A 144,179-nucleotide genomic window follows, 5' to 3' on the forward strand; every position below is an offset into this window, starting at 1 on the left:
CAGTGGACTGAACAGAACATGTGTTTTCTGAAAAAAAATAGCAACAGTCGACTAATGCTTTTATTAGTCGACCGAACAGAATGTTTGTTTTTCAAAAGATTTTAGCAGCAGTCGACTGAAAAGTTTTTTCAGTCTACTGATGATATTATCAGTCGACTAATTTTTCTCTAGTCGACTAAGTTTCAAAAGTTGAGATTTTCAAACAGCTCGATTAACAGATCAGTCGACCGACGATAACTGTCAATCTACTAATAACTAACTATTAGTCGACTAACTGATGTTTCAGTCGACTAATTTTGTCGTTTTCCTGAAACTTCAAAAAGGGGTGTCTTTTCATTTTTTCAAACGTTTTGATCGTTCAAAATGGACGGTTTTGACACCCTTTCATACTCTCAACGTATGGAATCTTTTCAACTACAAATATGAGTGCATTTTACACTCAAAACAACAAGAATTCAATCGATTTGAATCATTTACTTCTTACTTTTCACTCCTATTCGTTCAAGTATTTGTTTTCTCACTCACGTGATATTTTCACTTCAGTTTTTCACTCAAATCACTTTGAGAGATAGTGAATTCATGAGTAGAGTATTTCAACAACCTCAAAAGCCAATTGCATCTCATTTGCATTCAAAAGAAAGGCTCATAGGTTGTTTTGTAAGTTGTTACTTATTTTCTGTAAAAAGAAAGACTCCTTGGTTTAAAGGAGTTGTTTGCTTTCAGTAGGATTGTTACTGAAAGTGGGACCGGTTTTGGTCTGTGTGATCTTGTAGTTAATAAGGTTGATAGTGGAAATCTCAAGCGGGTTTTGCTTGGGGACTGGATGTAGGTCGGGATAGACCGAACCAGGATAAAATCTTGTGTTTTTTGTGTGTTTGTTTTTTAAATTGCAAAATCCTTTCATATTCCGCGGATAATTTTTAAAAGCATTATTCATCCCCCTCTAGTGATCGTTGCCTCGATCCTAGTGCAATTTCATTTGGTATCAGAGTAGGATTGCTATCATTTTGATTTGATCATCATCTAGCATGGCAACTACAACATCTCAGCACAAAGAAGGATGCTCCTCTGTTCGTCCTCCTCTCTTTGACGGAACAAACTATAGTTACTGAAAAGTAAGAATGACAATATTCTTGCAATCCATGGATCTAGATATTTGGAGAGTTATTTCAGAAAAGTACCAAACTTCATCAACTGATTTCAGCCGATGGACCGATGAAGAAAAGAAGACTGCTTCACTTAATGCCAAGGCAATGAATGCATTATATTGTGGCGTTGACAAGGTAGAGTTCAATCGCATCTCTCAATGCTCTACAGCAAATGAAATCTGGCATACTCTTCTTGTAACTCATGAAGGTACGTCAAAGGTAAATGAATCTAAAATTGCTTCTTTAGTTCATAAATTTGAATTGTTCAAAATGAAGCAAAATGAATCTATATCGGACATGGTAACTAGAATGACCGATATAACTAACACTTTGAAATCTCTTGGAAAAGAATATTCACAAGTGGATTTAGTCAGAAAAATCCTAAGGTGTTTAACTCCTGAATGGGAGAGAAAAATCACTGCTATTGAAGAAGCAAATGATCTTAACACTCTCACTCTTGAAGATTTGGTTGGTAACCTAATGGCATATGAGGTTCAACTTTAAGACAGACAAGAAAAAGAGCCCAAGAAGAAATCTCTTGCTTTTAAGGCTACTTCTGACTCAGAAAATTCAGAAGAAGATGAAGATGAAGATATTGTTCTCATCATAAGGCAATTCAGAAGATTCATCAAAAAGGGAAGATTTCAAAGAAAGGTAAAGAAAGCAGATTCTTCTAATCCCAATGAAGTCAAGTGCTTTAATTGCAAAAAGGCAGGACATATCAAGAAAGACTATCCTCTTCTCAAAATCAAGCCCAAGGACCAATTCAAGAAGAAAAAGGCATTTCAAGCATGTTGGGATGATAGTGACTCCTCTTCCGATGAAGAATCAAATGAAGAAGTTGCTAACATGTGTTTTGTAGCACAAAAAGATTCGGTAAGTCAATTTGACTATGATGAATTATTTGAAGCATTTAATGATTTATATGCTAAATTTAAGAGTCTAAGTTCTAAAAATAAAGAGTTAAAAACTGAAAATTTAACTCTTGACTCTCAAAATAAAGTGTTACTTCAAGAGATAGAAGATCTCAAGAAGGAAAATTCTTGCCAAGCATTTGAAATAAAAGAAATTGGAGTTAGAACCAATCTCTTACAAAAAGAACTATCTAGTCTAAAAGAAAAATCAAATGATCTTCTTTCCATAGTGACCAAATTCACAAATGGTAAAGAGAATCTAGAAAAACTTCTTGGTTCTCAAAGATGCTCGGTTAATAAAACAGGATTGGGATATAGCTTCTTTGATACTCAAAATAGACCAAATTATGTGGTGAAAAATCAAAGACATTATTCTCAACCATTTGTTCATAGAACTAAACTTTCTAGTTCCAATAGAAATGCATCTAATCATGGAAACTATAATGCTTATAAGCCTAGACATGATTATTCTAGACATGCTAAATCCTTTTATAGAAAGAATTTTTATTATCAAAGGAAACCAAAATCCAAATGGATATGGGTTCCTAAGACTAACTCTCATGGACCCAAAAATAGAAAGAGGTCAAATGCTCTGTTTTCTAATTTTGTTGTAGGTACACAACATAAGGAGCAAATGGATATTGGACAGCGGTTGTTCCAAACATATGACTGGAAGGCCGAAGTTATTTTCCACCCTCCAAAATAAGGATGGAGGAATTGTCACCTTTGGTGACAATAACAAGGGAAAAGTAATAGGTATTGGTAATATTGGTAATCCAAAATTTCCCTTGATAGAAAATGTTCTTTTAGTAGATGGTTTAATGCATAATTTAATATCTATTAGTCAATTATGTGATAAAGGTTTTCATATTTCTTTTGAAAATGATTTATGCTTAATTTCTGATTTTCAATCTAAAAAGATCATTTTCAAAGGTAAAAGAAGGAACAATGTGTATGAACTATATCTAGATGAATTACCCGCTTTTAATGAAAAATGTCTTATTGTTTCAAATGAAATTCAATGGTTATGGCACAAGAGACTTGGACATGTTAACTTTAAAATTATTTCAAAGTTATCCAAGAATGATCTTGTAAGAGGCCTACCTAGAATACCATATAAGAAAGATCACTTATGTGATGCTTGCCAAAGGGGTAAACAAATCAAGAGTTCTTTTAAAGCAAAAGATATTGTTTCAACAAAACGTCCTCTTGAACTTTTACATTTAGATCTATTTGGACCATCTAGAATTCAAAGTTTGAATGGTAGAAAGTATGCTTTTGTTATAGTAGATGATTATTCTCGGTTTACATGGGTAATTTTTCTAAAAAGCAAAATTGATGCTTTTTCAGAATTTTCTAAACTTTGTAGAAGAATTACAAATGAAAAATCTACATCTATAATTAAAATTCATAGTGATCATGGTGGTGAATTTGAAAATGAATCTTTTCTAAAGGTTTGTGATTTACATGATATATCTCACAACTTTGCTTTTCCTAGAGCGGCTCCACAAAATGGAGTTGTTGAAAGAAAGAATAGTACTTTGCAAGAATGTGCTAGAACCATGCTTCAAGATAAAAATTTACTAAAATACTTTTGGGCTGAAGCAATAAATACAGCATGTTATGTTTTAAACCGTGTTCTTATTCGACCAATTTTACATAAAACATGTTTTGAATTGTATTATGATCGTATACCAAAGATCTCATATTTCAAAATTTTTGGTAGTAAATGTTTCTTGTTAAATACCAAAGATAATCTTGATAAGTTTGATTCAAAATCAGATGAATCAATATTTCTTGGATATTCTTCTAGAAGTAAAGCTTATCATATTTTCAATAAAAGAACATCTTGTATTGAAGAATCTTTACATGTTGCATTTGATGAGAATTGTGAGCAGATTATACCTATAAGTGAAGAAAAAGAAGTAATACTTCAAGAAGAACCCTTGATAGAGAGTACTTTTCAAGAAAATATTCGTCTTCAACCGGTTTGGAAAGAAGTTCTTAATCATCCACATGAACAAGTTATTGGTGAAATAAAGAGTGGTGTTCAAACTAGAAGGCAATTAGAAAAATATATTGCAAATGTTGCTTTCATATCTAAATTAGAACCAAAGAATATCAATGAGGCTTGTGATGATGAATTTTGGCTTTTGGCCATGTCTGAAGAACTTAACCAATTTACTAGGAATGATGTTTGGGATCTAGTTGATAGACCAAAGGATCATCCAGTAATTGGAACAAGATGGGTCTTCCGAAATAAGCTGGACGAAAATGGTGAAGTCATTTGTAACAAAGCAAGGCTAGTAGCACAAGGCTATAATAAAGAAGAAGGCATAGATTTTGATGAAACCTATGCACCAGTGGCTCGATTAGAGTCAATTCGAATGATGCTTGCTTTTGCTAGTTACATGAACTTCAAGTTATATCAAATTGATGTTAAGAGTGTATTCTTAAATGGACACATCAATGAAGAAGTTTATATAGAGCAACCTCCAGGCTTTAAAATGAGAAATATTCAGAAAAAGTCTACAAATTGAAAAAGAGCTTTGTATGGACTCAAACAAGCACTAAGAGCATGGTATGAAAGACTACAAAATTTTCTAGAACAATCTAGTTTTTCCATTGGTCGGGTAGACTCCACTTTATTTATTAAAAATCTTAATTCAAATATTCTTATTGTGCAAATTTATGTTGATGACATAATATTTGGTTCTACTAATGATTCTCTTTGTAAAGAATTTGCTAAAGCTATGCAGGAAGAGTTTGAAATGAGCTTGATAGGCGAATTAAACTATTTCCTTGGACTTCAATTAAAGCAAACTGAAGAAGGAATATTCATCAATCAGGCTAAGTATACAAAAGAACTTCTCAAGAGATTTGGGATGGACTCATCGAAATCTAAAAGGAATCCTATGAGTACAACTATTTCTCTTGATAAAGATGAAAATGATAAAAGTGTAGATACTAAGCTCTACAGAGGTATGATCGGATCTCTATTATACTTAACTGCTAGTTGACCTGATATTATGTTTAGTGTTTGTATGTGTGCAAGATTTCAAGCTAATCCAAAGGAATCTCATTTAACTGCAGTAAAACAAATTCTTCGTTATTTGAAAGATACTTCAGATTTCAGTTTGTTTTACCCAAAATCATCTTCCTTTGATTTACTTTCATATAGTGATGCAGATTTTGCAAGAAGTAAATCTGATCGCAAGAGTACTAGTGGAACTTGTCATTTCTTAGGAAATTCCTTAGTCTCTTGGTTTAGTAAAAAGCAAAATTCAGTATCACTCTCAACAACTGAAGCAGAATATATAGCGGTTAGTTTAGCATGTTCACAAGTACTATGGATGAAACAGACCTTAAAAGATTTTTGTTTAAATTACTCCACAACAACTATTTATTGTGATAACACTAGTGCAATAAATCTCTCAAAAAATCCTGTTCAGCACTCAAGAACTAAGCATATTGAAGTTAGACATCATTTTATAAGAGATCATGTTTTAAAAGGAGATATTTCGTTAAATTTTATTTCCACTAAAGAACAACATGCTGATATCTTCACTAAACCTCTTAAAATGAAGATTTTATAAGAATTAGGAGAGAACTAGGTATTTGCTCATTTTTGGATTTGTAAAAATATTGTTTTTTGAACAAAATCTCAAATCGCACTATATTAGTCGACCGATAAAATTCTAGTCGACTGATGTTTTAAAATTTTAGAATGAATCACACCATATTAGTCGACCGATATATTTCTAGTCGACTGATGTTTTTAGAATGAGTCGCACATTCTTAGTCGACCGATAAAGTTTTAGTTGACTAAATTTATTTATTTTTTTTTAAATTTAAATGAAGGGACCCGATACCCTATGGATTTTTTTAAAAAAACCCATCTTTTTTAAATAGGCATCGTTTCACTTAAATTTTGTACCTTTTCGTTTTTCTTAAAAACGAAACCCTTAAAACGAAAACCCTCTTTCTCTTTTGCCTCTCTCTCTTCCGAAAAATCCTCAGAGTGTCGTTCGATCCCATCTTCGCCGGGATTTTCTTGCCGTGACAGGGAGACGCCAAAATCTTCTGGCTGTGATCTTGAAATGTCGGAATCCTCTTGCAGTAACTGGCGCATCTTCAAAACACGTCGAAACCCTCTTGCCGTGACTGTGTATTTTTCGCCATTGTTGGAATCCCCTTGTGGCCGACTTCACACTCGTCGTCAGCCATCGTATCCTCCTCTGTTTCTGTTTCACAAAGCCGGACGGCGTTCTCCTTCTGCCAGAAATTGTTTGGAAGCCGACATTTTTTTTGGTAACTCTGTTTTTAATCATGCCTCGTACGAAGTCTGCATCTGCAAAAGGTTTAGGTTCTCCTCCTCCAACACCTTCTTCAAGACGTGGTTTTTCACTCAAATTACTCAGAAATCCTCTTTTGTATGATACTTTTGGATCAATTTCTGCACTACCTATTTTACCAGGCCGAAATGTTCTATTTCACTTATTTTCTAGTTACAACATAAGAGAATTATTTCCTGGAATTTCACATCTTTTTTATGCTTGTGCAGATACCCTTCACTATCCTTTTCTGATTCACTTGTTTTACACGAATTTATAAATTAATCATGAAACTGGAGTTCTTTCTTCTCTTGTTCGTGATGTTGAAATCGAGTTTGATTCTAAACTGCTTGGAGAAATTCTAGAAATTTCACCTTCAGACACTCTTTTCAACACTGTTGAACTAAATGATGAAAGAATTTTTGAACAAATTCTTCTTCCAGGTGCACCTCACTGTCCTCCTTTCAAAAATACTAATCTTCAAACTCGTGCACGCATTGCTGGACGAATCCGTTCCCACAATGTTCTTCCTAAAACTGGTTCTTTTGATTATTATTCCACAATGGAAATATTTTTTGTAAATTAGGCAAATGTGTATTTTACAAATTTGTGGAAACAAAAACCATTTCTTCCTTATGGATGTCTTCTAACTTGTATTTTTAGACATTTCAAAGTTCTCTTAACAAATGAAAAATATATTGAGCAAAAAGAGTTCTTTGATCAAACAATTTTTAAAAGAATGAAAATTAAATATCTGCCTCCTTTAAATGTTGATCAAACTGAACCATCTGATCCTACTGAACCATCAATTTTTGAACCTTCACCTTCTGCGACACCTTTATCTCATGCAAAAAGAAAGAAATTTTATACAAATCAAGACAATGATGAAGTTATGCAGAGACTGGAAGCTTTGAAGATGCATCAACACACTTTTCCTGAAGATGTGACTCAACAACTATCTTCGATTCAGAAAGAGATTACTTCAATCAAGGATTTGCTCAACTCACTTTTTTGATCTTTGTTGTCTAAACTTTTAGACTTTATGGGTTGTAATATTTTAAACTTATATCTCTATTTTGCTTATGCTATTTCTGCCCTTATTCTTTTTTATTATGACAAAGGGGAAAAAAAGAGAAAAAAATAAAAGATAGCATTACATTACATTGAAATTGCAGGAGATCTTGCAAGAGAAATGTAATGCGAAATTAAGAGAAAAAGTAAGCTTTGAATGAATGCATTTGTAAATGCATGAAGCAATGATGAATGAAAATGCAAACCAATCAATATGTGATATATGTGCTTTAAATGTACTAACTTCTAATGTTTTGCAGCATATTGATAGGGGGAGTAAAATCTCCATCTATGCATCTAAATGTTTCATCTTTGATTAAGTTTGTCATCATCAAAAAGGGCGAGATTGTTACGACAATGAAGTCATACATGATACTTCAAGTACAAGGTTTTGATGATGAGCAAGTGGAATCAACTGCATTTCAGCTAAGGCTATGAAGAAATTGAAGAATTCGATAAAGAATCTTTGAAGACTAGTGTGCAAATGTTTAATTCATTAAAAGTCTTAGATTCTTGTAAAAGCCTTACTTAGAGTGCATATTTAGGTTGCATTTCACCTTAAAAGTCTTTAGAAAAACTTTTTTAAAAGAACCCCTCATGAAAATCTTTTTATAAAACTCTTTTCTTAAATTTTCATGTTTATTAGTCGACCAACAGACTTACCAGTCGACTAATCATTTCGCGCCATATTTTCTAAAAAGTCATTTTTGTCAAATTAGTCGACCGAAGGTTTTATCAATCGATTGGACAGAATGTCTGTTTTCTGGAAAATTAGCAGCAGTCGACTAATGATTTTATCAGTGGACTGAACAGAACATGTGTTTTCTGAAAAAAAATAGCAACAGTCGACTAATGCTTTTATTAGTCGACCGAACAGAATGTTTGTTTTTCAAAAGATTTTAGCAGCAGTCGACTGAAAGGTTTTTTCAGTCTACTGATGATATTATCAGTCGACTAATTTTTCTCTAGTCGACTAAGTTTCAAAAGTTCAGATTTTCAAACGGCTCAATTAACAGATCAGTCGACCGACGATAATTGTCAGTCTACTAATAACTAACTATTAGTCGACTAACTGATGTTTCAGTTGACTAATTTTGTCGTTTTTCCAAAACTTCAAAAAGGCGTGTCTTTTCATTTTTTCAAACATTTTGATCGTTCAAAATGGACGGTTTTGACACCCTTTCATACTCTCAACGTATGAAATCTTTTCAACTACAAATATGAGTGCATTTTACACTCAAAACAACAAGAATTCAATTGATTTGAATCATTTACTTCTTGTTTTCCACTCCTATTCATTCAAATATTTGTTTTCTCACTCACGTGATATTTTCACTTTAGTTTTTCACTCAAATCACTTTGAGAGATAGTGAATTCGTGAGTAGAGTATTTCAACAACCTCAAAAGCCAATTGCATCTCATTTGTATTCAAAAGAAAGGCTCATAGGTTGTTTTGTAAGTTGTTACTTATTTTCTGTAAAAAGAAGGACTCCTTGGTTTAAAGGAGTTGTTTGCTTTCGGTAGGATTGTTACTGAAAGTGGGACCGGTTTTGGTCTGTGTGATCTTGTAGTTAACAAGGTTGATAGTGGAAATCTCAAGCGGGTTTTGCTTGGGGACTGGATGTATGTCGGGATAGACCGAACCAGGATAAAATCTTGTGTTCTTTGTGTGTTTGCTTTTCAAATTGCAAAATCCTTTAATATTCTGCAGATAATTTTTAAAAGCACTATTCACCCCCCCCTCTAGTGCTCGTTGCCTCGATCCTAGTGCACTTTCAACAGTGTTGCCTCTAACAAACATGGTCATCTGCAGATCCTTGCATCTACAAGCTCTGTCATCTAATGACTCACAGCGTCGTTCATTGACAAACAGCACTGTATGTAGATCCTCGCATATGTAGGCTTTATCGTCTAATGACTGGCAGGGTCGTCTGCAGATCCTTGCATCTGCAAGCTCTGCTATCTACTGACTGATAGCATCATCCGCTAACAGACAGAGTCATCTACAGATCCTCACATCTGCAGGCTCTATCGTTTGTTGACTGATAGGGTCATCTACATATCCTCGCATTTGCAGGATCTATTGTCTGCTGACTAATAGGGTTGTCTACAGATCCTTGCATCTGCAAGCTCTGTCGTCTACTGACTAACAGGCTTGTCTACTGACAATTGTGTCTGCAGTTTCTGCCATCCACTCACAGGCAGTGTCGTCTGCAGACTGTAACCATGCAAAATTTTCATCTTTTATATTTCAACATTTTTTATCTTTTTGAAAATGGTTTTAAAATAAAACTCTCCTCCATTTTTGAAATATATGGAAAAATTGGGAGACATGGCTCGCTCGTCGATACGAGGTTCAACTGTTCCTGGCGCCTTTACCAGAGGTAATTAAACTAAGAATCAAATTTATGCCTTTACTTTGCTCAAATATGCCTAAGAAATTATTCTAAGTCCTAAAATGCACAAAGAATCATGCTTGTGCTATGATCTTTGAAAAAGATTAATTTTGAAAATATGGTGCATGCTTTGGAAAATTCCTTTGTTTGAAAAATGCTTTGAAAATATTTCAAAATTGAACTTCCAAGTGATTTCAAAATTGATTTGAAAATATACTTTGGAAAATTATTTGAAAATATCTTGAAATTGACTTGAAATGATTTTGAAAATTGAATTTTGGAATTACTTGGAAAATTATCTTGAAAATCATTGAAATTGATTTAAAATAATTATGAAATTCATTCAAAATATCTTTGAAAATCATTTAGAAAATATTTTGAAATGATTTCAAAATTAATCCAAAATTACTTTGAAAATTATTTGGAAATTGAATTGAAATGATTTCAAAATTAATTCGAAATTATTTTGAAAATATTTGTAAAATATCTTGAAAATGGTTTTAAATTATTTTTGAAAATCACATTGAAATAACTTTGAAAATATTTTGAAAATCAATTAAAAATTACTTAGAAAATATTTCAAAAATGATTGAAAATAAACTTGAAAATTATTTTGAAAAATGAATGAAATATTCTTGAAAATATTTCAGAATTGGATTGAAAATCAACTTTGAAAAATAATTTTGAAATAACTTTGAAAATATTTCAAAAATGATTTTCAAAATTAACTTCAAATTGATTTGAAAAATAACTTTTAAAAATACTTTTGAAATTAATCTTGAAAATAGTTTTAAAAATACTTTGGATTTGAAAATGGTTTTTAAAATAACTTTGAATTTGAAAATGATCTTAAAAATGACTTTGAATTTAAAAATAAAAATAGTTTTAAAAATAAAATAAACTTGAAAATATTTCAAAAATCACTTGGAAATATTTTGAAATTGAAAATGTTTTGAAAATTTTTGAAAATTAAAAGAAATAAATGATGCAATTTCTATCCTAAATGATGAATGCATTATTTTATAAAAAGTTTATTGAGAATTATTCAAAATCTTATGTTAAAAGAGAATTTTGTGCCTTTATAGAATTTAAACAAGATTAATTTTTCATATATCCATGATTATGGCCACAAATATACTTTGAATTAATCTTTATTTGAATTCTAATAAAAAGGAAAAGAAATAAATTTTAAAATATGATGATTTTTTGAAGATGACCTAAGAGTGTAGGTCGATTTTGCCTTAATAAAGAATAATAAATCTAAGTATTATTAGTATTCTGACGATGACCACAAATACAAACTTTATTAAGTTTATTAAGCCTTATTAAGGCAGTGCACATGCCATTTGTGTTCCACAATAGTGAGTTTAAGAAAAATAAAAAAAAATGAAACATTCAAGCATGAGATTTGAAATTTAAACTATATGCTCATCCATTCCTAAACTAAGCATAAAGTAAATTTTTCATTAATTATCCAATTACAATATTTACATTGATACAGTAATTGATAAAATCAAAATCAAAATCTCTGCAAAATTAGCAAACTTGTTAGAAACAAATGTAGGCTTTTATGGATTTTCCTTCAATATTTAAAAATTGAAGGATATTATAAAAAATTATCCTTTTTGTGGTCCAATAAAATTAAAAAATCTAAGCAAAATGAATGCAAATGATGCATGACTTTGTAAAGCATTTGAAAATATATTTTGAAGTTCAAATTTTTGAAATTAAGTTTGAAAATATCGAAATTTACTTTAAAAATTGAATTTAAAGTTAATATAACTTTGAAATTGAAGATTTTATGAAAAGAATATTAAAAAAACTCAAAATAAAAATGAAGATAAGGCATTCTAAGATAATGAAAACCATTTTCAAATTCTAAATTAATATGAATTATACTCGAAATTTGAGTTTTAAAATGCTAAAATGCCTAATTTATCTTTATTTTAACAGACATATGCTTTTTAGAAAACTGATTTTGAAAAATGCAATGAATGAGATGGAATCTGACCATGGAAATTTCTAAAAAATGGTGTGGAGGCTCCTAACAACCCTAGGAACACTCTGAAATTGGTGGATTTTGAAAATCAATAGGAAAAAATCAGAACTAAGGTCGTGATCAGACCTTGAAAATTCAAGACAGGAATTAGCATAAATGACTTTTGCAGAAAATTGGTCATAGTATTTTGAATAAATGATGGCCTAAACAAACTCAATTTGAAACAAATTTGATTCAATAGAATCTAGACAAGTTATAGAAACTTGTCATTTTTCCATATCTTAAAAATCTTTTCTAAAACTTGAGATATTAAGGCAATAACAGAAGGTAAAAATCAGAGTACAGGAAACTAAAAAAAGCAGACATGTTTTTGAAATTTTTGGGAGAAGTTGCTTGAAAGAATGTTGAAACCACCAAAATTTATAGAAGTTCAAAATCAATTTTTGTTAGAGAGTAATAACTTCAGGAAGTCAAGGTTTTGTCTTAGAACAGGAACCTGTTATAGGAATTAAAATTTTGTAACTGGTTTTCAATGTAAATGAAATTCAAAATTAATGAAAATTGATATAGAGATACTAGACATCTAAATGAAGAGAATGCAAGTTATAGATCTGAGAAATGATGTCCCATTAGGGATATATCACTAAAACAATTTGATCTAAATTCTGAAGAATTACAAAAAATATATGAAAACAGGTTTCAAATTGAATTTTTTAAAGTGGGACAAATGATTCCCAAATACCATGATTTTTGGTGGAGATCACGTGAACATATGTATGAAACTATTATAAAAATTTCAGATCAAAATGACATCTGATTCTATACAAATTGATGAATCTAACATTAGAACAAAATCGAAAATGTCATTTACACATGATTGAATGAAATAAAACATGATCAATGCATGGATCAAATGATCAATAATTAGATCTATGATGGATGATATGTCACTCATAGAGCACACAAGGGGGGGTCGACCGCCCCCCACCCCACCCATGTGGGCATTTTATGATTTTTCAAATGGGCAAAGTGGGGTATTTAAAAAAAACTTGACACATGGCGCCACTTTGCAAGTGTGTGCCCATGTGGGTTTTTTAAAAGCAAAGGGAAGTTAAGTTTTAAAAACAAAGATTTTTAACTAAAAATAGGTTTTAAAATGAAAATCTATTTAAAATTTGAAAATGCCAAGTGGTGCCCCTTTAGAATATATATATATATATATATATATATATATATATATATATATATATATATATATATATATATATATATAATTCTAAAACTAAAAATAAAAAGGTCTTAAAAGTAAAAAGTGAAATGAAAAGGTGAAAAATAAAGAGGAATTGAAATTAAAAATAATGGATCTTAATTGGATCTAAGATCCGTTTTAATTTTTGAAATCCAAATTGAATTAAAAATTGGATCCAAATTAATTTTTAAAAGTTTTTGCAAAACTAATGAATTTGAAATTCAAGAATTTGATATTGAAAATTGAATAAAAATCAGATTTTGAATTTGGATCTGGATCTAAAATTTTGAATATGAAATGGATTTGGATCTCGATTGAATGTAAAAATGAAAGAATTTTGTTTGAAAATGATAATCGAACCTTGGAATGAAAAATCCAGGCTCATGATGGAAAATGAATTTGGATCTTGGATTTTGATATTGGATCAAGCCCAGAAATGAAATTGGATATTGGATTTGGATCATAATCCAAGAAATAAAATTGGATCTCAAATATCAGATATGGAAATGGATTTGAGATTGAAATTGAAAATCGATCTAATTATCCTTCTAAATGGATCAGAAGGTGGATCCAGGGGCAAAAGGGGTAATTTTAGAATTTAAAATTTTTGGGGTGTTTACACAGACCCTCATGCCTGCAATATTCTTTCGCTTCTTTTTGGTCTGTTTAATTTGGCTTATCTCGTATATAAGTTGTTTTGCATTAGTTTCATGCATCGATATTAGGTTTTAGTCTATATTATATTATAAAAACCCTTGCTAGAGATTTGTATGCTCACATAGAAAATAAGAAAAATATAACCTCCAGCAAGTTTGGGCTTTATATAGGACACTATTTGAATTCATTATGTGCTCCTTATTTTTTTTATTCCCTCTTCTCTTAGGATAGAGGCCCTCTTTTATTGGGATTTTTCAAATTTTCCTATCCTATCATTTAGATCCTCAGATCCCCTCACTAGTACTTTTTAGTTATTTTTTGGGGTATATTAGTGGTTGTACCATTGGAGTCGGATTCTCACACTAGTACCTTTCAGTTGCTAATTGGGATATATTGATGTGGACATGGAAGAGAGCTCTAAAATCTTAGAACCCGAAGAGACCTCGGGGATAAGTGGATAAAGCTTTTTAGGGTATCCAATTATTTTGGAAATCTTTCGATTATTTGTTTGGGCTTATTTAAATAAATTGCTTGGGGTATAATGTATACCTGATCTAAATCCCGAAAACTCAAAATCCAATTTATCCTGGAGGAATCAGCTCTGGAAAATCCTATGAATGGGATGCCACCTTATATGATGCAAAGCATCATATTCGATGAGGATTCTAAAGAAAGGACAAATACAGATGTTCCTAATGAGTCTATGGATGACCGAAAAAGGGAAAAGACCCTAATGCTTCCTAAATGCAGCTCACATTAGTACCCTCATCAGTGTCAAGATTGGTAATTTTGACATGAATGAGTCTACTAAAAGATGAGTCTCTAAAATCTCGTATTTCAAAGCTTGGTCTGAAGAACAATACCCCGTCAATCTCGTAAAGTCCCTCACACGAGTTATGAGATGGACAACTCTAGCACAGGTGAGTCCAACATGAGACAAACCCCTAGAACCTCACATTTCAAAGCCTGGTCCAAGAAAGAAGACGTGATAGCACATGCCAGAAAGAATATGAAAATGATAGAGGATAAAAAAGAGAAATGTATGAATAAATGGGACGTGAACAGATAAGAGCCAAAAGAAGACCCCACGAGTCAGAATGTGAGAGAGCATTGTCTGACAGAGAGAGAAGAACCATCCATACTCTAGAGCCACAAGAAGAGTACAGTCAGTATGGAGAGTTCCAAGTGTCTGATCTAGAAAAGGCAGTCCATAGATCCCAACTGTCTCGATAGTTCAAACCATGTCATCAGAAGCAAACAGAAAGATCAAATCCTTAGAAGACATGGTCCAAAGCTTAACATCAATGATGAGTTACATGGACATGGACCAAAGAGAATACTCTATGGATGACTTTTTACCTAAGGGATGTGACGATAATGATGATATATCTCTCATGTTCTTAAAATTCAATAGAAAAGGAGACCCAAGGACTCATTTGTTCCTATTCATGAGAAGTATGGTCAAATATCAAAATAACTATAGGAGACTAATTAATTGGTTCCCCAGAAGCCTGAAGGGAGAGGCATTAATATGGTTTGTCACTCTGAGACAGTCCACAGATCCCAACTGACTCGATAGTTCAAACCATGTCATTAGAAGCAAACAGAAAGATCAAATCCTTAGAAGACATGGTCCAAAGCTTAACATCAATGATGACATGGACATGGACCAAAGAGAATACTCTATGGATGACTTTATGCCTGAGGGATGTGACGATAATGATGATACATCTCCCAAGTTCTTAAAATTCAGTAGAAAAGGAGACCCAAGGATTCGTTTGTCCCTATTCATGAGAAGTATGGTCAAATATCGAAATAAGTAAAAATATCAGAGAATTCAAGCATATCATAAATTTGTTCATGGAGAGGTTAAGATTTAATGTTGAGGCCCTTGCTACCATAAACTAGTTGTATAACTTGAAGCATAAAAAAGAATAAGGTGCCCACAAATTCATAAATCGATGCTGGTTTATGACCGGTAGGATGAAGGAGACGATTTTAAACTCTCATGCACTGGTTATTCTGATGATTAACTTCTCTCAACCTCTATGGAGTGTCGTCATCATGGCTCAGATTGAAACATATGTCGAACTCATCAAGAAGGCTACAACCTTTGAGGTAGGCATCAAGAGAGGAGCATATGATGAGTTCTTGAAGAACAACAAAGATCACAACATCTATAGAAAGTCAGACCCATCTAAGGGCCAGGTGTAAACACCCCAAATTTTTACTCGCCTCTCCAACATTTCTGCCAAGCATCATCATCCAGCCTTTGAAATCGTCGGAGGGCAAAATGGTCATTTTCTGAGCCCGGACCTTGCAAAAGTCTAAATTTCATCTGCAACTCTCAAAATTTCTCTATTTTAGCTTAGATGTTCAAAATTCTACTCCTAACAGGAGACGGGAATCTCCAAATCCTGGTTCATGATTGCATTTCATAAAATATGTCATTGCATAGCATTGCGTGAGCATTTCATATCACTGCATTGCACACCATGTCATTTCGAGATCCAAAACTCTCGATTTCAAAATTTCCAATCCAGATTTGAATTTTAACTCTTTTTAAAATCAATTTCAAAACCCTGGGTATTCAAAATTATCAATTCTTCCCATTTTACCCCCAGGGCTCTGAATTTCAAAATATTTCCTCAGAAAAACAATCTGGATAATTTTCAATAAAGTTCAACTCAGATTTTGCCTTTTGTCAACAATTTCAATATCTTCCTTTTACAAAATTGCCCTACAGGGGCCAATTCTTTCCAAAAAATTTTGTTTAACCAATTAGTCCATATTTTATAAAAATTCCAAAAAAAAGTTTTTGTTTTATCTTTATTTCAATAAAGAAGCAATGTGGGACCCACATTGAGGTGGTGTCACACAGGCTTTTCTTTTGAAAAACCTGAATTTTGAAAAAACCCAAAAATATAGGAGCCTTGTCCCCTGGATTGGTGCCACTTGTCTTTTTCTCTCTCCTCCCATTTACCTGCCAAGTGTCAGTGTGGGGTTCACCTAGAGGTGGCACCACATGTCATTTTCTCTCCCCTTCCATCCTCCGACACGTGTCAGTGTGGAGGCCATCTTAAGATGCCGCCACATGTCATTAGACATCCTCTTCATTTTATGCCACGTGTCAGTGTCCACCATCTTCACCCTGTGCCATGTGTCATTCCAAGGTCACCATGAGATGCCACGTGTCATGTGTTGTCCTGTTTACAAAAAGTAGAGCTTGTCTCCTCTGAGGTGGCACCATTTGAATTATGTCTCCTGCAAGTGACACATGTCACTCTCTCCTTTCCTCAGGAAAAGTAGATGACACATGTCACCCTCTGCTCTTCTCAGAGAAGCAAGTGACACGTGTCATTCTATGCTCTTCTTAGAAAAAGCAAATGACACATGTCATTCTCTGCTCTTCTCAGAAAAAGCAAATGACACATGTCATTCTCTGCTCTTCTTAGAAAAAGCAAATGACACATGTCATTTTCTGCCTCCTTCAAAAAAAGCAACAATTCAAATATTCAAACTCCATGCTGAGGTGGCGCAAATCCTGAAGTCTCCTCCCTAAATTCATTTTTTAAGATGGTGCCATGTGTCCCTTTCCCTCCTTTTCCTCCCTCTTGCCACATGTCATTGTAGGAGCCACCCTGAGATGGCACCACATGTCAGTCTCTCCTTTCCTCTAGAAAATAGCAGAAATTTAAATTTCAAACTCTCTCTGAGGTGGCACCATCTGAATCCTCTGCCTTTCCTTCTGACACATGTCAATGTAGATGCTCTGAGGTGGCGCCACATGTCAGTCTCTCCTTTCATCAGAAAAAGTAGAATTCAAACCCCTCTGAGGTGGCATCTTCTGCTTCCTCTGCTCCTACCTTCTGACACATGGCAGTGTGGAGCCACTGTGAGGTGGCGCCACATGGCAATCTCTCCTTCTTCCAGGAAAACCAAGCTTTGAATTTCAAACTCCAAGAGAGCACCCTCTGAGATGGCGCCATCTGGGAGCTTCCTGCAGAGAAAATCAAGCAAGCTTTTTGAAAAATTCCAAATTCCCTTGCTGAGGTGTCTCACCCACAAATTTCCTATTTTATTTTCTCAAAAAAATCAAAATAGCACCCCCTGAGATGGCGCCACATGGAGGGCTCAGATTGAGCCTGTTTGAAATTCAAATTTTTTTAAAAAATCTATAAAAACAAGGCTCCACGCCCAGCATAGGGAGACCATTTTTGAAGAGCTTCTTTTGGACTTGAAAATTTGACCTAGCCATCTTGAGAACCCGATTTTGCACTTTGGAATTCACGCCCCCTTTGGCTTAGTGAAGAAGGTGCAGTGGGTCGATTTTGGTGAACCATCCGAAGCCCGGAGTGAAGGACGAACGAAGCCAGTGATAGTCGTCCCTTTCAAGAGCTTCAACGTTGCCTAACGAAGCAAGGTGCACCTCTTTTCCTCTTGATTTGATTTCATAATTCGATTTGGGAGTCGTTTGAAGAAAGAGCTCATCCGAGAGATGGATTAAGCTATTCTCATAAAACGACATATATAAAAATACATGATTATGATTCCTTGATGATTTTAGCATTCATGCATTTAGCTAGATTTAATTTGCATTTTATTTCGTTAATTTAGCATGTTTCATGAGTTAATTAAGATTGATTTAACATTTTTTTCAATTCTGCTCAGTTTCAGTAGTTCTCTGTTTTTGTCAGTTAGTCCACACGTCATTTCATGCGTGTAATTTTTTATAAAACTTCTAAAAAAATCATGGAATGCGCCATTAGGTGTCCCTAGAAATGTGCCAAAATTCGGAAGCATTTGAATTCGTTTACTGCAGTAAACGTTCAAAAAGGTGAGTCAGGTTTTTTTTACCCGGGATGCGTTTTAAAATGTCTCTTCCGACTTGTAAAATCGAGATCTCCCTCATGGGAGATCCGATTTTTTATTCAAAAACTGTTACGAACTCCAGAGGATGTCTAGTTTTTAACTTGATTTTTTAAGATTTTTCTGATTTTTTTAATGTCTGAAAAAAATCTGAGAGTGCGGGACACGTGTCAGAGACCGATTTGGGCCTCTAAGACTTTGGATCGACTTAGGTCGATGGGTTCTCTTTGGGTATTGATCCAAATCCAAATCTGTAAAAAGTGAATGTTATTTCTGAGATATCCCTTGTTTGCATCTGAAAGCCTGTGATTTTTAGAATAGTTGGGACATCTGTTTCGGATTTGTCTTGTCAGTTACCTGTTTGGTCACATTTGTCTATTCTGTCGATTTAGGAATGCAAAGTTATATTTGTATCCGTGTTTATGTTGATCAAATGCCGAAGGCATGAACATGAAAGTTGTTCCTGTAAGTGTCTTGAGTCACTCTGTTAAATATCAGAAATTTCCATGACTGTTTTATATTTTTTGAGCATTGTATATTAGATTAGTTTGATTTTTACCTCTGTTAGAACCAAATCCTTGTTACCAAACTCACCATGGCTCAAATCCCGAGGCTGTAAAATCCAAAAATGTTTCATTTAGGGTCCTTTAGCAGTCTGCAAAATATCATAAGTTTTAATGGTGTAAATCTTGCATTATCATATTAAGCATTGTATTTGGTTCGGGTCCATAGGCAAAATCCATCATTTTAGGATTTCCTTTAAATTTTAACATTTAAATCATTTCATTTCATGATTTTTAGCATTTTAGGCTGTTTATCAGAGTAGGTAGATGCTTCATACCGAATTTGGTGCAATTTGGAATCCATTTGAGGTTCGGATTAGCCATAATACCAAAACAGGGTCCCGCAGGACCAAGATCCAAGTGAAAAACAAGCGAAATTCGTTATTTTGGATAAATTGCAAAATGTCAAATTCTGATTTTACAGTCCTAATGTGTTTAGCAGCATGTCATAATGTCTCATACTGCATTTCATCATCATTTGAGTCAATTTGAATTTCAAAATCTCAATTTTATCAAAATTTTCTTCAAAAACCCTGATTTTAAAGGTATAACTTTAATTTTAAGGGTATTTTGGTCATTTTGACCCCAATTCCGAATTTCAAACTATTTTCCACCGAATTTCCTGCATTTACATCATTTCAAATATCAAGGAAGCATGAGATTAGGGTTTATGTCCAATTAAATCCAATAATTTCAGAATATTATTGGAAAATCTTGGAAAAACCCACATATTTGAGCTAACCCCATTTCAAGGTTTGGCAGAGACATTCAAAAGAAGGAGCTGAAGTCTGCAAATTGCTTTTATTTCATTTATTTAGTGATGTAATAATGTAAATTTTGGAATAAGAGATTTAATTTTTTGCTTAGACTAGGATGCATATCATATAGTTTGAATTCATGCAATATCCTGTTTCTATGATTCATGCATTTTATTTCAAAAGCACTATGGATGTTCACGAATGGCACGTGCACCAACTCTTAGGGAGTTGATGAACTCGGTGGAATCCATATTTACGGCCCTAGTCGGAATATGGACGAGACCCAGATCCATCATCTTTCTACTAGTCACATTGAGCCTACACTTTTAGGCTATCTTAAAATGCACATCATATTTCCAATGTTTTCAAAGCATTGTGCATTAAATCAATTAAACTCTGAACATATTCATGGCCACAGTCAGAATATGTGAAGGATTTATTTTGACTCAATCCACATTTTTCCAACAAATTTCTTAGAAAATCTTTCAAAGTGCATTCATTCACTCATATCATTTGCATCATGAAATCATTGATTTTCCCGTAATTTTCTTAAGAAAATTTCATACTCAAGAAATCAATTTCTCAAGAAACTCTGAGAATTTTCAAAATCGGTTTTCCCAAATCAAGTTTTCCACAGTTTCCATGGAAAATGTTATTTTCTCAAGATTTTTAAAAGAAGTCTCTCATCTTTCTCAAAATCAAAATCGATTTCCAAGTGTTTCAAAGCTAAGATTCCCAGGATTTCAATTTCCCAAGTTTCAAATTTTCCTTCTCCACAAGGGTTTTCCCATGTATTTCAATCATTTTCCCAAGAAGACTTTCAAAACTTGAAGTTTTTTTTTTTCTAAGCAGTGTTTCCCTTTTTCAAATGTTCACCTTTTTCTCAAGAATCACTTCCACTTTCCCAGGATTTTCAACCATTCGTGATTTTCCCACATCTTCATGAACTTTCTCGTGATTTCAAAACCTCTTTCACATGAGTTTTTCTGAGAAATTGACTTTCATCTTTTTCCTGAGAAATTCTTTTCAACTCCAAATATTTTCTAAGCATACATCATGTTTTCCCAAGCTGCATTTTCCAAAATCTCATAGCACATGCCTGAATTCTTTGTGCATATAGGATAGAACACGATTTCTATAATTTTACTAAGTTAAGCACATTTTTGGTCCTTGGTCCGATAACCCCTGTTAAAGGCGGCAGGAACGGTTGAACCTCGTACCAACAGGTCGAACCTCGTACCGACAGGTCGAGCCCCATCCCATGGATTTTCCCGCTATTTTCAAAAACGGAGGCGAGTATTTCAAAACAAATTTCCAAAACCCGGTCAAGTTTGAAGCGCGAAAGCGTTTCCCTCTCTCTTCTGCAAGGAAGGGAAGACGGGGAAAAAATTCGCGACGATAACAGGTTTGGCGACCGTGATGGGACCTGTCCTTGTCTGACCTAAATTGTGCTTGACTTAGTTCAATTATCGAAATTATGTTCACAAAATGTCAGCTCTTTACTTTTGATATCATGTGAACCTAGGAGCCTAGATTCTGACCTAGCTGACATTGAGTGCATATAGCCTAGGCATGGTTTGGTAGGACCAGATTAAGGAGATATTTTCATGCTCACATAGACTTAGGTTTAAACACAACTCTCCTCAATTTAGGATTTGAATGCAAACAATGTATGCTTTTTCAAAGTTTTTAAAATCTGTCTCTCTAGGATTTAGATCCCTCTATTTCTTGCATATGATCATTTTTTCAAAACTCCCTTACCTATCATTACCCGGTCTTCACGTTGTTAGGCTCACTTCCAGAACCCTAGTTCGGGACAGAGCCTCACAACTGGGCCACCTATTTGGGTTAACGCCCCCCTACCACGTACCGCGGGCCACAATCCGAAGTATATCGGTAGGCGCTCAAGGATGTTGGAAAACATTACCTTAGAACCGGAGTTGAGATTATATGCTGTTGAGAAACTCTGTTTTGATGTCACATAATATGATACACTGTCTCATTTGATTCTATATAATATGATAATATGCCTTCTTGAAAAATGTTATATTATGACTGGATATGTTTTGCCATAAATCTAACGAGTATTTGATGCAAGGATATCTCACCCAAAAAGGATGGAGTCCTCCTGTTCAAGTACAACTATGGTGCAATCATACTCCTTGAAGAAAAGCTTGATGAGCCATGCATTACTTAAGAGCATCCAAAAAGTTCGGCTACCTCAAGATTGAAGATTGTATTTTTCTTCTTTAGAGTCATATGTAACAGAACCTTCAGAAGCATGCATATTGCATAGTACATAACCATTCATAAAAACTATATCATAAAAGTATACGATAGTTTCAAAAAGCTCCTTTTTGAAAACTAATAATTGTACCTTCTTACAACCCTTTATGAAAAAGATATTTTGTCATGTAATAATTGTACCTTACACTATATACAAGACAACATGAAAAAGAAATGTAGGAAAAAGACAAAAACATAAAATCGGCTACATAGAGAAAAACAAATATAATATAGTTTTGAAAAGACTCTAGTTACCTTCTTTAAAGAAATGTTTTTAATATAAGAAGAAGACAAAAACATAAAATCGGCTACACAAAGAAATACAATTTTGAAAAGACTCTAGTTACCTTCTTTAAAGAAATGTTTTTAATATAAGAAGAAGACAAAAACATAAAATCGGCTACACAAAGAAATACACATATAATATATTTTTTGAAAGGACTCTAGTTACCTTTTTTCAAAACCATAGAATGTCGACTTACTTGAAGTCATCATTCTCTTTTGTACAAAGCATTAAATACCTCCTGTAACAAATCCTTGTTAATATCCTTCTCAAAGAATGTCGACCTTCTTTTTCTCTCTGAAGACTTTGAAAAACACAACATAAAGAAAACACTTGACATGACTATGTACAAATAAATATCTCAAAGCACTCATTGTACTTACACTCATTTAAAGTAAAGAAGTACTTATGTACCTCAAGTCATTAATTAGAATAAAGACAAAACTACAACCCAACGTTCAAGGTACTATTGTAAGAAATAGACTTTTTACATAAAATATGTATTACCTAAAATATTACAACGACTAGTGTACCCTATATTTTACTTTTATGGAAAAAGGCATTCTCGAATTTCTCTAAAAGATATTTTTGAAATGACATAACATTTCACATTTCAAAAAGGCTACGATTTCAAAAAGTAACGACTACTTTTTCATAAGCTATATAAACACACTCAAATAAACTATTCAACAATGGAATGGAATAGACGTGTGAGCTTACAACGAGAAAAATTTCTATTCGATATTTGAAAAGAGAGCCTTGAAAAAGAAAGAGAAAAAGAAAAGAAAGAAAAGAGAAAAAGTCAAGTCCATCTCTTTGACAAAGAGCATCCACTGAGTGACAAACAGAACATTCTGAGAATCCTTCATTCGTGCATTCATATCATTCTGAAGGTTCTATAGGAAGTATTGTAACTCTGTTATTCACTGTTTTCCTTCTTTGTTGAAAGAAGTAGACCTCTGTGAAAGAGGGTGTTGCCCTTCTCTGTTGAGAGAAGAAGACCTCTGTGAAAGAGGGTGTTGTCATTCTCTGTTGAGAGAAGAAGACCTTTGTGGAAGAGGGTGTGCCCCTTCTCTGTTGAGAGAAGAAGACCTCTGAGGAAGAGGGTGTTGTACTATTTATCCGGTGACTTGGATGTTATAGTGGAAAGCTCAAGTGGTTTGCTTGGGGACTGGATGTAGGTCTGGATACTGACCGAACCAGTATAAATTCTGTGTTTTATGTGTTGTGCCTTATTGCCTGATTATTTTATTTTATCGATCTTTATCGTATTTCACTATTCACCCCCCCCCCCCCCCTCTAGTGGAATTTCATTTGGTATCAGAGCAGGTTTGCTGGTTTCGACGTAACAAGTCTTCCAGCACAAATGGCATCTACCTCCTATGCTCGTGATATTGAAGGTCAACACGCATCTCGTCCACCTTTCTTCAATGGCTCCAACTATGGATACTAGAAGTGCAGAATGGCTATATTTCTCAAATCCATAGATTTTGCTGTATGGAAAATTGTTGAGCATCCATACACATCTCCATCCGCAGACTATAGCTTATGGTCTGATGAAGAAAAGAAAATGGCAAACCTAAATGCGAAGGCTATGAATGCCTTATATTGTGCCATTGATCAAAACGAATTCAATAGAATATCTATATGTGAATCTGCATATGATATTTGGCACTCTTTGGAAGTTATTCATGAAGGAACCAACAAAGTGAAAGAAGCCAAAATTTCATCTCTTGTTAGAAAATATGAGTTGTTCAAAATGAACAAAGATGAACCCATCACAGAGATGTTTACCAGATTCACCAACATCACCAACGATCTGAAATCTCTGGGTGTAACATATTCCCAGACTGAAAAGGTGAAGAAAATCTTGAGATCTCTCACAACTGATTGGGAGAAAAAGACTACAGCTACTGAAGAAGCTCAAGATTTATCTAAGCTTACTTTGGACGACTTAATAGGCAATCTTATGGCCTATGAAGTCCACATGAAAGAAAGAAGGGAAGAAGAGCAACCAATAAAGAAGACTTTGGCTTTCCCAGCTCTATCTGAGAATGAAGACTTAGATAAAGAATCCGAAATTGCGCTACTAACCAAAAAATTCCAGCGCTTCATGAGAAGGAACCGACTTCCAAACAAGCACAAGGAAAGAAAAGATCCTAAGGAAGATCTCATGTGCTATCAGTGTAACAAGCCAGGTCACTTGAGACGTGACTGTCCCCTTCTCAAAAGAAAGTCCAAGACTGAGGAACCTAAGAAGAGGTTCTTCAAGAAAAAGGCTCTGCATGCTCAATGGGATGATTCAGAACCATCCACTAGTGAAGAGTCAAGTGATGATGAAGCCGAAACTGCAAATATGTGCTTCATGGCAAACGAAAGTTCGGTAAGTGAAATCTCTGATTTTTCCTTTGAAGAACTTCTAGATGCTTTTCAAGAACTATTTGAAGAATCTAGAAAATTGAGTTTCAAAAATAAAGATTTAAAATCTGAAAATCTAAAGCTTTCCCAAAAGAATGAAAAACTCAGCAGTGAAAATTCTGAGTTGAAAAAGGAAAACCTTATGCTTATGTCTGAAATTTCTTCTACTAGCTCCAAAACTAAAAATCTGCAAGTAGAAATTTCAGAGCTAAAAAGTAAAACTGAGAACCTCATGAAAATGGTTTTCAAGTTTACTAAAGGTAAAGAGAACTTGGATAAACTCTTATCCTCTCAGAAAGTCTCTTTTTACAAGAATGGTATTGGCTACTCTCATTTCAAAAAGCCTTCTTGTATGAATCAAAAGACCACGTTTGTGAAAAGTTCATCTGAACCAAATAAGGAGTATTATAATGATAATCTTTTTAACTCATCTAAAGATATAGACAACCCCAAATCCAAATGGATGTGGGTTCCAAAGTCTAACAAAAAAGGACCCGATTGGGTACCAAAAAAGAGATTTACTTAATGTTTTGCAGGCTCCAAAGAAGAAGAACAGATGGATACTAGATAGTGGATGTTCAAAGCACATGACAGGACATCCAGACCTTTTTGTTGTTCTTCATCATAAAGAAGGAGGAACCGTCACCTTTGGAGATAACAACAAAGGTTTGATAATTGGTATTGGTAATATTGGTAACATAGATAAACCTCTTATCAAAGACGTTCTCCTTGTTAAAGGCTTAAAACATAACCTACTAAGTATCAGTCAAATGTGTGACACAGGTTATAATGTTAGCTTTAATCATGATGCATGCCTCATAGCAGACACCAACGAAAACATCATCTTAAAAGGTATAAGAAAGAATAATATATATGAACTATACCTAGAAAACATCACAGAACATTGCCTTATAGCTAATAATGACTCTCAACATTTATGGCACATGAGAATGGGTCATGTAAATTCTAAGTACATGTCTAAATTAGCCAAAAATAAGTTAGTACGTGGGTTACCCAAAATTTCTTTTAAAAAAGATTACTTTTGTGATGCATGTCAATTAGGAAAATTATCAAAATCATCTTTCAAATCAAAAAATATCATTTCAAGTAAAAGACCTTTAGAGCTTCTCCACCTGGATCTTTTTGGTCCTTCTAGAGTAGCTAGTCATAATCACAATAAATACGTTTTTGTTATTGTAGATGACTACTCAAGATTTACTTGGGTAATATTTTTGAAAAACAAAAGTGACACGTTTTGTCAATTTGAAATCTTATGTAAAAAATTACAAAATGAAAAATCATGTTCTATTGTTAAAATTCGTAGTGACCATGGAGGAGAATTTGAAAATGAACTATTTGTAAATTTTTGTAACTTGCATGGTATTTCTCATAACTTTGCCTTTCCTAGAGCTGCACCTCAAAATGGTGTAGTAGAAAGAAAGAATAGAACCCTTCAGGAATCTGCCAGGACTATGCTCCAACACAATAATCTTGCTAAATCTTTTTGGGCAGAAGCTGTTAATATTGCATGCTACATAACAAATAGAGTTCTCATTAGACCCTTATTAAATAAAACTCCATATGAACTATTCTATGACAGAACTCCAAGAATAGACTATTTCAAAGTCTTTGGATGTAAATGCTTTATCCTAAACACAAAAGATAGCCTGGATAAATTTGATGCTAAATCTGTTGAAGGCATATTCTTAGGATATTCAAGTCATAGTAAAGCATACAGAGTTTTCAATAAGAGTCATAATACTATTGAAGAATGTATGCATGTTAGTTTTTGTGAATCTATTGATCAATCTGTTCATAAGCAAACTAATGATGATGATGTTGAAAGTACAAATTTATTCATAGATAACACAGTTAAGTCTAATGAAGATGATCATCAAGAACATTTGTCGATATCAAAGATCATTCTCAAAAGCAGATTTTGGAAGACCTGACAAAAGGGGTTCAAACTAGAGCTCAGCTAGAACGGATTGCAAACATGGCATTCATTTCTCAACTTGAACCAAAGAAGATTGATGAAGCCATCATTGATGAGTTCTGGATGCTAGCCATGACTGAAGAATTGAATCAATTCCAAAGAAATGATGTTTGGGATCTTGTACCAAGACCAAAGGACCATCAGATCATTGGAACAAGATGGATCTTCAGAAACAAGCTGGATGAAACATGTAATGTTATAAGGAACAAAGCTAGACTAGTAGCTCAAGGATACAACCAGGAAGAAGGTATTGATTTTGATGAAACATTTGCTCCTGTTGCTAGACTTGAATCTATTAGAATGTTTTTAGCATATGCAAGCTATATGGATTTCAAATTATATCAAATGGATGTTAAAAGTGCCTTTTTAAATGGTTTTATAAATGAAGAAGTTTATGTAAAACAACCTCCAGGATTTGAAAATGAACAATATCTAGATCATGTTTTTAAACTAAAATGTGCTTTATATGGTCTAAAACAAGCACCTCGTGCTTGGTATGATAGACTTAAAACCTTTTTATTAAAAACTGGTTTTTCTGTAGGCAAAGCAGACTCGACATTATTTGTGAAAATAGTGAATAATCATACCCTAATTGTTCAAATATATGTAGACGATATCATCTTTGGATCTTCTAACAGCACTCTTTGTGAAGAATTTTCTAAGTCCATGCAGAAAGAATTTGAAATGAGTATGATGGGAGAACTCACCTACTTTCTTGGACTGCATATTAAGCAAACCAAGGATGGAGTTTTCATCAATCAATCTAAGTATGCTCGTGAACTTCTAAAGAGGTTCAACATGAACTCAACTGCTTCAAAATCTACTCCTATGAGCACTACTACTGTTCTGGACAAAGATGAAGATGGTAAGTCTGTTGATACAAAGGTATACCGAGGTATGATAGGATCACTTCTTTATTTAACTGCTAGCCGTCCAGATATTATGTTCAGTGTTTGCTTGTGTACTAGATTTCAGTCAAATCCAAAAGAATCACATCTTAAAGCTGTAAAAAGAATAATGAGATATTTAAAAGACAGTTGATTTTGGATTATTCTATTCAAAATCCTCTACATTTGATCTAATCTCATACAGCGGTGCTGACTTTGCTGGAAGTAAATCTGACAGAAAAAGCACAAGTGGAACATGTCATATGCTAGGGCACTCACTAGTATCATGGTTCAGTAAGAAACAAAACTGTGTATCCTTATCAACTACTGAAGCCGAATACATTGCTGCTAGCCTAGCCTGTACACAAGTTATCTGGATGAAACAAACCTTAAAAGATTTTGGTTTAAATTTTGAAAATACAACTATTTTCTGTGATAATACGAGTGCTATAAACTTATCTAAGAATCTTATTTTACACTCACGAACTAAGCACATTCAAATAAGACACCACTTCTTAAGAAAACAAGTCTTAAACAACATAATTAAACTAGAATTCATACCCACTAATCAACAGTTAGCAGACATATTCACTAAACCATTGAAACATGAAGACTTTACACGTATTAGAAGAGAACTAGGAATATGCAAACTAAGTGACTTATAAATTAATCACACTTATTATAATACTTCTTATAAGTTTTTCTTTTAAATAGCTTTTTCTTCTTATCGATTTTTGTTAGTCAAACTAGGTTTCCATATTCACGTACACTTTAAACTCTTATAAGACACATTCTCTATGTCTTTCAACTTGTCATCTTTCAAGTACACATCCATTATGACTCCTTGTCCTATCTCCTTTCACTCATATCCATAAAAACTAATTATATTAAAAGCTATCATAACATTGTTCCCATCACTCATCTCATAACTCCTTTATTAGTTTTGTCCTTTTGTGAAAACTTCTCTTACGATAAATTGATTCACCTTCTATATGACAACATATTAGTTTATGAGAACTCTTGCTTTTTAAATTATTAGTTAAAATCGAATGATTATTTTTTTGGTCTAGTTGCTATGTTCTCACGTAAATTTTTTACTATATCATTTGATATATCATAGATTACGTACACTCTATTATATCTCACGTAAATTTTTACTATATCATTTGATATATCATAGAATACGTACACTCTATTATATCTCACGTAAATTTTTACTATATCATCTTTTATATCATAGTCTAACGAACTATCTATTATCATCTCTTCATGCTTTACATCGTTTACAAAAAGTATCATAAAAACACTTGTACTCCACTCATTAGTACATTTTGTATCACCTTTTTTATCTATCTCTCTCTTTATATTATACGAAGCTCCTTCTCATATATTTTATATCTCTCTCCAATCAAGACTCATTAAAACCTTGTCCTTCATATTTTTTTTATTTCTCATTAGTACCTTTAGTACCTTATCTCTCTCTCATACGAATTGAGCCTCCATTTTTGTCAATTCTTGTTTGTGACTCCTTTACTAGTTTAAAACTTAACTTTATTCTCTAAAAACTATGAACTTCCTTCAATCGAGTTTCTTTAAAAATGTGTTTATCAAATAAACATTAATTCATGTCAATCATGACTTTATTTTATGTCTTTCATCTCATATCAATCATGAATTTTTTTGTTTTTTTATTCCTATCCTACTCGAAAATCCATATATGTCATCTCACTTTTCTTTATGTCTACTTTTACTCCTTCCACGCATATCCATAAAAATACTTCTTATATAAAGAATTATTACTCTTCACTCATGAATATCTTTTTGTCTCATCATCTCTCTTACCACTATTCAAAGTCAAAGTGTGTCCTTCTCATATTTACGTATACTCATAAAAATTACAAATATGAAAACACATTAATCATGACACATTTTTTAAGTCATTCTTTTCTTTCAAAAATGTCATATCTTTCAAAGTACACATCACATGATCACCCTATGACCTATTTCCATAAAAACTATTTCTATATTAAATAAGCAATCATGACATTTATTTCCATCCGTGACCATGACTCTCTCTTATATTGTATATCTCTCTAAAATCGAGAATCATTAAAGTCTTGTCTCCAAGCAAAACTTTATTTATTCTAACTCTACTTTATGTCATATCTAAATCAAGTAAATGTTGTCCTTTATAACCTTTCTCTTTTCTCTACATATCCGTATCATCTTTTTATGTCTTTAACTCTCCTTTCACGCTTATCAATATATATAAATAAAAACTATTATTGCCTCTCACTCGTACCCCATGGGTTGTCCTATTCTAAACTCTCCATTCACGAATTTAGAATACCTCCACATAAAGTAAAAAGTTGCTTGTTTTATTAGGCCATTATTTTCAAAATCATTTACTCTTTTTAGTTCAACATGACACCCCATACTCTATTAATGGCTTCTCTCACTAGTCGATAAACTCACCCATAGTAAAACCTATATATATACTATATATTTCAATACTATGTCCTTCTCAACCTAATATAATACACTATCCTCAAACATTGATTTGATTTGTCATTCACAAGTCTCTTAACTTACTACTCACGGATTTCCTTATTTGACTAAAATCTAAAAATCACTCACCTCCAATGTCATTCAAAACCTATCAAAATTATTTTCATTCCTCTATTTAATGGATTGGTTCATCACACACCAATTCCACTCGTATCTATCTATCATCCTACAAACTATTACCCACTTCAAACTCGCCCTTCTTAGTCCTCATTTTTCCCTTACAAACTCTTGCAATGGCCTATTTCTCCTCCAACAATGTGATTACTGTAGCAGATCTAAGGTATCCAGATCTGTTTCACAACTACAACTTACTATGCTCTCGCCCCATTCATGAAGGTAAATTGGTTAACTTCGACGACTTCATGCTATTTGACTTAGACAACTATCTCCCTGAACTCAAACCTCTACTAGGATCTTCATCCCAAGCTGCCTATTATCCCGAACTAGTTCGACTATTCTATACCAACTTCTCTACTGATCATGAACAAACCACAATCACCAGCAAAGTCCGAGGAAAGCTGATGATTTTCGATGCTTCCGACCTAGGTAGAATTCTTAACCTACCTTCCACCGGTACCGACCTTAACACCATAGTACCTATCGAACGATCGGTACTTTAAAAAATTCTTATCTGTACCAACTGCTACCCGCTTCCATGGCACATGAGGAATCTCCAACCTCATGCTCAATTACTTGCCCAGATTCTTCTCCACAACATCTATCCCAAGCTTCCCCGCAAGGGATTAGTTCCTCGAAAAATTTCTCTTCTTATCTACGCAATTTTTTCCTCTACTCCGATAAACTGGTTCTCCATTCTTTTCGACCTTTTTATTCGTTATCAAAAATTTAAGCCTCTTCTTTTTGGGTGTTTGATAACTCCCATTCTAAAATACTACAAAGTACCCCTTCACAACGAAGTCATCCTCCGTCCCTCTCAGGTCCTTGATGCTACCACCTTCAATCTAAGGTCCCTACACATGCCCGGCTCTGATGAAAATGATCCAACATCCACCTTTGATTACTTTTCTGCAATGATGAATATCGAGCACTCTCAGGATCGTATCCTTCGCAATCAAGCCCTGTTGCAGCAGACTCGCAAGCGGAATTGTGCCGACCAAACACATCAACCTCCTCCACCTTCGGGATAAACTTGTTTTTTTTCTCGGTCTGTAATAACTTTTAATTCCTTTTGGTCTATAATAACTCTCTTACTCTGATCCCTTCCTTTTTGTCCATGACAAAGGGGGAGAAAACCTGTCTCCATTATTGGAGAAATACTCTCTTTAAACATTTTTCAAATATTTTATCATATTATTATTTCTATGCATAATGTCTTTTTGACAGGGGGAGCATATTTTGTCATCATCAAAAAGGGGGAGAATGTTGAGAAACTCTGTTTTGATGTCACATAATATGATACACTGTCTCATTTGATTCTATATAATATGATAATATGCCTTCTTGAAAAATGTTATATTATGACTGGATATGTTTTGCCATAAATCTAACGAGTATTTGATGCAAGGATATCTCACCCAAAAAGGATGGAGTCCTCCTGTTCAAGTACAACTATGGTGCAATCATACTCCTTGAAGAAAAGCTTGATGAGCCATACATTACTTAAGAGCATCCAAAAAGTTCGGCTACCTCAAGATTGAAGATTGTATTTTTCTTCTTTAGAGTCATATGTAACAGAACCTTCAGAAGCATGCATATTGCATAGTACATAACCATTCATAAAAACTATATCATAAAAGTATACGATAGTTTCAAAAAACTCCTTTTTGAAAACTAATAATTGTACCTTCTTACAACCCTTTATGAAAAAGATATTTTGTCATGTAATAATTGTACCTTACACTATATACAAGACAACATGAAAAAGAAATGTAGGAAAAAGACAAAAACATAAAATCGGCTACATAGAGAAAAACAAATATAATATAGTTTTGAAAAGACTCTAGTTACCTTCTTTAAAGAAATGTTTTTAATATAAGAAGAAGACAAAAACATAAAATCGGCTACACAAAGAAATACAATTTTGAAAAGACTCTAGTTACCTTCTTTAAAGAAATGTTTTTAATATAAGAAGAAGACAAAAACATAAAATCGGCTACACAAAGAAATACACATATAATATATTTTTTGAAAGGACTCTAGTTACCTTTTTTCAAAACCATAGAATGTCGACTTACTTGAAGTCATCATTCTCTTTTGTACAAAGCATTAAATACCTCCTGTAACAAATCCTTGTTAATATCCTTCTCAAAGAATGTCGACCTTCTTTTTCTCTCTGAAGACTTTGAAAAACACAACATAAAGAAAACACTTGACATGACTATGTACAAATAAATATCTCAAAGCACTCATTGTACTTACACTCATTTAAAGTAAAGAAGTACTTATGTACCTCAAGTCATTAATTAGAATAAAGACAAAACTACAACCCAACGTTCAATGTACTATTGTAAGAAATAGACTTTTTACATAAAATATGTATTACCTAAAATATTACAACGACTAGTGTACCCTATATTTTACTTTTATGGAAAAAGGCATTCTCGAATTTCTCTAAAAGATATTTTTGAAATGACATAACATTTCACATTTCAAAAAGGCTACGATTTCAAAAAGTAACGACTACTTTTTCATAAGCTATATAAACACACTCAAATAAACTATTCAACAATGGAATGGAATAGACGTGTGAGCTTACAACGAGAAAAATTCCTATTCGATATTTGAAAAGAGAGCCTTGAAAAAAAAAGAGAAAAAGAAAAGAAAGAAAAGAGAAAAAGTCAAGTCCATCTCTTTGACAAAGAGCATCCACTGAGTGACAAACAGAACATTCTGAGAATCCTTCATTCGTGCATTCATATCATTATGAAGGTTCTATAGGAAGTATTGTAACTCTGTTATTCACTGTTTTCCTTCTTTGTTGAAAGAAGTAGACCTCTGTGAAAGAGGGTGTTGCCCTTCTCTGTTGAGAGAAGAAGACCTCTGTGAAAGAGGGTGTTGCCCTTCTCTGTTGAGAGAAGAAGACCTCTGTGAAAGAGGGTGTTGTCCTTCTCTGTTGAGAGAAGAAGACCTCGAGGAAGAGGGTGTTGTACTATTTATCCGGTGACTCGGATGTTATAGTAGAAAGCTCAAGTGGTTTGCTTGGGGACTGGATGTAGGTCTGGGTACTGACCGAACCAGTATAAATTCTGTGTTTTATGTGTTGTGCCTTTATTGCCTGATTATTTTATTTTATCGATCTTTATCAAATTTCACTATTCACCCCCCTCTAGTGGAATTTCATATGCCACATACCTCGGATTTCGATTCGGGTATATCGGCATAACTGGATTGGACAAAGATGATCTGAGCCTAGAGTTAGGATTAAGGTCCTACAACTGTTTTCAAAATGATGCATCTAGAGTCAACCTTTTTAGAGAATGTTGAATGTGCATAAATGTTTGTGTAGGATGTGAGTTTGTATGCTACCTTTATTTCCCTCATATTTCCCCAAAATATTTTTCCAAATATCCATATTTCTCACATTTTCCTTCATTTTCTCAAACCCTGGATGACTTTTTAAAATATCCTATTTCTTTCAAAACTCCAGGTGATTTTCCATTCTCCCTTTCTACTGGATCTCGAATTTCCAGCTGCATTTTTATCCTGCCTGCAATTTTTCAAAATCATATGTTTTCTCTCATTGGATTTTCAATTTTTTTGTCTCTTTGCAAAAATTGTTCACCATATTGTCCTCGTGCATACCTTGATTATTGCGGTGGAAATTGTTTACCACTTGCCTTCTCCTTATTCTAAATCCGTTTGCGGATTGTTTTCCAAGAGATATCTCTTTCCTTCAAAATGGTGTTTTTCCTCATGGTTGACGACCTCGCCTAGGTAACAAGGCACATTTTTCGTTGTTATTTCTCTTACAAAGAATGACAACACAATTGTCGGCGACTCTATCCCTAGTAATGGGATATTCTTCCAATTGTCTACCATATCGTCAATAATCATTTTTTCCTCAATCCAAAGTTCCCTCAGAGTCTAATCAAGACTTCATCCTGCAGATAGCATCCGCAGCATTTGATGGTTCGAACAAGGTCAGGAAGAGGAACTGCATCACCACAGTACTCCTCAGCCTCAGAAGAAGAGATGGGCTCCCCTCGACCCGTCATAAGTCAAGAACAGCAGCAAGAGGACGATGGCATAGATCCTCAGATGTACGCGATGTTTCAGAAAATGATGAAGAGGATGATGAGTGAGCAGGCTGGCACCAGCTCAGACAAAAATCCATTCAGTCAGAAAATTAGAGATCGTGTGGCCAATAAATCAACCAAGGAGCATGTTCAAGATACTTCGGACGAAGAAGAATCAGCAGATGATACCGAGGAAGAATGTGAGATCATTCATGGAGCAACTCGCAAACCAAAGGGCCAAGCAATAGAAAAACCGCTTCAAGCACAGTTCATGAAAATGACCAAAGTGGTTAAAGATCTGCAAGCTCGCGACAAGGGCAAGAAAGTCTTCACTAGCGAGGATTTTTATGATGGATTAGAAGGAGACGAAGAACTGGAAAATCTGCCCCGCAAGTTCATCAAGTTCGATGGTTCTGGTGATCCCAAAGCCCATCTCACCATGTTCTTCGCTGAATGCTCTAAATTCAAGAGAGACAATAGGGCCCTATTTCTCTGTTTTCCTCGTAGCCTAGAAGGCACTGCCGTCAAGTGGTACTCTGAGCATATCAATCCAATCGAGCTGCGAGAATTCGATAAGGTGGTCAACCTATTCATTGAGCGATTTCTGTTCAATACTGAAGCGCTCCCAACATTGAGTCATCTCTGCAATCTAAGACAGAATGAAAATGAAAAGGCAAGGGACTTCATTCGCAGGTGGAGAGAGACCTGCAACAAAATGAGGGATCCTATATCAGAGAGGCATGCCTTATCGCTGATCCTGAACAACTTCTCACAACCTTTGAGAAGTCTTATCTCTTCATTTCAGTCACATTCATTGTGTTGAATACTTTAATGCTTTTTCTTTTTTCTTTTTTCAAATTACTTTTAGTTGGGGATCAAATCAAAATTATATGGTTTATGAAATAGTTTCTGGTACTCTCTCTTTAACAGCTGATGTATGATGAAGTGCTTATATGGTTTATGAATAGTTTCTTTTTCTTATATGGTATATGGAATAGTTAGTGATGGCTTAGGGCTGTCGCCATTACCTATTTATGGTGTAGGGCATTATACATAATGTCGCCATCACAACTCTCATCTACACAGCTCCGCCCGTAAGGGCTCCACTCAACTGGTAGGGGTGACTTGTTAATGTCATCAAGTTGATGAGACGTCCCAAGTTCGAAACCCATGGGTGGCATCCTTTGGTTGAAGGTCAAAGCTGGGTGTAATAGGTGGGCAGGGGAGATCTCTAGGGTATTACCAACCGGAGGCCTGTGAGGTCAGTGATGGAGGGTTTCCTTGGATTATCTAAAAACAACTCTCGTCTACACCATGAAGTTGTCAAGTCATTCAAAAGGACTTTCACTGATAAGGGCATTTTCATGTATGTCAGAAGGACATGCATGTCATTTTGGCCGTGACATGCGCGGATACAAAAATTCGCCGAAACTGATTCATTTGTTCACTTAGTTGGTAATTTTGTTAGATATAAATATTAAAAAGATGCGTCACATCTTTGCTCTTATTCTTTTTTTTTAATGTTGTGCTTATTTTTTACATCAATGCATGAACCAAAAATTTATGAAAATTGGGCAAGCCTTCCATTTTATTCTACAAATTCAGAGTGTGTTGATTATTTTAGCTTAATGTTTCCATCTTCATTAGTTGTATGTTTTCGGTTTTAGCAACCAAAAGATAAAAAATGATATATCTAAGCATTTACTAATTTATCAACATCTTTATGACTTTGATTTTATTTTTCATCTTATAAAATTTTTATTTTATTTTTCACCTTATAAAATTTTCTGCTGTTAGCTTTACCAACTCATCATCTTAGGTGTTCACTTAAATTTGAAAAGAAAATGTCATATTTAAAGCATACGCATCGCCCATGAGGAAACAATGAATACCTCTCCAGATGGATTGTAGCAAAAAATATTAAAAAAAAAAGTCCAGGCCCAAGGTTCCATCTCTAGCCCATCATGTACCCTGACCTGTTATGGGCTCAGCCTTTATCTAAATCTCTATTTTTTCCAAAAGGATACAACAGAATCTCTCTTTTTCATGGATCGTGAAACCAGAGCCATATATTAGTTGATCATCTCAATACATCTATGATTTATTTTGATAGAAAGATATAGACATATCTATCTCCATGAAAGAAACAGTTAGAACTTATATTTGGTTATTTCTCTCTCTAAAATCTAGCTTTATCTTTCTATTTCTCAGTAGCAATAAGTTAGAAAGTCTCAAATACTTTTGTTTTCCTCCATGTAATAGCACAACGTTTTGAAAATTTCTAATCAAAAAAATTATATTTTGAGGGCGACAAGAGTATTATGAAAGCCTTGGTGAAGAAAAATGGATCAAACTGACCATGCTATTCAGGCCACAGATCTTGACCTTTGTTTTGCTACTTAAAGCCTTTCTTGGTGTACCTTCTACAATCTATTAGTTTGTCAATTCATCAGTGCCACAGGACCCATCAAGGCAGATATGATGAACAGATGACACGACTCAGTACATCTGTTATATCCTACCCTGCCAAGAAATGATGAAAAGCTGTTAATAATTCTTCTTGAACCATCTTTAAAAGATGGAAAACTTTAGAATAGGAAAAATTACAAAAAAGTCAAGCAGGGTTTCTTGTGTTTTGGGCAAACCCTCTAAGATAAATTTTTAAATACCCACCAAAGCTTTTGGTCTAATTCATATGCACACCAAACATTGTTGTTTTCAACTTCTCCCTAATGCTTTTTCAGAAAATGAACATAACATCAAAATTTGGCACATTTTTTCAAATACCAAATATATGTCAAAATTTCTCGCATATCCAAAATCATTGATTTCAATCTTATTTAAGACCATTTTATCTATCTGATCTAATTTATGCATAACTCCTGACCTTCACATCAATATCTTGTGAATCTTCAAATGACAAATCCAACTAAAGAGATTTGCATAGACCTCTTAAGCTCCGCATCAATATTTTGTCTGCACAAATATCTTGTGAATCTCTTCAATACTAAAATCTAACTAAGGAGATTCTCCTAATATTTGTGCAAACTTTCTCACCTTTAAGAGCATTATATTTGTGCAAAGGTGATAAGGTCAACACAAATATCATTTGAATCTCCTTAGTTAAGTTCTAATCTTGAAGAAGTTTGCAAGATATTTGTGCGAATGTCAAGAGGTTCGCAATTGATGTGAAAGTTAAAAGATCTATGCGAATATCATGCCTATCTCCTTGGTTGAATGCCTTTTAAAAATTTACAAGATATTGATGCAAAGGTCAAGAGGTACAGACAAGGATAAAATGGCCTTAAATAAGTCTAAAATTAGTGATTTTGTATATGCAGAAAATTTTAACACATTTCTTGGTATTTGTAAAAACATGCCAAATTTTGAGGATATTACAGTCATTTCCTTAGGATAACCAAATCACGCCTAAATTAGTTACTAGAAAAAATCCTGTTATAGCCATCTCTCTCTCTTGGTTTTCCCCTATATACATGCAGATCATTTGAATGTAGCTCAAAAGAAAAGTGGCATGGCTTAATCAACATGATTTGGAAGTCATGTTCGGCTGCCTTAAGGATCAATATCCTCTTATTACTCCATCAAACAATCTCGATAGCCAAGTCTTTCGATATTAGGCATACCTGGGATAAGCTATCTACATTTTTCTATTTGAATATCTTCTAAACCGATCCTCATAACATAAACTGAAACTATACTAAAAAACAAGATTTCTCAGCAACCGCATACTTAAGAAACCACTTTTCAAAAAAAAAAAACACCCACAAAATTAATAGGCATTCATATTTGCAGAGGTCGAACTTTTCTTTCCCAATGAACGATTAACACAGATGCAAACTGTTTTCATCCCCAACCCCATGTAACTCGGTAATGTGAACAGAACAAGCACCAAAAGGTAAAAAGAGTATTTTTACCCTCGTACAATTTATTATAGGGGTGAAATAGTAAATTCAAATTATGAGTTAGTGCTAACCCAGAGTCAAACTGACGTTAGTTTATGAGTGGGGATATTTGGTATATTTGTTTAACGCTCACAAATCTTTGGTGAGCAATCACCTTCTGATGCCTAAGTACTGAACCATAAGCCCCTTGATCAATCAGAAAAACTATAAGCCCCTTGAATATCTCCGAACATGTAACAGTTCTTGAACATCCAACAACTTCCTCTGAGGTGATATAATAGGACAAAAAGGAACCAATGTCACTTTAATCGATCCCAATCATCATCGGTAAAAAGAGTCGGATCAGTCATATTAGCTACCTATTCAGTAAGATGAAACTGTAGTTGGGCCACTGTCCTAAGTAATTCATCATCAGTGCCAAGGAATAGAAAATAACATAATAGTCTCAATGAAAAATAAATTAAATTAAATAATCCTAAAAAAAGTCGTATTCAGAAATTTGAAGACCATCTTTTTCATAAAGGGAAAAACAAAGGTAGAGTTTACAGAACCTACCGCCCCCTCCCAAGCATTGAAAAATGGAAAAAGATACATCTGTTTATAAGTGTACAATCGCATGAGGAACAAACAAGTGCATTGTGTTCACCTGCATGAAAACAAAAATAGTGAGTGTAGATTCTATGAGCATGCAGTGTTATACCAAAACTGATTAAGAAATGCTGACCATTGATCATAAAAAAAAATGCTAACCATTGATCTTGTGATATGACAAATGAGTGCACAGCCCCACCAATCAGCATTGCCATATCAAAAATCTCGAAAACTCATTCTAGGATCCTCTTGTCTACCACGACCCCTGCCTCTTCCTCTGCTTCCAGCTCCTCTCCCTCTCCCTCTACCTCTTCCTCTACCTCTTGCTCTCCCTCCCACACGCTTGAAATAAGACTTTCCATGCTTCATCTCCACAAGCGAATGCAGAAGTTCATCGCACAAGATACATCCCTTGTATACAGTTGATCCATCACTAAGAGGAGTTGTCTTCTTGTTGAAATCCACCTCAATAATTGTTGATTCACACTCCAGGCATCGCTCGCTTGTGGTAGAGATTCTGTGGGCACCCTCTGGCAGAGACACAAGACAGTTGCATGCATTGCAGCACAGCCTCCACCTGGGTGCACTGACAGGGTCGAGCACCAATGTGCCTTCACATTCAGGACATGCACACACGCCTTGGCATATCACAGAGTGTTTACATGTCGGGTGAGGGCAGAGGGAACATGGCATACCTACTCCTTTCCCCAGCTTGCCTGAGTTCCCGCCCTTCCCAAGATGAAGGGCACTAAAGAGTGATTCTATCCCCTCAAAGGGTGGATTGTTGTAGCAGTAAGGGCAGAGCGGAAAAGATTTTGCATCTGGGCCAGCCAAGGAGAAGAGGACAAGTTCAAAGTTATCCAGGGGACACACGAGCTCCTTGTACAGCTAACAAACAAGCACCAAACAAAGCCATCAAATTCACAGATAAAGACTTGGATTATTTCTGATCTTGAACTGAACAAGTTGGGCAGTCATTGTTCATTGTCGTAAATACCAGGTTAACTATGTCACATGGGTGCGGGGGTGCGGCACTTTCAAAAAACTTCGGTGCAGGGGTGCTGTATATATATATATATATATATATATATATATATATATATATAGTCCAAAAGTTGGACATTTGGCCGAGTCCCTGTGACATAGCAGGTTAACCATGTCCTGGCAATCGAACCTTTATCATGCCAAGAAGGCATGATGGTCCTTGTGGCTCGGATGGACAAGGTTACCAAGGCGAGTGTCTTAATAGTGGATGGCCTAATAAGAAAATATTTCTAATGCATTTGCAAGAGGACATGCAGATAAGGGGGAGGAATAAAAGGGAAAAAAAGACGTAGCCAGGGTATAAGAGATCAGGAAAAACTGGAAACTCCTGCTAAACATCAAGGTCCAGATTTGTTTTAATTCAACAATGCATTATCTTTCCATTAAATGTAACTATGTAAATATTAATTACCATTACCTTGATTGTGCCCTTCTGAGGAAGATAATAAACCTCCTCGCAGGTACTGCAGTACAACCGTGATGGCTGGGTGGAAATGTACTTCATGTAGCGAACACATTTGCCACATTTGCTAAGCATGCGACCAGAATCAGCTAATGGTGAGAACTGAGCTTCAAATAATGCATCCATGCTTTCAATCTGCTAGGGAGCAACAAAAGAAGCACATGGGTTCATTTGAAAATCCAGTGAAAAGCGCTACAAAAAACAGCATTCATTCAATAACAAAAAAAATCCAAAGGATGGCATCTTGGGTGTTTTTTCAACCTTCACTTCAAAAAGCCCAATCCTGGCAAGCAAATCAAAGCTGTAACAATAGTTAGACTTCAAGAAATTTATATTCTTTCCAAATAAGATCTTAAAAAGCATAATGAGTTCAGTATAAGCATACACCTTTTATGGATGCACCATATTAAGTAGAAAAGGCAATAACTACGTAGGATTTTGCTACTGACGTGAAGAAATAAGATATTTTTTTGAATATATGCCTCCATCTAAACATTGAGCAAAAAGGTGGTAAGATTTCAGGCAGAGTCCATATTAAGCAAAAGAAGAAGCACCTGCTTCACAAAGTAAGAGAACTTCCTCTGAAATTGCTGCAACACATGCTGTACAACATGCACACGATCTTCTTTGCCCTTTGCAATTAGGGTGTTCTGAAGTTCTATGAAGCTGCGTATATCTGGCAAACACAGATCTGGATCGATACATTGATATCCTCTGATCAGTGTTGTTCCTAGAGGTGTCGGAACCAACTTTCTCCCAGCATGAACCTGCAATGCATTAAAAAGGATGCAGATTTCCATATTGCAAAAGCAAGCAAGAAAGCATCCATGAAGCATATACATATAATCACAAATAGCAGCAATATGTTCAAATTTTATATTATTTTCATGTCATTTTTTTCAGTTTTTCTCTTTGCATTCCCTTTCTTTCAACATTTTGATAATTCAGTACCTTTTGAAGTCATGGTGAACAAATTTTGCTAAGCATCCATATTTTTATTCTGTATTATCAATAATTTTCCTTTTTTTCACACATGGACCTCAACGCACGCACGCACGTATGCACACACAGACACACATGTGAGCACATGCGTGTGCCCGCACGCATACATGCATGCACACACACACAGAGTAATAGGGAGTTTGGGGGTCAGAACAACCCCAAAGTATGGGGTATTTTGAGAATGTCAGTTTTCAATGTTAAAAACACCATTGTCTTTACATGTATAAAAACTGGAGAGGAATGAAGAGAAACAAAATTTTATAGGCATTTCTTTTCCTTTTATATACTTTTAAAACACAGAGATTCCATATATTTGCCAACAATATTCTTTTAGCCATAGTGGCTTTGAATAGTCATCTTTAAGCATGGGTTTCTATTCTAATACATTCATGGAAAATACTAAAAAAAAAATTGGCAAGCAGAAAAAGAAAACTACATTGGTAGATTTCATAGTATAAAAAGTTAGAAAAATATAAAATGTTAGACAAATAATTAAGAAAAGGTACTATTTAAATTGTAGAATTCTTCAAGTTAGAAAACTCTGGCAGGACTTTTGAGATGATATCATTATACTACAACTTTCAAATTAACATGATAAAATATCAGTAGTATCCTTTCAATAATATCTGAAGATATTGTCATGATATTTTTAGACAGCCGCATATAAGCAACCTATTTCACCTGGGTACGGGTACGGAGGGTGCGACACAGCAATTCCAAAAAATGTAGATACGGGGATACGACTAAACATATACTGAAAATATATATTATATATCTAAAATATAGATTATATATTGAAAATATAATATAATATAGGACACGGTAAATGTCGTATCCAGTACCCGTGTCGACACGGGTACGGCACCCTAAGTGCTGTGTCGCGGTAACATAGTAAGCAACTGATAATACATAAGCATGCCAGCCTCACCAGTGTTTTGACTCAGCTAGCCCTTAACTTCAAAAACAGATACAACAAAAATATTTGTTATAAGTAACTGAGATTGAACAGATCATGAAGGGGGTGACGGTTAAGATACGCTATGAAGGAAAATGTTACAGGACATAATATTTTATCAACTTCTATAGTGATAAACTTTGGTATGTAAAATAACAAAGGATGAAAGACAGAGCTGATCTACCCTCATTAAAGTTGAAACACCATATATAAATTGAAAATGGTCAAAATCTTCTCTGGTACCAAAAAAAATATGGGAAAACATCATTTGAAAAAGGAAATGGGAAGGACTGAAGAGCTTATGAACCTGTACATAATTGCGCTCACATATGTTATTTATATGAACAGGGATTGATGCGTCTGTGCCAATGCCATTCTTTTCCATCAACGAGATTAATTCACTCTCACTCAGATAATCAGGAGGTGAGGTGCATCCCTGCCATCCAACAGTTAAGCTGCTTTTACATCCAAAGAACGCATAAAAAGTGGCCTAAACTGGTAGTATTAACAAATGAAGTAACCAAACGTATTTATGAAATCTACAATTCTAAAAGCATGTATCATGCTTTTCCAAAAAAAGATTGCTACATATGATAAGCCAGTCCTGCTTTTCCCTTCTTTTAATCTTGTTTACATAAATAGAGACAAATATACATGAAGAAATTACTTTGTAAAGGTTGCTCTGTTTGTAATGAATACCACCTCAAATAACTCAACTTTTGAAATTTTTATTGCTTCTCCTCTGGAAAACTCAGGAATGCTCTTCTCATTCACAGCCAACCATGGCATGACCACTGTGAAACCTTTTGATATGATATGTTGGCCTGTAACATGGAATAACTCCCGTCCAGCCAAAAAGTCTACTTTCGTCCTGCCAGGAGCAACATCAGTACTACAAATTAAAATATGGATCATATAAAATTTCAGTGCCACCAAAAGCCACCTAGACCAGAAAACATACATAAATGTTTTGTTAAAAAAATATAATGTCTGAAGCAGCACCATGCAGGAGTTCCAGACACAAGAAGCCCCGGAATACATAAGCACGATGAATGCACAAAAAGTTGATGTACAAGATTTTTCTCGTGAACCTTATAATGAGGCTGCAAACTAAAACTCAAAAAAAAAATGCAGCATATGTTCATGATAAAATACAACCTATGAACAAAATCAATGAGAATTCGCTAAGGAACTGGAAGTAATGAGAAGGAAAAGGCTCCACAAAATCGTAAAAACAAAAGATCCACAAGATAACACAATCATAAATAGTTCAATTATGACTTGAAACTACTAGTACAGTTTCAGTCCATCTCATATGCCTCTTAAGCTCATGAAAAGTGCAGACTACTAGTACAGTTTCAGTCCATCTCATATGCCTCTTAAGCTCATGAAAAGTGCAGCATGTATATATATATATATATATGAGAGAGAGAGAGAGAAAGGTCTACCTATGCACTGCACTTTTCATGAGCAAAGGTGGTTGCTGACATAGCATTCACATGTGCAAGAAGGTGGTGAAGTCAAAGAATCTTCAAGGTAGTATAACTATAACCTATAACCTACTTCAACCTCAATATTAGATAAAAAAAACACATACTGGATCTCTGACACGAGTCCCCTGCAAGAACTCGGAAACCAGTCTAGATCTCTAACTGAATAACTTGTCAGTGGACTAAGCTTAGATTACAATATGTAGAACCACTGCCATGTCAACCATAATGGGGAAACAGAAGCCATCCAAGTTTCTAACAGTGCACATAGTGTGAACAATGGTGAGCAAAGTGAGTGCAGTAATTAACTATCTACAAGGGAATGCTATTCATTGAGTCTAGTTTTCACAATTTCCAAGCTCAAACACCACTTTTTTTTAGTCATTATCACCCCTTGTCCATGTCCATGTCCATGATAAACCTCAAAGTTGCATTTGAACCCTAGATAGATTACTCTATTTTAACTCCCTTTCAGAGTGAGGACACATTCTTTCTATAACCACTTATCTTACATGTCCTTCACTTTCCAGGTTGATGCTAATATAAGATTTTCTTTGTCCACAACTATGTCACACGGACTCGGTTGGGGAGGCGACGCACCCTCGTCGACACGCCCCAACATGGGTGCGGTTTCAGACACGGGCCGGACTCGGTCAACGAAGAGTCAGACTCAGTCAACGCACCGAGTCCGTCCACTTTATAGACTCGGTCAACTTTCACCGAGTCTGTTTTGGTCCATTTTTAGGACAAAAAACTAATATATATATATATATATATATATATATATATATATATGACTGTGCAACTACAACTGCACAGTCACAGACTGTGCAACTGCAACTGCACAGTCACAGACTGTGCAACAGTCACAGACTGCATTGCACAGTTTGTGCAACTGCATTGGGTGTGATAAGGCATGTGCTCAGGATTATATTTTGATAGGCAGGTATTAATCTTTAAGTAGTGGGCATTTTTTGTTGGGATAATCACATATATAAGATTTTGAAGGCCCATTTGTTTACTGTTGCTGTTTACTTTTATATATAACCAGTGAATCTTATACATATCAGTCATTGTTTACTTTTTAAAAATACATATACATATATATATAGCCGAGTCCCCGTGTCAAAAAATTTTGAAATTGTGCCGCACCCGTACCCGCACCCATGTGACATAGGTCCACAACTATCTCAAGTTTTTCTTGTTAGCAAGCATATATACTAATAGTGATTCTTGTTGGATTACTGCATGTGTAAATAATAATAACGACATCTGTGCAAATGTTACAGCATTAGTAAAAGGATGAAGACTAAAAGGCTATGTCACATAGGTACCAGGTACCATAAGGGATTTTCTAAAAGGATGGGTACGACTATGAATACAAACTAAAGGCCCAAAATGTGTTAAATATATATAATTAATATATAATGGGTCAAGTGAAGTCCAAAACTCAGTTGACCCAGAGTTACCAAAAGCCTCTTAGGTAAGTAGGAAGCGCGCTTCCCAGAAACTCGCTTCGGAAGTATAATACTCTTCGTTTAAGAAACTTTATGAGAATCTCGATTTTCCTACATTTCTCCTATGCTTCTCACCTAAGTCACAGGGACTCGGCAAAGCAGATGCCGCACCCGCATCGACGCGACGCGGGTGTGGCACCAGGGGCGGTCAACACAACCCTGGGTGCGGTCAACGCACCCAAAGTCATTTTGGTCCAATTTTTTGAACGTTAAAAAAAAACCGATAAAAAAGGAGGATTAGGGCAAAAAAAATTGCCCTAATCTCCTCTCCTTTCCTCTCCCGTGCAACTTAGCTCGAGTCCTCCTGACGCCTCTGCCCAACGCCACCCCCTCCTCTCCCTCATCGCAGGTACCCTCTAGCTCCATCTCTCTCTTCTTGTGTCGGCAATGGAGGGGTCGAGCCCCCCTGCTCCCTCTCATGTTGGGTCGGCAGGGGAGGGGCCGAGCCCCCCCCCCCCCCCCCCCTCTCGCTCTTTTGTTGGGTCGGCAGGGTAGAGGCTGAGCCCCCCTTGCTCCCTTTGTTTTTGGCAGGGGAGGGGGGGGGGCTCTCGCTCTCTTATTGGGTAGGCAGAGGAGGGGCTAAGCCCCCCCCCTCTTGCTCTCTTGTTGGATCGACAGGGGAGGGGCTGAGCCCCCCCTGCTCCCTCTGTTTTCGGCAAGGGAAGGGGACGAGCCCCCCCCCCCCCACTCTCGCTCTCTTGTTAGGTCGGCAGGGGAGGGGTCGAGCCCCCTTCCTTGCTCCCACTTAATTCAGGGGAGGGGCTGAGTCAAGGTTGCCAAACTAGGAAGTGGAAGCGGGAAACGATACGGGAAGTAGAAGCGAGGCATTTTAAAATTTATACGAAGCGGGAAGCGAAGTTTCAATTTAAAAGCGAAATATGAATAAAAAATAAAGAATATAGAATCAAACAAGAAATAAATAAAAACTAAAATAAAATTAATCATTCTTATATTTCATGATTTTTCTGTAAAAGAGTTAAACCTTTGTTAAAATCTAATAATGATGGTTACCAATTTAAAGAAAGTACATGGAAAGTGAGTGAAAGCATGAGATAAAATACATGAAAAAGATGAAAAGAAACTTGAGAAAAGCATATAGTATGCATAGACCATGTGTATGAGAAGCATAGAAGAAGCGTGGGGGAATCGAGCTTCCCATGAAGTTTCGGAAGCGAGGAGTATCGCGCTTCCGAAGCGAGTTTCCGGGAAGCAAGCTGCCCACCTACCTAAGAAGCTTCCGGTAACTCTGGGTTGAGTCCCTCCCTGTTTTTGGCAAGGGATATATATATATAATATATATATATATATATATTATATTATATTTTTATATCAAGATAATCTTTGTATAATTGATTTGAAATTTTGAATGTATTTTTTTTTTGTGTTTTCAGGATAAAAATGACGGATAAAGAAAAAGGACTCGTGTTATCCTCATCCCAACATTTGAGTCCTGCTGCTAGTTTTGTTGATAGTTGTAGTGGGATTGATGAGGTGGGGCCACTATGAGTACATGTAGATAAACTTGCAAAAACTGGAGAAGGAGGTGGTGGAAACAAGAGATTTCGATGCAAGCTCTGTGAAAAAGATTTTGCTGGGTCTCAGTGAAGGCTCATTTGTTGAAGATACCAGGACATGGCATTTCAGGATGTAGAAAAGTTGATGAGGCAATGCAAAGACAATACAAGAAAAGAAAGACAATGATCGATTCTTGTGCAGCTAGTGTGTCATTTGCAAGCCACTAAGAAAATGCTAAAAAAAAAAAAGTCAATATAGGAGGTAGAGGAACGATACAAGCAACATTCAATACATATAGAAGAGAAGAATTGCATAGAAAAGTTGGGAGGTATTTTTATTCTAGTTCACTCTCATTTAATGCGGCTAAAAATCCTTATTGGAAGGATTTAGTAACATCTTTGGCAAATTATAATTTGAGTGGCTATGTGCCTCCAAGCTTAGAAAAAATATGAACCACACTTCTTGCAGAAGAGAGGGCAAATGTGGAGAGGTTGTTGGAGATTAAAAAATATTCATGGGAGCAAAATAGAGTTTCTATTGTGTCTGATGGATGGACAGATATTCAAAGGCGTCCACTGATCAATTTCATTGCTTCTTCGCTTAGTGGCCCAGTATTCTTAAAAGCAGTTGACGCATCTGGAGAATATAAAAATGCAAAGTATTTGAAGGGGTTGTTTATAGAAGTCACAAAAGAAGTGGGTGATCAGAATGTTGTACAAATTATTACAGACAACGCGCCAGTTTGTAAAAGTGCAGCGTTGAGTTTGGAGAGTGACTACCCTCATATTTTTTAGACTCTCTGTGTAGCACACAGCTTAAATCCGACCCTAAAGAACATATACAACCCCAAAGAAGAAAAAAAATCACAAACATATGCTTTTTGTTCATGGATTGAAGATTTAGAAAGAAATGTCAAAAAGCATTAGAAATTTTGTTGTTAACCATCATCGTGTTAATGCTATATTTAATAGGCATTCTGACTTGAAATTGTTGAAGGTCGCTGAAACACGTTTTGTGTCCATCATTGTGATGGTGAAGAGGATTAAAAAAGTGAAGGATGCTTTGGTTAGCATGGTGACTGATGAAAATTGGACATTCTATCGTGCTGATAATGATGTCAAGGCTCAAGAAATTAAGAAATTCATTGTTGATGATGAGTTTTGGGACAAATTAGTATACTTTCTTCAATTTACCCAACCTATTTGGGAAATATTGAGAGAAGTTGATAAGAATGAGCCCATGCTTCACAGAGTTTATAAAATGTTGAATAATATGATTGAAAAAATACAAGTTGTTTTCAAGCATGAAGAAAAAAATCCTCCATTGGATGATTCAGAATTTTTTAACCATATTCATTCAATTTTAGTCAGAAGATGAAATAAGAGCAACACTTATTTGCATTGCATGGCACATTCTCTTAATCCAAAATATTATGCAAAAAAGTGGCAAGCAGGTGGTATTGGTCATGTCCCTCCAAATCTAGACCCAGAGCTATCAAGACATAGAAATATGTGTATGATAAGACCTTTTCCTGAAGTATATCTTCCAAATCAAGTCACACAAGAGTTTGAAAAAGTTTCATCTTCAAGATTATATGGACCAGCATTATTCGCGAGAGAGAAGGATAATATAGATCCTATCACATGGTGGTCAACATTTGGATCAAAAACACATCTTCTCCAACGTCTTCCATTACGATTGATATCGCAACTTACTAGTTCATCTTGTTGTGAAAGAAATTGGAGCACATATTCTCAAATTCACAACGTGAAGAAAAACAAACTCACAAGCAAGCGTGTAGAGGATTTAGTATATGTTCATTCAAATCTTCGACTACTTTTGTGAACTAATGATGAATACAGGTACTAATTTGCTCTCTTAGTTATTTGATTATTTATTTTTTAATTTTTTATTTAAATATATTTTTATTGTATTTAACATTTTCAAATTGGGTTTGTAACGCAAACAAGGAACATCCAAATTTTGGCGTGTAAACCCAGAAGAGTGTGACTTCGAGAGAGACCATGATTTCAACATGACAAACATGGATTTATCTGAGCTCAGTCTTCCTTCTAATGATGCATTTGATGATGAAGAAGAAAATTATTAAGAACCATTACTTTTGGTATGTAATTTAGTTTTTTCTGCTTTACTTATTTGATTGATATTTAGGTTGATTTATGTAATTGTTTTATTTATTTGATTGATATTTAGGTTGATATATTGTATGCATGATGAATAATATTATGACAATGTTAACTGTTAAAACTTCAAAATTATATAATATATATATATTTACATTTTTGCCCTGCCGCACCCCCGCACCCTAGGTTTTTGAAAGTGTCGCACCCCCACACCCGCACCCGCACCCATGTGACTTAGCTTCTCACATACATTGTCATGCTTCCTATATGTGGGAACCAGACGCTCGTTGAAGGAAGAAGATGTGGGAAGCTATGTCCTGAATGAATTTCCAGAGTTTTCGTCAGAGTCTTCATAACCACCTGTCAGTTACTCGTTGTTTGCATCATCAAGTTTGGCATCATAGATTAGGTAATTGCATCTCTAGTTTCCTTGATAGTCTATATAATAAAGGATTGATTGATGTCAATAAAAGAATTTTCTCGCCTTCTTGTGTTAGTTGTTGTATTTGTAAGTCATGAACATCCTTTTTCTAAATCTAATAAAAGATCTTCATTTCCTTTTGAACTTGTTCACTCGAATGTTTGGGGTCCTTCTCATGTTATGTCTCTGTCAAAATCTAGATATACTTTCTTAAATCCAAAGATCAAGTCTTGCCTATATTTTGTAGATTTAAGTCGACTATGTTTTCATGAAAAATCTTAGGCTTCTAAAGTGACGGCGGTGGTGAATATATATCACATCAATTCAGACAGTTTTTACACGATAATGGGATTCAACGTGAGTTGAGTTGTCCTAGAACATCTCAACAAAATGGTGTTGTTGAGAGTTATTATCGTGAGGGGTTTATTGGAAATCAGAAAAGTTATCAGGTGGTCTTGTTTATATTTTAACTTTTAATGGTCTTTTTGTAATTTTCTTTATTGACCCTAATCACTACTTAAGGGTGATTATCATGAATACATCTTTTTCTTTTCTCAAACCAAGCTGCAACATGGTATCAGAGCCTCACGTTCTTGGGAGAATCTGACGCCTAGGCTATCTTTCTTTCTTCCTCTCTCCTAGCCTATATCCAGTCTGTTGGATCTTTCTTCTGATCAAACCCTAGGTTCTTTCCTCAGTCTCACGACTTGGGATCTAACTAGTTCTGCACAATATGCAGATCTGATCAGACACCCTAGGTCGTGGGTTCCTCTTTTGTTCCTTGTTGATGACGCCTCAGTAATATTGATGGATCGTGGTGCATCAGCTCTACCATCATGTGGAGATTGCGTGGAGCAGATCTGGCATCATAATCGTGTTGCATCAGATCAGGAATCATTTTGTGATTGGGTGGAGCAGACCTGAGATCGTGCAGTATCTGAGTGTCATGTAGTGTGGAGCGTTGATGTTGGATCAGATCTGAATGTTGTGGCTGACTGATTGTTGCTCGTATCAGAGTCGTGTTGATGTGGTAGGCATTAAATATGTAGTGCTTGTTGTCGTTGGAATCAGATTTAATCAGATCTGATTAATTTTTGTTGAAGTTCAGATCTGAAATCAATTTTCATCATCTGAATTTTTTTATAGTGTTGATCAGATTTATTATCTTGCTAGTGGCGTCTGTGATATATATATATATATATATATATATATATATATATATATATATATATATATATATATATATATATATATATGTTTATATATTGCAAGACAAGGATTTTATTTCAGCTGGAATATGGGTCTTTACTATCAGATTGGTATTATTATTATTATTATCCTGCTCATTGGCTAGCTACTGTCAGTGGTGAATACCATGGCTGAAATAAAGTTCACTGATGGTAAACAAAGGTCTGAAGTGTCTGCAGAGTACAAAGCTTTTGCCAATCCCTTTTCTTATGGGTCGTCTGTAAAGCTAGACGACAATAATTATGAAAGGTGGTCGAGGACTTTTATGATGTCAGTGTCAGGACATCGTCGAAAACATATTTTGTTAGAAAAGGAACCAACGGAGAAAACTGAGAAATATGCCACATGACAGGAAGATAATGACATTGTTATCTCTTGGATTATGAACAGTGTTCAACCACATTGCAGACGGCTTAATTTACTATTCTACTGCAAAGGAGAAGTAGGATTCATTACGTGACACGTACTCACAAGACAAAAATGTCAGTAGAATTTTGCAAGTTGAGCAAGAGGTATTTCAGCTACAGCAGGGTGATCAGAATTTTTCCCAATATTATGCATCAGTTAAATCAGCCTATGAAAGGCTCAACTCTGTTCGTCCTCCATGCTGCACTAATCATAAAACTCATCGGGAGCAGACTATGGTGGCTCGTTTTCTATCAGGATTATCTCCTGATTACTCAGTAGCCAAGGTGCAAATGCTTACTGGCTCTGAGATCCCTACTCTAGCTGATGCCTACAACCGGTTAAGCCGTCTTGTTGTTACCCTTCCTCCTCTTCATGGGGACTCTCAGACTTCAGCTCTTGTTGTCACTGGTGGACGAGGGCATGGCTTACCTAGTTCTTCCAGAGGCAGAGGTCGTGGAAGAGGCAGTGGAGGTCGTAGCAGGCTTTAGTGTACATATTGTGGCAAGCAGAGGCACCTTGAGGATCGTTGTTGGGATAAGAACCCTAAAAGTCGCCCTCAGAGCTCATTATCGTTTCCCAAAGCAACAGCTCAGGTTGTCTCTTCCATCACTGAACATGTGCCTACTTCTTCAATCAATACAATTACTCTTAGTCGTGCAGAATATGATCAACTTCTTTCTCAGAGTTCTGCATCTGTGTCTGCCTCTACTGTAGTGACTGATGTAGCATGCTCTGCGGGTACTCAGGTGGATGATAGGGGTAAGATATGGATTATTGATTCTGGCGCCTCTCGACACTTTTACGGAGATTCACATAGTTTCCCTACACTGGTTCATGCATCTTTCCCTCGTCGTATATTATCTCCAATGGTGGGGCAAGGAGATGTGCATCTTAACCCTACATTACGGATTCAACATGTCCTCCATGCTCCACAGTTTCCTAAGAATTTATTATATGTAAGCCAACTTACAAAAGAACTAAATTGTCGAGTTATATTTGACCTGGGTTCTTGTGTATTTCAGGATTTGTTGTCTGGGAAGAAGATTGGTGGGGGCCATGAGGAGGGAGGTGTTTACTATCTTACACAACCCGTTGGAGTAGCAACTTCGTGTGTGGAATCGAGTTCTAATTCCTACCAATGGCATCTCAAATTGGGTCATCCTTCTCTCTCCAAGCTTCGAAGAGTCATTCCACAGGTCTCTCCTACAGCATCCTTTCAGTGTGAAGCATGTTAGTTGGGCAAGCATCATTGTAGTTCCTTTTCTTTAAGTCAAAGTTGTTCTAGTCAAAGTCCTTTTGATCTAATTCATGTTGATGTTTGGGGGCCTAGTCGGGTTCCTAATAGGTTTCAGTCAAAGTATTACCTTGTCATTGTTGATGACTACTCTAGAGTGTCTTGGGTCTTTTTAATAAAGGAGAGATCTGAAGTCCTGTGTATTCTCCAATCTTTTATTCTTGAAATAAAGACTCAATTTGGTTCCATTGTTAAAATTGTTCGCACTGATAATGCTCTTAAATTCAAATCTAGCAAACTATTATAATTTTATCGGGATAATGGGATTTGCCCTCAATTTTCATGTGCTCATACGTCCCAGCAAAATGGGATAGCTGAAAGAAAACATCGACACCTTTTGGAAGTAACTCGAACCCTTATGATTCAAACAAACATGCCAGCTTCTTTTTGGGGAGATGCCCTTCTTACTTCCTGTTACCTTATTAACAGAATGCCTTCTACTGCTCTTAATGACCAAATTCCTATCAGACAACTTTATCTTGATTGTTCTTTGTTCAAAGTTGCTCCTAAGGTATTTGGTTGTGTTTGTTTTGTGCAAAAACTTGGACCTAATAGGGACAAACTAGCTGCACAGGCAACTAAGTGTATCTTTATTGGGTATCAAAAAAACCAAAAAGGGTACAAATGTCTTGACCCCATTGCTCGTAAAGAGTATATCAGTGCGGATGTTACATTCTTTGAGACCATTCCTTCTCGCTGTGGGCGTCTCGTGTGAATCTTGATATGTCCAAATCGTTTCCCTTACCCATTCCTCCCATTCCTTTGGAGCCCGTTCCTTTGTTGCCTTCATTATGTTCTGATCCCTCTTCAACTTGGTTCCATGATCCTCCATTGGTGTATACTCGCTATCAAGCCTCCTCTCGTGGCCCTTCATCGCCTTCTTCTCCTGCAGTCAGTGATCCTGATCATGTTGATGATTATATTGCTTATCCTGATGATCGTAGAGCAGATCCTGATCATGTTGATTATTATATTGCTTATCCTGATGATCGTAGAGCAGATCCTGAGATTGAAAATGATTTGCCCATAGCCCTGAGGAAAGACAAGCGTCAGTGTACTCTGCACCCAATTTCAAAGTTTGCGTCCACAGACAGGATTGGAAAGAGCATGCAAAACTTTCTATCTACCATTTCCAGTCCTATCAATCATCAACAGGCTTTATTAGATCCTCAATGGAAACAAGCAATGCAAGAAGAAATGGATGCCTTGATTTCTCAAGGGACTTGGGAGCTTGTCGATCCTCCTTCTGATGCAGACATTGTTGGTTGTAAGTGGGTGTACACTATTAAATATCATTTTGATGGCACTCTGGAGAGATACAAAGCTCGTCTAGTTGCCAAAGGCTACACCCAAACATATGAGGTGGACTTCTTTGAGACTTTCTCTCCCGTTGCTAGAATGAGCACTATACGCTTAGTTATTTCTGTGATTGTTCATCATGGGTGGAGTATGACTCAGCTTGATGTGAAGAATGTTTTTCTGTATGAGGATCTATCTGAGACGGTCTACATGCAACAACCGCCTGGCTTTGAACGACAGGGGGAGTGTGGCAAAGTGTGCAAACTAAAAAGGGCAATATATGGCCTAAAGCAAAGCCCGCGTGCATGGTTTCACAAATTGTTTAAGGTGATGTCTAAATTTAGTTTCCAAAGGTCGCCATCAGATCATTTTTTGTTCATAAAGAATAGCTCTAAAGGTTTTGTGATTATGGTTGTTTATGTTGATGATATAATTTTAACTGGAGATAATGAGCAGGAGATTTCAAGCACCAAGGCATATATGGAAAAATACTTTATTACAAAGGATTTGGGTCCTCTCATGTACTTCTTGGGAATCGAAGTAGCAAGAAATAGAGAAGGTATGGTTCTTTCTCAGAGAAAATATGTGATTGATCTTTTACAGGAGACACAGGGATGCTTGGTGCAAAACTAGCCACTATTCTCATGAATCCTAAACTACTCTTGTATGACGAGCAATCTGAGGCAGTTGATAGTAAGTCTTATAGGACTCTCATTGGTAAACTCCTCTATGTTACTGTAACTAGGCCTGACATATCATTTGTTGTTGGCAAGTTGAGTCTTCATGAATAAACCAAGAAAAGTTCATTGGGAGGCAGCTATGATGGTTCTTAAATACCTGAAGACATCTCCAGGAAAAGGTCTATTGTTTACAAAAGGGGCAAATCTTGATGTGGTTGCATATACTGATGCTGACTATGCAGGGTCGGTTGATGATAGAAAATCTACTCCAGGATTCTGTGTTTTTGTTGGTGGCAACTTAGTTTCATGGAGAAGCAAGAAACAAGTTGTAGTAGCAAGATCAAGTGATGAGTCAGAATATAGGGTCATGGCACAAACTGCTGCTGAAATGATTTGGATAAAATCTATGCTTACCGGATTGGGCATAAAGGTTTCTCTGCCTATGAAGATGATGTGTGATAACAAGGCAGCCATGTTTGTATTTCATGAAAGGACTAAGCATATTGAAATAGATTGCCATTATATTCGGGATATGGTTCAAATGAGAAATATATCAATTGTTCATGTTTCTTCAGAAGATCAAGTAGCAGATGTTTTTACCAAACCCCTTTCTATTGCAGAATTCTCAAAGTGTTGTAACAAGCTGAGCATTATTGACATATATGCTCCAGCTTGAGGGGGAGTGTTGAGAGTTATTATCGTGAGGGGTTTATTGAAAATCAAAAAAGTTATTAGGTGGTCTTGTTTATATTTTAACTTTTAATGGTCTTTTTGTAATTTTCTTTATTGACCCTAATCACTACTTAAGGGTGATTAGGGCTAATCATGAATACATCTTTTTCTTTTCTCAAACCAAGCTGCAACAAATGTAAACACTGCCATATTGTGGAAACAACCTTCACCATGATGAATGATGCAAATCTCAAGGCTAATCTGCGGTCGGAGGCATTTCATACAGCAGTTTTCTTGATAAATAGAATGCCTCTATCCAATCTTTTAGAAAATTCTCCCTATTTTGGTTGTATGGAACATATCCAAATTATTCTTGACTGCGAGCATATGGCTGTCAATGTTTTGTCCACATTGATGGTGCATTGCGAAACAAATTGTCTCCTAGAACCACCGCAGCATCTTAACCTATGTCACAGGGACTCGGTTAGCAGGGTGCCGCACTCGTGTCGACGCGACTCAACGCGGGTGCGGCACCGGGTGCGGTCAACCCGACCCTGGGTGCGTTGACTGCACCTAGGGTCATTTTGGTCCATTTTTTTTGTTTTTTGTTTTAAAAAAAAAAATGCCCTATGAAATGGGCTTCGGAATTTAAAAAAGAAAATCTGGGGAGAGGGGGGGGAGCTGCCCCCCTATAACCCCCCGCCAGGGGCAGCCCCTCTGGACCCCCGCCCGCTAACCGTGCAGCGGGACCCGTGCCGGGGGAACCCCCGGACTCCCCCCCCCCCCTATATATATATATATATATATATATATATATATATATATATATATATATATATTTACATTTTTGCCCCTGCCGCACCCCGTGCCCGGGTTTTTTGGAAGTGCCGAATCCCCGCACCCATGTGACATAGATCTTAACACATTTCTCATGTTTCTTTTCATGTTTTTTATGTGCTTTCTCTCACGCTTTCACTCACTTTCCATGTACTTGTTCTAAATTATTAACCATCGTTGTTAGATTTTAACAAAAATTTAAATCTTACAATAAAAAATCATGAAATATAAGAATATTCAGTTTTATTTTAGTTTTTATTTGCTTCTTGTTCAATTCATATCCAGTTCCCATATTGCTTCCCTTTTTATTCGTGTTTAGCCTTCAAATTGATTCCTTGCTTCTCACTTCCTATCAATTTTAAAATGTCTCACTTCTCACCTCCACTTCTCGTATCGTTTTTCAATTCCGCTTCCTAGTCTGGTAACCTTGGTTGATCCATACCCAAAGTACCCAAGCACCAACGCAGGTACCACATGGGTACGGGGAGCTGGTAGAAGTACCCATGTTACATAGATAAAAGAACTGTAAAAGATCAAAAGAATGACAAATCTATCCTAAGCTATCAGATACAAAGAAAGACCAGAATACCAGTCACATGGCCAGAGCAATACATGTAAACAAAATTTATGAAGTTACAGTTTTTTCAACTAATTTTCTATTGTGACTCCTTATTTTGATTCTTTGAGCTTATGAGGTATTAAAGGCTGTTCAAGTATATGATTCACTTTGTTCTTAGTATATGCCAAGTTACAGTAAGAGAAGTGTGAGTGAGGTGGATCAGGTTGGTGGTAATTGAGGTGTCTGAATATAGTCTATATCTGTTCTTACTCCTAGTATGTATATACAAAGTACTGCTTGCTTTGAGAGAAATGAATAAATTCTTTTGGATTTTTTTTTTAACTTTTCAGTTTCAAGTCCTCAAAAACATGTTAAAAGCTTATTATGCCTTGTTCCTATTTACTCAAAACATCGTACTAGACCTCAGACATTTAAAAGTCTCGTGAACTACCAAATATGTGTTTTTGGATACTCTAAATTTATTACCTATTATGTAGATGCCTCATAGGCACTCAACAAGCAGTTGATATATATGCCCACCCCACAGCCTCAAGGCCCTGAACTCTCAAGATAACTGTACGGCCCATCCTAATATGATACATTTCCAGATGCTAACACCCTTCAGGTATTCCATTCATGTCCTATTCCAGCTGCATAACCTATCATTCCTGGGAAATTCTGGCAACTAATTCAATGAGAATATGATGCACTGAAAATATTAGCAATAGTCCAATTGGATGACTGTTCATTCACAAATGACAGAATAGATAATAAAGCCACACGCTAAAGGGGATTAATTCACAGGAAATTGCTAAGAGTGCTGGATAAATGGGTAATGCAAAGTCAATGAACGTGTTGTCCACACCCATTTCCATGTCTATGTGATGTAGGAGATTAAATTTTGTGAAAAAGAAGAAAGAGAAACCAACTTTACGGAAAGAAATATCAGTTTATTTTATCACCTCACATAGATACAGTCAAAGCTCACAGTCCCAATGAAGTGCAGGGTGATGTACTGATATAATCTCCAAGCATCAGTTCCTAACATATCTTGTGTTGCAGATCTCATTGGAGTTATAGGAGGGTGGTCACCAGCATCAGATCCAGCCCGTGGTTTATGAAAATCACTATCCAGCAGTCTTCTAACATCATCACCCCAAAAAGGATTATTGAGCTGAGCTGCTAAGGTGCTTCTGAAATCAAATGATGCAGGATATGCAGTACTCTCTGTACGTGGATAACTGTAGTGGTGAAATGCCATAAGCACAGCACAGCCAGATCAGACTTCAGATGAGACTGGCAAATAAAAAAATAAAGAAAATGCAAAAAAGGAGAAAGGTTTGCTTAAGTAAATTAGGCATGGATGACTATATCTAACATGTTTTAATGAAAATATAACGATACTCTGAGTCAAGAATAGCATATTTTTCATGTAACTGTAAATAGTGTACGCAAAGTAATTTTTCTATCACCATAAAACTAGTAATACAACTAGCAAAATCTGGAGTTAAATGAATGATGGAAAGGACTCTCACAAACAACAAACAGGGAGTGGCTTCTGCCACACACTATAAGAATTTAACAAACACATTTTAACATGGAAGACAAGCAATACTATAAGAAAAAATACTGTGGCTAGAGATGATGTTGCTTTCTTCCAAAAGCATGACCAGTGACCACTTGGTCCAGAACAAGTGACTGACTCGAAATTACCAACTCTAAAGCATCAGCAATAGGTTGAACTACCTGCATAACTAGGAATGGAGGATGCCAATAGATCAGTACAAGAGTAGTCTACAGGTAAAGAGGGAAAAGAGCAAACATATAAATAGAACACAATAAATTCTCTAGACACAAACAACTCTCTATGCAACCTTTATAGATCACAAGATTCACAACTACTTATCCTAGGTACATCTCAGGTTAATCCTGCTTTGCAGTGGAAGGGAAGAGACGTGACTTACCCACCTATTGCCAATTAGGTTGATCATAATAAGAGAAGAAACGAGGTTGGCTAATTGAATCTTCTTACACCACCTAGAACCTGTCCATGTCAACACCCACAAACCCATCTGAATATAGCAGAGTGTGAAATGCACCTTATGACAAACATAGGGAAGTGACAAGCACAGGTCTTTGGATTGGAATAACAGAACCGCATTATAATACCTTCCACCTTGATTTTTTCTGGTTAATATAGCATGAATCTAAATAAAATTCACGAAATTTTCAATGATGAGACCCCCAATGCTAATCTAAAGGAACAGATGATTTCCATTGATTGTAACCATGCACATGAAAGCAAATATCAATGCTAACTGAGCCTACAGATGTGGAAAGGTAAGAAGATATGGAAAGGCAAGAAGACCTGATGAAGCCTTGAGTGTAAAGACGCTCTGCCAGTTGCATGGCATTGTGAGGCCCAAGGCCCAAAGCACTAGATGCAACCTACACAAATCAAGACAACTATCGTGAATAAACTAGATAACACATTGCTATGCCACTAAGGCCCAACTCATTCACTAAATACAAACTTAAAATGTATCCTTGTTTTAAAAATATCAAGCACCAACCACAAAGATAAAATATAAAATTGGATTCATTACCAAGCACATCAACAAACATTGAATAGTGCATGAAAGTTTCACTATGAAGTTGGTACCATCAACCTTATTTTCAAAAATGCAATAGCTACAAAAGTACTATCAAGTGAATCCATTGACCTTAGGTAACAAATTGAAAATCAGTATTCTCTGTCGGCAGATAACTAAGTGGCTGGCAGAAGGCACACCCACTAAACTGACTATGCCAATCCATCCTTGCATGCAGTGGATACTCATCATAATCTCAGGGATATCCTTCAATAAATATATTTTTTAACCAAAATCATCACGTATTCAAATGGAAACTAACCTTAAGCATATTGACAGTGTTCAGACCAACTGGACGTGTTTTGCGTTCCTCTTTTACTAATATGTCAATAACTTTCACCATCCCATCATCAACCACTAATTTTTGGAACATTGAAGCAACCTGCCATTATAAAAAGAAAACAAAAAATACTGAAACAGATAAACAATTTAATGACTGCATTGTAGAATCTAAAGGAGATGAGTCCTTACATCAAAGTTGAACACCTTACCACGCTCCCATTCTAATTGTAATTCATAGCCATTCTTGAAAATACAACAATGCAGGGCCCAAAAAATTTCAGGCTTAAATGTGGTAATCTGAAAATATCTCTGCACACAGAATCCGAGAGTAGGCGTTTGACATGGCCCATAGCTGAAGAGAGAAGGCAAGTCATTAGTTGCTACACGAAGTATAAATTACAAAAGAGGTTCTTGCTTCACATGTCTAGTTTGCAGAAACAAGAACTAGATCCATCTTTCCAAGGAAGAGGCAAAAATAATCAATTTGAATTGAGGAGAGCTATTCGAAATCTTAGTGAAACATTAGTCTTGTTATCTCATTTCTTTTTCTTTGGAACACTATAGTTACATTTACTTATATACCAAAATATGAATAACTTGAATGCCTAAGCAACACATGGGTGTTAAAAATACATCACAAGCTTTTCTCAATGCATAGTATAGAAAGAGCAGTCAATTTTTTTTTATCAGGAGTAAGCAAAGAATATTCATAATTCCTTTAAGCACTAGAATATCCATGATCTCAATTGGGAGCTGGGAAGAAAAAAGTGGAGAGAGAGAGAGTACGAAATAACACTTGAATCAAGATTGCCATATTTTCCTTGAAAATATCGAGTCTGAAACCGTGTAAATGCAACTCCCACTTTCAAGTCTATTTCTTGTCGAGCATCTACAGCCAATGCTTCATTTTTGTCAGGTTCAACAAGATTGTCCATGGCCCTTAGTATGTCCTTCTCAATTATAGAAGAAAATCTAGCACGGAATACTCTTTGGCCTGCGTCTGCATCATGTATTCCTGTACAATCAATAACTGGAAAAAGACCTCTCTTAGACTATAATGAGCGCTTGTTCTTAGACATAATCTTATTGATGCAAACTCAATCATTTTGGTCAAAGAATCTTTGGGTTAAAATGCCATTGAAGAAGTAAATATTAACATCAAACATCCTCAGACTTTGCAGGTACTCAGTGAGTTACTGTTAAACATGGGTTGTAGACGTGGTATAACTCAAAATGGAAACAATGAATTCATTCTGTGATCCACCAGAACTGAAACTCAAAATTGAATACAAATTGCCACCAGAACCATCCATCCAACAATCAACTACACAATGATAATCTTCACAGAACAGGCTCAACTTTGGATAGCTTGTAACATTTCTAGCATATATGATGGATGTTCAACATTCAGGTCACATTCACCTTATCTAGTTCTATGGTCCCTTATATCAGCACTCTGTGCAGCCACAGGTGCACTTATTCCCTGCCTAGAAGAGTAAGTCCATAAATAAGATAACTATTAGTAGAACTACTTGACAACTAGTCGACCAGTCAAATGATTAGGCCAACCACAACACGTTCAAACGTATATCACAAAGATTTGTGGACACAAGAACACGTGATACGAGTTTGACTCCCAAGTTCGGAAAACAGGACACAAGGACACAGAATTTTTAATTTTTTTAATCAATAAATAACTATTTTTTATATTTTAATAGTAAAAATGCATTTTCATTGAAACTTATTAACATATTACTAAAAAATTTAAATAATAGCTGGATGTATTGGTTTCCGTGTCAACATGCCCAAGCATGTATTTTCATGTGACTAAGGACACACACCCAAAATGGTGTATTCCTCTGGCATAGGTTCCAACCTAAGTCACAGGGATTCGGCCAGCAAGGTGCCGCGCCCGCGTCGACGTGACAGGGCTCGGGTGCGGGTGTGGCACCTGGTGCAGTTAAACCGACACTGGGTGCGGTCAACACACCCAGGGTCATAACAGTTCAATTCTGGACTTAAAAAAAAACAATCCTGATGAAATGGGGCTAGGCAGAGGATCAGGGAAAAAATTCCCCCCACTCCCGACCCCAACGCCTCCTTTTCTCCTCTGAGGAGTCTCCAACCTAGCCCATCTCCGACGCGGTGACTCTGACACAACGACTCCGGTGCGACGACTCCAGTCTCCAGGTATGCCTCCTTCAATCTCTCTTTCAATCTCTCTCGCTCTTCTTGGCTAAACCCCCGCCCTGCCTCTCTAGCTCTGCGTACCTCTCTCTCTCCCCTCTGTGTATCTCTCTCTCCCCAACCTCCTTCAAGGCTTCAATTTGTTATGGTGTTTTCAGCCATTTATAAATGGCTGCAACCCTGTTTTTATGAATGGTGATACTGTTGTACCTCAGTCTTTACTCAGTTTTTGAAGTTGATCTACAGTTTCACCAGGAGTTTCACAAAAGGAGTATAGGGCTCTCAAGGTAGCTGGACTGATATTGAGCACTTTGCTGATTGGAAACCTGAACTTGGGATAGCATAAGAGGTGCTCAACTATGCTCTTTAGTCTCAAATTTGTTGGTTTTATAGATATATAACTTAGCTTGCTGGTTTTAATCATGTAGATTGGCTCTGTTTTAGCTCAAACAGTCATCTGTCATGTTTTAACTGCTAGTCTGCTATACACTTTGGCTTTATTTCTTTTTCAGTTTGGGGATTTTATTTGGTATCATGCTAATTTTCTTTTGGTTGTGCTTTAGTTAACTTATGTTTTATGTTGGCAGCTTTGTCACCAAAACTTCTATAACCATAAGTTGTGTACAAATAGGCACCTATATATGGTGATCATCAAGTGTTGGAGAATTGGGTTGAGAGCCTGAACGAGATCCTAAATTAACCTAAACTAGATTGTGCTTGTTTGGATGTTAAAGTTTAATTGGCCCACCTGTCGTGCAAATTGAATATACTTTAGTAATCTAGGCCAAGGTTATGCCAAGGACAGGGTTGCAACATAAACTACTGCCTATAATTTTTTGTTATAGATAAAGCTCATTGAGAATCTTCTTTCTGTTAAGATGTTTTCAGCCATTTATAATCAGAAAATTTACAGAAAGATGAAATCCTTGAGTTTTTGTTTTGATATTGCAAGATTATTGATCAAAATTTACAGAAAATTTATAATCAGAAAATTTACAACATTTGTATGAATTTCCAACATTTTTTGGGCTTTCCTTTTCATGTGTTAATTATAAAATCCATGGTGATTTCTTTCTCTAGAATATTCCGTAAGTTTTCCATTTTCCTGATTTTGTTATTTAGGATTTCTATATTTTCATCGATGATTATTGTTTCTATTTTCCTCTATGAATTCTATTTTAATATAATACTTTTTTTTTGTTTTGAAGACAAAAATGACAGATAAAGGAAAAAGACTTGTGTCATCCTCACATGTAAGTTCTGTTGCTAGTATTGCTGGTAGTGGTAGTGGAGGGCACGCGCAGATAAGCGTGAAAAAGCTAGAGGAGGTGGTGGAAATAAGAGATTTCGATGCAAGCTTTGTTTGAGAGATTATGTTAGGTCTTAAACAAAAGTCAATGCTCATTTGTTGAAGATATCAGGACATGGCATTTAAGGATGCAAAAGAGTTAATGAAGCAATGCGAAGACAATACAAGAAAATACAAGATAAATATGAGAAAAGGCAGACAATGAGTGATTCTTGTGCAATTAGTGTATTATTTTTAAGCCACCAAGAAGATGCTCAAAAAAAAAAATGGATGTAAGAGGTAAAGAAAGATGAACGATACAATCATCATTCAATACATATGAAAGAGAGAAGATGGATAGAAAAGTAAGGAGATATTTTTATTCTAGTTCACCTCTATTTAATGCAGCTAGAAATCCTTATTGGAAGAATTTAGTAATTTCACTGGAAAATTATAACTTGAGTAGCTATGCACCTGCAAGCTCAGAAAAAACTATGAACGACAATCCTTGAAGAAGAAAGGGAAAATATTGAGAGATTGCTAGAGATTAAAAAAATTTCATGAGAACAAAATGGAGTTTCCATTGTTTCTGATGGGTGGACAAATATTCAAAGGCGTTCACTAATTAATTTCATTGCTTCTTCGCTTAGTGGCCCAATATTCTTGAAAGCAGTTGATGCATCGGGGCAATATAAAAATGTTGAGTATTCGAAGGGGTTGTTTATAGAAGTAATAAAAAAAGTGGGTGATCAGAAAGTAATGCAAATCATCACAGACAATACTCTCATTTATAAAAGTGCAGCATTGAATTTAGAGAGTGAGTATTCGCATATTTTTTGGACTCCCTGTGTAGAACAATGCTTGAATATGTCCCTCAAGAGTATCTGCAACCCCAAAGAAGAAGAAAAATTATCAACATATGCTCTATGTTCATGGATTGAGGAATTAAGAAAAATATTAAAAGCATTAGGAATTTTGTTGTCAACCATCATCATGCTAATGCTATATTTAATAGGCATTTTGATCTGAAATTGTTGAAGGTTGTTGAAACATGTTTTGAGTCCATAATTATGATGGTAAAAATGATTAAGTAAAGAATGATTTAATTAACATAGTGCCTGATGAGAATTGAACAATTTATCGTGCAGCTACTGTCAAGGCTCAAGAAATTAAAAAATTCATTGTTGATGGTGTGTTTTGGGATAGAGTCGTAAACTTCCTTCAATTTACGCGACTTATTTGAGAAATGCTGAGAGAACTTGATAAGGATGAGCCCATGCTTCACAAAGTTTATGAAATGTGGGATAATATGATTGAAAAAATAAGTTATAGTTTTCAATCATGAAGGAAAAAATCTTGCATTGGATGATTCATAATTTTCAGAAGATGGGATAAGAGCAACACTATTTTGCATTGCATAACACATTCTCTCAATCCTAAATATTATGCAAAAAAGTGGCAGAAAGGTGGTGTTGGTCGTGTCCTTCCAAATTTAGACCCAAAGCTATCAAGAAAAAAAAATATGTGTATGGCAAGACTTTATCGGGAATTGCATATTCTAAATAAAGTCACACAAGAGTTTAAAAAAATTTCATATTCGAGATTATATGGACAAACATTAATAGCGAGAGAAAAGGAGAATATAGATCATATCACATGGTGATCAACATATGGATCAAAAACACCTTTTTTCCAACGTCTTGCATTGAGATTTTTATTCCAACATGCTAGTTCATCCTGTTGTTAAAGAAATTGGAGTACATATTCTCAAATCCACAACATGAAGAGAAACAAACTCACGAGCAAGCGTGTAGAGGATTTAATATTATGTTCATTTTAATCTTTGACTACTTTCGTGAACCAATGATGAATACAGGTACTAATTGTTCTCTTAGTTATTTGATTATTTTTTAGTTTCTTCATTTAAATATACTTGTATTTAACATTTTCAAATTGGGTTCGTAATATAGACAAATATCATCCAAATTTTGGGATGTAAACCCAGAAGAGTGTGACTTAGATGTAGAGCATGATTTCAACATTACAAACATGGACTTATTTAAGCCTAGTCTTCCTTATGAAGCATTTGATGATGAAGCAGAAAATTATTAGGATCCATTACCTCATCGTCACATATATTGTGTAGGATATATTTTTTGTTGTAATTATGCATTGTTTGCTTTTTTTATTAGTATACTGTATAATTTACTTTTTTCTGCTTTACTTATTTAATTGTTTCTATAATATATTTAGGTTGATTTAATTGTGGTGTTAGTTTTTATGATGAAGAATAGAATTGTAGATTGTTAATTTGATTTATTGCATGCATGATGAATTGATTTGATGATATTATGATAATTATTTTTTATTTCATTAGTGTAAATGTTAACTGCTAAAAATTATATATATATATATATATATATCGCATGCACCCCTGCACCTAAGTTTTTTTAAAGTGCTGCATAGCTGCACCCGCAGCTATGTGATCATATAGGTGTGGGTGCCGATGCGGTGATGCAGCACTTTAAAAAAACTTGGGACCAAGGGTACAGGGAAACTTATAAACATATTACTAAAAATTTTAAATAATAGCTGGATGTATCGGTTTTCATGTCGACGTGTCCAAGCATGTACTTTCGTGTGATTAAAGACACACACCCAAAATGGTGTATCCCTCTGACATAGTTTCAAACATGTCATAAAGGTGTGAGTGCATATGCGGATGCAGATGCGGCACTTTAAAAAACTTGGGTGCAAGGTGAAATGAAAAGAGGCGGAAGCACCAATAGGGCAAAAGTCACTCTTTAAGAGTGACTACAAGAGCCAAGAACACAAACACCAAATGTGCACACACAAAAACTCAAAAATATAGAAAAAGACTTAAAGTCATAAGTTGGATTTATTGAAGAAAGGAAGAGAAGGGTGTGAAAACCCATACCATTACAAGGGGGAACCTCCTCTTTTTATAGAGGAGGAGAGCACTTTAGAGGGACCATAAAGGGGGCACCCTTCTAGTCGTTGGGAGCCCCAACGGTCATAAATATGACTGTTGGGTGGGGCCCCTTTATGGTTCCAAAAAGCAAAAAACAGAAAATAAAAAAGAAAAAGAAAAAGGGGAAAAAACAAAGAAAAGGAAAAAACAAAAAAGTACATTTGGAATTACCAAAACACCCCTATCGGGTTTTTGGTTTATACAAAACAGAAAAAAGCTATATAATTATGTATATATACATATATACGTATATATACTTATATATATATACTAATGTATATATATATAAGTATATGTATATATATTTATATATACATAATTTAACATGCCCCCTCAAACTTTACGGGGAAAAGACCGAAAGTTTGCCAAGAAGAAACATGAATCGTGGAGTTGGGAGCGCCTTGGTGAAGAAGTCAGCTAGTTGATACTCTGAAGTGACATATGGCAATGTGATGGTCCCTTTGAGATATTCGTCTCGAACATAATGGCAATCCATTTCGATATGCTTGGTCCGCTCATGAAAGGTGTGATTGCTGACAATGTATATCGCACTCTTGTTATCACAACAGAGCTTGGTGGGAGTGGAAATGGGAACGCCCATGTCACCAAGAAGACTTCTGAGCCACACAATCTCCATAGTTGTCATCGCCATAGCCCGATATTCAGCTTCAGTAGATGATAAGGAGACCTTCTGCTGCTTCTTGCATCTCCACGAGATGAGAGATTCATCTAAAAAAATGCAAAGACCCGTAATTGAGATCCGATCATTGGGATTTCCTCCCTAGTCAGCATCAGTAAAAGCAGTCAATTCAAGAGATGAGGAAGAGGATAAGAAGAGTCCCTTGGAGATGGTATTTTTGATATATCGCACAATTCTCATTACGGGCGCCATATGAACCGTAGTAGGAGCGTGCTGAAATTGGCTCGTTGCATGAACCGCATGAGCTATGTCTGGACGTGCGATGGATAGATAGGTGAGGGATCCAATTAATTGACGGTAGGGATTTGGATCTTCAAGAAGAACACCATCTTCAAGTCTTAGTTTCGCATTGATAACTTCAGGAGTCTCCACTTTCTTTTCATCAGATATTCCTGATTTGGTACAAATTTCTGCAGCTAACTTCATTTGAGATAAGATGTACCCACGCGCTGAATAAGCCACTTCAATTCCTAAAAAATATCTCAAATACCCAAGGTCAGACATATCAAAAGTATCTTTTAACATAAACTTAACATCATTTACTCCCTTTTTGTCATTCCCAGTGATGATCATATCATCAACATACAGCAGAAGCATAATAATGGAGTCATCTGTCCTTTTGACAAAAAGAGCAGTGTCAGTATAACAAGAAGAAAAACCTAAATTGATTAATACATTACTAAACCTGTCATACCAAGCTTTAGGAGCTTGCTTAAGTCCATATAAAGCCTTTTTTAATTTTAAAACTTTTCCATTTAAATTCATACCTGGAGGTGGTTCCATATAAACTTCTTCATTTAAATTACCATTCAAGAAGGCATTTTTAACATCAAGTTGAAAGATGGGTCATTTTTTAACAGAAGCTATAGCAATAAGGGCTCGAACACTAGTCATTCGAGCAACTGGGGCAAAAGTTTCATCATAGTCTACCTCATACTCTTGGGCATAACCTTTGGCTACCAACCTAGCCTTATATCTTTCTAATGAACCATCACTCTTAGTTTTTACTTTAAACACCCATCTACATCCAATGGGTTTCTTGCTATTGGGAGGATCAATGATTTCCCAAGTTTGCGCCTTTTTAAGGGCATTAAGTTCAAGCTCCATAGCTTCATTCCAATGAGCATATTGTTTAGCATCATTGTAATGAGATGGTTCATGAAAGGAGTGAAGAGCAAGAAGACATGCTCGATAATTAGGGGAAAAAGAGTCATAAGAAACAAATCTATTTGGAATCTTAGGAATGCGATTTGATCTTCTTTGAGAGGTTTCTTCTATCGACTCACTTTGAAAAAATCTTTCAAGGGCACAAGGAGGATTTCTTTCATTCCTTCTAGAGTAGACTTGTATTTGTCTTGAAGCATTTTCTTCTAAGTTTTGATCATTATTTGGATGTTCAACAAGATCTTCATTAAGAGGTTCATTAAGATCAATATGATCATCTATGATGTTTTCTTGAGGTAACAAGTCAAATAAAAAGGAATAGTCAATATTTTCATTTGGTTGATGCGAAAAACCATTTTCTTCTTCGAGGAACGTGACATCTTTTGAGATATAAAGTTTATTCTTAATTATGTCAAAACATCGATATCCTTTTTGTTTTTCGCCATATCCCAAAAAAATACATTCAATAGCCCTAGGAGAGAGTTTATCATTTTTGCGAGTTAAAACAAAGCATTTACATCCAAAAATTCTTAATCTTTTATAATCGGGAGACATATTGTAAAGTTTTTCAAATGGAGAAAGATTTTTCAAAGAGGATGAAGGGATTCTATTGATGAGATATGTTGAAGTTAGAACCGCTTCGGCCCAAAAGGATTTTGGGATATTTTTTGAAATCAATAATGTTCTTGTAGTTTCTATTATGTGCTTATGCTTTCTTTCTGCAAGACCATTTTGTTGCGGAGTGTTGGGACAAGAACGTTGATGACAAATTCCATTTTCTTTTAAGTAATTTTAAAAATCATTAGACATATATTCACCTCCCGAATCGGACCTAAGAATAGATAGATTTCCCAAAAATTGATTTTTAACCATTGCATGAAATTCTTTAAAGAAAGAGAAGACTTCAGATTTGCGACTTAGGAAGTATATCCACGTAAATCTAGTGGTCATCAATAAAGACCACATAATACGAAAAACCTCCTTTAGATAAAATTGGGGAAGGTCCCCACACATCGGAATGAACAAGTTCAAATGGCCGAGTGGCAAAATAACTTCTTTGACGAAACAGAATAGCTTTAGATTTCCCAAAAATGCAATCTTTACAAGTCATGTGATTGTCTTTACAAGTATTGTTCAAAAAAGGGAAGAGAGACATTTTTACAAAATTTGGATGACCAAGTCTCTCATGCCAAATTCCAATACTTTTGTCTTTAACAAGATTGCAAGATGACTTAGATGGAAGCGTCAAAAAGTCCATAAAATAGAGATCACCCCTTCTATGGCCTTGCCCAATCAGCTTCCCTGACTGGAGATCCTGCACGATGCAATCTTTAGGTGAGAAAGAGACTTGGCATCCATGGTCGGTGATTTGGAAAACGGAAGAGATTTAAATTAATTTTTGGAACAACTCTTACTTTAGGAACAAAAAAATTTTGAGAATTTTTGAAGTCAAGTGTTCCAATACTTTCAATTTTTAATGACGTTCCATCGACCGTTGAAACATAGGAGGACATGGGTTCGGAAAAAATATTTGAAAGGGAGTTTTTATGAGATGTCATGTGAAAAGAAGCACCAGAGTCTAATATCCACATACCTGGAGGTGATGAAGAGTAGGCGATGGCGGCTCCAGATGTTGAAGGAGAAGACTTGAGAAGGTGTTGGAGAACTTCGAAGATATGATTAAGAGTTTCTTTGATATCTCCTTCTTTGGTACTTTCTTCCTTCTTTGGAGAATTTTCTCCAACCACGGCAACCTTTCCTTTAAGCTTTGGACAAACCGGTCTAATGTGCCCTGGTTCATTACAATAGTGGCATATGATTCCCTTTCTAGGCCCATTGATATTTTTGTTAAAGTGGGGAGGTCTATATGCTTTAACATTTGATCTGGGCCTATTAACGGCCAAAACCTCATCATTCCTAATGCTCAAGCCAAGTCGAGTTTCTTCTTGACATACATCGGCAAGAGCATCTTCAATAGGTAGGGCTTTGCTTCTATGGAGAAGAGATGCCCTCACTTGTTCAAATTCCGAGCGAAGTCCATGAAGGAATTGAAAAAAGTGCTCCTTTTCAATTTGTTCCCTTCTTAGTTCAATATCTTGTGGAGCAACTCATTTGGGCTCAAGAAGGGCAAGCTCATCCCAAAGAGGGGTTAGAGAGCTAAAATAGTCCCGGACACTCATATCCATTTGTTTGGTGGAACGAATTTTTTCTTGACAAAAGAATTGCCGAGCAAGATCCTTTTGGGTATACATACCCTTAAGGAAAAACCAAGCCTCATTGGCCCTTCTAAACTTGGCAATATTAGCACAATTTTTAAGATCAACATTATTCATAAACCATGCCAAAATTTTAGCATGGTTACTTTCCCAATCCTCGATTTTGGATTGATGTTCATTAATGGCTTTGATGCGCTCATCGCCATCTAAAGCCTTTTCAACTTCATTTTCAATTTTGGTAAGAACAAGAGAGGGTTCGGGAGTAGTTCCCATAACAAAGCCCCAAAGTTTTTTACCTCTTAGATGATTTTTCATAGCGGAGGCCCACATGAGATAGTTGGACCCATTTAGCTTGAAAGAGAACTCCACTTTAGAGTCACGTTCCATCGGTACCAAATATACTTCCTTTCTTCAAAACTTTGAGAGGCACGCTTTCCAAGATGACAAAAGAAAAGCCCAATCACCAACCGAGCTCTGATACCATGAAATGAAAAGAGGCGGAAGCACCAATAGGGCAAAAGTCACTCTTTAAGAGTGACTACAAGAGCCAAGAACACAAACACCAAATGTGCACACACAAAAACTCAAAAATATAGAAAATGACTTAAAGTCATAAGTTGGATTTATTGAAGAAAGGAAGAGAAGGGTGTGAAAACCCATACCATTACAAGGGGGAACCTCCTCTTTTTATAGAGGAGGAGAGCACTTTAGAGGGACCATAAAGGGGGCTCCCTTCTAGTCGTTGGGAGCCCCAACGGTCATAAATATGACTGTTGGGGCCCCAACGACTAGATGGGTGGGGCCCCTTTATGGTTCCAAAAAGCAAAAAACAGAAAATAAAAAAGAAAAAGAAAAAGGGGAAAAAATAAAGAAAAGGAAAAAACAAAAAAGTACATTTGGAATTACCAAAACACCCCTATCGGGTTTTTGGTTTATACAAAACAGAAAAAAGCTATATAATTATGTATATATACATATATACGTATATATACTTATATATATATACTAATGTATATATATATAAGTATATGTATATATATATATATTTATATATACATAATTTAACACAAGGGTGCGGGGAGGATATATATAAAGGAAATGAAAACCTTCCCAATGGAAAACCCTCCCAAACCTCCCTAATGGACATTTTATTGGATTTTTGGTGTTTCTTTTTTTAATTCCAACCTTACATATGTGATCTATATGCTTGTTTTTGTAGGAATCAGTTCTTGGAACATTTGATTCCAATGCATGGATAGGTTTTTATAAGTTTCAAAATCAACGGCATACAATTTTCATAAATTTTTGAGACTCCAAATACCATTTTTTCTATCCAAAATTCATGATCCAAGTGTCTTTATAGTAAATCAATCATGTTGAACACATCTGTCCAGTTGGAATTTTGAAAAAAAAAACAAAAAAAAATTCATTGGGGAGGGTTTCCATTAAGGGAGGTTTTCATTCCCCTATATATATATATATATATATATATATATATATATATATATATATATATATATATATATATTAACGGTTTTAAGTGAACACTACGTGTATGTGTGTGCATTTATGTATTTATATATATAATATAGATAAAACTGAATTTGGTTAGGGTTAACTGAATCTACTTTCGGACAGAAATGGACTTCAGTATGGTTGACTTCACCTGACACAAAGGAAGCTGTGTCTAAGTGTCGGGTGCCGGTGTGACACAGGTGTGGTGCCCTGTTAGAAGAGTTTGTGTTACATAGGTTCAAACCTAAGAACAATGCTTCAGGTTGTTTTGGTTAAGAGGAGTCCCAACAAGAAGTAAAATGAGTTGTGGGTTTAAGAACACAACTGAAAACCAATAAACACACAAAAACTAGTCCCCTCCCACATAAGTATCAAATCGATAATCAAGATACACACACCCACACACATATAGGAAAATGGTAGGTATGAACCAGGTTTGATCCAAACCCATGCAGACTGACGCAGAACATCAGATTACGCAAAAACTGCTGCAAAACGAGGTCTTTAGCAGTTTCTGACCATTGCTAAAGATTGCTTTTGCACGGCCATTGATTTTCATTATCCAAGTACTATTTTAGGCCTTTTTTGTTCGTACAATTGCTGGTTCCTACCTACCTACCTACTATTCTTTTACTGTGTGTGTGTGTGTGCAGGCGTGCATGTGTTCTCCCAAAAGTTACTCCTAGCAAATTTATAAATGATATGGAAAAAACACATTACACACTTCCAAAGTACAGCTAAAAAATGTGTCATCTAGTCTTTATAAAATTACAGAAATGCCCATGGATTGTCACAATGCATAAAATCACCGTGATAATTTTGTTTTAATCTGTCACAAGGACACATCAAAGAGGAAACAGGATGCCATTTTTTGTGGATTTCCATTAAGAACAGTATATAAGACGCAACCATAGTCACAAACAAAACAAGTAAAAATGCAAAATAAATAAGAAAAACACATTTAAGATATAGAAAATAAATAAAAATAATAACAACAATTGATAATATTATCAAATTGGCAATCTTTCAAAATATCACGATATTTTACCTATAATATCGTTTGATGAAAATATAGCAATAATATTGCGATATTTTGAAAATATCACCAATATCTGTGACTATGTTTCAACCTTCTGAATCCAACCATCTCAACCTTGGAGAACAAACTTCAGGAATTTCCTCTCAAATGGTGGATAAGAGGTTAACAGCACGACTTTGGTTAAATGGGATAATATTTGCAGGTGCGAAATTGAAGGCTCAAGGAATCATGAAGCTAAAAATCATTGACAAGGCAAGACTGTTAAGAATAAACTTGGGATGTTCTCATTATCTTGATGAGTAAATGTCCGATAACTAAATGCATACTTCCCTCTAACAAGTCATAAGAAGCACATGGGGGAGGAAATGGATAATATGGTGATGGAAAGGAATATCTAAAGCAGTTTCTCAGAAACGGCAATACGGCAAGATTCTAGATAGATCCATGGCTTCAAAGACTAACAAGCTTATGAACCTACAAGGACACTTGAGGACATCAGTGATAGAACAAACCCTGACACCCACACACACACACACACATCTCTATGTTTGTGTGTTGTCATGTCCCTGTGTCCTAATTTTTGAGAACTATGGTGTCGTACCAAGCTTATTTGCATCGTCTCTGTAAAAGTATTTCCAACAAGATACCAAGAACAATATTCTTGGAAATAAATGTGGGCACACACGCACAACAAGAGCACTTGTGCACAAAACGCACAATACAAACTCACAAATGAGCAAATGCGAACCCAAAAGTCATAAGCTTCACTAGAACGAGCTTGGGCTATAATCCCAAAGCCATGGGAATACACAAGGGGAGAGCCCCTTTAAATAGAGGAGGTGGAGTCCTTGGAGAGGCTCCACCTCTAGCCGTTGGAGCCCCTTCAACGGTCACAAATGTGACTGTTGGAAGGGGCCCAACGACTAGATGGTGGGCCCCTCCAAGATACTTTCCAACTTTTAAAAAAAGAAACAAAAATAAATAATAAAAAATAAAAGGAAAAAGAATTACAAAACATATTCCAAAAAGAATGTGTAAAAAGACTAAACTACCCCTATGGCTAAACAATTAGAAATATATATTTTATATATATAATAAGTAGATACATATACATATATATTAATATATGTATATGTATTACCTTATATATATAATATATATATTACATTACATGATTGATTACATGATTTAACACCCCCCCTCAAACTTAGGGCAGGATGACCGAGAGTTTGTTAAGAAGGAAGTTGAAGCGCGGAGCACACAAAGGCTTAGTGAAGAAATCCGCCAACTGATATTCTGCCGTGACATATGGAAGGTCAATGACTCCTTTGAGATACGCCTCACGAACATAGTGACACTCCATCTATATGTGTTTAGTCCGCTCATGAAAAGTGTGATTTTTCGCAATATAAATTGCACTTTTGTTGTCACAGCATAGCTTGGTGGGCCCTTCTATTGTGATCCCCATGTCTTCTAGCAACTGATGGATTCATACAATTTTCATGTTAGTAGTCGTCATGGCACGATTTTCAGCTTCTGTCGAGGATAGAGAAATTTTTTGTTGCTTTTTATATCTTCACGAAATCAGTGAGTCTCCTAGGAACATACAAAAACCAGTGGTGGAGTGACGGTTATTTGGGTCACCTCCCCAATCAAAGTCAGTATAAGCAATTAATTTTAAATCAGAAGAAGAGGACAGAAAAACTCCCTTATTTAGAGTACCCTTTATGTATCTTACAACTCGCAAGATGGCACTCATATGGATTGATGTTGGTGCATGCTGAAACTGACTTACAGTATGCACAGCATGAAAGATATTTGGTCTGGTAATACTCAGATACATCAATGATCCTACAAGTTGTCGGTAGGGAGTAGGATCTGAAAGGGGAACACTGTCATCAATCTTTAATTTGGCTCCTACTATGATAGGAGCTTCACAAACCTTTTCATCTATAATACCCGACCTGTCAATGATCTCAGAAGCAAGTTTTGTTTGAGATAAAAAATACTCTCTATGAGAGTATGCTACTTCAATTCCCAAAAAATAAATTAGAAAACCCAAATCAGACATTTCAAATTTATCTTTTAAAATTGATTTTATACTCTTAACCCCATTAGAATCACTTCCGGTGATGAGCATATCATCCACATACAACAACAAAATCACAATCTCTGCATTAGATTTTCTAACAAACAAAACTGTGTCAGTAAAACAAGAAGAAAATCCATTTTCCAACATTACTGAGTTAAACCTATCATACCAAGCCTTAGGGGCTTGCTTTAGGTCATAGAGTGCTTTCCTAAGACGTAGCATTTTCTCTTTGGGAGTCTTCATTCCAGGTGGAGCATCCATATAAACTTCCTCATTCAAATCACCATTCAAGAAAGCATTTTTAACATCCATTTGATAGATGTTCCAATTGTTAATGGATGCAACAATGATGAGACATCGAATAGTGACCATTCGGGCCACAGGCACGAAAGTTTCTTCATAGTCAATCTCATACTCTTGACTATAACTCGTGACAACTAATTGAGCCTTATATCTCTCAAGAGATCCATCGCTCTTAGTTTCAACCTTAAAAACCCATCTACACCCAATTGTTTTCTTACCCTTATGAAGATCTTGAAATGCCCATGTCTTAGCTTTTTTTAGATCTCTGAGTTCATTCTCCATCGCAACTATCCATTTCGGACTTTTACTGGCTTCCGCAAAGTTTCTAGGTTCTACATAAGAATGAATGGCACTAAGACAGACGCTATATCTGGGTGAAAAAGAGTCATACGATATGAACCTAGATGGAGCTTTTCTGTGTCTTTCGGTTCTACGAAGGTTTTTCTCTCCATAAGGAATAGACAGACTATCATCATATCTTTCAAGAGCACTTCTAAAGGTGTTTCTATCTCTATGAATATAGGTGATGGGATCTCTAGATTCATTGATAGGTTGGTGTGAGGAGATTTCCTCAATATCAATATCACTTGAGTCATTATGATTTGACTCATCATCACTAGAATCATCATCTTTGGCTAATAGTTCAAATAAAAAAGAATAGTCAACATTTTCATTATGTGATTCTGAACTTTCAAAACCACTAAGATTTTTCAAAAAACTCACATTTCTAGAAACATACAGTTTGGCATTTTTAATGTCATAACACTGAAAACCCTTATGGGTTTCTGAATACCCAAGAAAGGCACAAGGGATGGCCTTTGGGGGAAAGCTTATCATTTCTATCTGTAAGGACAAAGCACTTACATCCAAACACCCTTAACCTGCTCTAATCAGGTTCTTTTTCATATAACTTTTCAAAAGGAGGAATTTTACTCAAATTTTTCGATGAAAGTCTATTTACGAGATATACCGAGGTAAGGGCCGCCTCAGCCCAGAGTTTCTTTTGAATGTTTTGCGAAATCAGCAAGGTTCTAATTGTTTCTATAATATGCCTGTGCTTCCGTTCGGCTAACCCATTTTGTTGTGGGGTTTTTGGACAAGATTTCTGATGGAGAATACCATGATTTTATCAAGATAACTCTTGAATTCATTTGAAAGGTATTCACTACCAGAGTCAGACCTAAGAATTTTTAAACTTCCATTAAATTGATTTAAAATCATCATATGAAAAGTTTTAAATGTTGAAAAAACTTCATGTTTATGTTTAAGAAAGTATATCCAACAAAACCTAGTGTAATCATCCACGAAAATAACATAATACGAGAATCCTCCTTTAGATATCACAGGAGCGGGACCTCATACATCGGAATGAACAATTTCAAAGGGTTTTGTTGAAAACATGGATCTTTGAGAAAAAGGTAGACTTTTCATTTTCCCAAGAATACAATCATTACAAACAAAATCCCCTTTACAAAGATGTTTAACAAAAGGCAAATAAAAAATTTTAACAATGTTGGGATGTCCCAGTCTCTTATGCCATACATGAATATCTTTGTTTTGAATAGCATTACAAAATTGATTCTTGGGAACTTGAAAAAAGTCAATGTAGTAGAGGTCGCCTCTCCTAGAGCCTTCCTCAATCAATCTCCCGAACTGGCGATCCAGAATCCAACATTTATCATAAGTGAATTTTACATCGCAACCATGATCCGAGAGTTGAGAGACCGAAAGTAAATTTAAATTTAGTTTAGGTGTAAGACGGATTTTGGGGATAAAAAAATCTTGTTTTTCAAAATTTCTTATTCCTTTAATTTCAAGAGGTGTTTCATCCGCCGTTGAGACAAAAGATGGAAGAGGATTTTTAGAAAATTCGGAAAGGGAACAAACAATTGGGGTTATATAAAAAGATGCGCCGGAATCTAAAAGCCAAGATATCTTACAGGAAGGAGAAGAGGTAGACATAGCGGCTCTGGAAGTTCCTCCCTTGAGGAAAGGTTGCAAAGCTTCTACAATTTGATGAAGAGAAAGAGACCCATTTGATGTTGATGGTCGTTCCTCCGGTTGAGATGTCATGGTCATAGCAAGAATTTTCTTCCATTTAGGACATATAGGTTTGATGTGCCCCAATTCTTTACAAAAAATAACATGTAAGCTTGCTATAGTCCTTCTTTACTCCTTAACTACTTGAGTTTTGATTCTTGAAGTGAGGAGGCTTGTAGGTCTTTAAATTACTCCCCGGTCTTGATACGGCATTAGCACCTTCATGTTCTTCAATATGAGGAGTAGCAAGAACACTTGATGGTTCTTGCTAATTCTCATGCGAGTCTCTTCCCCCACTAAGTTTATTAATTACATCTTCAAGAGAAGGGGAAGTGAAAGCGGATAAAAGGGAAGACCGGATTTGTTCAAATTCGGGCCTAAGCCCATTCAAAAAATTGAAAAACCTATCTTCTTTCAATTGTTTGTGGTGAAGATCTATTGCTTCTCTACTCCATTTTGGTTCGAGCATAGCAAGCTCATCCCAAATAGAAGAGAGCTCGGCAAAGTACTCTCTTATAGGCATTTTTCCTTGTTGAAGGGTTAGCGCCCTCCTTTGAATATAGTATTTATGGGATAAATCCCTAGACGTGTACATCTTCTCAAGATATTCCCAAGCTTGAGAGGCCTTCTTGAACTTGATATTTGCATTGATTCTTGTTTCTACGGAGGAAAAAATCCAAGAGACGATTTTGAAATTCCTCATTTCCCATTCCTCATGCTTTTTTGAATACTCTTCAAGAGCTTTGGTTCTTTTTTCTCCATCAAGAATTTTGATTTCACTCCCATTAACAATGGTAATTTTTTGTTCTGGTTCGGGAATTGTGCCTTGCACAAAACCCCATAGACCCTTCCCCTTTATGTGAGCCTCTATGTTCCAGGCCCAAACATGATAGTTGGATCCATTTAGCTTAAAGCCGAGAGCAAAATGAGACTCTTTTTCACCCATTAAGAAGTAAAGAAAGAGGGAGAAATACGCACCAATACAAGATTTTAAGCTCTTGCACAAGATTCTTCCAAAATATTTGAGAAGCGAACGCCACTACTTCAATCTTCAAATATCTGAAGGCATGCTTTTTTAGGCACTCAAACAACAAATAAATCCACGATCCTTTATCACCAACGTGGCTTTGATACCATGTAAAAGTATTTCCAACAAAATACCAAGAACAATATTCTTGGAAATAAATGTGAGCACACACGCACAACAAGAGCACTTGTGCACAAAGCGCACAATACAAACTCACAAATGCGAACCCAAAAGTCATAAGCTTCACTAGAACGAGCTTGAGCTATAATCCCAAAGCCATGGGAATACACAAGGGGAGAGCCCCTTTAAATAGAGGAGGTGGAGTCCTTGGAAAGGCTCCACCTCTAGCTGTTGGAGCCCCTCCAACGGTCACAAATGTGACCGTTGGAAGGGGGCCAACAACTAGATGGTGGGCCCCTCCAAGGTACTTTCCACCTTTTACAAAAAGAAACAAAAATAAATAATAAAAAAGAAAAAGAAAAAGAATTACAAAACATATTCTAAAAAGAATATGTGTAAAAAGATTAAACTACCCCTACGGCTAAACAATTAGAAATATATATTTTATATATATAATAAGTAGATACATATACATATATATTAATGTATGTACATGTATTACCTTATATATATAAAATATATATATTACGTTACATGATTGATTACATAATTTAACAGTCTCATGTTCCCACATCAATATCCATGTGACATAGCATATGTGGCACCAGACACTTATAGAAGTGAACTCCAATCAATCTCTGTTTGGGAACCAATGTTGGGAGATGAGAGGGGTGATAGGTAGGGAGATGAGAGAAGCAGGAGCAGATTTTGCAACAACCTCACGAGGATGTAGTTGAACTTGGGAGATTAGGCTTGCCAAGTCCCATCCCCTCCCCACTCCTATTCCATATCTGAGACCCCCAAGAGTAGAGACTGGTGGGGATTCCGTGAATCCTCAATTCCACCAAATCTAAAACCCCAAACAGTAGAGACTGGTAGGGAATCCGTAAATCCTCATCGCCCCTCCCATCTCCCTCCCAACACCAGCTCACAAATAGAGCCTAAAATTGTCGGAGTCCGATATTTGATCCTACAAAAAGTTCACCACAAACCAGGGACAAGCCATTGAAACAAATATATGAGAATGAATGGCAGGTGCAGTCACCTTCATAACATATATTCTCTCCTTCACGATCACAATCCAGCCATAATACTAGATACCGGCATCCGTGTGCTTCTTGTCGCAAATGCCTACAGATATGAGCCTTCATGTGAAACACAATAGCATAATTAGCACTCATACATGGGCAAGCAACAAGAGGACTATATCATAAAGCATGAAAAAATGCCGAGAGAAGAATTTAGAATATATAAACTGGTTCTGTAGATTAGTTTCAAAATTACTAGCAAGAAAAAATTAATCAGCAACAAAATGTACACCTTGTAATTTCTAATACACAAATGAAAAAATAAATTGGACGTTTATATTCAAAAGGGACAAACTAGTTACTAAGAAATGGGAGAAAACCCAGACATTGAAAAAAAAATTGTAGTTTCATATAAAATTCTTTCTTTTCGTATCAGACATGTTTATAATAATGCATGGGGATACAATAGCATTTTGCATATAGAATCCTCATTTTCTTTTCGATAAGCGTAGAACCCTCACTACTATAAATACTTGAATATATATGGGAGTTCTTAGTTCTTCACTAATCGTACTGAAGAAGATGATGTCAGCAGCACAAGAATCGAGGCAGACATCCAACACTGTAGAATAAAGCTTCTCAGCGCACAATCCCTTTCCAGCTTGAATATGGCTCTGATACCAAATTAAGCAATAAAAGGAGAACAAAGGAGAGGAGCAAAGAGAGGACTTCATTAGTTAAAGAATAAGGAGCTAGTACAATTTACAACATATAGGGGACGACCCCTCTTGACTACACAAAAGGACAAAAACTGTTGACTTTCTAACCTCCTGCCTATGTACAAAAATGCCCTTCTTAAAAAACAATATATAGAAGACTAGAAGGGTAGCACTAACATTTGCAATGCATATATTACATTATTCTCATGAATTACACTATTCAACAGTTAACAAGTGGAAATTTTAGTAGTTTTATTAAGAAAATGCATTTAAAGGCACTGTGTATTTCCAAATACAACTAGTAGATGTGTCCTTTACTCTATGACAGTGATAGTTAATGCATCAAAACCACCACGCCTTTTTTAAATACCTTAGTATAAATTTGTGGTGCATTTGATAACGTTCATCAGAGGCTTAGAAAAATCAACAGCTTCCCACACACACACACACACACACTTTCCTAGTTCTCATTTATCCACAATACCTTTTAAGATTTAGCAAAAAAATATTGTTATTAAAAAATTTCCCTTCGTTATTTAACAACTGTGATTGCACAACCTTTATTTTTCAAGAAAAGGTATTCTCAAGAAAGCTCCATAGCACTTTAGTTAATATGAAGTCTTAAACCAGAGTTGCCAAAGAGAGAATCCCAATTGAGAAGCAAAAGCAAGAAGAGTGAGCTTTTTAAGTCCATGTAAACTGGGGATTGAAAAGTGTCTAGAAAATATTTAAAACAAAAATTAGGAAGGTTTTTCGACTTTAAAATTAAAAATGCAAAATGTTTGTACATTAGTATGATAGGACAAAATTTATGCATTGAATACTACTATTAATAGCTAAAATCATTAATTTAGAAAAACATAGATGCAATAATAATTTTCTTATTTTTCAAATATATAGCTATTATACATATCCTAGATGTAAAGATGAAATTCGATGTAAATTGTTTTAAATTCAAACAACAAATTATTATTCACTAATGCTATAATAACCAATAAGTAGGGTTGCACAACAGGCCGAGATAGCTCGTGTAATACCCATGAATTTTACCAGATAAATAAACTTCAAATCTAAGCCATTAAGCTGATACAAGGATATTTTATTGTTTTAATTGTTTATTCGTACTTGGATCTCAGATATCCTATTTGGATCTTCAATATTCGATTCAAATCTTAGCTAAGGATCACGAACATTTTAATTGGATATTTGGTAAAAGATTTCGGTCAAATGGATCGGATCTCTGTTATTGGATCCTCAGTATCATGATCAAGTGTGATATTGGATCCGGGACGAATTGAGTGGATCCACGAGGTTTAGATCGATTTATTAATGAGAAAATCTCTATATGGTTCTACAACTCTTTAGTGGGACTGGTATAGCTTATATGAAGTTTGGATCCTGGACATCCGAGATTTAAACGTGGCGAGGGTCCAATTAAAAACTTTTTATTTTGGATCTATGGTAATTCGTTTGAATCCAAACCGAAGATTTTAAATCTTTGTAATAGGATGATAAATTTTTGGATCCATGGCAGAACCGAATTTCTAACATGAATCTATGAACATGGTGGATCGTAGATCCATATCACAATAGAAATCATTAGGGTATGGTCCAAATTAAAAAGATTTAGATTCTTGGATCCAGACAGCTTAGGGTTGGACCCAAACCATGATGGGTCACGGGTCATAGGGTGAAAGACCCAAATCCGTATATATATAAAAAAATGTCGTGCATTAAAAAGAAAATTTTATATGTCGAAGAAACCGCAAACCCTAAGAGGGGGTTTGCGATTTCTTTTAAAATAGGCGGGGGCGAAGGGGGGGAGGCAGCTGCCTATGCAACCGTCAACCACGACCCCCTTTTCTCACGGTGTTGTAATTGTCTCCCCATCCTCTCTATTTAACTGATCTCTCTCTCACACTAGTTATTCCCTTCCCTCTACACCCTTTGTCTCCTCTCTTCCTCCCACTCTCGTTGTCTCTCTATCTCCCCTTCTCTATCTCTCGCCTTCTCGCCCTCCCTCTCGAACGATTTCGCGGCGGCGGAGCAATCAAGGCCGGCCAACTTCCCCTCGTGGTAGCAGCAGCCTCCTCGTCGGAAAAAGGTAGGGTTTACTGTCCTTTTTCTCTGCGTGAGTTGTCATGGGTTGAGCATGAGGTGTAGGATTTCCTATTTTTGTTCTTTAGGGTTCTCATGTGTCGAGCGGCGCGTGTGTGGACTGCCGGAAACCCCCTTAAAATCAAGTGTCGTTTCTCGGATCCCTTTTTGGGATGTTGCTTCTGAAAACCCCAAATCACAGATTTGGGTGTTTTCAGATTCATGTTACCAGGTGGAGTTTGATGGATGTCGGGAACCCCAATGCTTCGAAAAATCCGAATGATATAGGGATTCTCGAATAGTAACAAGAGGTTTTCGGTTTATAATAAAGAGAGTTTACAATTTATGAGTCTCGGATTTCTGAAAGGGGTGGGTGTGGGGTTAAGGTGCCTGAAATCCCAAATCTCTGATTTGGGGATTTCGGTTTTTCCGATAGTGGGGTTTCAGGTTTTTTAATTAAGGAGGGGTCATGAGGGTTGTAGGAAACCCCATGCAAAAAAATATGGTGTTGTAATCTTGTTGAAATTCTAATAGAGTTATCATATTATGTTCCTGCCTATATAGTTTGTAAAGTGTATGCTAAACTCCTGTTACTGAAAATAAACGGCCGGTACTGAGAATTCTTCTTGCACAGACTATGGCTTAATCTAATTAATTTTTTCCTGCATAAAGTAATATTAGTTCCAAATTTATTTCTCATGTCGGCTGAAGGTAAAGTGTGGTACAGGGTTCGATAAACCTTGTGCTTGTTAAAGAATCACAGGTTCTGAAAGTTGACGCTCTAGTAGTACTTGTTAATACTCACATGTTAAACTTTGTTCCATGTTTAAGTTTCCTCAAATTCTGAAATTGAAATACTAAGACTATACCATGCCTTAAGTAGTTCTGAAATTGAATTACTCAAGCTATACATGTTCAAATTGGTCTCTATTGCCGTAAGTTCTAAAATGAAAATAGTGGTTACTCATAGATATGCATTCTAGACATAAAGCATGTTCAGTAGTATACTTGCAATTTAATTTAACAATAGTTACGTATTCAGTAATGGGTCTGCATATACCAGTATGCTTGAAACTTTTATTTATTCATGGATAGGTATCACAGTAATGAAATCTGGATATAGCAGTGTCCTTGAAAGTTGTTTAAGAAGTAAGGTGGAATTGGTGGGTAGAATTCTGATGGGTTTACTGTCTATAGACATAGGTGTGTATTGGTAGGTCACCCAGGAACACCCACATCATACATGTATCCTGCTCTTTTGTTATGCAGTTTTTTTTTACACTTATGAATGCCAACAACATAGTCGTACTCTACAGATTTGATAGGCATTGGATCTGTCCGCATGTGAATGCCAACAGTATGGGTCTATTATGCATAGAGATGAGTAGCATTATTTCTATTGAAGCTTAAGTACAGCTTAAGTACAGTCTGTTAAAATGTTGTGAATCTTGATATATGAATGCTCAAGATATGCCATGATTGGAGTATGGTTCCGTGGTCACACTACCACCGCTTCAGACAGGTTAATACTCAGATCACAGTATATGTTGAGGAACTTTGGGTTTTGGCACAGGGCAATGTCCAAGCATGTACAGGACATACATAAGTTAATTCAATGTTAACAAATTTAAGTTGATAACTCTATCTGTTATTATATGCATAAACTGAGTTTTGAATATTGAATGTCACATGTTACTATGCTTGCATGATCTGCATTTTTCTACATAAATTTGATATGCAATTGGTTCAGAAATAATGATCATGCCTGTGATGTTCTTACCTGTTAAGCAGCAGATGATTTGATGATCAATGCTTATTAAGTTGTATATCATCTAAAACCTAATGGTAGGTTGTGGCAATTTGTTATATATATATATATATATATATATATATATATATATAACATTTTTCTACATAAATTTGATATGCAATTGGTTCATAAATAATGATCATGCCTACGATGTTCTTACCTGTTAAGCAGCAGATGATTTTATGCTCAATGTTTATTAAGTAGTATATCACAGAGTTACCAGTCGAGGAAGCGGGAAGCGATACGGGAAGCGGGAGCGGGAAGCGAGGCACTTTAAAAAATTTAGGAAGCGGGGAAGCGTGGGACCACTTAGAAGAAAATTCTGAACCGTCTCGGAAACGACCTAGGAAGCGAACCGGAAGCGACCTAGGAAGCGAACCGGAAGCGAGGGGAAGCGAAAAAAAATGAAAAAAATGGGGAAGCGAGGGGGAAGCGAGGGGGAAGCGTGGGGGAAGCGTGGGGGAAGCGTGGGGGAAACGTGGGGGAAGCGTGGGGGAAGCGCGCTTCCCATTTATGGGAAGCGCGTTTCCCATAAAAGGGGGACGCGCTTCCCATAAAAGGGAAGCGCGCTTCCCAAAAAAGGGGGACGCTTCCCCTCACGCTTCGGAAGCGCGACGTTTCGCGCTTCCCCTTTTGCCTAGGCGCTTCCGGTAACTCTGGTATATCATCTAAAACCTAATGGTAGGTTGTGGCAATTTGTTATATATATATATATATGAAGAATGATGATATGGTAATCTAACCTATGGGTCGGTTTGTTCTGGACATATGAGTATCAAGCCAGTGTGTTGGGGGTCATGCATAGACCGTCGAAGTTATGATGTGAATTCACATGAAAATGAGAATATAATATTGTTGCCCGACTGGTTTAAAGGCATCGGGGCATTCGTGTTTGACTCGTTTAAAGGCACTAAAGCACTCTGAGTGAGTTTATGCAATCAAAATGAAAAAAAATGGAATGTTTATACCTTGGTAAAATGGCTAAGGTTGGGGACTACTACTATGGTAGTAAGCGGTAGTTGGGGGAAATTGCCCCTATACTTTGAGAAATTTAAATAAATGAAAAGATCAACCCACTCAGATTCGTGTTTACCTTTGAGAGGGTAGGTTGTACAAAACTCAAGGGACGTGTGTTTAATGGTTTCGAGCGAAAATGACTCGTTGGTCCCCAGTCCTCAGAGTTGGGGGGGCCCGGACTACCAATATGTCCTAGGTGGTAGCTCTTTGTTTTTCTGCAGAAGTTAGGGATGCATCCTGTTTTGGTTTAGCCTTTGGGAGGTTCTCTCGGCTACTGGCCGTTCCCTTTGGATTTTAGTTTCGATTAGAACGTTCGGGTTAATAAAATACCTTTGAATAATACACTCCCAAATGTTCTTTTCTGAAAAAATTGTCTTGGCCTGTGTGTACCCGTGGGATAAATAAAGATAAACATTAATTAGAAACATTTTAGATATCACTCTGAGTAGAATTACTAGATTTACAGTATCACAGTTAAACAATCATTTCAGAATGTATCTCTTTACTTTTAGCATGCTGCAGATTTGGTAACATGTGAGATATTTGATTTCTGTTGATGTGTAGTCGTTAGCTAAATGATGTACATGTTACTGTTGTTTCTTTTACTTGTTTTTGTATATGCTAAAAATCACACACGACACCCACATCATATACTTGACACATGATATACCTGAGAGAAAAATTATAGTACTTCCTACTTAGACAGTTGTAGTCTAATTCCTATAAATTTATCATTTTTCAGGTGAAGATTAGAGTTTATAAGCGACTGCGGGATGAGGCTTCGATCGAGATTTTGGATTTACTGTTCCCGGGATAGTTTGAGTTCATTTTTATTTAGTTGAACATGTCATTAAAAATCTGATGTTATTATTCATTGATAATGAAATGAAATAAATGTTTTGGCTGGCTCTCCACTGTAATATTCCGGAATGTTTAACCTTATAGTATTACTTGTTTCTGCTGTTATAAAAAAAATCCTCAAAAAATTGGGTTAAAATTTGGGGATGTTACAGCCACATTAACTCCGCCTGTGTATAACTATTTAGTTATCCACTACCGGTCCCAAGCCCGGATAAAGGAGGAGGGTTGCGGTAGGCCTGTGACAGCCAGCATAAAAACTTAGTCATACCCTATGAATATGAACCAATATAAATGTCCGCACTTGTGGAGGGGTGACAACCATTTTTCCTATAACGGTTGGGTTACATCAAGGATCTGCTTTAAGCCCTTTCCTATTTGCTATAGTGATGGATGAGCTTACGAGATCAATTCAAGAAAATGTGTCGTGGTGTATGTTGTTTGCTGATGATATTGTTTTGATTGATGAGTCTAGAGCTGGGGTTAATGCTAAGTTAGAATTATGGAGACAGACATTGGAAGCAAGAGGTTTTAAGTTGAGTAAGAGTAAGACAGAATACATGGAATGTCGGTTTAGTAAGCAACGAAGTAGTGATGGGAGTGTAGTGAAGCTTGGTGAGCAAGAAATACCGGTGGATGATTGTTTCAAATATTTGGGATCTATCATTCAAAAGTATGGAGAAATTGATGGAGATGTAAATCATAGGATAAAGGTTGGGTGGATGAAATGGAAAAGTGCAACTGGAGTGTTGTGCGATCGTAGAATGCCATTGCGGTTGAAGGGAAAGTTTTATAGGACGACTATTAGGCCCGCTTTGCTATATGGTACGGAATATTGGGCTGCCAAGAGACATCATATTCAAAAAATGAGTGTAGCTGAGATGCGTATGCTGAGATGGATGTGTGGAAATACAATAAAAGATAAGATTCAGAACGAGGAGATACGTAAGAAGGTAGGCGTTGCACCCATTGAAAATAAGATGAGAGAGAATGGTTTACGGTGGTTTGGACATATTCGGCGAAGGCCTAATGATGCTCCAGTTAGAAGGATGGAGAAATGGGAAAATATATTAGTTAAAAGAGGTCGGGGTAGGCCTAGGAAGACATGGATGGAGGCGATAGGAAAGGATATGAACACTTTGACCCTCGCCGAGGACATGACATTGGATAGAAATGATTGGAGGAGAAGGATTCATGTGGAAGACCCAGAATGATTTTCTTTTTTGGTTCATATCGCCGACCCCAATTGTTTTGGGATGAAGGCGTAGTTGTTGTTGTTGTTGTTGTTGTACAGCTCGGGCTCGACCCGTTTAAGCTCGTCCAAGTAAATAAACAAGCCAAGTTTGAGCATGTGCTGAAGCGTGGTACCTATAAACGAGCCGAGCTTGATCAGGCTACTGATCTCAGTTAGCCCAATTAAGCTCAGGACATATGGCTTTAAAGGATTACAGAATTAGGATATGTAGAAAAAAAATTAATATAAGATCAAAACACGGTATTTTACCCATATGGTTAGGACGTTAGGCAATAACACGGGAAGTGGGTGTTCTAATCTCATCTTTGAAAACTTTTTGACGTCTGAAGGTGTTCAGCTCGAGTCAAACCGATCTTGAACGCTAAAATATTTTGCCAAGCCGAGCTGGCCCAAGCTCGGCTTCAACTCAGCTCGTGTGCAGCCCTACCAATAAGTAGCAAATAATAAATTAACTTTAACCATAAAAAATATTATGAATTACACATAGAGTACCTCATAGTGTACATGTCCTTACAATGGGAAGTAAACTTTGAGCAAGAAGAATAAGAACTTTTAATTAGTTTATTTTACTTTTTATTTTTAATTAGTAAGCTTTTAATTAGTTTTTAATTAGTTTATTTTACTTTTATTTTTAATTCGTAAGCTTTTAATTAGTTTTTAATTAGTTTATTTACTTTTTATATGTTAATCTCATATTTTTTAGTACTTATTTGAGATTTTTTATTGCTTATTGGTTGTTGCTTTATAGGACATTATATTTTTCAATTATATAATTAGTTTTCCAGTTATGTAATCAGTTTCTTAGTTACTTTTATATGTTAATCTCATATTTTTTAGTATTGATTTAAGATTTTCTATTTCTTATTGGTTGTTACTTCATCAATAAAGCATTTCTTTATTTATTTGTATTTTTAGATATTTTTTTATAAATTTTTTTTAAACTTTAAAAAAAATTGAGGCTTACACTTTACGCCTCGCCTTAGTTTTTGGGGGAACACCTCGCTACCCTTTTCACAACACCGGATTTACCCAAAGGACCTCTGGGTTTATTGAAGATCAATAGGTTTTGGTACATTCTAATAAAATTATAGAAAACCGGTTATTATTTATGCCATTCATAAAATTGTGATACTTTAATTGTGTTAACATGGTGGTTTTTTAATGAAAATACATTTTTTTGTGTTCAAAATCCCATGCCTTTGGAAGTGTGCTTCTCATAATGTAGGAAATGAATTTTGAAAGCACCTAGCTTCCACCTTCTGAAGTGGTTTATAAGAAGCGAGCTTCCGAGAATATGCAGAAGCTTCCTAATTTACGTTCACACAGTCTAATAAATACAAGTAAAGTGTAAAGAGTAAAAGAAGTGACAAGTAATAACTTTCATATGGATTATGTAAGGCATAAATTGAGAAAAAAGCATGTAAGCAATATAAAAGTATGCAAAACAAAAATCATCGAATACATATAGATCCATTTATATTCATTCATACTATAATATTCCTGGTGTTAAGATATAGCACCTGCAGATCTTTTGTTAGCTATCGAATTTAGTACGATGATGTTAATCAATTGAAAATGGATTAATCCACTATCTAGGCAAAAATGAGCAACCAAAAACTAGTCAGCAATGATTCCCAATAATTATTGTTCATCAGAAATTTATTGTGATATTAAAAGGGCCAGTTTTCATGGCACACAAGCAGGTAAGACTTAAGGATATGATTTACAAAGAAAATGCCAAAATAACTCGCATGAACAACTCCAAAATCCAAATTGTTGTTGAGTTAATGATAGAAAAGTTGTCACTTAAGATTTACTAATCGCTTCCTAATAAGGACACGATTGCATTGAACGTAGAAAACTATCTTACATGAACTGCAATACGTTCCAAAAACAAGAACAATAATTTTGCAAATATGGTGTACATCCATTGGCAAATTTAGCTAATTAAGCATGTTCAGTTCAGCGCAAGTATGTAACCAGCACATAGATGTAGCTTACCTTAGAGTGCAACAATAAGTTTCACATATAAGAAGTCAAAATAAGCTCCATAGGATCAGGGGGTATATTTGAACATAAAAGGTGAATGAACTTATAGACCGTACCTTTGGGTTTGATTCTGTTTTCAAAATAGGTGCTTCAAAAAGATCCATGGGATCAGTTGCTTCCCAATTCTGGTATGCAGGTGGAAAATCAACACTGCAGTAGCATCAGAAAAAATAATATAAATAAATAAATAAGAAAACTCAGAGAGGAAAATCAACTCCTTGTTAGTACAATCATTAGCACTTAAATCAGAATAAATGAATTAACAAATTTACAAAATTTAATATGCCACTCTGGAACAAAAAAAATGTACATAATAAATTGCCTAGGAAAAGAAACATAATCTCCATCAAAATGACTAGAAATATAGTAGGATGGAAAAGGGAAAAAACAGCAGTAGCCACAAGCATGCAAGTATTTAAATGTAACAGCAATTCTGTGCAAGCATTACCATATGAGTGTGCTAGAAATGCTAATCACAAGAGATGTGAACCTTGCTATGTTTGTGTTAAATCAGATCTGCAACACCATAGAAGGAGAAGAAGAGAGGAAGAGAGCAAGGAGAAAAGGGGCTGCACAAATCCCAATGCATGTTTTCCAATCTGGGACATGTGGGAGGATTCTTCTTTTAATAACATTGCAACTGATTTGGTACAAATATATTACCCATTTCTTTAGTACACAACATAAAACATAAGTGAGGGGTAAAATTGGAAACAAAAAATAAACATAACAGCACGTGAATCTGGATCCAGATCCAATATCAGGACTCATTAGCCTCCCTCGAGTTGTAGGAGAGAATCATGGACAACTTGTGTTTCAAACATAGTCACAAATATCAGAGTATCGGCGAGGTATAATATCGGGATATTATAGGTTTTCTAATAAATCTCAGGAAAATCTCAGGATTTCAAAAATAAAATGAAAAAAATAAAAAAAAATAGGAAAAAATAAATTGATTATGTTTCCTTCTTTCTTCCCCTATCATAAGGCAGCCACCAACAACCCCTCTTTCCCTTCCCTTTCTTTCCTTCCTTCTTTTCTTTCTTCCCTTCCTCTTTCTTTTCTTCCTTCCCCTCCTCTTTTTTTCCTTTTTTTCTACCTTCCCTTCTCTTCATTCCTTCCCTCTTTCTTACCCTGTTGCAGGGCAGCCAACGACAGCCCACTGTCATAGCCTCGCAAGGAAGTTAACGACAGCCCTCTTCCTTCATTCCTTCCTTCTTCCCTTTCTTCCTTCCTCTTTCTCTTCTTACTTTCTTTCCTTCTTTCCTCATGTTGACACAGCCTGGAAGCAGCCTGCGAGCTGTAGAAGGCGCAGCCTGCGAGCTGTAGAAGGCGCAGCCTGCGAGCTGGCAGTGGAGGAAACAAACATGCAGGGAGGTGGAGGAGACGAGCCTGTGCTATTGGGTGGAGGAGATGAGCTTGGGTTTCTTCTTTTAAGTTAAAACCTAAAAGTAACCTTAACCAAAGTAAAAAAGGTATATCTTTTATGGGTCATACCTAAAATAATTTATTAAAAAATTTGTAAAGGCATACATATCCTCTTCTTTTAAAAAAATCCTAAAATACCCTTACATTAGCTGTTTTAAAAAAAACATTGTTGTGCTGCGATAGCGATATTATCGTGATATATATAAATTTATGATATTTTGAAATATCATGATATTTTAACGTTAATATTGTTTTGCCAGTTTACAATGTTAATATAGCAATATTTTCAAAATATGGGTGATATATGTGACTATGGTTTCAAATATCAAAACCGTTGTTTGCTCATTCTCTTTGCGAACAAGTGATGAAATGTTGGTCTATTTTGATATACTTTGTTCTTCCATGTTGAATTGGATTAAGAGAAATCTTAATCGCACTTTGATTGTCACGAAACAAAAATTGATATATGTGTATTTGATTTTTCTTAAATCTTTATTGAGTGATTGTAATCATGTCTTACCTTCCACCGTATAAAAATGATTTGCAATTTATAATTCTTTGTGAGTTATTTCTTCATAGTATTGATGGTGTTGAAAATCCATGCTTGTTATGCATTAATGTACCATTTGTGATAGATATATGTGTGCATGATTTTCATGAATGATTAAAGTGATTAATGACTTTATCATTACTAAATTTTATGCTTACATCTCTCTTAATAATATACAATTATGTTCTCTTGTGAATTAAGAACTTTGATTTCTTAAAAATTATCTATTGAGGCAAGTCTCTCAATGATTATCGTGTTTGAAATTAATGTTTTTTTGAAAATTATTTCTTCCTTTAAATAACTTTGAAAATTATTAAATTGACTTATTAAATATTTTCTATATATTGTATGTTTGAGTACTTGGCCATCATCTCTCCATAATATATAACTAATATAGTTATCCTTTGAAATCTTCTTATGATATATATATATATATATATATAGTTGGGATGTTTTGTTAGCGCTCTTCACAAGTTTTTCAAAGAATTGATGATATTGAATATCCTATGTGTAATGGAGCATATGATTGAGCACCCTTTGAAGAAGCACCAATTAGAAGAACTTGATGAAGTCAATGAAGACATTTTATGTAATTGGTTTCTTCTTTTGTAATTTCAAACTTACAATGAGTCACACGGTAAGTTTGAGGGAGGGTGTTAAGATAGATGTATTCTTTTGTGTGTGTGTGTGTGTGTATATATATATATATATATAGTTCCAGGACTCAGCTGAACAAGATCAAGCGGTCACCAAATCAACAAATTACATGTAAGATTCCCAATTTAATTTCAAATATTAGCACACAAGGTTGATCAACAAATTACAGGTAAACATTTCACAACCTTAGAAAGGATATATACAGTGCACATCATAATTAAAAGAATGCACATAAAGGATGCAAACCTGTTCATGAAGCTCATCATTGTTATTAAGATGGTAAACATTTGGAACATAACTCATCGTGAATGTGCCAAAAATTAGTGAGTCAACTAACTTACATTTAGCTGAATCTACGTCTCAACCTCAAAATTATCAATATTTCAGAAGACCCCATCCCTAAGCATGATACCCTAAGACTCGGCACATGTTACATATCTAAAGACACCCAAAGACCTACAAAGCCTGCCCCATAACTTACCAAATCATTGCATGGCTTTCTCAAAAAAAACAAACATTGCATGGTTTTGAGTTCTAACAACACTTGTTGTATAACTCTCTTTTCCTCCAAAAGGACAAATTTTGCTATGTCATAAGCATATGCCAGTGGCCAAGTCATGGATTTTAATCATGGTCCTCATCTTTGACTCCAATCTTGACCCCTTTAAGAACTATGATCCTTTGAATATTGGAGTGCAATAACAACAACAGAAGCATTAGCTCTTGAAAATGCCTTAAGGACATGCTTGGGAGAAAAAAAACAAAAACTTAAAGACATCTCTTAGACCAATAACCAAATTTGATTATGGAAAAGCTAGGTTTCTCTTAACCCAAACCCTGTAATTTTTAAGCTGTCATCTTGATGACAAGCAGTTTCTTCCAAGTTTGACATGCCCTTTTTATCCAACTTAAACCGCCCATGAATCTAGTATCCACCCACACCTGGGTTCTGGAAACAAACTAAAATCACAACCAAGAGTCAAGATGCGCCTAAAGGCAATAGCTCAAGTACTTGAATGCCATATTTGTTGAGACAAACTTTAAAACAGCTAAAATATTGAGCTATCATTTTGGAATCTCAAATATTTAGTTCATGAAAGTAACAGTTGTGCCTTTCAAATTCAACACCTTTAACCTTTGGAGGTACTTACAACAACAACAACAACAACAACTACGCCTTCATCCCAAAACAATTGGGGTCAGTAACATCTCTATACAATTGTGCAACATTAAAAATAAGAAACTTTATATCAGATTGCAGATGATTAATACAAAAGATAATAACAATAATAATAAAGAAAGAAAATCCAAATATCAGACCATGAATCTGGAACTACAATTAAGATCAACAAAGGGTTCCAAAGTGTTAGTTCTACAACAAAAGCTCTAAACAAACATAGTCAGAAGATTAGAAAAAGGACACTACAGAAATACTATTATAATACCAGCTATATTATGAGTAGTCTTTCAAGATTCCTACAAGTCTTTAAATATAAGCAACCATGATAAATATAAACAAAAGATGAAGCCAATAATTCATAATTAAGAAAGCATGGCTTCTTATTTTTTATGATCATATGCAAAAGAATAGAAATCTAAGTAAGAGTCGTGATAATGAGAATTTGGAGAAATATATGATAGCAAAGAAGGAAGCTAAAAAAGTAGTTCGAAACGCGAGGGATAAGGTATATAAGGAGGTTTATGACAAGTTGGATACCAAAGAGGGCGAGAAGGATATTTATAGGCTTGCAAAGATGAGAGATAGGAAATCGAGGGATCTGGGTATGATTAGATGTATCAAAAATGAAACGCAAAGGGTTTTAGTCAAAGATAAGGAGATTAATGAGAGATGGAAAGATTATTTTGATAAGCTATTTAATGAAAGTCATGCTCAGGATCTTGGAGACTTCTCCATTCCTTTTCATGAGATGAATCGTGACTTCATGCGCAAGATTCAAAAGAAAGAAATTGTAGATGCTTTGAAGAAAATGAAATCAAGAAGGGCAGTTGGCCCATATGGTATACCTATCGAGGCTTGGAAATGCTTGGGAGAGAAAGGTTTAGAATGGTTGACAAATCTTTTTAACAAGATTTGGCGAACAAATAAGATGCTTAATGAGTGGAGGAAGAGTATTTTGGTGCCTCTATATAAGAATAAGGGTGATATACAAGATTGCACAAACTATCGTGGTATAAAACTCATGAGTCATACTATGAAACTTTGGGAAAGGGTGACTGAGTCTAGGTTGAGAAAGGTTGTCATGAATCATGATATTGGAGAATCAATTTGGTTTTATGCCTGGAAGATCAACTATGGAAGCTATACATCTTCTTAGACAACTTATTGAGAGATATAGAGAGGAACAAAGATTTGCATATGGTTTTTATTGATTTAGAGAAGGCATAGGATAAAGTACCTAGGGACGTTCTCTGGTGGACAATGATGAAGAAAGGTGTTTCTCTCAAGTATATTAGTATAATTAAAGATATGTATGAAGGAGTAGTAACCAATGTTCGCACTTGTGGAGGGGTGACAACCAATTTTCCTATAACGGTTGGGTTACATCAAGGATCTGCTTTAAGCCCTTTCCTATTTGCTATAGTGATGGATGAGCTTACGAGATCAATTCAAGAAAATGTGTCGTGGTGTATGTTGTTTGCTGATGATATTGTTTTGATTGATGAGTCTAGAGTTGGGGTTAATGCTAAGTTAGAATTATGGAGACAGACATTGGAAGCAAGAGATTTTAAGTTGAGTAAGAGTAAGACAGGATATATGTAATGTCGGTTTAGTAAGCAACGAAGTAGTGATGGGAGTGTAGTGAAGCTTGGTGAGCAAGAAATATCGGTGGATGATTGTTTTAAATATTTGGGATCTATCATTCAAAAGTATGGAGAAATTGATGGAGATGTAAATCATAGGATAAAGGTTGGGTGGATGAAATGGAAAAGTGCAACTGGAGTGTTGTGCGATCGTAGAATGCCATTGCGGTTGAAGGGAAAGTTTTATAGGACGACTATTAGGCCCGCTTTGCTATATGGTACGGAATGTTGGGCTGCCAAGAGACATCATATTCAAAAAATGAGTGTAGTTGAGATGCGTATGCTTAGATGAATGTGTGAAAATACAATAAAAGATAAGATTCGGAACGAGGAGATACGTAAGAAGGTAGGCGTTGCACCCATTGAAAATAAGATAAGAGGGAATCGTTTATGGTGGTTTGGACATATTCAGTGAAGGACTAATGATGCTCCAGTTAGAAGGATGGAGAAATGGGAAAATATATTAGTTAAAAGAGGTCGAGGTAGGCCTAGGAAGACTTGGATGGAGATGATAGGAAAGGATATGAATTCTTTGAACCTCACCGAGGACATGGCATTGGATAGAAATGATTGGAGGAGAAGGATTCATGTGGAAGACCCAGAATGATTTTCTTTTTTGGTTCATATTGCCGACCCCAATTGTTTTGGGATGAAGGCGTAGTTGTTGTTGTTGTTGTTTATGCAAAAGAAAATACCTATGCTTGACTAATAACAACATTCAATGAGAAGTATCACAATATGCTATCAGCATTTATTGCATGAATAGACCTGAACACATGCCCAATGACAGATGTTACTTTATAGTGCACGTGGAAGCCCTGGAACATCCCATCAAATTCATGAACATCAGTAGCAGCACGCAGTGTAGACATCTGTTGCAAACAAGAAAAAGAACACAAATTTATGAAGTAACAGTGTAACACACGCACACACAACCCAACAAATAGGAACAGGAATAAAAATGAACATCAAGGAAATGTAAATCAAAATAAATAAATAAAGGATCTTGAGAAACAGCTCCAAATGTTACTCAGCAACAAGAAAATATTGACTCGCCCCAAATCCAGCCTATGTGGACTGGCAAGTCAGACAAAGTGAAAGTCATCGAAGAAGAAATTCAACAAAGAATCCCTCAAATTTGCAAAAGCGTCCAATATTTTTGTGCATACTGTGTATAGGGACATTGTCATGTTTTCTTTGAGGCATTCTGCCTTTTCTCTCTTTTCCTTCTATAGTCAATTGCATTTAGATGGTACTTTAGTCCTTTATTTGTTCTATGTAATGGGAGTCATGAGTTTTATGTATATATATTGAACCATAATGAAATTATACAATATACTCTGTTTTGCCAACAGCCTGATTGTTGAGGATCCTTTTCAAGAACAGGTATTTGTGTTCATTAGAGTCCCTACAATACAGAATTTAGGAAAGACTCGTTTCATTTGAATCAGTGTCCAAAGATTTATCATTTTCCAAGAGATTTCAAGATTTATTAGGAATTTCAGAGATAGCTTTGAGATTTGATCGAATGCCATTTGTCTGTACATTGTGTACTCTTTTGGGTTATTTTTGGTGAAAGTGACATGAAAAACTTGATTTCACAAGTGTTGAGGTATATTTTAAATGTTGTGTTCTGTGAGAACTAGAACTGGTGGCAGACATGTTTTTGTGTGATGTGCTGGGCAGCAACAACCTGTTTAGAGTCATTTTTAGTGTGGTTTTGAGCTTGCAGCAGTAGATCAGAGTTGCTGCATCATTTCAAGTCCATTTTCAAAGAAGTGGATCAAAGTTATTGCATCATTTCAAGTCCAATTTCTTCCTTTTCTGAAGAGCTACAAAGGAGCAATAGCTAAACTTGAGGTTTACCATGTAACCTTGATGTGTGCAGCATTCTGGTTGGTAGCAACAAATTGAAGAATGCACTTGTGTGATTTTTTTAGTTTGTAGAGGCAGGTTGGCTGGTTCTTCTCTTCGAGTGCAATAAACTGACAAGTTTGTTAGTGCATGCTAAGTGCTCGATAAATTTCTTGAGTGATGGTTGATTGATTCATCGTACATAGATATTTTATCTTGGATAAGTGCAGAAGCCATTCAAGCCCAAAAAAGGGAATGGAGAAGGTGAGGGACAAGCAAGAAAGAAGATCCTAGTGATGTAGCAGTACCTGCCTACCTCGGTGTTAACTTATCATTTGGCAGATAATAGTTTTGACCAATGTTGTTAAAATCAGTTGCCTAGGTGAATCGGTTTCTTAAAAAATGAAAAATTGAAATGATCTTGAATCGGCCCTTTTTTACCATCAATGGCACGTGTCATTAAATAATAAATAATAAAGTTAAAACAAATTAATCCCTTTAAAATATTAAAAAATGAATTGAATTTAACTTGAATCTGCCCCTTTTGAATCGACTTTGGTCTGTTACAATCTGAATCAACTGATTCAGAGCAATTTTGACAACATTGGTTTTGACCCATCCATCTGATTGTTTTCATTTTTTAAACGGCAGCAAATAGTCCGTCTACCACCAAAGCAAAGTATCCAACCTGCCCTTTTGTTTTAACCTAATTAAAGTTTAAATGTGCAAAGACATAAATAATATAAACTTAATTGCATGATAACAAGACCTTGGAGTTTACTTTCTCATCTGATAACATTTTTTAACTTTTTAATACATTTTTATAACAGTTAAATTCAAATATACTAAAAAAAATTACTAACTTAATTTGCAAGATAGCATGAAGGCTAATAATGGCCAAGTCTAAGTGTCTAACTTACTTATCAAGGCTAACTTCTTTCCTTGTTTTCATAAATTTCTAACTTTTGAGAGCATTTCCACTTTCTGTAATTGAATTCTATTTTTCTTGAGACTCCCACTTCACTCTTGAGATATTTTTCTTTTCCGTTTTTTACTTTAAGTAATTTGGACTTTGTGAAGTCATTAATAATCACTAAATAGCAAAATATCACTGTTAACTAGGCAATAATATAAGACGATGGAGTTGGAGTTTCAGCTTCCTTTTCGCTCTGACCAGCTATTATAAAATAAAAAGAACATTGATTGGAATAAGTCTAACTTTTCTTTATAATTTTATAAGCAACTACTCTAATGCATTTTTTAACAGTGATCAGAAATCAAGAGAACTTAAGCATAACCATAGGTCCATAACGGCGGTTAACTCTAAAATCCACGAGTTCATTCGTGCATAAATAATTAAAACGAGTTGTGGCGTGGAATTTTCCCTTCTTCATCATTTTGAATCCAAAGAAATTAGGCAAATTACAATTGGAGCAAGAATCTGCAACTTTCCGAGACAAAAGATTACGCAGATGACAACGAGCCAAAATCCTCTAAATTTCTCTTACAAGAACAGCTTGAAATTGGATAGCGAAAAACTTCGAAGGTTATGAACCAAACAGGGGAGGCGAAGACTTACGCGGCCGGCCGATAACGCGGTGGCGATCGCAAGGGCGATGCTCGGCTTCTCGGCGACCTGTCAAGAGAATTCAATGAATCCGAAGCAACGAAGAAGAGGAAGGAAAGGAGAAAAGGAGAGCTAGGGTTTCCGAAGAAGGATTTTGCCTCACCATGAGAACCTTGGGCGGCGTTCTTCCCATATCCGGAAGGATCTCCGTCTTCGTTGTACGGGCGTCCGGGAGAGCACAAGGAAGAGGGAATTGCCAAGAGGACGCCGTTAGGGTTAGGGTTTTCAGAATTGAACCGATAAGGAATTCCTCATCGGGGGGTTTGGCGGAAGAGGGAAAGAGCTTGGTCGGTTCGATTTGCCGCCTAAATTAGGGATGTCGATGATTTGGGTTTGGATCAGATATTCGATCTGATCCGAATTTAAGGATGTCAATGGAGTTGCAAACGGATCAGATATGGGTCGAATCCTGCATGAACCTACATAAGATCCGATGATGTTATTCTGAATCTAGATCCAGATTATGTTGGTTAATATCCGATCCGGTTAAAGAGGACTAAAAACATGTAAAAGATGCAAGGGAGTCGGATCAGAATCCAAAGATTTGATTTTCAATGTTGATCCAAAAATTATTCCAATGGATAAACTCATATCCGAAAAATGCAGTGTCGGACTTGATTCGGAGATCTGACCAAATCGGGTGCATTTGTGGCCCTATTCAGCATGCAGATTTGAATCCAAGTCTGTCCAACCGGATCTGATTCTGACAGATCATCAGACCCGATTGCTGTAAAATATATCCAATAGTTAATTGGATCTAAATCGGAATTGGATTAGGCTATATCCGATAGGGTTTGTATCAATCATGACTTGATCCGACCGGAGATCCAAACCGTTTACATTCCTACCCAACTCTTTAGCCGGATTCAATACAGCAACTGGGGAAGCAACATCCGAATAATAACTTTACTCGGATTCGGTTTAGAGTTTTGCACTCGAACATAATGAAGAACTGAATCCGGTTACATATCTTACGCTAGTTGGATCCGGATTCGGTATGAGATTTTTCCTTCTGAATCTGTATCCAATTAGGCTGTATCGTACCCAGATTGACTTGGTCAAATTGTAATTGGATTTTGATATGATTCAGACGAGCATTTATGAGGGATGTGTGTTCAGATCCAAATCAATTATGATTCATTCACGTTTTACATGTAAAATGATTGTTTTCATTGTGCTTTTACCAGACCCAATATTAGCATCTACAATTTGTATCCAGATTTAATATCCTACTTGTCGAATCTCAAACTCATAATCAGACCCATACATACTTCAGTTTGTGTTTGATCAAGTGGTCGTGTCCAACCTTCTGTTTGCCACCCTACAATTGTGTCTTGTTTCATCGTATGGACAGTCCTTCGATGCCCAGCCCATATGAGCTCGATCCAGATCGACTCATCTCCTATGTCATCTTGGGCTGGTAAATGAGCCAAACAAACCGAACAGGGCATGTTAGGCTTGGCTCATTTACCATTGGATTGAGCTCATGGCTAGGCTCGTGTTTAGCCTAGCGGAGCTCGTGCTCAGCTAGTCTCGGAATGAGACTAGCTCACTCGTGTAAAAACATTTCATGTTTTTTATACATGAAATATATAGTTTTTATATATTACCCTTAAAATATATTTTTTGTATATTACACTTAATAGTTCATATTTTATGTATATATTTTCATTCATTTTATGCATTATTTTTTGTATATATTACACTTAAAACATACATATGGATAATTTGACCTGAATTCCTAAAAATCCTATAATTTTTTATATCCTCTCGATGTCCAAAATCGTAAATATCTGACATCGTTAGTACCCTTTTACCCTTCGCAACTGCAAATTGAGACCTTATTGCGATAAAATTGTATCGTCCGTCGGCTAGGTCCAACTTTCACTTAAATCCAAACTCATAGTTTTTTTTATGCGGGTCACGCAAACTCGCATAAATTTATTTGTGAATTTTTGGTGAAACTGAAACCACCAAATTTGCAAATATTCTACGCTTTCGCATATCTTTCAGGAAATCGCATAAATTTATGTTTGAAACTCTACTTACCACTAAATTCACAAATATCCTATTATTTCGCATGTACTTCTCAAAATCACATAAATTTATTTGTTAAACTTACCACTAAATTTGCAAATATATCTCACTTTTTTCATATACTTCCAGAAATTGCATAAGTTTATCTGTGAAACTCCACATACCACTTACTACTAAATTCGCAAATATCTTACTTATTCGCATATACTGCATGATCTTGCATAAAGTAATTTATAAATCGCATTATATCGCAAATGTCGTACTTGAATATTTGAGTAAATATAACAAATATGTGATACTTCTTATTTATTGTGAAATATATTATTGAATCATATATAAACCCGCTGTGGTCCCCAACTTTATTATTTTTGCATAAACTAGGGTTTTTTTTATCTTTTGTCCCCAACCTGATCCAGGATATCCATTTTTTTCCCAGACCCGTATAGTAAGGCGATGCTACAGTAACAGGTCCGAGTTTGGACCTGGGTTGGCTTGTTTCGGGATCCATAGACCTGAAGTCCAAATATACTGGGTACGTCTGTCCCGAACATGTTTTTTCTGGAACAGACAGTACGTTTCGAACATTAAGAACTTTTGTCCCGAACACCCTCTGCGACTGTCTCAGAACATACAATTATGTAACGGACAGAACATTCTGAATAACTGTCCCGAAACAGATCCATTTCTGTCTGAACAAAACAGTCTGTTCTGGAACAGACAGAACGACCTGGAACTAACCGTATCGGCCCATATGGCTTCTGAGACCGATACAGGGCATTCCAGGACCGGTTTTGAGTGAATCTAAACCAGTTCCTGGGGTTTTGGAGTTGGTTCTTTCACTTGGCATAACTGGTTTTTCATTTTGAGATTGTTCTATGAATGTTTCTTTTATGGTTCAGCAAGTTTCTAACCGATACATTTTTTTATGGGACTGTTCATCATGTTTTTTGATTGGTTCTTGGGTTTTAGGGCTGACATACATGTTTTAGAGCATGCATATCATATTTATGAGGCATTTTAAAGCATATTTAGTTATATTTCTGATTCATTATGTTTTAGAGACGGTTTTAATGCTTATATACATGCTTCTATTGATATTATGCATGTTTCATGCATAGGTATACATATTTTAAATGCATAAAGATATGTTTAGTATTGTTTTTTAGTATGCATGATTGTTTAAGCGTTCACATCAATGTTGATATAGGGATTAACATAAAATTTGCATTTGTATGTATCTGTTTTCACCAAAGTGAACTGATGTATATTTTTGCAAATGTCTAGTTAGAAAATATTTTCTTAACATTAAAATTGTATTGGCCTTATAGAAATAATATGTTATCCAAAGATGGTATTATTATGTTCAGAGGCTAGTAGGATAAAATGAAGGAAATGTCTCCTAGCACATAAGATGTGTAGTACCCAAAGGTACCATGTTGATTATCTCTGGGTACACGTTTCCTCAATTTTATCAAATAGTGAGAGGCAAAGTGCATTTATGTATTATGGGTACCCACCAAAGTAAGACCATAATGACCCCTGACACTTGCCTAGGAAAGAGTTAATAATTAAGGGCCTTACTCATGTATTTATCTTTCCATCTACATGTCTCATTATGTGCAATAATATTATATTTTGTTTTTGTAGTGCCTAACACAGTTTTTTACTCATCTAGTATCCCTTTCTTTGATGCTTCTAACTTCTCAGAATGGAAATAAACAATCTTATTCACTTTAGGGTACATGGACTTTGACCTAGCGCTTAGAAAAGAGTAACCTACTGAATTAACACCTACTAGCACTCCATAACAAAAATCTGACTTTGAGAAGTAGGAGCGTTCTAACCGCCTTAGTCTGCTTTTGTTGCAATCTAGGGTAGCTAAGAACATAAGGAATGCCATTCCCACATGTAAGAATGTAAAAGATTTTATGGCTGCTATAGAGGCACAGTTTGTGAGTTTCAACAAGGCTAGGGCTAGTACCCTTATGTCTAAGTTAACATCTATGAGATACATGAATGGGGATAACATCCAGCAACACATACTAGAGATGAGAAACATATCCACGCAACTTAATGACATGAAGTTGACTATCTCAGACTCCTTCCTTGTCCACCTAATTATGGCCTCATAGCCAGTTGAGTATGGTCTCTTTAAAATCTCCTACAACACACATAATGATGAATGAACTTTCAATTATCTCTTGTCCAAGTGTGTTGAGGAAAATGAGAGGTTAAAGGGTGAAAAGGTGAATAGTGCATATATGGCTTCTCATAAAGTTCAACAGAAAAGTGGACCCAAAAATAAATGTTTTAAGAAGAAGCCCAAGAAAAGGTCAGCCTCTCAGCCCAACCAAGCACCTACTAAGTCTGATGTTTCTGCAATAAAGTGTTTCTTTTGCAAAAAGAAGGGACATAAAAAGGCAGAGTGCGTAAAGTTTCAACTCTTGTTGAGCAAGAAAGGTAACTTGTCATTTGTTTCTCATGAATGTAATTTGATTGATGTTCCAATTAATAGTTGGTGGATTGACTCAGGTGCCATTGTGAACATTGTCAATTCTCAGCAGGCATTTCTGAACCAGAGGGAACCAACAAGTCACGAGAGCAGCATCTTCTCCGAAAATAAGATATGGTCTCATGTGAAGGCTGTTGGGACCTGCGAAATAGTATTAGATAGTGGTTTCATTCTGGATTTGGTAGATACTTTTTATGTTCTATCCTATAGCAGGAACCTTATTTCTGTATCAAGGCTTGATAAATTTGGATATTGTATGAAGTTTGAACAATCCAAATTATATATCAATAAAGATAATGTCTTGATTGATTTTGCATTATTGTGTGATAGATTGTATCATCTGGAAACCCAACTCCAGGAAACTCTTAATACTAATCAAGTAATTGGCAATAAGCATAACCTGATAGATGATTAATCCTATCTTCTTTGGCACCGTCATTTAGGACACATCTCGAAAGAGAGAGTCCAACGGCTTGTGAAAGAAGAGATCTTGGGATCCTTAGATTTCACAAATAATGAACCGTGTCTGGATTGCATAAAGGCTAAGCAGACAAATACATATAAGAAAGATGTCAAAAGAAGTGATAAATTATTGAAAATAATTCATATCGATGTATGTGGACCATTTGCCCCTTGTTTTACGGGCCAAAAGTATTTTGTCACATTTATTGATGATTATTTCTGGTTTATGTAGTTGTACCTCCTATTTGAGAAATCTAAGGTCTATCAAGTTTTCAAAGACTTCAAGAAAGAGGTAGAAAAACAAACAAGGAGAATAATCAAAATTGTTAGATCCGATAAAGGTGGAGAATACTATAGGCGATTTACTAGTATGGGACAACAAGAAAGACTATTAGCTCGATTTCTGAAAGAAGAGGGCATCGTCCCTCAATACACCTTGCACGAAAGTGCATATCAGAATGGTGTAGCCGAAAGGCGAAATCGAACACTTAAAGAAATGGTCCCAACAATATTGAATTATTCAACATTACCTGTAACTTTGTGGGGTGAAGCCCTAAGGACAATTGTACATATTTTGAACAAGGTTTCTACAAAAACCATTCAAAAAACTCCTTATGAGTTATGGACAAGTAGGAAGCCTACCCTTTCTTACATGCACATACGAGGTTGTCTTGGAGAGGCTAAACTTTATAACCCTTACATAAAGGCTTTTGATCCTAGGACATCAAGTGATTTCTTCATTGGTTATCCAGAAAGGTCAATGGGTTACAGGTTTTATTGTCTATTCCATACATCACATATAGTAGAAACAAATAAAGCAATATTCCTGAAAATGGTTTTGTTGGAAAAGATGCATTACAAGACCTTAATTTTAAGGAATCTTGGGATAAGGATAATACCCCTGAGATAGATGATAGATTGCCTATCATTTTTCAACCAAGTGTTGAACCCACAAGTGATCCACCCACTACAGAAGAACCATTAATGGAAAATACTGAAGAGTACATACAAGAGGATAAAAAACCTTCACCTGTATGGAGATCCACTAGAGTTAGAAGATATGATATTCATCTGAATTATGTGGTGTATTTATAGGAGCCCGTAAATCTCAGAGATGATGATCCCACGACATTTATGGAAGCTGTTGAAAGTAAGCAATCCTCACTTTGGATTGAGGCTATGAAAGAAGAGTTAGACTCTATGGCAAAAAATAAAGTGTGGGACCTTATTACATTACCTAGGGGAGTCAAACCCGTTGGGTGTAAATGGGTCTTTAAGATTAAAATGAACTCCAAAGGTAATGTTGATAAGTATAAAGCAATGCTTATTGCAAAAGGTTTTACCCAAATAGAGGGCATTGACTATAGTGAGACATATTCGCCTGTCTCAACTAAAGAGTCAATACGGATTATACTTTCCCTAGTAGCTCATTTAGATTTAAAGCTACACCAAATAGATGTAAAAACGACTTTCCTAAATGGTGAAGTTGATGAGGAAGTCTATATGGATCAACCTCAAGGTTTCTCTAAAGGTGAGTCTGAACATTTGGTTTGTAAGTTAAATAAGTCATTATATGGACTTAAACATGCCTCCCGCCAATGGTACATTAAATTTACCGAAGTCATTCTGACTTTTGAATTCACATAAAACATTGTTGACCGATGTGTGTTCCTCAAGACAAGTGAGAGTAAGTTCATAATCATGGTATTATATGTAGATGACATGTTACTTGCAACAAACGATAAGGTCATGCTCACAAAGACCAAGGAGTTTCTTTCACTTCATTTTGAAATGAAGGACATGGGAGAAGCTACTTTTGTTTTCGGCATAGAGATCTGTCAAGACAGAGCAAAAGGTGTCTTAGGCCTCTCTCAAAGAACCTATGTAAATAAAATTCTCAAAAAATATACAATGAAAAATTGTTCTCCTACTACGACACCCATACTTAAAGGAGATAAAATGAGCCCCAAAGATTGTCCTCAAACCGAAGAAGACAAGGCACTCATGAACCAAATACTATATGCTTCAGTTGTTGGTAGCTTGCAATATGCGCAGACCTACACCCGACCTGACATATCCTATGCAGTTGGGGTTCTTGGCAGATTTTAGTCGAATCCAAAACATGGCCACTGGACAACTGCAAAGAAGGTCATGCAGTATTTGCAAGGGACAAAAGATTATATGTTGACCTACAGGAGATCGGAGCACCTTGAAGTGATTGGCTATTTGGATGCTGATCTAGGAGGATGTCCTGATAGTAGAAAATCTATAATAGGATATATCTTCCTTTTTGCTGGTGGTGCCATTTCTTGAAGGAGTGGGAAGCAGTCCACTACTGCTGCACACACCATGGAGTCTGGATTCATTGCACTATTTGAGACGACGTCACAGGCTATCTGGTTGCGGAACTTCATATATGGACTCAAAGTGGTTGAATCCATTGGGAGACCACTTAGGGTATATTGTGACAATGAAGCCGCTGTGTTCTTCTTCAACAACAACAGGAGTATTACATCATGCAAGCATATGGAATTAAATTACTTTGTTGTTAAGGAAACGACTGAGAATCAACACGTGTGTATTGATAACATTGGTACAAAAGAAATGGTTGCAGATCCTCTTACTAAGGGTTTGACTCCGGGATTATATGTTAAACATGTAAAGATGATGTGTTTATCCATTTCGTTGTAGTCAGATACACCATTTTGTATATGTGATCACATGTTATAAAGGTTGATTCTTTCTTTACTTATATTTCATAAAGTTGTCTATGTGAATAGAATTTTGTTGAAGCAATATAAATTGGACCTGAATAAAATTAAAGCCAATCTATTCAAGTTTGTAATTTCAAATCATTTGGGAATGGTACATTTTTTGTCCAAGTGGGAGATTATTAGTTATTTGGATTTAGATTGGATCCATTCAATTGTAGTTCAGATCCAAATCCATTTTCATAACTAACCGTTATGGCCGTCAAATGTGCATAGATTTGAAGTGGAGATAAGTCCCACTTAGTCGTGGGCTTATCTGTAACTGTTAGTCAGTTACGGAAGAGAATACAAGTATCCCTGCGTGGTTGAGGGCAGGGGTGTGCGGTATACATCTTCCTAAAGGTTTCAACCTACAGAGTGGGGTCCCTACTCTAGTTTTCTCATTCAAGTGCTGTGACTCACCTAAGGCAGAGAAAAGCTAGAGGTGAAGGGTCTTATGCTCTACTCCAGACGCTCGGGCTCCATCATCAATCAATGGCAGGAACACAAGGTACATGTTTCTATTTCTTTGTATTTTTAGTTTTTGTACAAAATGCATGTATCGCTGTTTTTGTTAGCCGGGGTTTATTTTTCACCTGTGATGGATTATCCATGATATTGCTTTTATCAAAACCTTTGATGTCCAACAATACTGCCTCAATACGTTCGTCTAAGCTAGCTCCTTCTTGAAGTTGAAATCATTAAGAGGTTGCTGATGAGCAGGTGGCCTTGGAGAACTGCTTGGCCCGATGCCTTAATTTCCAAACCCAAACTGAGATTGATAACTTGCTTCATGTGTAACATGAAAAAACAACAAAAGCTGGTTTTATGATCCAAATATGAATCTTTCAACAACATTTAATTTAGAAAGAGGTTCTGATAGGATTCATGAAGGAACCTTGACAATGGTTCATAATTTCTGAACCTATAACTCCATTGAAAACAATGGCCAACGAGGGCTTAAAAGGCCAACCATGGCACCTACTATTTCTTGGTCTAGTTTTTTCGACGTGAATGCATGTTTAGAAAAGAGATCATGAAGGTACCTAGTTTTCTTCTCCTGCCCACCCTCCTCTTCCTTCATCATTGGTTCTTTTCCCACCCTCCGCTCACAAGACCTCTCATACCCTGATGACGAAGTCATTCTTACCTCTCTCTCTCTCTCTCTCTCTCTCTCTCTCTCTCTCTCTCTCTCTCTCTCTCTCTCTCTGATAATAACCTCTATTCCCGGTGCAAGTGTGGTTATATAGTGGAGATATGTGGTGTCTTTTTCTTTATGGTAAGTCTTCCCAACTCTTAGTAGAGTTTCGCTCAGCCTCTAACTCTCACTTATTTAGCAAGTCTGCCCTTAATAGATCAATTTGGCAAGTTGCTTCCTTCACTTATTTGGCAAGTTATTCGGTACGCCATATCACTTGTTCAATTCGTGGGGACTTCTAAAATGTGATAATCTAATTAGGAAACGGAAGGCTTGGAGAACCGATTTTCATATGCTCGGTGCCTAACCAAACTCAGATAATGATTGGGTGTTGCTTTAATTTATGACATGGAAGTATAACACTAAAAAAACAGAATCGAACAACCTAAGAAGTTCAAAGTCTTCTAGATATTAGGTGTCCCGTTTAAGACAAAGAACTCCACAGTCAATAGAGTTTCATCTCGTCTTTAATTTGGCAAGTCAGTCAGGAGTATGGCTTATCCACATCGTTGTAAGACTTCTTCAATGGGATGGTCTAAGAAATCAAAGGCTTGGAGGAATGATTTTGATAAGGTTTGAGCCAAACCAAACATGGATATTGAGTTTCCTTCTATGGTAGGACTGGTAAACGAGTTGAACGAATCAAGCTTGAAATGTTCAAGCTTGGATCAATCTTGTGGCCAGCCAAGCCAAGTTCGAGCTAGCTTGTTTATAGTAAAACTACATTGGTTTAGAACTGGAAAAAAATAGGATTACAAAAAAAAAATATGTAAAACATATGTACAATGTGCGAAATATATTTTTTAATACTTAAAGAGCTTATATGAGTCAATCCGAGCCAAGGAGTGCCTATTGTTCATATTGAGCTTAATGAGCATATTTTACGAGTTTGAACGAGCTCTTTATGAGCCGAATAGTGAGCGGCTAGGCTTGTTTCCCAGCCCTACTCTTTGGTAGAGTTTCACTCTAATTATTGATTGTTTTGCACGTTAGTCTGTGCTACCACTTTCTTGCTGACTGAGACTAGGGATGTGTGTGGATCGGATTTTATCCGACCAAAAGCTAAAACCATATCCGATTATAATGGGATGCGGATGTTGTTTGTTTTTTGAATCTGACAAATACCCGAATTTGATGGATATCTGAATCCAATTATGTGGTATGAGCTTTTCACTGTTTGAATTTGAATATGATTCCGTTTAACCAACACCCAATTAGTTGAATCTGGTATTGGCAACATCCGATCCAAATCTGAACTGTTTACATCCCTAACTGAGACTTCGTTGGGTCTCTTTGAATGAGATGGTGGCATGCTCCATTAGGATGAATTTAATTCGGGTAAAAGGACCCCTATTGTCCATATGTAAAATACATGGCAATTCGGAGCAACAGCCCACTGATTTGGTGAGACTGCTCCATAAAACTATGACATGTCCTGTGGGTTTAACTTTTCAATGGGCTTGCTGGGTTCAGTTGGGTTAGGAGAAATCTTGGGGCTGCATGATAACACAGACCTAAGTCCAACCCTTTTGTACGATATAAAACACATAGAGGAAGGGCACATATTAATCCTATTGCACTACAAGAAAACTGTGGATTAGCGACGGCCTCTATCCATTGCTAATCCATCGCTAAGCCGTCGCTAATAGCGACGGATTAGCAATGGATAGAGGCCATCACGAATTTTTGCTCGCTAATTAGCGGAAAAAATTATCTGTCGTTAATTCCGTCGCTAATTTGCGACAGATTAGCGACGGACATTATCTGTCGCTAAATTTAAAAATAAAATAAAAAAAAATTGATCCTTGTTGGGCGGTATTCCGGCAACACTAAGCCGGACTTATACCGCACCCGACAGGCATTGCATGCACAGAACGATCGCTCTGCCTCATCGCGAACCGGCGTCGCCGTCCTCCATGAACCAGTGCTCTCCGGCGTCGCCGTCCTCCATGAACTGGCACCGTCATCTTCCGTGAACCGGCGTCGCCGTCATCCTCCATGGACCGACGTCATCGTCCTCCGTGAACCGGCGCCGACGTCCTCCAGCGATCGCCGACCGTCCTCTGCCATCACCGTCCTCCGTGAACCGGCACCGACATCATCCAGCGATTGCCGACCGTCCTTCGGCGTCGCTGTCCTCCGGCGTCGCCGTCCTCCGTGAATCGGCGTTGTCGTCCTCCAGCGATCGCCGACTGTCCTCCGGCGTCGTCGTCCTCCACTCTCATGTACATGCTCTCCAACGCACTCTCCGACGTCGCTCGGTTTAAATCGAGCGCGATCGGTTTAAATTTCGAACGGGGAGAGAGGGAAAATTTCGCGCTCGGTTTAAATCGAAAATTAGCGACGGATTTGCGACGAAAAAATTCTGTCGCGAATCCGTCGCTAATTAGCGACGGAAAAATTCCCTCGCTAAAATGTTTTTCTTGTATTGAGAATTAGCGACAAAATAATTGTTGTCGTTAATTCGTCGCTAATTAGCGGCGGATTAGCGATGAAACAACTTTCATCGCTAATCCGTCGCTACTTAGCGACGGATTCATTAAGAAAGTTTTCTCTAGCTAATCTGTCGCTAATTTGCGACGGAAAAAAACCGTCGCAAATTTCCGTCGCTAATTAACATTTTTCTTGTAGTGTTGTAACTAGAGCCACCTTAGAGATAGTGAGGGTTGAGAGAGACATGTCCTTCGCCGGAGGGTGACGAGAAGCATGATGTCTCTCATAGCCGTGGGCAACGTTCTCCATCATTCCCACAACGCTCATGGGCTAATGTTGTGGAAGGTATGACCACCCTCCGGTTCTTCGGCCAAAGCCATGATGGTGCAGCATGGTGACCAATTGCGTCTAGAGATATCATCGGAGAGGCACGATGAAATGCTAGCACCCTTTTGGCCGGATGGTCGGGGGGGGGTAACCCTCGTAAACATACTGATTACCAGTATGCTTTTCAAGCATTGCAATCGCTATGGAAGTTTCCGGCTCCTATCAAATTCACATCCTTCAGTCAAGGCTTATTCATGATTCGATTAAATAGTTTGGATTTTGCATGGTAGTCAAACTCTTGTGGCTCACCAATGGCTTCCTGGTATGGAACTCAAACTCCAATGGCTCACCTCGAACCGGGTTCCTTTATGGATACGTCTTCCGGGGGTTGTCGGCGGAATGCTGGACTAAGGATGTTTTTGAGAGAGTTGCGTCCTACCTTCACGGCAGTCTTATGGAAATAGATCACTATACTCGCTCATAGGAGCGTGCGGCGTTTGCAAGAATATTCATTTTTGTGCCGTTGGATTTTTCTCCTAAAAATGCATATCGAAATTGCAATCTTAAATCGCATAACCTTCCAACAAGAAATCATCTATGGAAATAGGATTAGCTATTGCTCTCGCTGTGGATCTATAAATCACTTAACAGTTACTTGCCATGCTCGTCCTATGCTGCCTACGGGAGAAGTTCATGATCGTCCTTAAGGACGATTGGCAACAGGTGAAGATCCACCGGCGTCCTAAGGCCTCAGTTGCTCGGGCTCCGGCAGCAAATAGATTTGCTGCTCAGATCAAGAATTATGCTCTTCATCACCATCAGTTGTGAAGGACGTCTCTGGCATGGCTATGGAAGTCGAACAACAGCCTCATTTGAATGAATCGTCTACTGAGTGTATGGGATCCAATGTTATCGATTTAGAGGCTCAGTCGAAAAAGTTGTCGAACGTTTCTACCGGTATGGTGATCCAGTCACAAGTATTTGCCAGTATAGTGAATCAACAAGAACAGTTACGTAACTGCTCCACCTCTCATAGTAGTCGAGTTATGAGACAGTTGGAGACTTCGGGTGGAAGGGTGGTCACGTTAGACCGAAACCGATTTATGTCCCCCCCCCCCCCCCCCCCCGAACATGCAGGTGGGTGTTCTCGGGTCTGAATGAGCGTCACGTATGTAATCACGTGGGGCTCGTTTCCCTGTGTGTGTCAACATCACTTAGCATCAGAGTCTGATGCGTTTCAAAATACTCAAGTACCCTTTCCCGCCATTAGCGTCATAAAATGATGTTTCAAGGAAATGACAAAAATGTCCTCCCACCAGAAAGAGTTAAAATCATCGTTTTCATCCTAAGGAGTAAACCCCTCTGCTTTAACAGTAGCTTCTCGCAATATGTAGCCCTAAACGTTCTAGATCATCCTTTGACGATGCACCATCTGCTGTAATAGGAGCTACGATTGGCGATGCATCATTTGCCGTCATCTGCTACCACCGGAGCACCCTTTGTCGCTTTCTGCTATCGTCGGAGCACCTTTTGCCCGTCGTCTGCTGTCGTTAAAGCACCATTTACCATCATTGTCGTCTATTATTGCCAGAGCACCCTTTGTCATCGTTTGTTCGTAAAAAATAGTTGAACTACCAGAAAAATCAGCATTCTACCTATTGTTTATCATGATACCAAGGTGCAAGTGTCGAACTGAGTAGACAGAGAATAACGATTTACAACAAAGATAATTGTGACAACGTCAAACTGAGTAGAGTAGTGATTTACAGTAGAAATCAATTCAGAGAGTAACAATTTATAATAGAAATCAGATAAGAGAGTAGCGATTTACAGTAAAAATCAATTCAGAGAGTAGCGATTTATAATAAAAATCAGATAACAAAGTAGCGATTTACAATAGAAATCAGATAAGAGAGTAGCGATTTACAGTAAAAATCAATTCAAAGAGTAGCGATTTACAATAAAAATCAGATAAGAGAGTAACGATTTATAGTAGAAATCAGATAAGAAAATAGCAATTTATAGTGGAAATCAAATCAGAGAGTAATGATTTACAGTAGAAATCAGATAAGAGAGTAGCGATTTACAATAGAAATCAAATTAGATAGTAGCGATTTACAATAAAAATCAGATAAGAGAGTAGCGATTTACAGTAGAAATCAATTTAGAGAGTAACGATTTACAGTAAAAATCAATTCAGAGAATAATAATTTACAATAGAAATCAGATAAGAAGTAGCGATTTACAATATAAATCAGATAAGAGAATAACGATTTACAGTGAAAATCAAATCAGAGAGTAGCGATTTACAGTGGAAATCAAATTAGAGAGTAACGATTTACAGTAGAAATTAGATAAGAGAGTGGCGATTTAGAGTAGAAATCAAATCAGAGAATAACGATTTATAGTAGAAATTAGATCAGAGAGTAACGATTTACAGTAGAAATTTCTAATGTAAATCACTACTCTCTGATCTGATTTCTACTGTAAATCGCTACTTTCTGATTTGATTTCTACTGTAAATCGCTCTTTTCAACAGAGAGAATAAAAAAAATCATGGTCGCTCAGAGAGAAATCTTATTGTTCTTTTCAATAGTTACAAAAGAGAAAGAAAAGAAAGAATTTATACAAGTCAAGGGCAACAACCCTAAACCTAAACAAGTTGAGTCTGATCCATAAGAAACTAAGTCTCAAACATAAGCCAAAAAAAAATTTCTTTTGGGGGCGCTGCCCCCCACGACCCCCCGCCAAGGGCTGCCCCCCTAACCCCCGTCCGCTGACCGCGCAGTGGGACCCACGCCGGGGGAACCCCCGAACCCCCTTTCAGTAAGAGAAAAAAAACTATGAATTAGGCTCCACAACTCATCAGGCAGCAACGAGAAGACGGCCATGTGTTGTAACAGAAGCTAAAAACAAAGACGAAACATGCAAATCTATTTACGGGAAGTGGGAGGATATTTTTATCCAACACATATCTATCTTATGAGAGGACATTTCCGTCAAAAGCATATCTATCTTTTTTATGTCATTTAATTATAAAATCATCATGGACAACATTGGCATATGAATTATTGCGGGTCCCAAGATATTCTTCCATGCACACAACATCACAGGAATTTGTGTTTAGGGGAGCACACACAACCCTCTCACGTTAGACTCAACTGCTTTCCATGTAAGGAAGTTGTTGCCTAAAGGGACACATACTACAGACACATCCCCTGCTGATGTGGGCATGCTGACTTCCACTGTGGACAAATCACCTACCGATGTAGGTTTGATACCTTCTAATTAATGAGGATCCCTTCAGGTTCACTAGACTTGCCGATGAGGCAAGTTGGGTCCCCAACAATACTGCCTTCCGTTTCAACGCAGACCCTTTTATTTCCAACGGACACTTCTTTTTTATTGCAGCATGGGGTCTCTACCAAATAGCACCGACGCTACAAAACCGGGGTTTTGATCATTCTAGACCTACCCCGCGAGAAGTGGGTTGTCTAAGCAATACAAATCGCTCGGTTAGGTTGCAGCGACTATCGGTGTATCGGCCTGAATAGGCAGATAAGTATCATATAGCCAGAAAATCAATACCATACTGACCTGAATCAGCTATTTTTTAATAAATTAAAAAAACCTTAAAATTAAATTTTCATATTATTTTAATAGTTTTAACACGTGTCACGTTATAATTGACTAATTATTTTTTTGCCGATTCAGAACAATTCACTCGAGAACCAGTATCGGCCATATTCAGGTGAATCGTTGGCCAAACGATACAGGCTGACGACATTGGTCCCAACACAAGGTGACGTGCACTAACTAGCGTAGACCCCGTTGGTAGGCTACCCGGAGTTGCTAAAAGCAAATTTCAGTGAGTTTTCAGTACCTTAGTTTAACCTTTGCCTATCACAGAAACAAAAAAAGAACCTTATTTTTAAGCTTTCTAGCAAATCGCTCTGTAGCAAATTGTCTCAGTATTTTATTTCATTTCCTCATCTTTTCAAAATCGCTTGGCCATTCTAATTGTCCCTTCAGCCATGACCATAGCGGAGGGTTTTAAATAAGTTCAGATCCAGATGGCCCGGAACTTGGATCCACAGTATTAGAATCCTGTCAACGGATTTCGATCTAGTAGCACATCCGTCCCTACCACAGCTGACGTTGTCAGACATACCAACTCCATATTTGGACTCTTTTTACATTCCCAAATAGTCTTCACAGTGACCCTAAAAACATATTACAAATGGTCTTAACAATCAAAACCGATGCCTTTAAATCGACCAAGTTAACCATTTCTTGACGCACTAGTTGCCTTGGTTTGGCAGGTTATCCACAATCAAAGTGGGCTAGAGTACGCTAATAGCATAATCAGGCAACAAACACTTCAGAGGCACCTAATAAGAAGCACGGTAGTCCACAGAAAAAAAAAGTTACACAAAAAGCTGGAATCTGACAGTAGTCCACAACTAGGGATGCACAACCAACCCAGCCAGCTCGGTTAAGCTTGGCTAGAAAGGTAACTGAGCCAAGCTTGTACAAATAAAGGAGGCTCTGTCGAGTAAACAAGCTGGATCAGCCTACCGAGCTCATTAAGGCTCAGTAGGCTAGGCTCGTGTAAGTGGGTCCAAACCCATGGATACACCAACCCGCCAGTTTAATAACAATAAGAATGTTTTAGGGTTACATTTTTTTTTATCTATTCCTCTGAAACCCACCTCAGTCCTCTGACAAGTGCCGGCCGACACTCGGACTCTGCCTCCCTCCGACAACTCCTCTCACCCCTCCAATGGTGGGCCAACGCCCCCTCACCAGAATCACAAGCCGTTGATCAAGTGACAACGACAAGGAGTCAAAAACTGCCGGTGCCCTGTTATGCTCTCACCACCCTCAGGCAATGACTGCCGTGGAGAATCTGTAGGATATTTTGTTGAGAAAATGTGGTATTTAGTCTTTTTTTAGTGTTTTTTTTCCTTATGATGAATTTATTTAATCTTGAGTGTAAATGTCTTCTAAGAGATGTTCTTGTCAAAACAAAGGTAATCAGATTTTTTGGGAAACCCCAAACACAACTGGTAAAATTACAAACCATGGTGCTAGATTTAAGATTCAGGATGACACCGAGTTAAAAGATGAGATGAAATCTAAACGGTTGTGCATACAATGTAAATATGCTCAGGATCTGATCTGTCACCACCCATCTGAATGCCTAAGCCCAGGCCAGCTTGGCCCATTTCGCTCAGGGCGAGCTAAACAAGCCGAGATCGGCTCGGCTCAAAACTCAGCATGAGCCAAGCCTGAACAATAGTGCTTCAGGCTAGGGCCGAGCCCCTTTCGGAGAGCTCATGTGCATCCCTATACACAACAACGAGGTCATAACAAAGCACAGTTAAACATTGAGCGGAAGTAGCTCAGGGTGGGCATTAACGCATCATGCTTCTCCGAGGCTGGCCTACCTAGTAGTTTGCAGGAGTGGACATCACAGTGTTTTGGGTACCCAGCCACTATATAGGTCGGGCTCAGGCCACAATATCAAAAGCAAGCCCAATAAAAATCAACCTGGTAACTTATCAGGTCGGGCTCTGGTATCAAGATAGGCACAAGTCAGGACATTATACCCCAGTCCAGTTTTAAAATGTACCCCCTAAGCCCCAATTGACCCCAACGTAACCTTAACCCATCATCGCCTGACTTCCCCTGTTTGCAGTGCCACCACCGAGCTCTTCCCTGCATCACGGCCTCACAGGCGCTACACTGCCGGCCAAACACCCAGACATCACCGGCCACAGCATTGGACTGGCTGCTCTCTCTCTCTCTCTCTCCATTTGAGAGGGAGAGAGGATGGGGTAAGAGGGGTGGGTGGACGATAGGCAGTGGTGGCAGTGATTGCTGGAGGTATTGGGGTGTGTGGTGAAGATGGTGGTGACCTAGGTAAGATACAGTAAGGGTTCTGAAGGTTGGCGCCTGTCGTACCTCCATAAGCAGCAGCCATGTCGTCCATCCCAGGCTGATAAGACTTGAGCCCAGCTCGAGCCCGACAAGAGTCAGATTGGGCTTTCAGCAGGCACAAGTCTTGTCGGGCCATCCGGATGTCCACCCCTAGTCATTGCACACACGTGTGTAGATATATTAAAAAGGAACAAAAACAAAAAGGAGAAACATAGAAAGCACAAGTAAATTGATGGTAAATGAATTTAAAATAAGACAGAACCTATGTCCACAGCAAAGAAATGAATGTAAGACAATTGACAGTAAATGAATTTAAGACAAGATAGAACCCATGTCCACAGCAAGAAAAATGTTCTGATCCCTCAAAAACATTTAAAGTTTGTATCAGGAGAATGTTAAAATTACCATCCCCAAAACAGTAAACATCACTAACCTGAGGTAACGGAGAGGAAAACCTAAAAAGCTGACAAAACTCGGGAGTTGCTCAAGCAGCAGCACCAGCTCCACCCTTGCCCTTCTTCCTCTGAATCTTTTTCATGTAAAACTCTAGCTCCTTGCCCTCAAGTATGTAGCTGTCATTAGAAACTCAGGCCAATAAATAACATGGGAAGTGATTAGATATATGTATCTCTATGTACAGGAAAATCACTTACCCATCAGCTCGTCCACATTGACCAGGACGAGATGAGATGCAAGCCAACAATCTACCCCCACTGAACTGTTCTTCAATATGAGGATCGAGTTTATGGCCCTCTGTGCGCTTTGCAAGCTTTCTGGTAAGATGGTTGCTTTTCTTAGTTTCCTGTGGGGCACCTTCAGCATCCTGCACATATTGGAATGCAAATATAAAACATATGATAAGTAGCATAAAGGCTGACAGAATCAGAAAATTAATGGCTTAGAACTGTTGTCCGTGAAAGAAACGTGTGCCAGTGAAATGTTCGCACAAGGATACCGAGTCGGCACAGCTTTTGATGTATCAAATTGTTATAACATTTTAATTTTAGAGGAAAAAACATACACCCAAACTGATAAGTTTCACCTAACAATGACTGTTCAGTGCATAGCACAACGGATTGACCATTCTTGCACACTGAAAAAGTTTCCTCAAAAGGCAGCATCAGAAGATGGATTTCAAACTTTAAAGCATTTCATAATCTAACAATTGAAAACTGGAACCAAGTGTCTCCAGGATTTCAGAGTACGCAAATGCATCCTAAATAAAAGGATGTTATGGAACCAAGTGACACAAACAACATCCAGCAATTGTATAATTAAGAATAAGAGCTGTGTAGATTACACGCTCTCCGCATGTGCCCCTACAATCAAAAGCTAGTCGCTGCCCATGTGTACACATTACAATCTGTGTAGCTCAAGATCCTTTTATGGTTTTCACACATACAGCTATCAGATAGTTAGATGGTTTCAGACACTCATTATGATCAAGTACAGGATCCGCATCACTAGTAGCTGCAACTTTTATGCACTCTGTAAAGCATAATCACTATTCATACATAGAAAGCATGATGCCCTGATGGATGTTGTATTCCGCAATAATTTCTCAAATTTGTACATCTAGATAAAACATTAAGCAACAGGAAATTTGAGTTTGAATTTTTACTCAGTGTGTGAGTACCTAGGTCATCTTAGATATTGAGAATGTATTATATGGTTTTTAAATTGATCAATGAATGAATTATATATATAAAGTTTATAAACTGCTCAACATTAAAAAAAATGAAATTACAAGAAAAAAAATCAGGTTTTCAAATACACCTCTTTTGAATGTAACCATTTCTAGAATCACATAAAATGTATGGCAAATTTTATATTCGGATAACTATAATCATTAAAAACAGGGGTTGTTTATGCAACTTTTTTTTAAATCCATCACAATTTCCTTTTTTTCAACAACTTTTTAACCGTCATTGGGAAACAAATCACTTTCATGTGGCCTCTACCAAATGTGTGTGCACAAGAGCATTCTAAGAGGATTTTCCTAAATCTAAAGACAATGAAGGCATGCTGTGATGATTTAGGGAAAGAGATTATCCCCAGCCATTTGCAAGTTCAAAAATGTGTAATGCAACAAACATGGAAGCCAAAACTAGGAACATAAAGTTGATTTTTTAGTTATCTGACGACTATAAACCACCACCTTCGCCATCAAGCTTCCTAGCAAATCATAAATATTGACTCACAGCCACAAGTATTGCCAATATTTTGAAAATACCGTGATATCAAAGAGAAAATAACTTCATTCGCTACTAAGAGCAAAATATCACGATACTTTTCAAAATACTGGTTATAACATAAATGCCTCGATATTGCCGATATAATATTGCAGTAACATCATGATAATAAAAAATCGTTATTTTATATATTTTAATGTATATTTTCCTTTTTCTGTTTGTTTTATTTTCAAAAAGCTTCTTTGAATGTTTGTTTATACGTTCATAAATAAAATACTGCCAAACCTACTATGTCTTGCCCTTTTTAATTTTTCTTTATATTTCTACAACTTTTTAAGGTATCCAAGATTTTCCGGAGATTTTCCCTAGAAAAAGAACTATGTGAAAAAAAACTCCGTAGTAAAATCATGCTGAAAATTTGCTATGATTTAACATAACATACTTGATATGCTTCCGAAAGGCTAATGATACTTTGCAATACATTCTTATGGAACAACCTCTAAGAGCATAATAGCAGCAGCATCGAGTGAACCAGAGTTTGAAGAAACTTCTCGTAGCACATTGGAATCAGAGCAACTTACAAACAAGATAAAGAATGATCCAAACAAAATGTAAGTTCACATCTCTCTTCAATTAGATTGCCAAAACAAGGACAACTTTTTAATCCCAGATGCACCCAATAACTCAAATCAATTGTCCGCTAAAAACACGGAGGAAAAAAACAAGACTAAATTTGATATAACAGGTATTTCAAACACGAAAATGAGCACATTATAACGGACCCCCCCCTAAAAGATAGAACATTTCTATCTTCGGAAACGCTGATTGTTTGTCAATTGCAGATCAAAACAACACACATAACTCCCATTGTCATTAGCACTCGATCCATCAAATTAGAAGCATAAGAACATCAAAGCCTTCCACAGTATACAGAACCTCCATGAAAAAACAAACATCCATTCTTCAAACTTCAAAACAATACAAATGAACATAAAAAGACTATGAGATAAAATAACAAGAAAAGAAAGCCTCAACCGCAAGAGAGGTGAGAAGAAAAAGGAAACGAAAGGATCACCTCTCCCTCCTTCTTGGTGCCCGCAGCCTTCTTCTTGCGGCCGACGTCGACACCGTAGTGCTGGTTGTACCAGAGTTTGAAGGGCGCCGCGTCGACCTGGACGATGGCGCTCTTCACCAGCGTCTGCGTGCGCACGAGCTCGTTGTTCGACGCGTTGTAGACGACGTCGAGGATACGAGTCTTGCGGGTGACGGACTCGCTACCCCACGAGTAGTTGCCAGAGTCGAGCCTGAGCGCCCTCCACTTCACGTTCCCACCTCGAACCCTAACCCTCCGCACCGTCTTGTTGCTCGACAGCTTCGTCATCGCCGGCTGCCGCCCAAGCTCGTACCTGCACAAAAAAAAAATCGAACCCCTCACGGTTTCGCATCAGAGAACCCTAAAAAACGAGATCCACCGGAATCGAAACAAGAGGAATTCGCTCACTTTCTCTTCTTCCTCCACGCCTTCTTCTTCCCACCGGTGGCGCGCCTCTTGTGCATAGAGTCCCGAGAGATACCTGCAGAACACGAACGGCCATGATCGAAGAGGAGATCGATCATACGACGAAGAGAGAGAGGATTCTGCAAGATATGGAGATTAGGGATAGGTTTTAGGGATGCTTACCCATCTTGGCAAAGAGGACGACGTCCTCAGGAGCTCTGATTCTGCTACTCCTCTACAGTGAATGGTGTGAAGAGAGGGAGAGAGGCTAGGGACTGGGGTTTCTTAAAACCCTAAAATTGCGAGTTTTGTTTTGTATACAAAATTACAAAATTGTCCTGGCTACCAGTTACTCGGGTCTGGATCCCAAGCAGATACGACCTAGACTCACAAGTGACACAAGTCGGCATAATCCCAGTGACACGTTTAAAACGGGAAAGTAAGGTCAGATTTTTCTCGTGAGATGTTTTTTTCTTTTCCTCAATTTTTATCACACAATATCGGAACAAGAACTAATTTAAAAAAATGAAAGATTACAACTAGGAGTGTCACAACGGGTCTGGTTTAATCAAACCCGACCCGTATCAAACCTTATAGGGTTTGGGTACGGTGATAAATAAGAAGACCAAATTAAGACCCAGGTATGGACCCAATGGTTCCATTAATACATGAACCCAAGTATAGCTTGTGAGATTTTATACAAGACCCAAGTTTCAATTAAGACCCATAAATTTTCAATGTAAAAATGATAAAAAAAATTGTTATTTTATAGGGTACCGTTCAGGTCTAGTTCATGTAAAATGATAAAAAAATGTTATTTTATCGAGTACATGAATGGTGTGAAGAGAGGGAGAGAGGCTAACGATTAGGGGTTTCTTAAAACCCTAAAATGGGGTTTTTTGTTTTGTATGCAAAATTACAAAATTATCCTCACTACTAGTTACTCGGGTCGAGATCCGAAACAGATACGACCTGGACCTACAAGTCGGCATAATCCCAGTGACACATTCAAAACGATAAAGTAACACTTGTTTTTCTCATTAGATGTTTTTTTTCTCAATTTTTATCACAAAATATCAGAATAAGAACTAATTAAAAAAAATGAATGGGTTCAGGTATTGTGATAAATAAGAAGACCAGATTAAGACCCTGAGTTCGAACCCAAAGGTCCGATTAATACATGAACCCAAGTATAGCTTGTGAAATCTTATACCCGACCCAAGTTTCGATTAAGACACACAAATTTTCAATGTAAAAATGATAAAAAAATGGTATTTTATCAAGTACAGTCCAATTTTTGTTCATATAAAATGATTAAAAATGTTATTTTATCGGGTATGGTGAGTGGTGTGAAGAGAGGGAGAGAGGCTAGGGATTGGGGGTTTCTTAAAATCCTAAAATGGGCCTTTTTGTTTTGTATGCAAAATTATAAAATTGTCCTCGCTGCCAGTTACGCGGGTTTGGATCCCAAGCAGATATGACCTGGACCTGCAAGTCAGCATAATCCCAATGACACTTTTAAAACAGGAAAGTAACGCCAGATTTTTCTTGTTAGACATTTTTTCCCTCAATTTTTATCACAAAATATCAAAATAAGAACTAATTAAAAAAATGAATGGTTACAACTAGGGGTGTCACAACGGGTTTGGTTTACTCAGAACCGACATATACCACTATAGGGTTCAGGTATTGTGATAAATAAGAAGACAAGATTAAGACCTGGGTTTGGACCCGAAGGTTTGATTAATACATGAACCCGAGTATAGCTTGTGAAATTTTATACCAAACCCAGGCCCGACCCGAGTTTCGATTAAGACCTATAAATTTTTAATATAAAAATGATTAAAAAATGTTATTTTATCAGGTATAGTCCGAATCTGGTTCAGGTAAAATGATAAAAAATGTTATTTTATCAGGTACGGTGAATGGTGTGAAGAGAGGGAGAGAGGCTAGGGATTTGGGGTTTCTTAAAACCCTAAAATGGGCCTTTTTTTATGCAAAATTATAAAATTATCCTTCCTGCCAGTTACCTGGGTCTGGATCCCAAGCAGAAATGACCTAGACCCACAAGTCAGCATAATCTCAGTGACATGTTTAAAATGAGAAAGTAACGCCAGATTTGTCTCGTCAGATGTTTTTTCCCCTCAATTTTTATCACAAAATATCAAAATAAGAACTAATTAAAAAAATGAACGGTTACAACAATGGGTGTCACAATGTGTCTAGTTTACTAAGACCCGACCCGTACCAAACCCTATAGGGTTCGGATATTGTGATAAATAAGAAGACAATATTAAGACCTAGGTCCAGACCCGAAGGTCTCATTTAATACATGAACACGGGTATAGCTTGTGAAATTTTATACCAGACCTAGGCCCGACTTGAGTTTCGATTAAGACCCACAAATTTTTAATGTAAAAATGATAAAAAAGAATGTAATTTTATCGGGTACGGTCCAGGTCTGGTTCATGTAAAATGATAAAAGATGTTATTTTATCGGGTACAGTGAATGGTGTGACGAGAGGGAGAGAGGCTAGGGATTGGGGTTTCTTAAAACCCTAAAATGGGCCTTTTTGTTTTATATGTAGAATTATAAAATTGTCCTCGTTGCCAGTTACCCGGGTCTGAATCCCAAGCATATACAACCTGGACCCTGCAAGTAAGCATAATCCCAGTGACACTTTTAAAACAGGAAAATAACGCCAATTTTTTCTCGTTAGACATTTTTTCCTTCAATTTTTATCACAAAATATCAAAATAAGAGCTAATTAAAAAAAATGAATGGTTACTAGGGGTGTCACAATGGGTCTGGTTTACTCATACCCGACCCATACCAAACACTATAGGGTTCGGGTATTGTGATAAGTAAGAAGACCAGATTAAGACCTGGGTCCAGACCCGAAGGTCCGATTAATACATGAAGCCTGGTATAGCTTGTGAAATTTTACAACAGACCTAGGCCCGACCGAGTTCCAATTAAAACCCACAATTTTTCAATGTAAAAATGAAAAAAAATGTTATTTTATCAGGTATGGTTTGGGTTTGGTTCATGTAGTTCTTATCGGGACTCGGTATGATTTCTCTTATAGTTGACCCGATTAGACCTGGGTCCGGAACTAATACTATATCAAAAAATTTGGTTCAAGTGTGGTTTCACCTGGGTCCAAACCAATTCCGACCAGTTGACACCTCTAGTTACAACGAAAGCAAAAAAAAAAAGATAATTTGTGATAAAATTTAACGTTTTAATTGACTGAGAAGATGCCATATTTTTCATATTTTTAAAAGAAATGCCGATATTTGTACTTCGAGAGAAGTAGGTAGGGCTGGTAAATGATCTGAACCGGATGGGCTTGAAGTGTTCAAGTTTGGCTCATTTTTGTGGCGAGTTTATTAGAGTTTGGGCTCGTAACTAGTCCAAGTTAAATGAGCTGATTTCAAATTGGCTTTTTATAAAAAAATTGTATTGTTTTGTTGTCGAAAGAAATAAAATTTAAAAAATACATGTAAGATATATTTCTTATGGCTTAACAAGCTTATAAAAGTCGAGCCAAGCCAATTACCTCTTGTTCATATTCAACTTGTTGAGCTTATTTTACATGTGTTTGCGCTTTTTGGATAATGTTGACGAATAAATTTAAATGTTGGGAGGATGAGACTTACTTGGATTTGTTAAAATCATCTTTAAAATTATAGGGACGTCGTTGTAAGCTCCAACCATCCTTCGTCCTACGAAAAGGTAAAGATGGGGCATGTTTTCTCAATCTTCGTAGCTCGAATCACGTTGTTGTGGATTCCGATATGCAAATCAAAGATAAAACGTGTATAAACACCTAATCCAAAGATTAAATAAGATTGAAATAAATAGATTAAGTATCTATAAAAAATGCCTTTTTTAGACTTGTGTGTTCTTCAATGGCTTCTAGATAGTGTATTGACAAGATTGAATATGTGTGTTCTCGCAGGGTCAACACGTTGTTATGGGATTTCTAGATGCTTCAGGGTATAGGGTTTCTAGATAATTTTTAATTTTTTTAGATAATTTCTAGATATTCCAGGTTATAGGGGTGAGTCCCTATTTATAGAGTTCAACACACTCATTCAAAAGAGTTTTTCCAATAGAGAAACTCATCTAATGAAGAGTCCTTCCGCTATGGATGACATACCAGGCAGTTGGAATCAGATAGGGATATGCTTGGGTGTATCCACATATGTTCGATACAACGGACGACAGACTGATTATGTCGTCCCCTAGTGGACGACACTTCTTGTTCTATCATCTAGCAACAGACAATGTTCTTGGTTCTCTCATCCAGTAATGGACGATAGTGCTTGTTATGCCGTCCAGTGAGAGGGTGTCCAATTTGGTACCTACAAACATTTATCTTCCAAAGATGTTAGTGTTTTGGCATCATGAAAACTTTGGTATCTACAGATACCCCTCTTTGTCATTAATGAATATGATTCGGTTTATGATAAAGAAGTAGACACTCAAGGCTTGGAACACTAGGTCATCGTGACTGAACTCAGTCCTGCCAAACGAGGTCAGGCTATTATTCGAAAGAGAATTGGATTGTAAAGACCGTGATTGGTCTCACCGAACGAAGTCAATGCTAACATCCGAAAGGAGGGGTTGGACTATTGAGAGCGTTATGGGTGTCACTGAGCAATGTCAGATTAGTCAAAAGATAGTTGGATTGCTAAGACCATTTGGTGATCTTGCTGAGTGAGATCGATGCTAGTGTCAGAAAGTGAACCAGATTTTCGAGACCGTCTGTGGTTTCATCGAGCAAGGCTGGGCTGGTTTGAAAAACACTTGTTTAAAAAAAAAAAGTTGGACGTCAGGTAGGGATAACACAAGGGAAATGTTGCTCCCTTTCATGCCTTTTAGGCCCATTTTAATTTTATATACCTTTTGATTAATTTTTCTTTCAAGAATTTGTGGGTGCATTGATAAGGTAGGGTTGCCCCAGTAAGGTCTTAGGGTGGAAGTTCCTTCCTCGAATGATCAGTTTGGACATGAAACTTCCTGACCCTGTGAGAAGAGTCAAGCATACTTTAGTCACCAAACAAAGATTTATGGGTATTCTTCAGACTCATGATCCATATGGATAGATTCTTTAATGCATATAATGAGCTTTTATGATTTGTAGTGAGGCTCGTGCATTTGTGATAGAGTGAGTAGCCTATGACAGCTATTAATGATTGATCATATAAGGTAGCATATTTTGTTCTTTCTTAAAAAATTAGAATCTTCCTAACAAGTTGATTCCTGTATCTGAGATTCCTATACTTTAGATTTTTACACTTCTCAGGTCTATCTAAAATAGTGACACTCGGCTTCACAGGTATTTTTCTCTCTCTGTTAATTTCATTGTCGCTTTTTCTTTTTTAAGTAACTAGTTATAAAGACCTGAGATAAAGTCTCATTGCATTCTTGTTAGGTCTGATAGTCCCCACTAAAGCTTGAACTTTGAAGGACTAGTGTAACGCCCCAAAATTTTATCCTAAAAATCACAGTTTTTTTTAATGATTTTAGAAATCACAACGAAATTTGGATAAAAAGATTGGGTGGCTTACAGATCAATCAAACCATTCGCTACATAAAAAAATTTAATTTTTATATTTATATGATTAATTGAGTTTCATTCCAATTAGAGATAAGAGTCCATATGACATATAAATGTCCATAATTCAAAATTTTGCAAGAGTAAGAAAGATTTGGCTTAGGTCCCTCTGCAACATCTCGCCATCACAATGGTCCTCTATTCAGTACCTATAAAATATATATTGGGGTTAGACTCATCAAGTCCCCAATAGGAAGTACTATTCAATAGATGCAAACAAAAACCAATATGCAAGATAATATTTCGATAACTCATACAAGGATGCAGACAGTTATCAATTCAAACATGCATAGTGTTATAATGTATCAAAAGATTATCATTCATAGACAATTTAAATATTATGCATGGACAGGTTAACATGCAAGCACTTACCATTATAGAATAAAAGATCATTATGCATGAGTAACTTAATTTAACTTTAATTAAATTTTTTTATGTGATGCATGCAATGTCTACCTAAATGCACAAGTTTATGTTCTCACTTCTTATCCTTGTGGGTACTACACAGGCAATACCTAGATCATGGCCATGATGCAAGAGGTGTATTCATACAATTTGTGGCTTTATCCTGGCCGAGCACCTTTCACCGGTCTCGGATGAAGGATCACCTTACTCAGAAGACCTCTCAACACCTCCAACTTGATGCATCAGACTTTCACTCATAAGTTTCAGCGACTAATATGGAGGCTTCTCCTATCTTCGTGGTTGTGGAGGTGCAACTTTATGTGCTCAAAACAATGCCCATAAAGCTAAAAGTACCACTTACCCTCTCATTGTAAGCTCAGTAGATTTAGTGTCTCGTGATTATCTTTTTAATTCATTGATTTCATCAGTCAATCCATGCACATGATGAATCTAATATAAAATTCAGGCTTCCCGTTCAAGCTCATGTATGCAGAATTCAATGCTAGTGAAACTACCATGCCACAAAATATATTTTTAACATATAAACATAATCATGCATTCACCAATAGGCATTGATAACAAATAATTAGATGCATTCATACACAATCAAGTAACATGTAATGCATAAGTCATTCATTCAAATCACAATATGCAATAAGTGCAGAGAATGCCCTTTTTAGTTCATGCCCTCTTTGGGCACATAACATCTGCATACATTCAGTATTAGAATTGCATTTACATGTTTAATTATTATTTAGAAACACGATTCAAAAACATTCATTTATTGCATGTATAGTTGATTTGGTCCATAGACAGTTTGGGACTCGCTTGGGCTCCAAACTGACCTGTTGTTTCGACTATCATAGTTCTATGTACGTTTTGAGAATAGAGTACAAATTTTTAAATAATATAGAAAATTTTATTTGCTTTTGAATGCTGCAAACCGCTTGTAAAAATTCCTTCGAACGGGGGAGAAGAGGATAAAAGTTTATCATGATGCAAATCATAGCAGTGATAGATCATTAAGGGTCAGAGATCTTGTCTTAAAATAGATTTGGCTCTCTTCACAATGATCCTTCATGCAAATATATCCCTATACACGATAGTCTATCATATAAGATATTCAATTCTTAGGAAAAAATAAGGCAGCAATACAATGAAGATAAGGAACTTTAATCCAATAATTTTAGTCCATGAGTTTATAATGATGAATTATATGAGCACGCGATTATTGTCAATATATGAATATGGATCTGATAGAAGCCCACCTAGGCAACCAACTCTCCAAGAAAGAGGTTGGGTGTTGAATACTTTTGATGAAATCTGCTTTATAGGTTAGCCTTCTGAGGAGTCTTTTTCTTTTATCTTGATAGGGAAAAAACATTGAAAATGCATATGAAAAAAAAGAAAAAGAAGAAAAGCAAAAAAAAATGTCAACCAAAAGAAAAGAAAAAAAGAGAGTCAATTCTGTATTTAGCCTAACACCTACTCTGAGTCCATGGCGAGGTGGCAGGCTTCAGTCATGAGACAACATTAGGGGTAGAGGTTAGAATAGAAAAATATATGCTAGGAGAAAGCCAATACTTACCTCTAGATCTATGGCATGGTGGCAGGCTTTGGTCATACGATTGCCTCAGGAACAGAGGTTAGAATGAAAAAAAATACTTACCACTAAACCTATGGCGTGGTGGCAGGCTCCAGTCATATGATCTTTGGAGGCAGAGGTTGGATAGCTAAGGGCATCCCTCTTAGACTGAGAAGCTATAAGACCCATGGTCGCCAAGCCTTAGGTAAAATGATGGCAAAAGTAAGGAATAAATGTAACGCCCCAAAATTTCGACTTGTGATTTCGAAAACTCTATTGAAAAACCTTTCAAAGATTTAAAGTTTTAACTTTTAAAAACGACCGCGGAAGACATTTAGAAAGGAACACAAGTCAACAATCCTAGGTACGTTAGCTGAAAAACCATCATTCACATGTACAACCACTTAAAAAAATTGAAGAAATAAGGCAATAGATTAAAAATCTGCAGTTTATTACAAAATGAGCATTTTGTTCCAAAGTTCAATAAATCTAAAGAAAACTCCAAAAAGACCCAGAACCAAGCCGCCAGCAGAAAGAAGATAAATTTTGATCCATATTGCACCACGCCATCGACCGCCAGTGAAGTCCTACTCCTCACCTGCCCATGAAATGGGTCAGTTTCATAACAAACCAGTAGGTGCACGAATAGATAAGTAGAATGAAAATAAAAAAGGACATTCATGAGATAAGCAGTTATGATATTTAAGCAATCAATACAATTGTAATCTATTCTAACAAGCGTAATATGTGCAAAGAGTTGTTAGTTGAAGCATTTCAAGCAATATAAGTCTCAATCATCTACAACTATTCATTAAGATATTCTTTAAGTTCTGATATTAACTGGCCTGTGGGTACGCACAGACGCGAAACGTAGAAACAACCGAGACCTATCCGGGGGTTTATTATGTCAGGTGTTTTCATTAACCCAGATGTCTGACTGAGTCTGCTCCTAAGGGGACGGCCAGTGACCAAGAGAGTAAATCCCCAAAGGCATTCGTGGCCCATGGATGCATCCAACTTCTGCAGAAGTGCCTGGGAGTTACCACCTAGGATAATTTATGGTAATCCCAATTCCCCTAAATCTGATGACTAGGGAAGCCGAGTCTTTTGCCCGTTGGGTGGTTGTTAACAACCTGTCCATCAGAGTTTTTGTACCATCCATCATCTCCCTTGATGAACCGTGAAGATCGAATGGGTACGACGGGGGTTTCTTAACCGCCGCCCCATACTACATGCTCTGGTCTATTAGACCCACTCGAGCATCTTGTCTGTGATGGGGAAAAGTCACCATTTATGTGATATCAACATTGTGCTAATTGCACACATCGAGGTTGCTGCAACCTCGTCCTCCAACCATCGTAACCCACATGGGACGTACTTGTCCAAAAGTACGATCGTACCTTCCTAGAGGTACAACTACGATGAGAAAGCAACATAATGTTTTATGATTGTTTTGGTTCATAAATGACATGCATTGCTCTTTTGAGAAATTTGGCGTGTGGAGGCCAACATCAACTCATCTATATAAAGTGTTGAGTTCCTACTTCAAGGTTCTCCATAACCTCTCGTCAAATTTATACCATACCTGCCTTAAGGTTTGGTTATAGTAGTAATTGCATTGGTTTTCTCTCCAGAAATGAGTCTATTCACGAAGTCTACCTTAAGTATGCAGTTTCAAAAGAATAAGCATGCCGAACAGACAATCATGAGTTAAGTAATTCTACAGGTAAACAGGTATGCCACTTAAACTACTTGATTCTTTCTAGAATGAGTCTACCCAAAGAATTTACATTAAGCATGCAATTTCAAAAGAATCAAAATGACTAAAACTTTGACCAGCCAATACTTCTTCAGATCTTAAGATAAGCAGGTATGTAAAATAACTATTCTATCTCAGAAGTCTTATTTTATTTTGTTCATACAAACTCTTTGTGTGACTTTCCCCTACCTCGGGATGTCGTGCAGTTGCGTGCGTCTACGCGTGTAGATGATACGAGGCTCAGGCCGCGGAGCCAAAGCGGGGTTCGATACGATGTCTGCAAAAATGTGAGTATTCAATTATGATAATTTAATTTAAAGAGTGCGACAAGAGCAAGGGTAGGATTAGGTGACCGGGGATTTCGGCCCCTTCCAGACTGAACACAAATGGCAGGGCCCTCGACCCCTGCCTGACGAAATAGTGAATGGCAGGGGCCTCAGCCCCTGTCAGACAAAAGTAGCGAATGGCAGGGGCCTCGACCCCTACCTGACAAAATAGCTAATGGCAGGGGCCTCGGCCCCTGCCTGACAAAGAAGCGAAGGGCAGGGGCCTCTACCCCTGCCACAAAAAGGTCACGCATGGTAGGGGCCTCGACCCCTACCTGATGAACAGGGAATGGCAAGAGCCTTGGCTCCTGCTTGACGAAAATGGGGAATGGCAGGGGCCCCAGCCCCTGCCTGACGAAAATAGGAAATGGCAGGGCCCCCAGCCCCTGCCTTACGAAAATGGCGAAATAGCAGGGGCCCCAGCCCCTGCCTGACGAATCAAGGGACGGCAGGGGCCTTGGCCCTTGCCTGAAGAACCAACAAATGGCAGGGGCCTCGACCCCTGCCTGGCAAATTCACAGAGCCGCAGGGGGTGTCCGGCCCCCTGTGTGTCGAGGATCAAGAGCAGCAGGGGGGTATTCCCTGCCCTCCCAGAAGCCACGAGGCGGCAGGGGCGAGGCCCTGCCTGCCGGGAAATAGGAAACGGCAGGGGCATTGCCCCTGCCTACCGGAGATCGAGAGGCGGCAGGGGGCTAACCCCTGCCAGCGAGAGAGAGTTCGGGACGGAGGTGACAGGGGGAAACCGACCTTCTGTCAGATTCCCTATCACCCACAGAGATGAGGGAGTGTCGCAGGGGCCATTGGTCCCCTGCCGACACTCCGGCGCACCTCTAGAGGGAAGAGGGGACGACAGGGGCCTCGCAGGCCACCTGTCGGCCCTCCGATAAGTACAGGAGAGGCGGGAAGGCGCGGCAGGGGCCGTGCATCGCCTGTCGGCCTCCCGGCGAGGTGACAAAGAGGGGGGGGGGGGGGTGAGGAATAGAAGAGGGAGGACGACGTACCTGGGAGGCGATGGCCGGCGTCGGCGGCGTGCGCAACAAGGGAGGAGACCGACACGATTGGGGGGGGGGGGCGAGGGCTGCGAGAGGGAGGCGTGACTCCCCTCGCCCTCCAACGTCTCTCTTAAAGGCACAGGGTGGCAACAAATGGGGAAACCCTTGGTGGGTTTCCCTAATCCGCCCGCAAGCGAAGGGGAGGAGGTGCGGCGCTCGGGTTACTTAAAACCCTAATGAAGAAATGGCCCGGGTCGGGTCCAGACCCGACCCGGCCCGGGTCCAAAACATTTTTTTTTGGAATGTGGGTTTTACATCCTACCCCTCTTAAAAGAATTTTGTCCACGAAATATTTATTGCCTTAAAGAGTCAAAAATACAGGTCAGGATATCTTTCCTTGATTTCGTTCTCAGGTTCCCAAGTACATTCGTCAATTCCATGATGTTGCCACCGAACCTTTACAAAGGAAATGGTCTTTGATCTTAGCACTTGGTCGCGACGGTCGACGATCTCCACTGGTCTTTCTTCAAATGTCAAGTCCCCTCTAATATCCACATCATTATAATGAATGATGTGCGATGGATCGTGAACATACTTCCTCAACATGGACACGTGAAAAACATTATGGATCTGAGCATACTGCGGAGGTAACGCCACGCGATAAGCTGCTTCTCCAATCTGCTCCAGGATTTCGAACGGTCCAACGTATCAAGGACTTAGCTTTTCTTTCTTCCCGAACCAAAATACGCTCTTTGTCGGAGATACCTTAACAAAAACCATCTCGCCAATATCGAAGGTAAGCTCTCGTCGACGTCTATCTGCATAGTTTTTCTGCCGACTCTGAGCGGTGCGGAGTCGTTCTCGAATCATCTGCACTTGTTGAGTATAGTGTTGCAAAACTATAGGTGCCTCCAATCTTCGTTCGCCAACCTCGTCCCAGTAAACAGGTGATCGACATGGCCTCCCATATAAAGCTTCGTATGGGGCCATCCCGATGCTCGCATGATAGCTGTTGTTATATGCGAATTCTGCGAGACTGATGTGGGAATCCCACTCTCCCTTCCAGTCCATCATACAGGCTCAAAGCATGTCTTCCAAGGTCTGAATCGTACGTTCCGACTGCCCGTCAGTCTGAGGGTGAAACGTAGTGCTGAACTTTAACTTTGTGCCCAATGCCAACTGAAGTTGTCCCCAAAACCTTGAAGTGAATCTGAGATCACGATCGGAGATAATCGAGACCGGAACACCGTGCAATCTCACAATCTCTCTAACATAGAGATCAGCGAGACTATCCAACGATTGGTCGAGACGGATAGGTAGGAAGTGAGCAGACTTGGTGAGTCTATCAACGATCACCCAAATCGCGTCATGCTTCCTCCGCGTCCTCGGTAAACAGACTATGAAGTCCATGGTGACATCTTCCCACTTCCATAGAGGGATCTCTATCTGCTGCATGACCCCACCGGGTCTCTGGTGCTCGATCTTGATTTGCTGACACGTTAAACACTTCGAGACATACTCAGCCACATCTCGCTTCATACCGTTCCACCAATAACTGCGTTGTAGGTCCTTGAACATCTTCGTGCCACCAGGGTGAATTGTGTACCTAGACTTGTGGGCTTCCGCAAGAATTTCATCTCGGAGGACCGGGTCGTCAGGAACCCAAAGGCGCTTTTTCAACCATATACTTCCATCCTCCTTCAGACGAAAAGGTGTATCTGCCAGTATCGCTTGAGCCTTCAACTTCTCGTAGCGTGCATCTGTTTTTTGCCCATTGATGATCCTCACTATTAGCTCAGGCTAAGCAACAAGGTGGGAGAAACCGATTGAACCTTGAGTGATAGCGAAAGGTTCCCAAGAGGCTAGGTCTTCGACCAACCTCCATCCAGCGAATAAGGCATTAATCGAAACTTCCTGTGCTTTGCGGCTGAGGGCGTCAGCCACGACTTTCGCCTTTTCTGGGTGGTACGAGAGGGTGAAGTCGTAATCCTTGAGGAATTCAAGCCAACGCCATTGTCTCATGTTCAATTCTTTTTGCGAAAATAGATACTTAAGGCTCTTATGATCGGTGAATGCTTCAAACTGCTCCCCATATAAGTAATGTCGTCATATCTTCAGTGTGAACACCACCGCCGCTAACTCTAAATCGTGAGTTGGGTAGTTCTTTTCGTGAATTTTAAGTTGTCGAGAGGCGTATGCGATTACTTTCCCATTCTGCATAAGCACAGCCCCTAGGCCTGACCCAGAGGCATCAGTATAAATCATGAATCCACCCTTACCAGAAGGTAAGGTCAAAATAGGAGCACTGGTAAGTCGCTCCTTCAATAACTGAAAACTCGCCTCGCACTTCTCGTCCCATAAGAATTTTGCCTTTTTCTTCAGCAACTTCGTTAGGGGTAACGCAATTTTAGAAAAATCCTGAATGAATCTTCTGTAGTAGCCCGCTAGTCCAAGAAAACTTCTGATATCACGTGCGTTCTTTGGTTGCTGCCAACTAAGTACAACCTCAACCTTTGCAAGGTCCACAGACACTCCTTCCTTAGAAATAACGTGTCCCAGAAACATGACTTCTTCAAGCCAGAATTCACATTTAGAGAACTTGGCATACAAACGTTTCTTTCGCAAGGTCTCCAACACGGTGATTAGGTGTTCCCGATGTTGTTCTTGACTTTCTGAGTACACCAAGATGTCGTCGATGAATACTATCATGAAGGTATCCAAAAATGGTTTGAACACTCTATTCATCAAGTCTATGAAAGCTGCAGAGGCATTGGTCAGTCCGAACGGCATGACCGTGAATTTGTAATGTCTGTATCTCGTCCGAAAGGCCGTCTTAGGAATATCCTCATTCCTAATTCTGAGTTGATGGTATCCAGACCTAAGATCGATTTTCGAGAAAACCTTAGCCTTCTGCAACTGATCGAACAAGTCTTCGATACGCGGCAATGGGTACTTATTTTTTATCGTGGCCTAGTTGAGCATTCGATAGTCGATGCACAAACGCAAGATCCCGTCCTTCTTCTTCACGAAGAGCACAAGAGCTCCCCAAGGAGAAACGCTGGGGCGAATGAATCCCCGATCCAACAACTCCTGCAACTGCTTCTTCAGCTCCTTAAGCTCAGCTGGCGCCATTTTGTAGGGTGCTTTGGAGATTGGCGTCGTACCTGGTAGCAATTCAATATTGAATTCTACCTCACAAGACGGTGAAAGTCCCGACAGCTCCTTAGGAAAAACGTTGGGATAATCGCGAACAACATCCAGCTCACTGATGGGAATAGGCATTGGATCTGATTGGATAACACTAACCAGAAAGGCAGTGCATCCCCTCCGCAAAAAGTTTTGCGCCTTAAGCGCCGAGATCGTCCGGCTTGCTCGAACAGGTCTGGGAATTTTGAATTCTACTCTCGGAGAGCCTGGAGGTGATAAAACGATCTTGCCATCTCGGCAAAATATCTTGGCATGATACTTGTGCAACCAATCCATGCCTAGGATGACGTCAAATTCTGTCATCTCAAGCAGGATAGCACAAGCAGGCAAGTGCCTCTCTGCCACAACTACATCCAATTCAGGTATATAAGTGGTGCAAACTGTGTTCTTCCCAACGGGGTTATACACGTCTAAAGCATTATCAAGTGGGTTTACAGTTATGTGCAATTGCTCTACGAATCTTTCTGAAACAAACAAGTGTGTGGCACCACAATCAAAGAGTGCAAAAGCTGCTTGACCAGCAACAAGAATGATACCTTGAACGAGATCCTCTTTTGTCAATTGATCGACCGTGGCTGCATAAACTCGACCCGGCTCCCTAACACTGCTTGGTTGTGCTCGCTGCTGATGATGAGGTGGTCGAGGAGGCTGAGATACGTTGCCGGTTCGCTTGAGGTCATCAACTGCTTTCTTTCGGCAGTTACGAATGAAGTGGCCTATCTTGCCACAGTACAGGCATCCGCCGGTGTCCCGCGGACAAGGTTGTCCTTCGTGAGTCCTCTTGCACCTGGGGCAGTTATCTCCAGACGGTTGCCTAGGCGGTGGATGGCCCTGCTGTTGTTGGCGCTTTGCCGGAGGGAACTGTTTCTTCCCTCCCTCAGTCTTCACTGGTAGTGGTGGTCGCTGCCCTGGGCCGCCGGAATAGGTCTTCCTCTGATCACCACCTGACACGGGTGACTTTTTGGCTTGCACACTTTTTGAACGCTCCCAATCCTCGTTCAGTAAGGTGGTTGCTGCTACCGCCGCAGAAAAAGTCGTGGGCATGCTGGTGAGAACCATATGCTTGAGTTCTTCCTTCAGTCCGCGAATGAACTTCCCAGCCCGCTCATGATCATCCTCGAATAGGTGAGGACAGTAGCGCTCCAACCTTTGAAATTTGGTGATATATTCATTCAGGCTTAAGCTGCCTTGGCACAGCTCCAGAAATTCCACCTTCTTCTTTTCCCTCGCATGAGGAGGGAAATAATTTCCGAGAAAAACTCTCCGGAAGGCCTCCCAAGGAATCACCTCCGCGCCTGGAAACTGCACCTCCCGGGTAATGTCCCACCACTCGCGAGCGTCGTCCTTCAATCGGAAGGACCCAAACATCGTCTTCTTATCGTTAGGGACGGACAACACTTGGAACACCCGTTCCACCTCTTTAACCCAACTCTCTGCCAAGTCAGGATCAACCTTGCCAGAGAAGGTAGGAGGGTCCAGCTTCAGAAATTTTTCATACGTGGCGGTTGATGTATTCCCAACAAGAGAACCCGGATCCTGATGGGGGCGACCCTGGTTACGAATCGCCTCAGCCAAGGAGTTGAGGGTATCCATCATGAATCCCCTCTGCTCACGCAACTCATCGGCCATGCTGTGGCTTGAGTTTCCCGCCATCCTTAAAAAGCAACCAAGATTAAGGTCAAAATACTGAAGACGTACAAGTAGACATAAGTATAGGAGCAAAGGCAAAAACATAGATCTTTATTACGAAAGTCATTTATTTTGAATCCAGCCGTGCTCGTACACAAGCAAAAGTTCCACTATGTAAATATAAATGAGTTCACAGACTCCAACAAAACTGGGTAGGTGCTCTCTCCCCTCAGGGATAGCTAGAGTACTTCCTAAGATATTCTCTTCTATTGCCTGTGCGCCTGAATCTGCGCTTAGGGGTGAAGGGAAGTGGCTCCCCGTAGGAGGTCTCCTGCCCGTAGAGGGGCGTCGTCGGAGTATATTCCGGTGAGCCAAGACTATAACTTGAAGAATCCGTCGCAGGTGTGTATGTGAGTGATACATCGCCCACTGGGTCTATTGAAGGTGGCGGTTGCTCGCCTAGAGTCGAAATTGCGATCTTGCCGACATGCTCGGCCTTGTGAAGGCAAGCATCCATGGTGTGCCCTGTTTCTCCGTAGAAACCACACTCATCTGCTAACTCAGGGGGAACAAAATCTCCCGACGACTCCTGTGGTGTCTGATAGTGCACTCAAACATGTGAAGGCGCGAAACCACCTTCTCGAGCATGCACCTCAGCCCACGTTGTTGCCAAGGGTATCTGGTAGGCGATCGGTAGTGGGAAGCCTTGCTTATCCGTAAAAACGGGTAGAGGAGGGCGGTTAGCCCAATAACCAGCCCCGAACATTTCATGTTCGCCTCTCTCCCTTACGGAACGGCCACGTACTCTACGCGTGCCCCTACCGCGACTACCACTAGAACCAGTAAGCGGATCCATCTATTCGACGATACTACAAATAAAACAAGAATATAATTTAGTCTAAACATGTTATGAAATATCAAAGACTTACTTATAACGCGATGGGATGCTCAATTGTCAAGATTCACCTCTTTCTGATCTGACTCTGATACCAAGTTGTAACGCCCCAAAATTTCGACTTGTGATTTCGAAAACTCTATTGAAAAACCTTTCAAAGATTTAAAGTTTTAACTTTTAAAAACGACCGCGGAAGACATTTAAAAAGGAACACAAGTCAACAATCCTAGGTACGTTAGCTGAAAAACCATCATTCACATGTACAACCACTTAAAAAAATTGAAGAAATAAGGCAATAGATTAAAAATCTGCAGTTTATTACAAAATGAGCATTTTGTTCCAAAGTTCAATAAATCTAAAGAAAACTCCAAAAAGACCCAGAACCAAGCCGCCAGCAGAAAGAAGATAAATTTTGATCCATATTGCACCACGCCATCGACCGCCAGTGAAGTCCTACTCCTCACCTGCCCATGAAATGGGTCAGTTTCATAACAAACCAGTAGGTGCACGAATAGATAAGTAGAATGAAAATAAAAAAGGACATTCATGAGATAAGCAGTTATGATATTTAAGCAATCAATACAATTGTAATCTATTCTAACAAGCGTAATATGTGCAAAGAGTTGTTAGTTGAAGCATTTCAAGCAATATAAGTCTCAATCATCTACAACTATTCATTAAGATATTCTTTAAGTTCTGATATTAACTGGCCTGTGGGTACGCACAGACGCGAAACGTAGAAACAACCGAGACCTATCCGGGGGTTTATTATGTCAGGTGTTTTCATTAACCCGGATGGCTGACTGAGTCCGCTCCTAAGGGGACGGTCAGTGACCAAGAGAGTAAATCCCCAAAGGCATTCGTGGCCCATGGATGCATCCAACTTCTGCAGAAGTGCCTCGAAGTTACCACCTAGGATAATTTATGGTAATCCTAATTCCCCTAACTCCGATGACTGGGGAAGCCGAGTCTTTTGCTCATGGGGTGGTTGTTAACAACCTGTCCATCAAAGTTTTTGTACCATCCATCATCTCCCTTGATGAACCGTGAATATCGAATGGGTACGACGAGGGTTTCTTAATCGCTGCCCCATACTACATGCTCTGGTCTATTAGACCCACTCGAGCATCTTGCCTGTGAAGGCGAAAAGTCACCATTTATGTGATCTCAGTATTGTGCTAATTGCACGCATCGAGGTTGCTACAACCTCGTCCTCCAACCATCATAACCCACATGGGACGTACTTGTCCAAAAGTACGATCGTACCTTCCTAGAGGTACAACTACGATGAGAAAGCAACATAATGTTTTATGATTGTTTTGGTTCATAAATGACATGTATTGCTCTTTTGAGAAATTTGGCCTGTGGAGGCCAACATTAACTCATCTATATAAAGTGTTGAGTTCCTACTTCAAGGTTCTCCACGACCTCTCGTCAAATTTATACCATACCTGCCTTAAAGTTTGGTTATAGTAGTAATTGCATTGGTTTTCTCTCCAGAAATGAGTCTATTCACGAAGTCTACCTTAAGTATGCAGTTTCAAAAGAATAAGCATGCCGAACAGACAATCATGAGTTAAGTAATTCTACAGGTAAACAGGTATGCCACTTAAACTACTTAGATTCTTTCTAGAATGAGTCTACCCAAAGAATTTACATTAAGCATGCAATTTCAAAAAAATCAAAATGACTAAAACTTTGACCAGCCAATACTTCTTCAGTCTTATTTTATTTTGTTCATATAAACTCTTTGTGCGACTTTCCCCTACCTCGGGATGTCGTGCAGTTGCGTGCGTCTACGCGTGTAGATGATACGAGGCTCAGGCCGCGGAGCCAGAGCGGGGTTCGATACGATGTCTGCAAAAATGTGAGTATTCAATTATGATAATTTAATTTAAAGAGTGCGATGGGAGCAAGGGTAGGATTAGGTGACCGGGGATTTTGGCCCCTTCCAGACTAAACACAAATGGCAGGGCCCTCGGCCCCTGCCTGACGAAATAGTGAATGGCAGGGGCCTCGGCCCCTGCCTGACAAACTAGTGAATGGCAGAGGCCTCGGCCCCTGCCTGACAAACTAGTGAATGGCAGAGGCCTCGGCCCCTGTCAGACAAAAGTAGCGAATGGCAGGGGCCTCGGCCCCTGCCTGACAAAATAGCTAATGGCAGGGGCCTCGGCCCCTGCCTGACAAAGAAGCGAAGGGCAGGGGCCTCTGCCCCTGCCACAAAAAGGTCACGCATGGCAGGGGCCTTGGCCCCTACTTGATGAACAGGGAATGGCAGGGGCCTTGGCTCCTGCCTGACGAAAATGGGGAATGGCAGGGTCCCCAGCCCTGCCTGATGAAAATGGGAAATGGCAGGGCCCCCAGCCTCTGCCTTACGAAAATGAAGAAATGGCAGGGGCCCCAGCCCCTGCCTGACGAATCAAGGGACGACAGGGGCCTTGTCCCCTGCCTGAAGAACCAACAAATGGCAGGGGCCTCGACCCCTGCCTGGCAAATTCATAGAGCCGCCGGGGGTGTCCGGCCCCCTGCGTGCCTAAGATCAAGAGCAACAGGGGGGTATTCCCTGCCCTCCCAGAAGCCACGAGGCGGCAGGGGTGAGCCCCTGTCTGCCGGGAAATAGGAAACGGCAGGGGCATTGCCCCTGCCTACGGAAGATCGAGAGGCGGCAGGGGGCTAACCCCTGCCAGCGAGAGAGAGTTCGGGAGGGGGGTGACATGGGGCAACCGACCTCTTGTCGGATTCCCTATCACCCATAGAAGTGAGGGAGTGTCGCAGGGGCCATTGGTCCCCTGCCGGCACTCCGACGCACCTCCAGAGGGAAGAGGGGACAACAGGGGTCTCGCAGGCCACCTGTCGGCCCTTCGATAAGTATAGGAGAGGCGGGAAGGAGCGGCAGGGGCCGTGCGCCGCCTGTCGGCCTCTCGGCGAGGTGACAGAGAGGGAGGGTGAGGAAGAGAAGAGGGAGGATGGCGTACCTGGGAGGCGGTGGCCGACGTCGGCGGCGTGCGCAGCGAGTGAGGAGACCGGCGCGATGGGGGGGGGGGGGCGAGGGCTGCAAGAGGGAGGCGTGACTCCCCTCGCCCTCCAACGTCTCTCTTAAAGGCACAGGGTGGCAACGAATGGGGAAACCCTTGGTGGGTTTCCCTAATCCACCCGCAAGCGAAGGGGAGGAGGTGCGGCGCTCGGGAATGCTCGGGAGTGCTCAAGTTACTTAAAACCCTAATGAAGAAATGGCTCGGGTCGGGTCCGGACCCGACCCGGGTCCAGACCCGATCCGGGTCCAGACCCGACCCGGACCGGGTCCGGACCCGACCCGGCCCGGGTCCAAAACGTTTTTTTTTTGAAATGTGGGTTTTACAATAAATCCCCTTTTGAGCTAAAAATAAAGACTTTAGGGAACTTACCTAAAGGCACGAGGTGTATTTGAATGCATTTTCATCAAACCTTAGTTGTAATACCTGTGATTTTTTAGGGTATTTTCAATGAATACAATAATCTTAATGATGATTTTATGTGAAAGAAATAATTGGTATGAATCCCATTTTTTTTAGACATTTTAGGATAAAGTAAAGTTTATTTTTGTCTAACCCTAGTTAAATTTGCATTCAAAACCAAATTCTTAATAAATGACATTTTATGAGAATAATTAGCAAATTTTGTCAAAGTAAAACCAAAAAGGTTTTTAGATGAATTTATGATAATTTGATATGTATATAATGCCATTTCATGAAATTAGGATTTGGCTTTTATAGATTTGAAATCCATAATTTAAAATAATACTAAATATTAAAATAAAATTTTATGGAATGGAAAATTAGGTTTAATTAGAATTAATAGAATTATAAAGGTCCATAGGGTGGGGTGTCCCCCTATATGGACCCATCCTATGTGAACCCCTTATAAGGGGGGGGGGGGGGGAGTCTCATTCTAGAAGCTTATCTAGATGGGGCTATCAAGTAAGCAAAAAATATATATAATAAGAAAAAATACCAGTCAACAACTTACCATTTAAGAAAGTCATGGTTAGCTTGCTTTGAAAATTTAGTAAGTAAGCTAATAAGGGGGGGATGTCCAATGCATGTGGACACACTTAGTTACCTTGCAATATGATGTACTATCATATGAATTATGTATGAGACCTAAGGTATGGCTTTAGTAAGAAAAAATTTTAATTAGAGAAAAAGTTAGAAAATAATTAGGGGAAATATAAAAGCAAATAAAAAAAATTTGTAGAGAAAGAAACAAGGGTTGAGATTTATTTTGAGAAGGTAGAAGGGTTAGAGAAAGAGTATAAAAGGGCTAGGAGGGGTTCACGGCGCCCCCATCCCCTATTGGCCTTATTTTTTTAGTTATTTTCTTTCTCTCTCTCTATCTCTCTCTTTCCCTCCCTCATTCTCTCTCCCTATTCCCCTCTTTTTTCCCTTGCTCCGAGAGTCAAGGTGAATTGGACTGCTAAGACCATTGTGGGTCTTGTCGAACAAGTTCAGATCAGTTCAAGGACAACTGGGGCATCAAAACCATTTGTGGCATCACCGAACAAGGTCATGCCAAAACAACTGAGATCTGAAGACCGCTGTGTAGTTTCGAACGAGGTCGGGCTAGTGTTCAGAGGTAATCCGAGATTCCAAGACCATTTGGGTCTCGTCGAACAAAGTTGAACCAGTTTGGGATATATGCTTGGTTACTAAAGGTTCCTTCTTGTCTAAGAGATTTAAACTTTGAAATAACTTTACAATGCCCTATCCTTGGGTTTTAAGTAGGGTTAGACTCCTTTGACATGCCCCCACATTATTTTAAACAAAAAGGCATGATTGAGAATGGTCTAAAAACTGATAAAAGCTTCATTGGTTTCGTTAAAAGGAGTAGCATGCTCCTGTAGCGAAGGGACTAACATGAAAAAAAAAATCTTATTTTTTTGGATTATTTTAATTTTTTTGGATTTTGATTTTTTTTTCATTTTTTTCATTTTTGGTTATTTTATTTCATTTTTTGTTTTTCAAAGGACTAATTTACAAGATCCAGGTTTTGGAGGCTTACTTGGGGCCGTGGGTTGATGACCTATGTCGAAGATCTTTTCTTCTCTAGATCATGGTGGTTTTGTCTTAACCTGTGATTTTCCTTTTCTAAACATGGTGGCCCTTTTCAGAAAGAGAGGAAGAGAGGCTCGAATTGTTTTTTGTTCTTTGTGAACTCATGCTAAGCTGATACAATGAAAATGTCAATCTTGTGTCATCTTTTGTGATAGACCTGTAAACACCCCAAATTTTCCTCACTCATTCTCAAACAATCCTCCTCAGGCAATGCCAACCCTGTCAGGTCAGTGTAGGAGTCAAACCCCGAGTCAGTTTCAGAAAATCACCATTTTACCCATTTTCATTAGGAAAATTACCATTTTACCCCTAGGTCATCCCGGACCCCAGTCAGTCGGAGTCAACCAAGCTCATTGGTCAGTTCAAGACAGTTAGAATATCAGTCATCTCAAGCTCATCTGAGCTCACAATGAACAGACCATTTTCATTTCTGACCATTCCTGCCAAAATGGGATCATTTCTTCAAAAATGAGCTCATTTCTCACTCGAATCCAAGCCAATTGTCTCCAAGTCAGTCATTCCCAGTCAGTCATGTTCCCCAGAGTCTAACTTGAGCTCACCAGAAGTTCAAGTGCTCCAATTTCAGTTCAAAACCATTTCTAAGTGTTCAGGAGCCCATTTTAGTCCATTTCAGCTCTTTCAGCTGAAATTGAGCCGAGTTCAGTCAGTTGAGTTAGTGTTTGAGACTTGATTTTAGTTCATCTCAGTATTACTGACCTTTTTTTTAGCTCAAACCCAGTTCAAGTTCGTAATTCACTTCATTCCAATGACCATTCCATACCATTTCTCTAAAAATGGCAGCTTTTCTTGAAAATTCAGTTGGAAAGGTCAGTTGAGTCAGTGTCCGTTGAGTTCATTTGAGTTCTGAAACTCTAAAACCCACCTCAATCCAGTTCATTTCAGTTGAATCCAGCTCAAACCCTAATTTTCAGTGTTACTCTAGCTTGGCAGAGCTCGAAAATCATTTCTTCAACCATTTTTGCAAATTTTGTCAATTTTAACACTTTTTGAACTGGTACAAGTGTCAATCGGGGTCTAACATCCAAAATTCTTCATTCAGGGTTAGCATTTCGCATAGCATTTCATGTCATTTCTCATCATTTCATATCATTTCTCAGCATTTCATAACATTTCATCACATTTCATTTCATTTTCGAAGTCCAGAACTCCAGCTTTATAAATTTCAATCCAGATTGAGTTTTAAAAGTTTTCAGAAATCAATTTCAAACCTCGGGTTTCCAAAATTGACATTTTCACCCCGGGAGTCTAAATTTGGAAATATTTTCTCAAGAAAAATAATCTGGATTTCTTTCAAAATCAAATTTTCAAGTTTTACACTGGATTTGCTTCGCAATGAGCTATTGAACTTCAAAATCTGAGCTCGTTTCAAAAACTGCCAAAAATAGCTCATTTCGTTTAGAAATATTTTCTCGAGAAAAACAATCTAGATTTCTTTCAAAATTACATTTTTAAATTCTACATTGGATTTGCTTTGCAACGGGGTATGGAACTTCAAAATCCGAGCTCGTTTCAAAAACTACCAAAAATAGCTCGTTTTGTCTGAAAATAGATTTGGAAGCATTTTCTCAACAAAAACAATTTGGATTTCTTCCAAAATTAAAATTTTTAAATTCTACATTGGATTTGCTTCGCAACGAGGTATTGAACTTCAAAATCTGAGCTCATTTCAAAAACTGCCAAAAATAGCTCGTTTCATCTGGAAAGTTTCTGAAAAGACTATTTTACCCCTTTAATCGTCAAAATGAATTTCAAAAGTGGAATTTGGACCCGCTCTGAGATGGCCCATCCATTTGCCTTTTCTGTTTTAATTTATAAAAAAAGAATTTTTTTTTTTTACCTTTTTCTTTATTTTTTTTTGTTTGTTTTATTTTTTTATTTTATTTTATTATTTTATTTTCCTAATGTGGGACCCACAAGGTGGTCGCCCAAACCTCCAGCCCCTCTATTTCTCCTTTCCCTTTCCTCCTTCCTTTCTTTCTTTCTTTTCATTCTTTTCTTTCTTTCTTCTTTCTTTTTCTTTCTTTCTTTCTTTCCTCTCCCAGCCACTCACGTATACCCTATCTAGCCCCTTCTCTTCCTCTTTCCCTCTCCTTTTCCTCCCTTTCTTTCCTTTTCTTTCTCCCCTCTTCTTTCCTTTTCCTTTTCCTTCTTCCCTTCCTTACTCCTTTCTTCCTCCAAAGCCATACGGCTGTAGCCTTGGGCATTACACAGCCTTCTTCATTAATCAATGGTAACTTAGGGAAAGATATCATCTTTCCTAAGTTACCAATCAAAAACAAAAGGAAAAAAAGAACGGCTGGCCTCCCAAGCTCAATTCACGTCTCTCTCTTTCTCTCTCTCTCTCTCTCTCCCTTGAGCTCTCTCCTTCTCTCTTGGCTGTTGCAGCCACAACAGCCATCCTCCTTGTAGCAGCTCCTCACCATTGCTGCAACATCCACAGCAGCTTCTCCACCTCTCCTTCCTTGACAGCACCACCTACACTTGATGCAGCCCATCTTTCACCACAGCACAGCAGCTTCATCTTCAAGTTCCAGCAAGCTCCTCCCTAATCAAGGCAGCAACAACATACTATCATCATTAGCTCCAACTTCCATCGTTGCAGCACCTTCAAACTTCAAGCTCTCCACAGCAGCAGTTGGGCCTCCATCACAGCCACCTTCCACAACCGCAGTTGGGCCACCTTCCACAACAGCAGCTGGGCCTCCAACAGCAGCCCTTCATTGCAGCCATCTTCAAACTTCTCAAAGGCAGCAGCCACCAAAGGGGAGCTCTTTGCAGCCACAGCCACACCTTCATCCTTGGCAGCACCATAGGGACACCTCCACAGCAGCATAGCCATCTCCAGCAAGCCTCCTTCACACCCTTGCTACCAGCCACAACCAACTTCAAGTGCAGCCACTACCTTCATCACACGTTCCAGCCGGCACCTCCTTCTTGACTTCCAGCCATCCTCACCTTGGTTCCTTTGACGCCCCAACTTCCTCAACCTTGGATCATCTCCACCACATCCGCTTTCCTTCAGCCAATCCCAGCAAACCCAAGGTAAGAGCTTCATCTTTTTACTTTTTTTTTATTTTCATTACTTTCTTGCTTAAGGCTACATGGAGTATGTGATCCCTCCGATGGATGGATCGGATCCCCTATCACCATAGCCAAAATTGAGTTTAGATTATACCCCCCTGATTATTTTTGTTTTATCATTGAATTCATGTAAATTTCGTATTATAGGCCTCATATTTAGATTATTTT

At 37.5% G+C, this 144,179-nt stretch overlaps 2 protein-coding genes across 3 annotated transcripts; both read right to left on the bottom strand.

The window, feature by feature from the left end:
• Window positions 1–38,960: 38,960 nt before the first annotated feature.
• Window positions 38,961–98,323, bottom strand: LOC149843183 (DNA topoisomerase, type IA, core). Of its 2 annotated transcripts, none has more exons than XM_089999635.1 (16): window positions 98,146–98,323; window positions 97,995–98,051; window positions 95,359–95,433; window positions 89,160–89,253; window positions 79,316–79,415; window positions 60,374–60,617; window positions 59,777–59,939; window positions 59,568–59,687; window positions 59,023–59,102; window positions 57,617–57,895; window positions 43,273–43,441; window positions 42,878–43,006; window positions 41,168–41,380; window positions 40,569–40,748; window positions 39,266–39,994; window positions 38,961–39,161 (listed from the first exon to the last, which is right to left on the bottom strand). In XM_089999635.1, exons 3-15 carry the CDS (start codon window positions 95,406–95,408, stop codon window positions 39,323–39,325), a joined length of 2,493 nt encoding a protein of 830 aa, XP_089855761.1. In that variant the 5' UTR covers window positions 95,409–95,433; window positions 97,995–98,051; window positions 98,146–98,323; the 3' UTR covers window positions 38,961–39,161; window positions 39,266–39,322. The 2 variants fall into 2 exon arrangements, with proteins under 2 accessions (XP_089855761.1, XP_089855762.1); XM_089999636.1 differs by having other exon boundaries at window positions 95,330–95,433; window positions 98,146–98,290.
• A 17,666-nt stretch (window positions 98,324–115,989) lies between these two features.
• Window positions 115,990–119,659, bottom strand: LOC149843184 (small ribosomal subunit protein eS8-like). Its single transcript, XM_089999637.1, has 5 exons — window positions 119,578–119,659; window positions 119,398–119,470; window positions 118,972–119,302; window positions 116,358–116,527; window positions 115,990–116,276 (listed from the first exon to the last, which is right to left on the bottom strand). The coding sequence occupies exons 1-5, from the start codon at window positions 119,579–119,581 to the stop codon at window positions 116,189–116,191; spliced, it is 666 nt and encodes a 221-aa protein (XP_089855763.1). The 5' UTR covers window positions 119,582–119,659; the 3' UTR covers window positions 115,990–116,188.
• Window positions 119,660–144,179: the final 24,520 nt, after the last annotated feature.

Source organism: Nuphar pumila, chromosome 3 (assembly GCF_984573655.1).
Source record: "Nuphar pumila chromosome 3, dmNupPumi1.hap1.1, whole genome shotgun sequence".
In the NCBI taxonomy this organism is placed as follows: domain Eukaryota; kingdom Viridiplantae; phylum Streptophyta; class Magnoliopsida; order Nymphaeales; family Nymphaeaceae; genus Nuphar; species Nuphar pumila.

Coding starts and splice junctions, on each gene's coding strand:
- LOC149843183 (XM_089999636.1), bottom strand. CDS start 98,175: ATGGGAAGAACGCCGCCCAAGGTTCTCATG. Junction 43,442..57,616: donor TTTGACTGTATCTATGTGAG/GTGATAAAATAA, acceptor TGCTCCTGGCAG/GACGAAAGTAGACTTTTTGG. Junction 43,007..43,272: donor CAAAAGTTGAGTTATTTGAG/GTGGTATTCATT, acceptor GTTGGATGGCAG/GGATGCACCTCACCTCCTGA.
- LOC149843184 (XM_089999637.1), bottom strand. Junction 116,528..118,971: donor GCACCAAGAAGGAGGGAGAG/GTGATCCTTTCG, acceptor CAATATGTGCAG/GATGCTGAAGGTGCCCCACA. Junction 116,277..116,357: donor CAATGTGGACGAGCTGATGG/GTAAGTGATTTT, acceptor TTCTAATGACAG/CTACATACTTGAGGGCAAGG.